General features: G+C 36.1%; 2 protein-coding genes and 1 long non-coding RNA gene across 6 annotated transcripts in view; 2 read left to right on the forward strand and 1 right to left on the reverse strand.

Moving 5' to 3' along the window:
• Positions 1 to 1,831: 1,831 nt before the first annotated feature.
• LOC113655682 (disks large-associated protein 2) lies at positions 1,832 to 113,596 on the reverse strand. Of its 4 annotated transcripts, none has more exons than XM_047801866.1 (13): positions 113,195 to 113,594; positions 62,192 to 63,318; positions 47,229 to 47,443; positions 45,331 to 45,414; positions 45,039 to 45,195; positions 43,358 to 43,577; positions 22,153 to 22,212; positions 17,358 to 17,704; positions 14,787 to 14,872; positions 13,805 to 14,202; positions 13,530 to 13,621; positions 11,480 to 11,632; positions 1,832 to 8,171 (listed from the first exon to the last, which is right to left on the reverse strand). In XM_047801866.1, the coding sequence occupies exons 2-13, from the start codon at positions 63,245 to 63,247 to the stop codon at positions 7,953 to 7,955; spliced, it is 3,087 nt and encodes a 1,028-aa protein (XP_047657822.1). In that variant the 5' UTR covers positions 63,248 to 63,318; positions 113,195 to 113,594; the 3' UTR covers positions 1,832 to 7,952. The 4 variants fall into 4 exon arrangements, with proteins under 4 accessions (XP_047657822.1, XP_047657824.1, XP_047657823.1 ...); XM_047801868.1 differs by lacking the exon at positions 43,358 to 43,577 and adding an exon at positions 43,578 to 43,650; XM_047801867.1 differs by lacking the exon at positions 45,331 to 45,414 and having other exon boundaries at positions 113,195 to 113,590.
• A 14,479-nt stretch (positions 113,597 to 128,075) lies between these two features.
• LOC113655579 lies at positions 128,076 to 131,981 on the forward strand. Its single transcript, XR_003443750.2, has 5 exons — positions 128,076 to 128,272; positions 130,436 to 130,503; positions 130,618 to 130,687; positions 130,796 to 130,838; positions 131,511 to 131,981. It is a non-coding gene; the product is annotated as an uncharacterized LOC113655579 (long non-coding RNA).
• An 8,348-nt stretch (positions 131,982 to 140,329) lies between these two features.
• rhag (Rh associated glycoprotein) overlaps positions 140,330 to 144,179 on the forward strand; it is a 12,771-nt gene continuing 8,921 nt past the window's right edge. The window contains exon 1 of the mRNA XM_027166319.2: positions 140,330 to 140,598. Within this exon, the coding sequence (XP_027022120.1) occupies positions 140,418 to 140,598 (181 nt within the window). The 5' untranslated portion in view covers positions 140,330 to 140,417. The remainder of the gene's footprint in view (positions 140,599 to 144,179) is intronic.

The raw sequence follows: 144,179 nt of genomic DNA on the forward strand, positions 1-144,179 counted from the left end.
TTTCACCTCCTTAATTCAATACATAGATGTTGAATAAGCCACGACTGCCTTCGTTTCTCTGCGATCGTCTGTGATCGTCTGCAGCTACTCACTACTTAAACTAAAAGTACACAAAGTGTGTGATTTGAGACGCAGCTCCAAGAGCAGGTCAAGCTGGTAAACATGTCTTTATAAGCCCATATAAGAGCTTAAAGACACATTTCTTAGTGTATTTACACAGTCATCAGACTTGTTCTTTTTTTTTGATCACACTCAAACCCTGTCAGGTTAGCTTATATTAATTAGCTGAAATCTGATTTGATGTGAAAATATATTTGCATATATGAACACCAATGAATTGTTTCAAAGAACTGCAATATGCACCCGATCAAACTTAATAAGCACAGAATTATCCATGAGAATACTAACCTTACAACAAAACACGTCCCAGTAATGAAGATGAGAACGACACGAAGAAAGGTTAAAGAAGAAATATGAGATATGTATATTACAAGTTTGATCTGAGCGTATTATTCACACAAAGCGTTAATTATGCAGATGAAATCATTCCATTTTAACATGAAAACATGCCACACTTACCAATAAAGTGTGCTTATAGGATTATATACTGTGCATGCTTTCACTGTCACAACACTGGTGATAAGAAATGACAGAAAAATAACAAGAAGGGTCACACATGGAATTGTGAAAAACTCACAGAAGGAAAAAAGCTTAGCAATGAAGGATAGAACGAGCAAACCAGAGCACTGAGGCAAACAGAGTGATGCATTTATGCTAGTGTGAATGAAGCCGGAATGAGCCATGGGTAAATCCTAATCAGATGGATAACAGAGCTTGAACAAGTGGAATGAGTTGATTTGGTTGGCATGTGAGGGTTCTGGGATTTTGCAGTTCCCAGTTTGGTGAGGATTTAACAGTGTGTATGGATTTCAATATATTTCTTCAATAAAGTTTAAGCACCAGTTATAAGCTTTTCATTGGCTTGCGACTTAAAACCTTATTATGCACCATTAATTCACCTTTGCATAAGTATTCACCCCCTTGAAAGTTCTCACATTTTAGTGTTTAGTGTTTTACATTTACATGTTAATTTGACAATTTAATCGCACACAACTAAATATCTCACTTTGTAAGGCTGTTGTGTACATCAGAAATGGGGTAGTGGTGGTGTGACTCAATTTTAAGAACCAAGTTCACTGCTTGGTTGCTCTTGATTTCATTTTTTAGCTTTCTTTTCACCCCAAACTCTTTTAACTTGGGCAGTTCTTGAAATGTTGAAAACCGATGTTCATAAAGTTCAGTTTTATTCATGTGCATAACAATCATTTCTCACTATGAATTGCATAAAATACATTTAAAAAAATATTTTTTGAATTCAATAAATGTTGCTTGAACAAGTGAATAATCACTAGGGCCCGTTACTTGTTTTACTTGTTAGTAAATTGGTTAATGCAAACTATTATATCAGTTTCAGGTTGTAACAAAATTTTGACATTTTCAAAAGGGGTGAATATTTATTCGAAGGCCACTTTTATGTAAGAAATAACAGAGAAATTTATCTGAATCATTTTGAAGGTTAATAAAAGGGCAATACAGATAATTTAAAGGGAAAAAAGTAAGGAGAGACTATAAAAAAAGAGACTGCTAGTGACATGGTTATGCCTCTGAGCGTCACATCAAGACAGATTTAAGTTTATCAGCCAACAGGTTTTTATTTATAAAAAACAATATGCTATGCTAGACTTTGCAGATTGTAGACCTATGCTAGCCTTCTATTGTGATATATTAAATAATATTTTTTTCAATAAAAAGCATCATGTACTTTGCCAAATAACTGTAATGCATGTTACTGCCTGCAAACAGATAAGTGATATATTGAGCTGAATTCATTTTCTCTTGAATGGGAAGATTGGATTTGGGGAGCTAGTGTGCATTTTCAGTAATTTATATATATATGAGCCATATAGCTATGGTTAAATTACCACTGTAAGTTAGAAGGAGCTAAAATACTACAAATAGTAAATGAATTACAAATAAAATATATCTGTATGACATACTGAGCACCAGTTAGAGCAGTTAGTGAAAACCTTATTGTTATGCATCATTATACAGCATATGTAGATAACAGCACCTAAACCAGCTACTATACCATAAAAAATGGAATTCAACCAGTTTAAATGAATGTGTAGTGTCTACATTTTTTTTTTTACCTTCTACACCTGGAATGACACCAAAATAAAGTGATTCCACATCTACTTCCTTATGGTCCGGAGCAGCAAACCGGTTTCCTTCTGAAACTAGTGGGGTTTCCTGTGTGTTGATCTCCTTTCCGAGTGGCCTTCGTCACCTCATGTAGACCACCTAATGTGGTCTACTTTGCCTCTCTCATTGTATAAAGGAGCAGACAAAGGGCTTTGAAGAAGCTAAGGAGCACACAAAAACGTCTTTTAAATGTTTGTATAAAATTGTTATGGTGAAAACAGTAATGCTAAGGACACACACAGGCTTGCCCAAATTACTGCATAATGTCCAGAGCAAAGCAGGAAGCATATTTCACAAAATGTGAGGGAACTTCATCATTTTCAGCAACCTGCAGCAGGACAGAAGTGAGCTGTTGGCACTCGGATAGGGACTCCACTAGTTAGGAGGTAAACTGGCCTGACTGTCCTCTTCTATATGTTTCTTTAGACTTTTTGTTCTTTTTGTTTATAGATCGCTATCATACAATGTCATAAAAGAAATTTTGTGAGAAACTTGACACGAGTTGAGGCAAGTCTCAGATGATATAGATAAAACTAAACTGAATATAAAAACAACAATGACACATTTGAACATCTGTTTCAGCCATGAAGCACACTCTCTATTCACTCCTCTTTTGTTATGACTGGTCAATATCTCAAGGAATTATGGGTAAGAAGTCCTTTACGGTGCACTGATGGTCTGCATCTTCAACAAAAGGCTTATTATGAGATGTTTATCAACCTCAAAATGAGAAACATCACATGCTGTGTCTTTGTGCACCTCCCAGACATATGCACTTTAGCTACAAGTTTAAAATGAACGGTATACCATAATAATATCAGCCTATACAGAATTATGTAAATGAATTCGTTAATTATTTGTTCTTTAAGATAAATTAGCAGGAACAAATCAAGAACCTGGAAATTGTGTAGTAATTATTTAATCTGACACACAGCTGAACTTAATTAAATGTAACGAATTCAGCTAAAAAGAGAAATTTAAATCAATTTCAATTAATAGAGCAATTAAAGCTGAAGTAAGTAATGGAGGGGGGGTTTGAACACCTCTTGTTAAAAAAAAGCATATTACTGAAAGCAACTTGCATGTTATCCTTATTTTCTTTGACATTCAAATGTTCATAGACCTAAAGGTTGGGTCGTGACGACTTAAAGTGAAAGTTTTGAGCAAGCTGTCGCTTTTAATTAGGTTTTCAAGGCCACTCATAGCAAGAAATCACAACAATATAATAATAATAATAATATTAATAATAATAATATTATTAACAGAAAAGTTACACATTGACGCTTTCAAATAGAATGAGTGAATATATGACTGTGAGTAAATGTTTTTAAATATTATATACCAGTGTCTTTCGAATTTCTCTCTTCAGAGGTGTTTAACTGTAAATATATCTATATTAGTTTGAGTGTGAGGATTTATGACCTTCCGTAGATACTATTACGCAATAAGCCACCACATTCACAAACTGATTCAATAAAGCAGAAGCCTCAAATTGATTCATTTGCCAAAAATGGGGGTATTTACTTCCACTGCACCCTTAATACAGATTCAATATACTGGGGTAAGAATGTGATATAAATATCAATGTGTGTGATGAACAACAGCTTGCTGACTAATATGCTAATATGCAAAAATCTGATTTAACTTAAAAAAATATTATATAAAAAAAATAACACATAAAACAGGCAAAAACATGTAAACGTTCTTTACCATCATTCGTCTTCAGTGCATGAATTAGTCAGCAACATACAACAATTCCAGGAAATTTCCATATCAAATACTGATAACTGATATACTGATATGAAAGAATGAGGGGAAAAAAATTAGGCTGTGCTCACAGGGACATTTTTGTATAAGTGGACACTTATGTCAGTTAGACTCTGGATCAGTGTTCCATGTTTAAAAGAGTCACCTTCTCATGTGGGGGGAAATCATGGATCTCCTCCAACAACCATGTCTTTAGCAGACCAGCACCGTAAATGTTGATTTTTACCAAAATGTCTGTGTGAACTTGGCCTTAGTCAGAAATCAGGAATGTAGGGATGTCATGACGAGGCATGGGCGGATATAGTTCTGTTTAATTGTTCCCTTGCATTTTTGTAATAGCTTACAGTCATACTGTAACATTGTATTGTCATGATAGATTTGACAGTACTGATCTCAACTAGAAGCAAATACTGTACATATGATGCCTATTTATGCTATTATATAGCCTTCATCTCTGCCTAGTTAGGCAGCCTCTTCCCGAACGGACCACATGGATAGCAGCAATATTTTTAAAGCATGCACGGTTATAATATTGTGCTTGTTAAATATTGCAATATATCATACAACCAGTTGGTTATATGTGTGAAACATTTAAAGATCCATCCACAAATTCATCCAGTAAGCATTAAGGTTTTCGTTAACCACGGATGTAAACACGGCAACAACGCAAAAAAGTAAAGTCTGAGAGATGCAGTACTGCAAACCATGACTTCAAACTAGTTTTAAGTTGAAATGTTGTTTAAATATTACAATCCAATGTTAGATGATAGCCAGCATTCGTAGTATGTATTCACCACAGTGCCACTTAGCTAGTTACCCCAGCTAGCTAGCTAACTAGCTAAGATTGATTAGCTCGAATGCTAAATGATTCCTCATAGCACCTATCAAAGATGAAGAGAGACACATACAGTAATGCTCAGATTTATAGCTTCATGTATATGGTCATGCAATTGAAATCAATACCAAATCTTGTGTAGAACTGAAGTAATGGCTGCTATAGCAACATCGACTATAGTCTGGAAGTAAACTAGCTGACTTCTTTTTTTTTTTCCTTTCTTTTTTTTTTTTTTTTTTTTTAATTTTTTTAGGGAAATACAAAGTAACCACCCTGTGCACAGTTATCGGCACATACCTGGTCATGAATGCCCTTAAAAATTTAAGATCATATGTTTATAAATATTTTTTGCCTATTTCCAGGGTGTCTTTCTTTTTATTTAAATTAAAGGCGACAGAGGGCTCAGCACGCGGGTTTGCACCAAACATGCTTAATCAGAAGCATGTCAATATCTCTATTAAAAACTCCGTAGCTTGATGATGGTGTTGTGCAGATCATAAGGGCCGGGTGAGGAAATTTATTTCAGAGTATAAAGCAGCACCATAGACATTAGTTGAATATTATTCAAGTGTCTCTTTGTACCTGTATGTCCATTAGACTACATCAGAAATGGTAAGACCTTGAGGAAGAGGAGCATTGCACATAATGCAAATGAAAACAAAATCTTGTTTCACATCATTTTCATCCTTGTATGTGTATATCTGCAGGGGTTTTTATGTCCGTCAGCATGAATCCGTAAAGCCGCATCCTTCTGTTTGCAATTCAACTGCAACATTAATCGTGTGAGTGTCAACAACATTTCCCTTGGAAATACATACAGGATTCATTTGAGGTGCAAAAAATGCATTGTGTAATATACTATACTATAATATAATATAAAATCTGATTATATTCTCTTTTTATTTAGTATGTAGAGTTTGTAAAAGGATAAATAGAGCACTGTTTCAAATTGAGATGATTTATGTAAAAGGTTCCCTCACTCAGCTGTCCAACAAAACAAGTGACATTTTTCCCCCAACGTTACATTCTTTACCACGTCCATTAGCTGAACCGCTGCTTTAGCTGTAGAGACACACACTGCAGATGAGGTTAGTAAGATTTCTCACCCTGTATGTCTTAGAAAGCACAAACTGACCTTTTATGCTTATCAGTCCATGACCAACTTTGATTAATCTTAAAGTTGAATCTATGAGAGGCTGCCATTCTGAGTTTATTTGTATTTTTTTTTTGTTCTTTTTTGCAATTGTTTGCAGGTTTTCAGCCATCTAGGACAGTTTTAAAATGTTATGAGTCAAAGCAACTCGAGTTGTATAATCTTGAAGACATTTCTCCACTTGACTGAGAAGTTTGCTCATTTCTAGTACTCCAATATTATATACAGTATATAAAACACATTATATATTCTTCCACACTGATTCATGCCCATTCTCTATTTTTAAACCTATGAGTCTTTATTAGAGTTTAATTTTAATGTACCTGGGAATTCAGTTGCAGTATCACAATGGACAAACTGTGCCCTTAAAGGCAATGTCTGTTAAATGTGTTAATAAGAACAATTCTACTTCATTGCATTTAAATAAAAACTCAGGTGACCAAATGCAGGGTCATGATGTTTGATACACTTACCATAATCACAGTAGAGATGAACTAATTTTTTTTAAAGACACTAAACAGGATAAGGACACTTACATGTACATATGCAGTGTTTATATCCTCTGAATCGATCCTCGGTGCGAACAGAAATCATTTGTACGATGTGATCCTAGACTACTTCCCGATGAACCCTAGTGCTGTGTGAGTGCAGTTTTAAGTGCATTAAGTGACCTCTGGCTTTACAAACCTAGCAGTGTAGCACCCTTTACAGTATTGTTTAAACAGAGTATAAGTATAGTGTTACTGTATAGCAGTATTCGATGATATCATAGCTGTTTTGCCTTTTCCGCATTTATAATTCATCATGAACCAACCATGAGCCTTGCATAAAGTGTCAATTACAACTGCAAGCTCAATAAATCATTTTTATACAGATTTTCAAAAAAAAAAACAGCATACAGTGCATTCAGAAAGTATTTACACCCTGTATTTTTTTCTCACAGACTTAGACTTTAGGCTAAATTCTAACCAGGCTGTGTCTTGCAGCGAGGAAAAGTTTCTGTCTGGCCACTGCCATAAAGTCCAGATTGGTGAATGGAGCGTTACAGTAATGGTAGATCTTCTGCAAGTTTCTCCAATCCCTACACATGGTGTCTGGAGCTTAGTCAGAGGGATTATCAAGTTCTTGGTCACCTCTTTTCTCTCTTACCTCTGAGCTCTGTAGGCAGTTCTTTTGACCTTATAACTTGTTTTTGCCCTGATATGCAATTTTAGCTGATAGACCTTATATAGACAGGTGTGCCTAATCATGTTCAATCACATGAATTTGCCACAGGACCAATGTAGTGTCAATGCCAAGGGTCTGGATACATGTCAATGTGATATTTCAGTATTTTCATAAATATCACAATGGAGTTTATAATGATGCGGGAAAAAATATTTAACATTTTAGCATAAGGCTACAACATAAAAAAAAAAATTAAGTGGTCTGAATGCTTTCTACATGCACTGTACTTTAGCGGTAATTGAAATGACTATTAACCCTCCAAGAACTTTTTCATTATTTTTAAATATCTAAAATTTAGGATCAGCAACTAGCTAGTGATCGATAGCACATTTTATGACTTTGCTTGTGGGAAATAAAACCAGTAGACAAGTATCTAAAGGCAGCACATACTTAACATTGGTTTAGACACTCCCTATTGTAGTACATTCTGGAAAAGCACTGGATTTTCTCCCCTGTGCATTTAGACATAACTACAAAATAACACACTTCCAATGAAGTGCACTATACGGAGAAACTAGAAGAGTTTCAGACACTTATAAATTGAAGACAACTCTTGATTAGTGGAGAAACATGTTCAAGATTACACATGTGCACTTAAAGAGCTCAGGAATGTGTTTAAGAGTAATTAAGGGTGCTTGGGAGTGAACCTGTGTAAACAGGGTGTGTAATAGCAGCACGTGCAGGTGACAGGATGAGTAATCGTGCATTTCATAGTCGCGTCTGGGCTTCTGGTATATAAATCTCTATACTATCCGCCCTCTCCGAGACTGAGCTTTGGCGAAATGAAGCAGCTCGTTTGGCGGCCATTAGCCTGCGTCGAGCCTCCTGCCTCTGTCGGTCCTGCAGATCCAGAGATCGGTCACGTGTCAATCCAGGGCCACGTCCTTTAGGCGGCCTTTTCACTGTGGGAGGAGGCCACTTCCTCTCCTAAAAAAAAGAATGCAAAAGAAATGTTCAAATAAAACACTTTTACGTTAAATTGAGATTTTCCATAAAATGTTTCCCTTAAAGTTTTTATGGCTCATTGGATAAAAGCCTTTGTTAATAAAACTGCCCTGTATTGTATACAGTGGATATGAAAAGTCAACACATCCCTGTAATAATGGCACATTTTTATAATGATAAAAAATTGAAACCAGGGTAAATCATAGCAGAAAACAGTATGTATAAAAATGTATAAAAATGAAGTAGAAAAAAGAATTAGAACTTTAAAGGGAAAAAAAGAATAATTAAAAAAATTACAGCAAACTGATTGCAATCTAGAGACATCATATTATAAGGGACACCCCACAGTATTTTAGTTACAGTGCATGTTTTGTAACCTCTTTGCATTCTATGGTTTGAGCAATCAGATGAAACCAAGAAGATGTGAATAAAATCCTACAAAACGGCTTTATGCTAATTAGCATACAATTGAAAGTGATTGGTTCATTCTAAACTCTGCCACATCCCCAAGTATAAAAGGCTGTGCACATTTATGCAACCAGGTTATGGTAACTTTCTTTACACTTTCTTTGTTCTATTGTTTATCACTTTATCACTACCTGATATAATTTCACAATGAGTTGAAAAATTCTGATATGATTTATTTTCATTTTCTTTGAGATCCCAAAACCCTGATATTTTAAACAGGATGTGTAGATTTTTATATCCATTATATGTCAATCATACAGCTGCAAGGTAGATGTAAAAACAGCTGATGAAAATTAGCCATCATTATAAATACAGTACTAAGGCTGATCAGTGGTTAAGATTTTGAACTACTGATCAGAAAGTCATGACTTCAAATCCCAGCACTACCAAGTTGTCACTGCTGCACCCTTGACCAAGGCCCTTGACCCTCAACTTCTCAGTTGAATTATTAAGATAACTGTAAGTCGCTTTGGACAAGGGCATCTGGCAAGTGACAAATGTATATTTAAAAAAAATCAAAACAACGATCTTGATTTCGTTATGACACCAATACTGTAAGTTTGGTCTCAAGGTCCTTTTTCACTTAACCTTCAAAGGAACCCTTGGGGCTCTAAAATCCAGCAATCTGTCAGCTTAAGTGTAGCTGAACAGAGCTATGAGCTTTTATTACTCTCAGAACAAGCCCATTACAAAAGCTTATTACAAACAGTGGGCCCATTACTCTTCTCAGTGTGACAAATAATGTAGGAAAGCTAAAACAATGAACTGAGTAATTAAAAAAACAATAGTAGAATTAAGGGATTTAAGGTAATAAAACACAGCAGGATATACAGTACTGTTATAGAGAATCAATTACCATTTTCCTCATTTCGATCATTATCAAGACCTTCTGACCAATCATAATTCATTGTCTGATACCTTTTATTTACGTAGATGTGCATACACACATATATCACAACCAGTGATACGACACTGATACCAGCTGCTTAAAGAACACCAAAAATAAGTGCAATGAGACCTCCACTTGTGTATATATTTGCCAGACTCAGGATTATGCTTTCTAAAGAAAAGAATTGGTGATTACACATTGCCTGTTATTACACATATACAGTGATTATGCATGATGTCTAATTACACATATGTAGCGATTACGCATGATGCCTAATTACACATATGTAGTGATTACGCATGATGTCTAATTACACATATGTAGCGATTACGCATGATGCCTAATTACACATATGTAGTGATTACGCATGATGTCTAATTACACATATGTAGCGATTACGCATGATGCCTAATTACACATATGTAGCGATTACGCATGATGCCTAATTACACATATGTAGCGATTACGCATGATGCCTAATTACACATATGTAGCAATTAGGCGTGATGTCTAATTACACATATGTAGCGATTACGCATGATGTCTAATTACACATATGTAGCGATTACGCATAAAGTCTAATTACACATATAGAGTGTTTATGTATAATGTCTAATGACACATACTGTATAGAGTGATTACGCATGATGATAGATGACGTCTAATTACACACATAGAGTGAATATATATGATGTCTAATTACACATATAGACTGATTCCGCATGACATCTAATTACACATATAAAGCAATTACACATGGTGTCTAATTTACACATATAGAGTGATTACGCATGGTGTCTAATTTACACATATAGAGTGATTACGCATGACATCTAATTACACATATAAAGCAATTACACATGGTGTCTAATTTACACATATAGAGTGATAATGCATGACGTCTAATTACACATATAGAGCGATCACGCATGATGTATAATTACACATATAGAGCGATTACACATGGTGTCTAATATACACATATAGAGTGAGTACGCATGACGTCTAATTACACATATAGAGCGATTACACATGGTGTCTAATTCCACATGTAGAGTGGTTACGCATGGCCTCTAATTACACATGTAGAGTGATTACGCATGGGATCTAATTAAACATATAGAGGGATTACGTATGACGTCTAAAAACATGTACAGATTGATTACGTATGAAGTCTAATTACACATATAGAGCGATCACATATGACGTCTAATTAGACATACAGTATAGAGCAATTACACATGGTGTCGAATTACACGTATGTAGTGATTACGCATGACGTCTAATTACACATATGTAGTGATCACGCATGACATCTAATTACACATAAGTAGCGCTTAGACATGACGTTTAATCACACACACACGCAGTGATTATGCATGATGTTTAATTACACATATGGAGTGATTACACATGACGCCTAATTACACATATGGATTGATTACGCATGACGTCTAATTACACATACGTAATGATTACGCATGACATCTAATTACACACACGCAGTAATTATGCATGATGTCTAATTACACATATAAAGTGATTACGCATGACGCCCAATTACAAATATGGAGTGATTACGCATGATTATGCATAATTTCAAATGTATACATCTCTGTGTATACATTTTTTTTAAATTATAAAAATGATTACAATTCTTTCCATTATTATTACAAGTAACGGAATGTCACAAGAAAATGGTTACTGTGACATTCACCTTATTGTATGTTTGTTACTCCTGTCAGGGTCACAGAGGATACAGAAGCAATGTGCATATATCTAATTTTGTATTTGGACAGTTTGCAGTCATGCTATTTATTAATCAGTAAAATAAAAACAAACACTGTTGCAGCCAGCAAGAAAAATGAAGCTATTTTATAAGAGAAGTGATGAGGTGGAGAAAGTCACTTTATAAATGATCTAAAGCACTGGCCTTCTCTTCTGGTTCCTCCACAGTTCTCCACTCATTTCTCTTCATCTTCTGCAACTCATCAAACTTGGCTGTGACGTCGTCGATGGAGAGCTGCAGCAGATCCCAGAATCCGGCCAGATCCTGAGCCGTGGGTCGGGGCATTGCACTCGGGTCCTAAACAAACACACAACACAGAAAATCACCAGCTGTGAAGGTTTTCAGTTATCCTGGTCTCTTTAAAGTCAGAAGAAGTAATGGATTTTAATGATCCTAAAAACTATGTTAAAAAAAGGAACAGAGGTTATATGTAAGAGTATGTTTATGTCAGAAGCAGATGTTTATAAGCTCTAAAATGGTTAATAGTGGATCTGTTGGAATACAGGTATAATATGTGCTGAGTGTTGGTATGAATATGAATGCTAGCAAGCAGCAGATAACCAAGTCTATTTTATCTTTAAGAGAAATGCCAATGAAGTATGAATTACAGAAATCCTGGCCCAGGTTTGTAAAAGACAGAATTACAGCACAGTCAGACAACAGTGCAGCACAAAAAAAGGAAACAATAATCAACCATAATTTTAGATCATGGGAAAAAAATTAAAACATACAGGTGGGGTAACTGTTGAGGACAAAGGTTAGAGGGACATAGAGGATTCATGATTACAACATCAACCAATGTGACGTTGGATCTATCTGAAAGACATGATGTAATGCAAACATGAGCCAAATACTTATAGAGGAAACATAAAGAACAGAATGATGTGAATTTCTGTATGATGCCAAATGCTTCAACCATGATTTCATTTTCATTAGGATTAAGTCTAGCATTTTGAGTGACAGAAATCTTTAAAACTCAGATTGAGGGAGGCATCTAGGGAAAGCCAACTAGTGTGCAAAATCTCATTAGCAAGGGAAAGCAACCAGACAAATTGAAGCTTTTATATCTCAGAATATTCCAGTTTACTATTGTGCATAAAGCATCAATAAGAGTTTATTTGGAACATATATATTACAGTGATTTATTATTATTATTATTATTATTATTATTATTATTATTATTATTATTATTATTATTATTATTATTACTATTATATATATATATATTTATTTATTTATTTTTTTGCATACTATAGCTTATTAAGACTTAGGGATCAGAGCAACGAGTAATACATTTTGATTTTGCCATAAGCCGTGATTTAAGGTCAAGACAAATGGTGCTCTCCTGCCAACACTCCCCCCTTTCACAGAAGCTGTGCATTGTTACTACTATACTTGTTGTTATTATTATTATACTAACTATTGTTCTTCTAGTATCCTAGACACATTAATATAGTAGTATTAGCATTGATTTTATAGCCTTTATTGTTATTGTTATTATTGCTACTACTGTAATAGAGAGAGTAGAGAGAGAGAGAGAGAGAGAGAGAGAGAGAGAGAGAGAGAGAGAGAGAGAGAGAGAGAGGAGATTAAAGCACCTGAATACTGACTGATCTGCCTTTACTAATCATTTCACAACTTAAATTTAATTCGGGTGTATAATATTAATAGTTATGGCAACACTCCATATTATATAATTAGTTATTTATAGACAATTTGTTTCTTAGGCACTGCACACATAAAGAATATTGCAAGCTAAATATCTGGTTTAATTTGATCATAGTCGTGCTCGTCATTCTATTTCATCACACCAACAACACAAGTTCATCAGGGCAAAGTGGTGGGCTAAGCAGAATTCTCATTCTTTCTGTTTGTGTATGAAAGACCAAAAGGTCTAAAAACACCACATAATATCTTAAGCTGCTTAATGGAATGCAGTTTCTTGCTTCGTTTGCAAAGAGGTGAGGTGTTAAGAATGAAACATTTGTTATTTTTTTGTATAGAATCTGGATTTCATGAACAGGGTAAAAGTATAGCGGTGTAATAATATCTATTTGTTAGAGCATTAACACAATTAAATTATTATTCTTTAAAACTAAATATACAAAACAAATGATGGCTGTATTTCACTGTATAATGTTAAATAATCAAACATGCATGTCATTATTTAGTGATGAACTAAGCTTGCTCTTACCAGGTTTTGCTCACACAGCCAGTAAAACTGCTGAAATTTCTGTGACATGAGGAGTTGTGCACTTCCAACAGCACTCCGGATTTTTCCTAAAACTGAGGCACAGTTAAAAGACACAGTGAGGCCACTTTTAATGTGATTATCAAATCCTTCCCACATTTCATCACTGAATTTTAAATATTAAGTCTAAACAGCTTGAATAAATACTGTGAGTGTGGTTGTGTGCTTTGGGATTAAAATGTGTGTGTGTGTGTGTGTGTGTGTGTGTGATGACTTACTTTCTTCAGACAGCTCATGCTCCTCAGCCTCACGCTCCATCTCTTTACACCAGGCCTCCATGCGTTTGGTCTCATTGTGCAGAAGTTGCATGTACCAGCTGCCATCAGCACGCACTTGTGACACCTGTCCTGTTTCTGTTTCTTCTGTTTCCTCAACCCAGGCTGCAGCATGTGGGCTCGGTGGCCCGCTTGGAGCTCGGTAATCATCTCGGTAGGTGAAGATGCCCTGTGTGCGCACCGTGCGTGTGGCGCTGTATTGTGCAGGAGAGCTTGGCTCCGAGTGCCTCTGAAAGCCACCAAACTGCACTACCTTATCCTCCACTGATCGGAAAAGCTCATGTTCCACATCGGCCTGCACTGCTGCTGTCACACTGTTTGAGCGCTTAAAACGTCCATGACTAAGAAGAGACACACAAAGCACCCGTTAAAACAATAGGAGCAGTTCAGCTCTAAACTGAACAACTAAACTCTTTCCCCATTAACTGAAATGTGTATTAATGAGTATTAATTTTGCTTCCAGTTTAATCCTGTATTATTTGCATGCGTTATTATTTAGGCTATTATATTATTATTAGTTCAAGGTGGCTAAAAGTGTGGTTATAAACTTCCCTTATATATAAGCTATACTATATTTGCCTTAGATTGCCCATACACAACTACAGAAGCAAATTAAGAATGTATATGAATTCAGAGTTTTAGTATATTTGTTATTGCATTTTTAACTACATGAGCTATCGGAACAATAAATACCATGAAAAGCATTACAAAGTAAACAGAAATAAATCAAAATTTCATATATTTATGAAAACCCCTCAACAGTTTTCCCTAATGTAGTCTTGGTCACTACTACTACTACTACTAATATAAATTATTATTATTATTATTATTATTATTATTATTATTATTATTATTATTATTATTATTATTAAGAAGAAGCAGAAGAAGAAGAAGAAGAAGAAGAAGAAATATATAAAAGCGTCACCGTTTCTCTCCCTCCACCTGGATGCCCACTGACTGATACTTTGGCAGACCTTTACTCTCTGCTTCTGAGTCTGTGACTGCTTCCACCTAAATAAAGGATCAGGAGGGGGAAAAGTAAAGGAGGAGAAACAAGGTAATGGGTTAAAGGACATTTGTTCTGATGTCAGGATGTTGTAAGTTTGAACTACACCAATGCCAAAGTAGTCCATGGCCAGAAGTTCAATAAAGCACAATAGACCCTGCTTTCTGGGTGTGAAGGACAGCATTACTCTGTGGCATTTCTCTCTGGCCTGTTGATTAACAGGTCATAATTGTGAGCAAGGAAAAACAGCTAGCACAGTCTTAGCATTTGGCTTCTCTGTGATGTTGGATGAGCAGCAGTTTGTGCCTCCTCTGATACATATGCTATCTTACCATCCATGATACAGGAGAACTGGCTAGTGGGTAGGAATTGGCAAAAATCAGACAAAACACATCCAGACCAAAAATGTATAAAACATTTAGTTTTATCTTCTCCCATTATTGCTAGAGAAGCTGGTCAAGGTATTGTAAGAAAGTATGAATGAGATGATAGATGACAGATCTGAAGCTAAACAATGTGTCAAAACAGGCATCAATTCTAAGAGAACGAATGGAAAAAAAAAAAGAACAGAGCTAGTGTGTGTTCAATCGCCTTGGGAAGAGAGATATTATTAGATATGATATGATATGATGATCATGTGGTAGACTAGTGGTTAAGGTGTTGGGCTACTAAGTGGAAAGTTGTGATTTCAATCCCAGGTACACCCAGCTGCCACTGTTGGGCCCCTGTGCAAGGTCCTTAACCCTTGTTTGCTCAGTTGTATAAAAATTGAGATAATGTACCTCGGATAAGGGCAAATGCTGAAAATGTAAATTAACCATTCAAAGTATAATTCTTAAAGCTACAATAGGAGTCAGATCGCTATATCAATTGCAAATGCAGGGATAACATGATAAACAATGGGATAACAATGTGACTCGCTCATGTCGGTTTCTTCTCTACAACATTAGAAGTATTCGGCCATTTTTGTCCACACAGGCTGCTCAGGTACTTGTTCAGTCTCTTGTCATTTCTAGACTGGATTACTGCAATGCACTGCTGGCAGGTCTACCTACGAACGCAATCCGTCCTCTGCAAATGATCCAAAATGCAGCTGCCCGGCTTGTTTTCAACCTGCCAAAGTTCTCGCATACCACCCCGCTGCTGCGGTCCCTCCACTGGCTTCCGGTAGCTGGTTCACCTTCAATTTAAATAGGTACGCCCTGCCCCCAATTCACACCTTAAGGGAGACTGAAACTACTCCTGATTAATCAGCAGAGAGAACAACAAAGACTAACACTATAAAATCAACAATGGTATAGAATATAACACAATTCAAATCACACTACTCTAGAACAAAGTGAGTTAAGCAGATAGATTCAAAACACTGATGCTGGCCTACAAAGCCAAAAATGGACCAGCTCCCTCTTACCTCAAAGCCCTCATCATTCCTCGCACTGCACCCCGCAACCTCAGATCTACCAGCACTGCTCAACTGGTCCCACCATCTCTCAGGGTAAGAGGCAAGTATACTACAAGACTCTTCTCTGTTCTGGCACCAAGGTGGTGGAATGAACTTCCCCTAGAGGTCCGAACAGCTGAGTCACTGGCTATTTTCAAGCGGCGGTTGAAGACCTACTTATTCAGGAAACACTTCAACTAGCACTTCTTTCCTTATCTTTAAACTCATGGTATCTTATGTATGTAACCTAGTGTGCCAGTATTAATGTATTCAATGTTAGAGATTTAAGCACTTATGTACGTCGCTCTGGATAAGGGCGTCTGCCAAATGCTGTAAATGTAAATGTAAATGTAAATAAAGGGTTTATTAAGAAAAACAATAAAACCTACAAACACAAGGAAACCAATAAGGAAGATTAAGCAACTGAAATAACAAAACAAACCAGGAGACACAACACACAAAAAACAAAGACTCAGCAAACCAAAAGCACAAGACAACAGGTATATATAGGGAGGACAATCACTGAGACACAGTTGTGCAGAGGCGGGTACAGATTAAGGATCAGGCGGGGCAAAACACAAAACAAATACAAAGACCATGGTACAAAAACAATGCCTGCCAGAACATCCCCCTGGTGTTCAGGCAGGGAATAGTCCAAGTTGTCCATGACAATATACTGTATCTTATATTATTACACTCCCTTATTTAGATAAACTATAAAATCTTTAGGATTCTATAAAGATCTTGGAAAAATGAGGCAGGCCACAAGTTACCATTAATTAATAGTATTAATTGTTTGCTTTATCTGACCTGAAAATCTAAGAGCCTAAATAATGTGACATAGTATAATAAAACCTTGTACATCCGAGAAAAAATATGTCAGCATCACCTACACAATGTCCTGCATCGTATGGAGCATTATGTGTTTTGTGGTTGTGTTGTTTGTGACATTGTGGTCCTGGAGATTATTTCATCATATTGTATCATATATATTTATGTAGACCGGGTGATTATGACAATGTAATTGAATAGAAGTGAAAATTGTATACCTGTATTCCTACAGATGAACGTGGTGTTTTAAGGTATTCCTCTGCTTTCGACACAAGAATGGCCTTATCACAGGTCTGTACTGACGTATAGCTGCCTGTGGATACCAGCCGTCTGCCCTCTGTGGCCAGCGTGAGTGCCTTGGAGCTGTCCAAACTCTCTGTGGAGACATATTTCCCCCAGGCATCCCTGCTGCGGGGCAAACGGGGTAAACGGCCTTCGTGATATGCATCCTGCATGGACTCTGTGCTGCTCTGAGCGGTGACCGAGATCAGCGGCTTTGTTACGCTGCGTGGAGGAACAGGAGGGGGTGTTTTCTTATAGCTTGGAGTAAACGTCACTGCTGTTTCTGTATATGACAAGAGAGAGTGGGACAAAACATTCAATTATTACTCTGTCATAATGAGAAAAGGATTTCAGGATCCAAAAGCACAATCAGAAATGCAATATGTGCAGGATATGCAGGATACTGATAAAGCTAATCAGTATTTAGCGACATTTTCAACATAAGCGATATCAAATACTCCACCACCATCAAATACCAAATACATAACATAAGCAATATCAAATACTCCACCACTATCAAATACCAAATACATAACATAAGCAATATCAAATACTCCACCATCATCAAGTTTGCTGACGATACTGTTGTGGTGGGCCTGATCTTGAGACGGCCTAGCTACAGGAGACTAAAAACCTGGACAAATGGTGCCAGGAGAACAATCTTCTCCTGAACATCAGCAAGACTAAGGAGTTGATAGTGGACTTCAGCACGAAGCATGATTGGTCATACAGGACCCCAGTGGAGAGAGTGAACAGTTTCTGGTACCTAGGAGTTCACATCACACAGGACCTGTCTTGGTCCTGACACATCAACACCATGGTGAAGAAGGCCCGGCAGAGTCTGTACCATCTGAGACACTTAAGGGACTTCAAATCACTGTACCCTCTCAGGTGCTAAAGACTTTCTACACCTGCACCATTGAGAGCGACCTGACGAGTAGCATCACTTCCTCTTTCGGGAACAGAACTAAGCAGGACAGGCAAGCCCTCCAGAGGGTGGTGCAATCAGCTGAACGTACCATCCACACCGAGCTCCCTGACCTGCTTTACCAGGGCAAGGAAGATTGTAAATGATCTCAGCCATCCCAACAATGGACTCTTTTCTTTGTTGCGTTCAGGGAAATGCTTCCACTCCTTGAAAGCAAACACAGCGATTGAGGAGAAGCTTCTTCCCACAAGCCATTCGGAGTTCAAACCAGGAAACACCCAGGATCTAGTACTGGACCTCTCCCTCCATATTCACCTTTTTTCTGCCCAACCTTTTTCTGCACTATGACACTTTAACTCTGGACTGTCACTTTAACTCTGGACTTACACACCACAGTGCCACTTTACTGTATACCACACCATACTGCACATGGACACTTTAAGGACAATCATTAAAACCATACGCATTTATGTATATACATATATCTTTCACATATATTTTCATATTTTATATAGTTTTTATATAGTTTATACCTTTTATTTATCTACCTCCTTTTGGTTTTATTTTTATCCTTAATTCCATTCCTTTTTATGCTTGAATACCGGACAGATGTAAAAAGCCTTTTACTGCATGTCCTACTCTGTATGTACAGTATGTGTATGTGACAAATAATATTTGATAAAAATTTGATTTTTGAAATACATAGAAAATTTTTTTTACTATACAATCCAGTGTCCTAAACTAATGTATTAGTGCACACATAAGAATCCTCATGAGAAAGCTTAAACGCCTCTCTTAAACTGTAATCTACAGAATTCCACTTCCTCTTAATTTCCTGACTCTAGTACATAAACAGGCAAAAACATTCTTTTGATTAAAGGTTTAAATGAAAAGTATATATTAGTATCGTGGACGTGTAAGTCTTGTTAATTTCTTGTTCTATCCTTTAGCCTCTTTCTTCCTGCTAGCCTTCCTCCTCTCTCTCTCTCTCTCTCTCTCTCTCTCTCTCTCTCTCTCTCTCTCTCTCTCATTCTCTCTCTCTCTCCTTCTCTCTCTCTGAAGTGTTAAAGCAAATCCCCTGATCTTGGGAGCTGATCTTGGAATGTAGCTTATCAGGGCCAGTCACTTGGAAGACATGTCCAGTTTCTTTTACAAAATCTCAGGGGCAAAAGACAAATTCTTTTGGAATTTGCCACAGAAGAACAATGCTGAAAGCAACTATGAGCCATCTAACATAAACCACAAATGTGTACTCTGTGTGGGTTTAATGACAATAATAACTAATCATTAGGCAAAAGTGCTCCCTACAATTTTCCAGCTCTCCAAAACATTACATGTCATTGATTAAATCACCCTCAACATTTCTTCTACTAACACCTACAGTAACTATGATTGAGCTCCAATAAATCAATTAATAGTCAGAAAGTATCCCAAAAGGATTCTCTTTTTTTTTGTGGTCACCTTTTATGTGCATCAAACGTAACATTCGCCTTACTTTACTTAAAACTACTTTTCATTGAGGCCTAAACAAAAATATGCCAAGAAGGGTTTTGTCTACCCCAGAGATTTAGGTCATTTCTTTGCAACATGGTATATACACTCCCTAAGGCAATCATCAGCTCAGGTGAGGTCATGTCAAGTTTTGACTACTTCCCCACACTCAATACTAGCCAAGAAATTACACATTCATGTGGATCCTCTGAATATTTTACTGAATATTAATGTGCTGAATGGGAGCCACATAGGAAAGGGAATGAAATGGTATATCACAACAGAACAGTAACCATGCCTAAAAGACTCTCGCACAGTAAAACCAGCATGATCCACATCAAATCCCTTCCACATCTCCTTTGCCGCTGAACAACCCAAATATTCTGAAACAAATCCTGATTCAAATTCCTTAAAAGGAACCAGAAATAAATGGGAGCCCATCCTCAACTAGGTAACACTGGATAGTGCAATTATAAAATATTTCTCTTCCTACATCTGTATATAGTCAAGTGTAATTGTGTAACCAGGAGCTTTTGAGCATCTTATGAATATGAGCATTAGCATGCTATCATGCTAAGTCGTTGCTGTTGAATTTATCTAAAGAATATTTGTTGAAATGTTAGAATATATCATATATTTGTCAAAATGTTATTCTAAGCTTTATTACAGTAACGTATTGCTACCGTTTAGCCCTTGGAACTACGGTCTCCCAACATTATAAAAATCCACCAAACTATTTCCTGTGCCCACTACTTTCATGAAATCCTGCCAGTTTATTAATGTATAAGGGGCCAGCAAACCTGGGAAGCGGCACATAAAAGTCTCAAGCAGACAAGAGACAGAGGCTTTGGTGGAAGTTGCTAACAAATAAAGGTGTTTAGGTGGGCATGGTGCTATATATGAATCAGTGTGTGGAAAAGGAAATGCAAACTAAATGTGCAAACTAGTCACCAGTAGAAACCTAAGAAAGAAAGACAGAGGGGGAGAGGGAGAGAGAGAGAGAGAGAGAGAGAGAGAGAGAGAGAGAGAGAGAGAGAGAGAGAGAGAGAGAGAGAGAGAGAGAGAGAGAGAGAGAATGTGATTCATTGCACAGTTTAAAATAAACTCAGAACCGAGATGCAGCTTGCTCATTGATAACTCATTCACCTACTTTGGATGGCACTTATCTGAAGCACAGGGCTATGTGCATGAACAAAACAAAAATAGCAGTCTATACACAGACTGTGCCATAAAGAATGTTTTAGGAAATCATTCTTACCTTTCAGTAAAACACTGTATGACAGCTCAGCTCTGTGTGATAGATGAACACACTACTGCAAAACCATACTGTTTATGTCATACATAAGTGATATATAATATTAATTTCATTCAGCTGTGTTATTGCTCATTTTGTAATATCTATCTATCTATCTATCTATCTATCTATCTATCTATCTATCTATCTATCTATCTATCTATCTATCTATCTATCTATCTATCTATCTATCTATCTATCTATCTATGCAAAATAAAAGTGATGCAAAAACATAAAATCACAGAACTGGTGGGGAAACACTGCTGGCTATCACCATCCTCATCAGAGCACAATTGGATGAACACTAAGCTCCTTCACCATGTTGCCAGTAACAGAAATAGGCAGACAACCTGGCTGAGAATCCTATGGAAGAAGACGAGCAATTCCTTTAGAGCATTGGAAGACAGAGTGGAGCAGCTGGCAGTGGGTTTAGGCTAATAGGAAGAGTTGTTTGTGGCCGTGCAATGGCAGTTGGAGAAGCACTAAGATTAAGATGAATACTTCTGCTGCAAACAGTGATGATTTCAATAGTGCTAAAGACTGATGAAGCCCTGATCAGCATCAATAGGAAGTTACACAATGGTTTACAAAGCATATGAAAGGAAGGTGAATGTGATGTTGTATAACTGACACATAAAATAGTTGCTCCTAGTTAATGATAAGATACAGCTTATAAATAGACACAAATGGGAACAGCGCGATGAGACATAGCAATAATTTGCAGCTATTGTTAACGCATATGAGTAGGCAAGCTAGCTGACTCAAATATCACTGCTATTTTCAAAGGACTCAACTAGCACACCAAGCAGTGCGTCTCGTTGGAGAACAGAGCCATCTTAATTATGGATGCAGTCTTGAAGGTGCAGATGTCGTTTGACTAATTGGTTTTAGTTGAGGAACTTAAACAGAAAATGACTTAAAAGTAAGTGGGACTTCCTCTGTGCTGAATTCTGAGATAGTATATGTGCTTTACTAATTGTGACACAAACCTAACCACGGATAATCAGAGAGTTTTTACCTGGCGTCGGTTCCTGCGTTCGTTCAACATTACAGGCAGTAGGCAGGCGAAACTGGATCCCTAAAAACAACAGTGCAGTTATTAGATGGGCAGCACATAATGATCCTGACTTAGTCTTAATAATACACACCATTGGATTTCCTTTATTCTGATAATTAATAAAATTCATTTGGACATTTTCATAATTCCTATTGAATCGAATGGCACTTTCACAATCTGACACCAGATGATTGTAGCAAACAAATTTTACTGCTGCAATGGACTGTTATATTCAAATGCTAATACTGCCTTTACTGACATGCTGGCATCACTGGGGTCAGATATGCTAATGAATACACAATTCTTACCAAGCTTCAAAATGACAATTATATTATATGCTGAAGCACTTAGTTTGTTTGGTTTAAAAGTATTCAGAAAATTAACTGTTTATTAGAATAATGTGGAAAAACATAAAGGCTTATTGCTAAATAAAATGAAAGCAAACTCAAGAAGAATGGAAATGGAAATATGACTTTTACTCTGAATGCACTGGAAATATTACTAAATGAAGAACTTTAAATCCATTATGTGTGAACACACTGCACAATCAAGCGTTTGTTCAATCCAGCAATTTTAGCTCAAACCGACCAATTATTTAATAAATAAAAATAAATCATTTACATTTTTTGAATTATGAAAATTTAAATATCAGCAATATTCAAAAAGATTATCTTTGGCATCTTATATATGTTTCTTTAATGTTGCTCTGGAGCTACAAGGCTAGTGCCACTAACAGATGAGAGCAGTGAATCTCAACAAAATCTATAAATACTTTAAATATTTCATCTATATAATTTCAGATTGAATAAAAACATGATTTTATTTTAATATACATTATTTTGTAGGTTCAACATGAAAAGAATTACATTTGCATAACTTTCAGCTTTGTGATAATTCTTTAAATCCGGTTTATGTTGAAAGGCAGGGTCTAGGCATCATTATCAGGGTGTCCAAGATAGATTTCTGAGGTAAAAAGATTTTGAGTGAGATCTCCAGCTCAAAAATAAAGAAACAAATGTCAGACTCCTAAAATGTCTTGGCTGATTGGCATTCAGGCTAAAAAAAAAAAAAGCAATCCTAATTCATTTATTTGATAACAGTTCATTCATTTTGTACTCAAATAATTAGGCATATCTATAGCTAACTCCATAATTATTGGCAGCCAACAAGATAATGGGCAAAAATTAGTGTATAATATGAATATCACACACCACACCGTAAGGAGGATGGTCAAGGTCGGTGCCTTGCTCAAGGGCACCTCAGTCGTGGCCAGCCCGAGATTCAAACCCACAACCTTAGGGTTAGGAGTCAGACTCTCTAACCATTAGAGCACCACTTCCCGACATCTATGGCAGGCAATTCAAAAGAGAACAAAACTGCCCATTGCTTTACTGTTTCAATTACTGAAGCACTCTGTAAAGCCAGTCTGTGAGTTCATGTATGAGGGAGGGGACAGTTAGTGCTGTCCTCAGAGTCTGTTCAGCTGCCCTGAGACCCAGCCTATGCAGCAGTTCAGTAAAAATGTCAAGGCTCATGACTTCACTGGAAACATGTTTGCTAGTTGTATAATCTATAATCCTCAAAATATTACTCATGGAATGTATGAATTCATTTTAGTCCATTTTAATGAGGGCTGCCCGAGGAGTTGACTGTATGTATAACATCCACCTACTGTCAAAATTTAGCAGTGCCATTTCTTTCAACGTCAAATATGAACCAACAATGAGATATTTGAACAGAACCGTTAGCATAGTTAGCATAAACGAATGAATATATTTACTAGAAAAGCAAAAAAAAAGGCTGGAATACACAGATAACAGACGTGTGTAGGAATGTGCCGATAAAATGAAGTCATGAGATTCAACGCACAATACGCTGTTTTTATTGGAATTATAAACTCTTTGTTTTGCACTAGGATTTAAATCTGTGACACACTTTTTGTGTTTATCTGTCATGTCATTTATTAATTCACTTAGTTTTAAAATGAATTGTCACAAGTATCTTTGTATATATTTAAAATATATTATATTCTATATTATATTTAAATGCATTAATATATTATATTTAAATGCAATGTTGTAATAACTTCATAGGATATTGTGTATAAACTTGTGTATAAAAGTTATGCTTTACTACTGGCACATGTCTACAAGATATCTATGAAAAATAAAAGAAAACAAGCAAAGGATGGGTCTGATTACCAACGTATTTAAGTGACCATGCTGAGAGCTACAGTATTTATTCTCTTTTTAGCTCTAAATCAGTATTGAAGCTTCAAACAAGATCACTTAAACGTTAAATTGACTCATAAAGCATGAGATTTTAAATTAAGCAACCAAAAAAAAAGCTAATAAGAAGCAAAAATGCAGAAAAGTGTGATAATTAAATCCAACAGACTGTTAATCATTTCAATAAGGTCTATGAAAAGCATGATCTGAGAAAAGAAAGATTAGTGAGAGAGAGATTGAGACAAAGATGTGAAAGACATAGAAATAGAGAGACTGACAGATGAAAGGCACAAACAGAGGTATAGAGACTGAAAGAAATAGACAGCAAGGCAAAGCTGTTTGTAGCCAAGAGTGGTATAAGTAGTCATGCAGGGTCCCTGAGCCACCAGAGGGCCCCGTAACATTGCAACAGCTTGCTCAGGGCCCCTGAAGGTTTAAAAACAGCCCTGCAAAGATGGTCAAAAGAGAAACAGATCGAGAGAGAGAGAGAGAGAGAGAGAGAGAGAGAGAGAGAGAGAGAGAGAGAGAGAGAGAGAGAGAGAGAGAGAGAGAGAGAGAGAGAGAGCTTTGAGTGCTGCAGGTTTTCATTGCTGGTGGCTACTTGATTTTTCAGCTTTTATTTTCTTTAAGATGTTAGAGGTGTCTCTAGGCTGTATAATAAAACAACAAACCTGCCACTTATCAGAAACAAGTATTGGAAGTGTTTTATTTTAGGTCCCAAAGCAAAGGTTGCAAAAAAAAAAAAAAAAAAAAAGATTATTCTCAATGAAAGCAGTTAGGGATCGTTTTTCACCTCACTATACTTCTCTTGTGATGTCCGGAGCCACCAGCTCATGATAAAATGCAGTCAACTCAAATCTGCTCTGTGTTCTTTGAGAAATTGTTCACATCCATATGTAGTCATATTAATTCAAAGCATTTAAAAGAAAACCCAAAGTCCGTCTGGAATTAATTGAAATCTAATACAGTAAGAGCCACTGTTTTCAATCCCACCATTGTGCTGAGAGTTTGTTCCCCTCATTTAGAGAAACACCAGCACAGAGTTCCAGTAGAGCTGTCGCTGTCTCTCTGAGCCCGGGCATTGAGGCTGGGTAGTCCTTGCCTGTGTGTATATGTGTGTGTGTGTGTGTGTGTGTGTGTGTGTGTGTGTGTGTGTGTGTGTGTGTGTGTGTGTGTGTGTGTGTGTTTGTGTGAGCACAAATCTCACAGGATGAGAGGTGAGGGATGTGATGGCTGACAATGCAATGACACACATAATGGTTTCAGCTCATGAAAGTGGCTAATTTTAAAGTCTAGGAAATGAGCTTGAGTTTGCAGCCTATTTTTTGTACCTTTCATTGTGTTTTCTCCAAAGCCACACCAAAACACATGAAGACACAGTATCTAGGTTAGGACAACTGAATGATGAGAGCAAGAGAGAGAACTCACAGGTAACAATTTTGCTAAGGAGAAGATTTATTTTTATTTTACTTTTATTGTCTGTTGCTGGTTCACATTTCACCCATTCTGAGTTGACACAAAGACCTGAATTTCATTTCCGAGGAAGTAATAATTTAGTATTTATTTCTATTTCAGAAAAATGTTCTGACTTACAGTATATGATCACACATTATGGGAAAAGGGAAAATAATAACAAAAACTCTACAATTCCTATTTTTTTTCCTTTTCATTTATTTTTCAGTTTTTAAAAGCAATATATCTGATGTTACAATTATTTTGGAATTAGTTATTAATTATTAATGTTATTAATGTTAATAAAAATGATATTATGTTTATTACAGTCAACTAAATCCATTATGTATTTTGGAAATTAAGACATTTACTGTATATTTGCTCATTAGGAAGATATTGACAGGAAGCCAGTGCAATACTCATTTCCATTTCTATTTATTCCTTTGGCAAACATTTTTATCCAAGGGATGCAGAATTCAATCTGGGTTGTCAGCTCAAATCCCGGACTTGCCAGAGAGCTACAGTTGAGGCCTTGAGCAAGGACTTTAACCCCCAACTGCTCAGCTCCATGCTTGGATTGGATTTTATCTCACTGTGGATAAAAGTGCTTGCCAGATGAACACACTGAATACATACAGCCCTACAGTGGGTCCAGTAATGTCAACAATTTACACTGACAACCATCCGGTTCCTCAGTGATACCCTCACCCACGGATTCTTTTGCAAAACAAATGATGTAACACAAATTGAGTAAATATTTAATATGAGGCAGCTAGCAATAACCAGTGACATTGCTTTAAGTCAACTGATCAAATCAGCCTGAGAACTAAATGTCACGTCTGTGTGTTAAATGATTTTTACCAGTCTATATTTAACAGCACTGTTCACTCACTGGATCAACACACAGTGTTTTGTGTTTACATTATTTTAGAGTATTATTAATATATTTTCTTAATATTCCTCTTTTTTTATTGCTTTAGACCAATTTGAATTTGAATTTAGTCAGTTTCTGGTTGTACTGTAGGGTTACTGGCTTATATGGTATATGACTAATATGATCATATTAATAATCATATGACCCTAATAATCATATCACATAGATAAGAACTTGAGCTGATTTTCGCATGGAGATTAGATAAATCACTAATTTAACAACACTGAAGGATTTTAATCACACACTATACTAAAGAATATTGTGAGGATTCTATACCAGGTAGAAAAGCAGCCGCACCTGGGGGATGATATTGCTTTTTTTTAATTTAAAACACGAAGACCTCATGCAACACCACATCGAGTTCTTACGTGACTTGATCTCTTCAGTGAAAAACCATCGGTAAGCACTGCTTTTTAAAGAGCAGCTTAAATCCTTACTTGGCGATAGAAGAAACAAAAGCTGGAAAGTTACATTTTTGAAGGCATTTACATCCATCCTTTCATTGGTTCACTGCTACTGTACTTCAGTCCTAATGCACTGCAGTCTTAATTAAGAAACTAAAGTGTGAGAGCTTTCGCTTTTTTGATTACAGCCACATGCCTGAGTAAACCTAAGGGTTGTGACTGGACAATGATTGCATTTTATTGTTGCACAACTGCTATAGACTTAATAAAGTGAAATGCAATACAACGACACTTCTGATGCTGAGTCAGTATTAAATTCTTGTTGAAGAGCTCCCAAAACCTAAGTGAGCTAGGCACTGAAGATTTTCACAAAATTTGAGATGTATTTTTTTAAATGACTTGTTCTACTGTATCTGGGAAGTTGCAAATGCAGTGTAATGTAAAATATAGAGTTTTGATATTAAACATAGGCTTCACAGTAAAGACACCAATTCTCCTTTAAATTAAGCCATAGCTAATGTTAAACGTGTAAATAATGATGCACCCATGATTACATATTTCTCTAAAGTTCTAGGCAATATTTTAGAAAGGTTTCTAGGCAAAAAAATAAATGCTGTAGTTAAAAAATGCTGTAAATTGCTTTTTAAAATAGAAGTGTATTTGGTGTAACCAATCTTTGCCTGCAAAACAGCATCAATTCATCTTGGAGTTTTTTTAAGGAACTCGGAAATTAGGTTGTTTCAATCATTTTGGAAAACTAGCCAAAATATTTCTATGAACATAGGCTGTCTTTTCATGTAATCCTTTACATATTCCTTACATGTTAAGATCATGGGTCTATGGGGTCCAAAACATCACTTCCAAGATGTCTTGTTCTTCTTTTCACTTAAGACATTTCTTAATGACATTGGCTGAATGATTGGGGTTGTTGTTATGCTGCAGAAGCATTTTGGAGCAAATCAGACACCTACATGATGCAAGGTGGATAAGTATCTTCCTGTATTCCTTAGCATTGAGGACAAAATTAATCTTGACCAAATCTCAGACGCAATTTGCAGAAATGCAGCTCCAAACTAGGAACCTCCACCATGCTTCACTGTTGCCTGCAGACACTCATTATTGTACCGCTTTCCAGCACGTCGGCAAACAATCTGAAGAACTATCAGCATTTATGTTGATCCATTTTTACTAGGATTTATTTATCAAGATATTACTCATGCTAACAGGGCTTTTCCTTCCACTCTTTTGGGAAATAGGAGGTCCTTTGGTTTTACATGAGCTGTATGCATAACTGGTAATAAGTAATTCCATATTTAAGGTTTATACTGTAATTTCAATCTGTACTGGATCATAACCTTCAAAAAAGCTAATTCACCAAAGACTATGATTATATTAATATATTAATTGTTGGAATGGCTGCTATATATGAATTTTCCAAAACATTGCTATGCATTCATTAAGTTTTAAAGTCAAACGGATACCAAAATAACCTCAATAGCTTTGATTGCTGTAGCTTAGCAGATATTTTAGCAGATCTGAACAGATATAATATAGAGCTTAGTGCTTTTCTGGGTTTTATGAACAAAATTTAACCAAGGTCAATTATTTCCGATCTTTTGTGATGATCTAGCAACCAACACAATTCAAGTGAAATGCAAATAGAAATTGATTTGGCAATTTTATTCCACGCTTCCTTGCTCCTATGCATAGCATGTATCATGGTAAGTCTAATATTTTTTATCTGGCTGATACCTTATGACACTGTGATACTGTACATGCTTTTTCAGCTCTTTGCAGATCTTGGCTTCAAGCAGTCAAAAACCAAGAACCAAAAAAGCTGAACTTTTTGGGTGGGATTAATCAGAATCACGTAACTGATAGCTGTATGATAGTTACTTTTTTTTTTTTTTTTTTTTTTAAAGTAGGAATTTGTTTGTGACTCATTCTAATAATTATTATTATTTCTTTTTCTTTATAATTCTTTTAAATTTCTTTTTGTTTTTCACTGGAAAAATCTAAAATGATTTTCATTGTTTGACATAAAAAAGAAACCTTACCAGTTTAACAGTGGTGCATAAACAAGCACTATTAATAAGTCTCTTTAGGGAAGATTTTCTATAAAATAGGCTGATGTTTGAGAGCATTTAAGATCAGTATAAAGGATAAACCAACTTTATGGAAATGATTGGTTTCTTTACAAGGTGTATCTTCATTCAGTAGTACAGAACGTCTCAGGTCACACTGTTGTATAATATAAAATGAGTGGAATATGTAATGATGTATATGTTGATTGAATGGACATGGATACAGTACATACATGAGCGGATTAATGGTTATCGACGGGATAGGATTCTCGCTAGTCCAGCTGAGCCCAATTTGGCTCAGATGGAGTCAAATTTTTTTTTATGAAGTCATAGCTGTTTTAGGACAACATACATATATACATACAGTGGTGATGCCCCCATGATTAGAGTGAATTCACTTTTCTTGGATGGAAAACAAACACTTCTGACAGCATATAAATGACATCCCAGTGCAAATAGATTGTTATTTCAGGGATGTTTGGATATTCATAGACACAAAGAATAAATCAGAAAACGTAACAGATTTTACTGAATCCAACACAAAAAAGTTCAACAACACTTTAAATAAATGATAAAAAAAACCAAATCACTTGACTGCAGCTTAATGAAATATATTGATAACTAAATGATTATCACACAATGCATGATTTCCCCTCCAAAACTAGACATTACCTTATAATAGAGCCATAAGATGACAAGAAGGTTTAACTGCATAATTTATGGACAACAGTGACAAAAAGCAGAAAAAAGGTTTATGGGGTTGCAAAAGAGTCTATTTGAACAATACATTTTTTATTCCTTTTTTTTTTTTTTTTAGAATATATAGCAAAGTAATTCATTTTCTACCATTTATTCAGGGTTTAAAACTGTTTTTTATCTTGTATTTGAAATAACTATTATTATTCAGAATCACATTTTTTTGCTTTTTTTTCTGTTGTTGAAAACGATAATAATGCTCTAAAATATAAGGTAATGATGACCAGTGGACTAAACCAGTGTATTACTGTTAAAAAGTTAAATACACAATCATCATACCGCTATCATTCGAATTTAAGGTTGTAACATATGTATGATTTCACAGAATATTATATTAATGGCTCGGGTTTAGTGCAAAAGATGACAATATGGATAAACTTTCCTACTATAATTAGCTTCAATATATACCATTCCTTCAATATATACCATTCAAACACAAATGGAAATATAATAAAAACAAATGCATTATCTCTCCAACAATTCTCTTACTAGCAAGAAGCAAAATATATCTTACTAAAAATGTAACAGAAAATAAAGAAGAAGCATGCTATATTGGCAGTGTATAATACTAATTCAGTTCTTTAAAATGTGTATAATTAACCTGGCTTTATAATAAACAAATGCAAAAAAATGGGGAAAAAACAAAGTAAAGAGAAAGTAAAATGGAGAATTAAAAAAAAAACACCACAGTGAGAAATTAAGCCTGCCATAGGAACATGCACTGGGAAGGAAAGGTGCCTTTTCTGCATTTAATAAGCATAAAGACAATCTCTACTCAAGAAATCAACTTTAAATGTGACACAGAAAATCACATATTCATTCATATAAAATCTGTAATGTTCTTAAGGCATGCTGGGATTTGATTATAACAGTGTAGCTATGAACCCCATTGAAATGACAATGTCAAATGATTTACAATCGATTGTATTTCCACTTTAAACACACTCAGATTCTGTTGCGTTTTCATTTCAAATACAGTAAAGAACATAACAAATTAAAATGTCATATTGACAAGAATATAAATACAGTATATAGGAACAAATTATCAAATTCAATAACTGCAAATAATCTGGAAAATGAAAGCAAATCAGTGATTTAATAATCTGAAAATGTTCTTTTATTCAATTGTTCCTTCCTTCCTTCCTCCCCTCTTTGTTTTTTGTCACATTTTCTTACAGTTTAATTAACACAATTTAATAAAATTTGCTAAAGAACACCTGAGTTCATTTTAAATGCCTTTAGAAAAGATGTCAAATTAAATAATAATGACTTGCAGATGGGTGACAGGAAAGGAAATGATTAGCAAAGGAAGCTCACATCCACAGGGAACGAGGGCTTACTAAATCGTTTGTCGAGCATGAACTGATTTTGAATTGACAACGCTCTTCAAAATCATCCGAACACATCTAATAATAATAACACCTTTAATTTCACAGAGCTGTATATTATATCAAACCTTCTTTTGAGATTTAGGGAAACAATTTTGCTTTGGAGGCAAAATGCCACTGAGCTACCACCTATATGTTCATCTTATATATAAATCTTCAAAAAATGTGAACATTAAAGCAACAAAATTAAACAAGCACTGAATTAATGCTAAATACTTGGTTTTTGTGCTGCAAATTATTTCTTACCATAAAATCGATAAAAGAGATCATCAGGTAAAAGAATATACATACAGTATAAAGCAAACATTAGGCCAACAGACATTCTGAAGTTATGAACTCATGAGTTAGTACAGCAATTTTACACAAAAAAGTTTGCTTCCCAAAAGCCTTGCAAAAATTAGTAAAATAAGTGAAAATCGAGGTCCCACAGTACTGTATTCTTTATAATACTATAGCATTTAGTATAATATAGGAAATGCATAGGTAGACAAGAAAATTCAGTTTTATATTTACTAAGAAACCATACTTAAAAAAAAAACTACACTCTGACAGTATCATTTCAAACTTGACTGCATACTGGTCCTGTATCATCAGGATTAACTTTTAATAAATCACTAAGCAAGGTTCCTCCGATAAATTCAGTTTCATGCAGTCAAAGGAGCTTTAGAACCTTCTTCAATCAATCATGTGGTAGCTGCTCAATACATACACTCACATGGTTACAAGTCAAGTTTCAGTTCATTTTCACATCAAAAACACAACAGTATCCAGGAGAGTGGCGATTGGTTTCAGTAACTGTGGCAAGGTTGTTTGTGCCAAATTTGCATTTAAGTATTTCCTAAACTGGTGATCTTCTGGAATTCCAGACATAAAATTCTCTAGCGCTTACAAAGAATGGTTCAAGAAAGAAAAAAGAAAGAAAGACAGACAGACAGACAGAGAGAGAGAAAGGGAGAGAGATATATCGATGGATAGATAGACAGACAGACAGACAGAGAGAGAGAGAGAGAGAGAGAGAGAGAGAGAGAGAGAGAGAAAGAAAGGGAGAGAGATATATCGACAGACAGACAGACAGACAGACAGACAGACAGACAGACACACAGACAGACAGACAGACAGACACACAGACAGACAGACAGACAGACAGACAGACAGACAGACAGACACACAGACAGACAGACAGACAGACAGACAGACAGACAGACAGATAGATAGATAGATAGATAGATAGATAGATAGATAGATAGATAGATAGATAGATAGATAGATAGATAGATAGATAGATAGATAGATAGACAAACAGACAGTACCCAGTGGGCAGCAGTTGTATAGGTGGAAAAACCCTGTTGTTGAGAGGTCAGAGGAGAATGACCAGACTGGTATAAGATGACTAGAAGGCTACAGTAACCTAAATATTCACACTTTACAAACATAGTGAGCAGAAAAGTAACTCAGAACACATAAGAAGTCAAACCTTAAGGCAGATAAAAAGCAGGAGACAAAAGCAGAACAAGAAAACGAATCTGAGCTACAGTAGATGACAAACCTGGACAGTTAAAGATTGGATAAACATCACAGTCTGTAGCTTTTCTTGTTCTTAAAGAATATTTGATTAATGTCTATTTTTATTAAAATGTTATTTTTGATAAAATAGTCATTAATGAAAATATAAATAGTATAAAGAAATAAATACAACAAAAACAACAAATATTAATTACTTAAATAAAAGTTACATTCATTACAAAAACCTGTGCAGCATTTTCAAACATCGTCTTGAAGTTTTAAACCTTAAATGAGGTTCATGACACACAGCACATCATTACAGAACATACATTTAGGTTTTAATTTTGAAATTTATAATGATTTTTTGGTGGTCCACAGAGCAAAGTATTCTTGTGACGCTTTGAATACTAAATATTCCAATCATATTCCTTAGCTGTTACCTACAACAGGAACTTGTAATTAATCATTTGACTTAAATACAACTCCATCTATTTACTCAGCAATTAACAGTTAACATTAGTTGAGGGCCACTTTCTGTTACTGTTCACATTATCATTGTTTAAGCCAAACTTTAAAGCTGATAAGTTCTGTTTAATAATACATGACATTTCATTAGATTCACCTAATGGTATAACCAGTTAGCATCATTGTAGGCCTTCCTCCTCTTTCCTATATAATAGTGTCAGCAGTGTACACACTAACATTTCATACTCATACACATACAGTATCATGTACAGTAATGTATATGTAATATGTTTAGCCTTCACAATCAAACCAACAAGACTGACATCTTCTGGAGTAGTGAGTTAGACAATGCTCAAATCCAGCATCATCAAAACACCAACTGAGGAAATATTGTAATGATAATCATCACTCCAGCACAGTTCCTGAGACTGTTAGAGCACCACTGAAACACCTTATTAAAACCTTATTTTCTTTCTCACATTAACGTTCAATTTCTAGTACAATGCTATGAAAAACAAAAAAAACCCATAAGACTAAATAGTTTTAACAATTCATGAAATGAAACAAATATTAATACTCAAATGACAATTAACACACATCGTGATGTTGTTGTTGTTGTATCTAATTAAGTTATTCTCTCATATAAAAAAATGGCACAACGGCAGCTTAAAGTTCCAAAGTTATGATTAATTTATTTCATGATTTTCAAAAAATATTAGGTGCTCAAGTGGTGAAAACTGAATCATTAATGACAGTAAGCTAAAAACAGCAGGAACAACCACAAGGACAAATAACGTCTACAGAAATAAATCATGATTCAATCAAGTGTTTGTATGCATCAAATTTGTAGACTGAATTGGTCTTTTGTTAAAATGGCAATGATGTTTGTTGTTGTTGCAGTTGCATATATGTATGGAGTTTATGTCCACATCGCTTCTGTACTTTATATTAGTTTTTAAATGTGTGTGTCTAATGTTGTGTTTCCATTTAAAAAAAGATTTCTGAATTTTAATTTAATATCTATAACAGCACTGAACGGTTGTGTCTTCAGGTGTGATTTCATTATTAATGCATGGGGAAATATGGAGTATACACTGATAGGTTATATAACAGCAACAGCGATGTTTATAATCTGCTTCGTCAGAGCATTTTTAGTGAGCTAATTACTCAATAAAGTAAAATATTTGGGCTTTTTGGTACGGAATGCTTCCAGTTGGTGTAATTTAAAGTGATGGGCCTTAATTACAATTCTTTGCTACATCCCAGGTCAAAAGACTTAAGCCAGGTGCACACTACACAATTTTACAAATACATGAATTGAATCACTTGTGATCAATTATTTTATGGATGTAGGGCTGTGGACACTACACCATGCAGATGAGGTTCATACAAATGTCTGATCCTGAAGCTCCAAATCCTGCAATCCTGCAAAAAAATAAACATAAGAGCTGTCTATCATAACTCAGAATTTCTGATCTCCGACTAGGAAAGAACAAAGAAAACCCTGTGGAATTCCTTCCAGGAAGTTCTGGAAGGACTCCTCACCTGCTCCCAAAGTTGAGCACATGACATCAAATCAACATGACTACTCACACCATCTATCGTAAACAAAGTAGCACTTCTTTACTATCATACGGATTTTCTATATATATTTATATATGCTTTAGGTCAATCAACATACAGACAAAGTCACTTCTTAAATCTATAACAATAACTATACAAATTGTTTAGTCACTGAACTATACATCACATTTGCTAGATTTTTGCTAACATAAGATGAACATGGTGGTGTCCATGTTTTTCTCATTTCGTAGCTTAATTGCACAGAGGTCAAAAATTGCATAATTCTGAGCTCCTACTTCCAGCTTCTGAGATAAGTAAAAAGCAGCATTTGTGACTTTGGCTGTGGTGGCTGTTTCTGAAAAGTTGAAAAGTACAGAATCCAGAAAAAGAGAATATGGGAAAATGTTGTGGAAGGATTGGATGGAGAGACGCTGAGAGCGAGGATTGTTTATTATGCTAAAAGGACCAACTGGTAGCCTGTTCACACTGGGTACCACCAGGAATCATGTCAGGTTTGTTTTATTTTTGCTTCCATTTGGGTGTGACAAGCCATATTTCTAAATTCGAATAGAATAATATTGTGCTTGTATTTTGCCCTTATCCTCTCACACAAATAGTATATACATGATAAACTGGATTCAGATAGCTGCTGCGCATATCAGAAGACAAATTTGAGTTCTGCTTGAAAATTGGCTTATTGGATGTTTTGCAGCAGTGATTAAGCTACATGATTCATTATCAAGAATGTCCAACATGCTTGAAAATATCAGAGCACCTGCAACAGCTTGCAAACTGAGAAAATTGCATCACTGAACTGCTCAGTTCTGGCGACAGCAGTCACAGCGGAAATGTACAGTAAGACATCAGAGAGACAAAGAAATCAGGGTTAAAATTGTATAGTGTGCACTCTGCTTAACTCAAAGCCTAAACGTTGTTGCACTTAACAGCAAGAAACAGACAATAATAAGCACTGAATGCTGGATTGTGAAACATGCACGTTTGTAAGACAGACACTTTACTGTACCCCAAAAGATCATGTGCTAACAAACTAAGTGTCTGCAGTCAACAAAGCTGCTTTTGAGGAAACAGCTTGAAAACCTTCTTCTCCAGGACTACTTTGGCATGACAATGATTTTCCCTTGACAAAATAATATACCATTAAAATCTTTACTTTAGACATATACATAAAACAAAACAGCCAAAAAATATAGAAATATATTTTATGTTAAGGAATGTTCTCATAGTTATTATAAATTTAAGTTCACTGTTTATTTGTATACTATAAATAAGTTTCTCTTTTTGAATGAATTTATAGAAATATTATGTAGAGGATTCACAGTATAACTCCAGTAGGTGTATATGGGGTTGTGCACATGTCTTGCTTGCACAATATAAAGTATATCTGTGCATTTTATACCCAACATAAAGGTATTGGGAAGTTTGAAATAACTTTCATAGACATCTCTACATTTCATTTTGAATAAATCATACTCTTTTATAAAGTAAAAAATATAATTGACATCTGTAATAATTTCTAGTTCTAGTTCCAATTACATATAAGTTTATATAAGTTGTAAGTTGTATGGTCTGGCAAAAAAAAAAAAAAAAAAAAAAATTTGGTCCCATTTAATTTGGATTAACCCACAGATAATTGACAGATGCTCAGATTGCAAACTGAACTAACTGGGTTAGGAATTAGGATATGGGCAGTAAATTTGCAACCATCAGTAAAAGCCTATCCACTCTGTAGACATACTTTAATCCCAACTCTAAATCTACTGTAATCTTTCATATTTTGCTTAGCTTTAGGTTTATAGCAAAAGGCCTAGGGTGAGGGAAGCATTTATTTTGATGTTTAAAGTATCATGTGCTAAAGTAACTCCCAACCATATATCGTTTATGATTTATGACCTAAGATCATCCACAGTAACTTCAATGCCACAGTGGCAAAGTGCTGTAGTGTACAAAAAAATCCTGATGGCACTCTGATGGACATCATTTAGGATGTTTAACCTGTCCAAACATTATTAATTAAAACAAAAGCATTGAACCTAAATCAATAAATTTGAGAGCAATTAAATTGTGTTTTCATGATTAAACATTCACACGCTAAATAAGCCAGTTTTAGTGAACTCAAATTTGATTAGATCACATCATCGGGATGTCATTGTAGAAGGGCAGCATGTGTATACTTTAGTCAATTGAGAAGCTTAGTGGTTAATGACGGAGCATTACGAAGACAGTTGGATGAAGATGACATTCCTTGCATTGCTTGCCACATTCTTGGGTCAAATCTGTGGAGACATATACATGTATGAAGAAAAAAAATGCAGCAAAATGGATTACTCTGTGATGGTTTAGCTAACCTAACATTCACCAGTGTGGCATCTTCTCCTGATCTCAGTGTAAAAAAATGCCTAGCTAGCAATCATCTCTGCATAGAGCAAAGAGACAAGGACTGCACCCTGGCTCTTAATATGTGCAGATTTAAACAGTACCTTGCCCCTGTTTGCAGGGTTGGTTAAGAGGAAAACGAATTCCCGAGTTTCATTGGATTGCATGATTAGCATAATCAGAATGATAGTGACAGGTATGACATTGGCCCACTAGTGTATTTCCTGCACCAGAGTTCCAGACTGGAGCTTCTTTGTCCATCTGGTCGACTACGACTTTTCTTCTTCCTGCTGGTGTCCATCTTGGTCTCCCCTAGTGGTCTTTGACCTGATATATCGGTAGGACTTACCGGGCTTGAAGGGCTTGTTGGGCTGTTAGAGGTTGTTGGGCCCTCGGGTGTTCCCTCAGTGATCTCAATTCTTGGAGGGTTCATCACTTCAAAAATTTTAAATGGTGTCGGTTCAGGCTGACACATGACTGAGACATCCACAGTGTTTTGTCGGACTGGAACGTTATTGCCAGTCTGGATCCCAACTGACACTCGTTCACTTGATTGGGCAGAGCTGCCAGTGGCTGCCTCCCTGCACAAGGTCCACATGTTATAGCACTGTGTGAAGTTAAAAAAGTTGCTATTAAAGGTCTTGAGCTCGTTGCACACATCCCGGCGAAGTTCGGCCAGCTCAAACCGCATGGCCGCAATCTCTTCCTTCCATTGCATGTTGAAGGCTGCCACCATGTTGGCTGATTCTTTAAAAGCTTGAATGGCCTGAGGAACATGTGGTTCAGGAATGGAGGGTGTTGGGGCAGGAACACGGTAAATGGGTGGAGAAGAAGTGGGCGCCACAGAGATGGCTGTTACAGTAGAACTTGTGCTGTGATGACTTCGAGCAGCATTCTCTCTCTCAAAACGCTCAAGCTCCTGGTAAGCTGAGGAGCTAGCACCGTCATCATCTTCTATCATATCCTCATTTAACAAAGATGTGCCTTCCATCGCATCATAGCCCTCTGGAAGACAAATTTGAAGATGAACATTCAGAGGATTCAACAGCTATGGAGTTGGGCAAAAAGTGCCAAAAATCAGATTATTCTGCAACATTAGCGGTATCCCTGTTTTTAAATATACAGCTCATCTAAAAGTACTGGAATGGCAGGGTCAATTCTATTGTTTTTGCAATACACTGAAAACATCTGGGTTTGAGATCAAATGATGAATATGAGATGACAGAACAGAATTTTAGCTTTTATTTCCTGATATTTACAGATAATTGTAAGATATCTATAACATTAGATGTGTTAAACAACTTACAACATTGGCACCTTTGGTAGCAGACCACCGAACCAAAACCCATTTTTAGGTAAATAATAAATATAGGAACAGATGGTAATAGATAGTAATAGATGTAATATCTGTTAGTGGAGGGATGGGATGTTGATGGTGGCTTAGTGTTTATAGTATGTTTGCCTTGCAGCTCCAGGGTTGAGGATTTGATTTCAATGAGTTTGCATGTCCTCCCTCTGCTTCAAGGGTGTCCTGGAGTTCCACGCATGTCAGACTGATCAGAATCTCTAAATTGTTTGTAGTGTGTGAATGGCTTTGTAAATGGGTGTGTGAATCTGTACAATTGTGCCCTGCAATGGGATGGCACCCTTCCAGAGTGTTCTCTGCCTAGTGCCCCAAGTCCCTGGCATAACCTCCAGAATTCCCCAAACATGTATAAGCGTAAGTCACTGGCATAAGCTCCAGAATTCCCCAAACATAGGATAAGTGTTTTAGATGGATGGATAGATGGATGGATGGATGGATACCTTTTCAGAAGGTGAAATGCTCTGGTGATGGACTGTTCCAATCCTTCCACTTTTCCCTATAATGAAGTCATCTGTTGTGAAGGTACTGTGTTGTTGCACGATGAAATTCCTCCCAATCCGACTTTTGAATTGATTTTGCTGCTACCATCATGAGTTCCATCATCAAGAATGATTATTCCAGAAGCCATGGAAGCCCAAACCATGACACTATCTCCACTGTTTTTAATGATCTTTTATGTTTTTAACAATGAGCAGGCTAGTTTGGCCTTTCCATCACTTTGTCAGAGGTTAATGCTGGTTCCAGAATTTTTGTGACCTATTTCTGGTTTCCAAACTGTCTTTCTAATTCTTGCTGATGATAAATGTTTGGCATCTTATGGTTTGGCCTCTATAGTTCTGCTCTCAAAGTCTTCTTTGAATGCTGGATTGTGATACCTTCACCTCTGCCCTGTTGAGTTTGTTGGTGAAGTGACCGACTATTTTTTTAAAGATTTTTCTTCACAGCTTTCACAATGCTTCTGTCAACTGCTGCGGTTTTCCTTCCTGTTCATTGTATGATTTTTAGTATAATAGTGGCTTCATTCTTTTTCAGAACATTTTACTCTGCTTTTCTCAGCTTCAAATGGATTGCTTTCCTCCCATATACAGTACAGACCTCTGGGCTTTATTTTGATGTATACGTTTTTGCTTTTAAGAACTATTGAGAAAGCTAAGGTCAAACACATTGCTTAAATCAAAAGGAGACATTCAGATCTATTAATTGTCTAACAGGACAAACCCAGGCAAGATCCTCCTGTTAGATAACTTAAAAAAGTTTTTAAACATCAGGTGCCATGTTCTATGTTGTTTACCTCACCTAAATAACAGAAAATACAAGCAGGAATCCTCATCTGTTATCTTATGTTAATTTATTTTTAACTTAAAATATAGAGCAAAAACAGAAGAACTGGCCTTGCCATTCATATACTTTTGGAGAGGATGGTTACTATGCCTGTATTATGTGAGTGAAAACCCTGCACAGACATGTCTGTCATCGGCTGTAATTATTTAAGTACTGTAAGTTACAAATCAATAAGTAAATGTTTTTTGCCTGTATCTCTATCAGTTTCATTCATTTTTTTTTAAAACAGGTTAAAAATGATCCATGCAAGCTGCTCCAAGCCATTTAAGACTGTGGAGTCTTGTATTTGAGTAACATGATTTAACTTTGACTGTTCAGTCTGTCAGTGCTCAAGTGTTAATAACAATAAGTTTAGCAACAATTATTAATTAAATGTTAATGTACAATATTTTGGAGATTCCTTTTTTTCATTATTTGTTTCATTCAGTAATAAATTCCCCATGTTTAGGTGGTTCCCTGTGGAGGCAAAGCAAATGCTTGACTGTCAAAAATATTTTTAAATGCCTCTATGTGATTCTATAAACGACTCAGACAGTCACATTGCTGTATAGTATCACTGATGGCAATCGGTTGTCTGTGGCTGTTTTTACTCACATACTGTAGGCTCTGAATTGTGTGTTTACACTGCCTTCTCGCTCCTGTTAAGCATTATCATCCAAATGTCTTTCCATCTTTTCCTCAGTCCAAAGGACAGCAGGGTTCCCTTGGCATTTGCCATCATTATCATCAACATCATCATCATCATCATCAACATCATCACCATCATCATCATCATAATCACAATGACCATTTATAGAATCATAATGTTCATTCTGCCAAAATATTTTTGCTAAATGCTAAATTATGTACAACATCTTTTTAAACACTGTCATCAGATTTGAAGAGGGTTTTTTTTTTGTGCAACAGAAAAGATGAAAAGGCAATCGAAAAATCACAAGTTAGTGGCCCAAGTAATAGATATGAACCCTATTGAACATATTAGGTCCTCTGATGTAGAGCCGATGTGGAGATGTGGGGTTGTAAACAGAGCGTGAAACAAGACATACAAGGGCTGCACCAGGGAGAGGCTGCAATCCCACTGTCCTACATGGCTGAAAACGTCCACACCATCAATATACTGATATTTCTGTTTCAAAGGCATTTAAAGGCCAACAGTCACAATACACTAGAAGTTGTTTCACTTTTAAATTAAACCGATTTAAATTGGTAATGAACTCAAAATCAGGGGCCCAAAAAGCACAAATCACAATTTCCATTTCTACCCCCAAGTACAAGAAACTTGGATTTAGAGATTTGTCATAGAGCTTATATCAACTTGTTATGGGACAATCATTATTTTCCCTATTCTAGTGTTAATTCATGGCAGCCATCATGAGGCTAGTCCCTAATCAGTCGAGAAGGCAGTGCAAAAACACACATATAGATATATGTATGCGTGTTGGCAGTAAAATACCTGTGACAGCCCTCCTGCTGCTCTTTTCCTCTGGTTCTCCTTGTAGTGTTGGCTGACCAAAGGAGAGGCTCTGTTTCTCTCCTTCCCTCTGAATTCGAGGGCTTACACAAACTTTTCAGCTCCAACTAATAATGCTCATGACTTCAATGCGGCACTACAAACATTATAGGAAAATCAAGAACTTGATAACATTATCTTGATCTTCAATTCTTTCACACTTATCGATGGGCAGTTGTTGAAGCCTAATTTTGATTTGATTACTATCGTAGATGTAAACCATATCCGTCACTGTCAATTGTTATAAGGCACCCAAAAGCTTTCTGCTTATTTGTTGCTGCCAATGAGGGACAGAGTTGGTGCTAATGGGACGTTACAGATCAGATTAACACAGATAAGCTTGAACAAAATTAAATCTGCACCCAAGTTACTGGCCAAGAATGTGAGGAACTGTCTTAGTTTCAGACTTCTATGATCTTTTAAGATTTGAACTAACTGGACCTTCTTTTAAATCTGTCCATTTTCAATTGTCAAATGCCACATTTTATTTCATTACTACTGTAGATACAAACCACTTATCAACGCATTTGAATATCTCAAAAGCTCCCTTTGCAATTTGCTGCTAAACAGGGACACGGTTTGTGTAATTATATGTGTTGTATACCAGAATAAAACAGATAAAAGTGACTCATTCCACACATGTTAAAGGTTGAGAGGGGGGCGTTGTACGGTGAAAGCGCTTCAGCAGGGTATGACCGTGGGATTGGTAAACTCTCCTTAATCCTCAGTTGCTGCAGTCACTTGTTTGGTTGTGATGCTTTTGACAAATTAGACCAATGGTGATTTATAAAAGATCCAATCAAACAAACTCCATTTGGAAAAAAAAAAAATAAATTGGGGAAAGAAGGAAAAAAAGGAACCCACATCAAAAGGAATAAACAGATAATCTGATACAAAGTTCATTTGGATTGAACAAACAAACTGAATAAAAACAAGAAGCATAAAAAGGCCTTTTTATACAGAGAAGAAAAATTTCACAGTTAAAATTGAAATAATGAAAGTGTTTCAATAGGGTTCATAGCTATACTTGGAATGTACACAGATGCACCATTAATGAGTGTGTGTACAGGGAGTGGCACTATTTGCACAAAGAACCATTGACGATACTCATGGAGGGACACAACTTATGCAGATGTTGCACAAAACCTTTCAATTACTTCTGTGAAATTTTTATGATATAATAATAATAATGATAAAATTATAATGGAATTCTTTTATTGCATTACTTTGTGCAACCAGTACCAGAGGACTGAAATGAAGCAGGTTACACCATTGTATTTTTAAATAGCAAAGCTAAGAAACTGAATTAACCTGTAGATTGTTAAGTCCCCTGTCTTCATCCGATCTTGTTAAATCTATATTTCTTCATCCTAAACTATTCTGTCATGTTCTCAAAACTGTGAAACATGACTTGAGAAGAAAAAAAGGAAGCATGCTGTGTTTAGGATTGTGAGGACCTCATTGTGAGGACCTCCATCTGTGTGAACTGCCCTTCCTGAGTTAATTCTCATTATCAATGGATTGGATAATGCATCAGTCGTGCAAAAACACAATCACAGACATCTGCCATTGAACATTTAGAGGACAAAGAGGTCAAAGCAAATGAACAAACACACAAATGGACAGGACTTGACCAGGAACATTCACGTCCCAGCATCTCTCAAGCACAAGGGTTCCCCACTGTACATATGTAGGTATGTTATAGGATGTACGGACGGATTGATGGATATGTGCTCTTAAACCCCTTTCTCTCTTTTTGGAATCGAGGGGCGGTTTACCTGTTGTGGATCTGAGAGTTGAAGTGACAGTGGAGGATGTCATTGAAGGCAAGCAGTCGTCATCTTGGGAATACCCAGCCTGAATTGCACGCAGGTAACTGTGGCTTCGAGTGCGGAAAGTGCCAGGAAGGTCCAGGGCCTCCATGGCCTGGGACTCTACTTCACTAAAAACGGACTCGCAAACTGACTCATACTGGCCATTGACCTCAGTCTCACTCACCTGAGAGACAAAAACAGGAATAGCAGTCCTTAATTTTTCCTCTTCCTTTCTCTTTCTCACTTTGATTCTTCCCCTTTTCACAATAAATACAAAGGAGAGTTAGCAGGAGAGAAAATGGAATTGACAAATTTAGTCGTAATTCAACAGTAATCCTTTAGAAATATTGAATGCAAGAATGTAAGAAATTACAAAACCAATATTTGTACACTGAATAAATGTCAGCGGTGTGTGGAAAGCATATCTGAAGACCCTTCTTGGGAGAAAGAAGTGATTAGAGATCAAATACATACAACAAGCAGCAGAAGCTATTCCTGAAGTTATTGAAAGCCACTCATAACACAAACGCTGATTCCATTCAACATCCACAAATGGTCTCTACTTCAACAGGGCTCATACATTCATTTCATTCAAGTGAATCCATTAAACACCATCTAATGCAGTCATTTTATTAGCTTTGAAACAATCCAGTCTACAAATCCAAAGAAAGTCTAAAAACTCTAAAGTAACCTTAGCAAATCGAATTATATTGTTTATCACCACATACAACCTGCTTGCTAATTCATACAAATATGAGCAATAACATACAAATGCCAAACCAATCCAAGAAAAATAAACTAGTGTTCATAGTCGCGATTTAATCTTAGACAAATTGAGTTTGATAAAAATTGATAATAAATCAGCATAATGCTAATAAACTGTGCAGAATCCAGTGTATGCAATTCAACTATACAGCACAGCCTATGCTACAATGGAATTAAAAATGTTCTAACCAGAATAAAGTTTTGAAATCTTTGTCCAGAGTTGAAGCTAGATTTGGTTATCAGTTTATGCACTCATATGTTTGTGATTTTTGAAGCATAGGATTGCTGAGTGCCTGCGGTGTCAACAATGTGACAGTGAACAAGAAAAGGGACAAATTTCAGAGAGGCAAGCAATGGACTATTCTGTCTGCTGTAACAGATCTCACTGAGGTCTGAGGGAGATTGAAGAAAAACATTGACTGATTTTTTTAATCGATTCAGTTGTTCATTATCTTTACTAAGAACTTTATCCTGGTCAGGGTCATGGTGTATCTGAGGTCTAGCCTGGGAAAAGGAGTGCATGAGGCAGGAATGCAACCTAGATGGGACGCTTGCATATCACAGTGTACCTTGCACATTCACACATATTGTACACCCATATCTAGCGGCACGAATAGCCTAATCTAATTGACATTGAAAAAATAGGTCTAATTTGCATGAGAGAAAAAACATGCAAATCTTCAAGCCCAAGATCAGGATCAAATTGGAATATCTGGATCAGTCAGATGGATCTTTTTTTTTTTTAAATAATAAATAAAAAATATGGTGTTTTCTGTTGCCTGCTGAGTGAAATCAACAAGTCACAAGTTGCAGGTTTTAATGCTGTTGCTGACTTCATCATGTAAATTGTGTGTATGTATGAGAGCCTGCACACACTCACCTGGCTGAGGCAGCTTGCCTGACTGAGGGTGCTGACCGCACGCATGTAGCTCTGGTTGCGAGAACGGTATTGAGGAGGGTGGTAGGAGGTCGCTGGGTCCAGAGACACACCGGGATGGGAGCGCAAATCTCTCGATGTTTGCAAGTGGTAGCCTTGGCTAAATGAAGGGAACAAGCAGGCAACTGCAGGCCATGATACTATATTACACCAACCTGATTTCTTAATTTTTTTTTTGAAAAAGCTCAGCAATTTGAGAAAAAATGCATCTAATCACGTAACTCAGCTTAGATACCTAGTTCCGTAGTTAGCTTTCATAATCTCAGAAAGAGTTTTCAGACATAGCCATGGACTGAAGCAATGTGATGATGCAGTATATCTGTATGATGGTATACCATGAAAAGGAAAAAAAGTTACCAGATTATTTAATAAAAGATGTGAAGAGTCTGAGAAATAAACAGTGGCATATTACAATAGAACAGTGTGAACTCAAACAACATTTATGATACTTAACTCAAACAGCAGTGTCTTAGCTGAGTTTTTAGTGACTTAATCAAACTGCAATCAGTAACATCTCCTAACAACTTGACCTTAACAACTCCTAAATTCATACAATCGTCGTTTAGGATCGGCTAAATTTGTCACAAATTTTAAAATCAGGGTAAAACCTTTAGCAGACTTCTGTTTAAGTGCGATTACGATGATTCATCCATGTTTTACCAATTTGGGGATAATTAGACTGTACTACATCATCTTAGAAAGCTTGGTCTGAATTATTTTTGGTACTGAGCAGTGATTCAGTTTAAAACATCCCAGGCTGTCAGACCCAGACTGTGCAACACATTCTCTCCATCTGTAATAATAGGCTGCACTTTCATTTTTATAATACACTAGTGCATCCTCAAAATGTATTTACAAGGCAACAAAGCAAAGTAACTAAACGTTTTACTTATTTTAGATGATCAATTATGTATTTATGAGTCATAGGCACACGTAATATAAGTACACATAACATGCAAGGGTATCTGTGATGCCATGTTAAGAAGCACATCAAACAGTAAGCAGGAATTCATCCATAAAGCTTCTTGCCATCTTAAGCAGGCTTCCAATCTACTGAATATTCAGATGAGTCATTGCTGACAAATTACTAGCAAGGCTTCAATATCCTCCAGACTGCAAACTTTCATAAAAATATCTCCACTCAACACATGCAGCAAGGTCATAGATAATGATCCATTCCAGTCAGCAGCACCATTATATAAGCTTTCAACAGACGAAGTTTCACACATTTGCAAAATCTGTTGTTTCGGACATTTGAGGGATTCTTCCATCTACAGGAAGCTAAACTGAAGCTGAACTGTAAGTTCTCGAAGCAAGAACTGCTAAGAAGTATAAATGTTGATGACATCATTATTCTTTTCTCTGAATATAAAAACTTTTATACTTCATTTAATGTATTTAGTCAAACTTTGGATATTTTATACATGAGAAAATGAATATACTGTAACACCAAAGATTACAGATAGTAAAGATATAAGATGCCTTCTTAATGTAACCGGATGTCTGTCACACATGCATTGGTGGCTACAACAATTTTCAGCAACTACTGTAGATGCATTAAAGCAAACAATGTCTGCCTGCTTGCTGTAAAACTCAAACCCATCCATCACTGCACAGTTTTAATCCCAGTGCAGATCTCACCGAAACAAATGCAAACTCAACCATCCGAAATGCAACAATAAAAAACACATCACACTATATTCACATACAGGCTGAAGATCCTGTTACATATCTAATAACACATAACACATATGCATCTACTGTATAGAAACCCAGTGCTTTTAAACGTGCAGTTTATGTCTCACAGAAAGCATTTCCCATCACATTTATGTTAAATCTGCCAGGCTGTAGAACAAACTGCTATCAGACATCTCTCTCAGCGCAGATAGAAGTGATAGGAACTGCTACCACCACATGCCTCCTCAGGCTACTCTATAACATCTTATGTCCGCATCCCTTATCTTAAAAAAAATAAAATAAACCAGCCTTGTCAAATCATACAGTACATCTGCAGCCACAGCAAGATAATTGATTTTGACATGAAAGCATAATCATATAAAGACTCCGCAACTCGTGTCTACTTAATCTGATCTTGTCAAAAAAAGGACTGAGGAACATCTGTGTCAGTCCTACCTTTGGCTGTCTATATGAGGTCTGTGAATGGAGGATTTGAGAACGAGAGCATCTGGACGGACAGCTTTTTGAGGCGACATTTTGGGACTGGTGTCTGAGTCACCACTCTCATCATCCCCCATGGCTTTCACGTAACTGCTGCTGCGCATCCGGCGACATGGGATCTCCTCGTCCTTCTCGATTCCAGGGTAACCGCTCCACTCATCCTGAGGCACCTGAGTACAGAGAAGACAAGGACTTTAGTTAATCATGAATGAGTAAAATATGGGTGGTGACATCTGTTACAGATAGAGATGCAGGGGAGTAAAACATTGGTTAAACACGGAATTTTATCTGCAAAAAGAAGATTGAGTGATTAAGCAATGGGCATAACATCAACATTTAAATTGGATTGAAATCATAGAGAAACAATAGAGAATGTCAGAGAAAAACATTAACATTTATTGTATTTAAATAAAATACAATGTTTAATGTACGAGTTAATTAAAACAAAGAGTGCAGAGATTAGAAAATAAAGAAAATACACAGAAAATAAAGGACAGAAAATAAAACACAGAAAATAAAGGACAGTAGGCACTGCAGAAGTAAACAAGGTTAAGACAAACAAAATAATTAAATGTGCAGAACTAAACTAAAGAGAGAATTAAAGAAAGATGAAACTTGAGAGCGGATAATATACTCGATTTAATAAGAGTTCTGAACAGGACAAATCTTGTCTGAATATCAAAACATGAATTTTTTTGTTAGTCACAGTTGTAAAGGTGGATTTATTGAGTTATCACAGCCTCCCTGTGAGCTTATACCTGTCTGGCTATTCAACAAGACCCTCAGAATTGCTGCTCATTGGATGCTGTTTTATTTTTTTCACCATTCTATATCAACTCTACAGAGATTATTATGTATGGAAACCACAGGAAGTCAGCAGTTTCTGGAATACACAAAGCAGCCCGCTGGGCACCAACATCATGACTTTGTCAATGCTGCCACGTGATTGTCTGATTGGATAAATGCAATAAACATATCAAAACATACATGAAGAGGAATGGCTGGGTCTCTAATGGCCCACCAGACCTTGGACAATTAATAACACAAAAATGATCATTAGGTCTTTAATGTAGGACACCCCACTGTGCTGAACATAAGCAAAATGGTGTTAAATGTTGGTGTAGAAAAAAACTGTGAAAACAATATGTGCTGAAATTAGACCATAGGTTACTGAAGACGGAGTTGCTGTGTCGTTGTTGTTTCACTGTCACTGTGGATAATGAAGCAGAATATCTTTGTTGTGTGTCTTTTTGCATTGCTCACTCTCTGGTGACTCTTCTTTAACAGAGTTTTGTTGAACCCTCTTTCAACAAACAGACAGACAGGCAGCTATGTTTCATTTCTCCTTCAAAAACATCAGGCACATACTCATACTTTCATTTATCCGTCTGCTGCAGAATGTTAGACAACTACATGCATTCAGAACGGTCATTTATTCCAGTATGTTTCTGTCACTGTTTTTATTGGGTTTAGTAAAAGGTTGGTAAAATCAGTGAAAAAAAGATTGATGAAATTCATGTTCCTCATTAGAATTTAATGGCCATTATGCTTAATGGCTGCTGTTTAATGTGCTTGAGAATTACTTGAAGGAAGATACGTTTTCCAGAAATAGATCAAGTTACATGAAAAGCAAAATAAATAAATAAATGTTTATATAAAGACTTTTTTTCAAGGCACAGTACATCACAGAATTCCACCCCGACATGACAAAAACCAACATTTTGCCCTTAATGCTTAAGGTATTATATGTAACTGCTGTACTGTATGCATTGCAGTACCTCTAAACTGTAGTATAGTTAAATAAATATGTCTGAAAAAAATTATGGCTAGGATTCTATTAACTCTTAACATTTTTTTGCATAATAATTGGCCTTGGCCCAAAATAAGTTTTATATTTTGTCATTCTGTGCTAAAATATTACGTACCACTAAACTTATTGGTCGTTGCTCACTTAAAAAACTAGTTGAAACCTACATATACACACATACAGTATACAGTATACAGTTTCTTCCTTTATATATTCTTGCTTGTAAGAAAGCTGGGGCCCCTGGAGCGGAGTTGTTCAAAGACCTGCCTTCTTTTACTCTCAACATTCTGTATAATCTCTATAGACTGTAACTTGTGAAAACTCCATGAGATCAGCAGTTTCTAAATACTCAAAGCAGCCTAAAGGACACCAACAACTATGGCATAACTAAGCCTCATGATTGTCTGACTGGATAATTGCATAAATAAGCAAGTATGCACATTTTCCCAGTAAGGTGGTAAGTGTGTACATACATGTAGAGCAGAGAACAGAGCTATTCAACAAGTGGTTTGGTTGTAAATGACCCACCAGACCATTTTAAATGAGAGAGAGAGAGAGAGAGAGAAAGAGAGAGAGAGAGAGAGAGAGAGAGAGAGAGAGAGAGAGAGAGAGAGAGAGAGAGTGACAGAGAGAGAATCAAAAAACTAATCTCTGCTTTAAACTGTTAGTGTTTGACTCATTTTTACAGAGAAATACCAAACACGCCGTAGCTAAATATTAAACTACTGTATGTTAAACTAAAGTGTGTCCTGTATTTAGCATGACAGGTATCTCCATGACTACTATGGGTTTTTCTTCCTTTAATGAAAGTGTACTAACAATTTTGCCAGTGTTTGTAAAAGACAAAGCTACATACTTTTTGACAAAGTGCACATTCAAAGGCACATATACAGTAAATCATTATTTTTACCTAATATGAGTTTCAAATTGACAAAGGCTATGGCAGCATTATCTAAAAAAACACTTATACTCTGTCCAAATGGTTCACTTGCAACATCACAGCCCTTGTCTCTGCAGGTCTGAGATGCTGTAAGGTATCTCATGTTTGTGAGACACATCACACACATACATCTCTTCAATCAGGTCTCACACACACACACACACACACACACACACACACACACACACACACACACACACACACACACACACACACAAACTATGTGTATAGTATACACTGCATATAATATATTATGAATGTTCTGTGTCAATGGCCTGGAGAGTGTAATAGCATTGTGTGTCTTTGAGTAACATATAAACATGTTAGAGACAGAAGGAGTTTGGTACACATCTCCATAAAGAACATTTTAGCTTCATTATATGCTTAAGCTTATTCATGAGGACCTCTAGAAAAGACAACCAGGTTTTGGGCAGAAATAAGCTTGGGGCAGCATTCATGATGCCATCAATGAATTCACAAGAGCATCATTCACAAGAGCCCCACCTTGATATTTGACCGTGGGTAGCAGGTGCTTTCTCTTGTATGCAGTTGTACGCTTTTGTTGCCAAACATCCTGTTTAATCATGACAGAATCTGGAAGCTGTAGTTCTAATGATGTTAATGAAGTGCAGGCAAAGTAGGTGCTCTTGGGATAGGGTTCTGTCTGGCAATCCTTAAAACACTGTGAGAGTGGGATGAAATATATCAGATAATTTTTTACCTTTCACTATATAAGAAACTGTCTAAAGCAATTGATCTTTCAGCTTTGAGCATCCTACTCACTGTGTAGGCAAAACTGTGCTCATGGGTCTGGCTCCTGGAATATTTCTAATTGGTATATATGCCCTATATGTGTTTATTGCCATTCTTTGGGATACTTTTATTGTAATATTGGCATTGTTAGGAACCTTTTCTCATGGTAATCCATAACAAAAGGAATTTACATGTGTGTAACCTCATATATACCCGGGGAAACCGAATATTGTTAAATGGTTCTGGAGGCTGAAAAAAATGATTAGTTTTTCTATTATTTCAAATATTCCTTAAATGTGATGTCTTTCCTTAAACAACAAACAGTTTTTTTCTATTGTTTGGAAAAATACTCTTTGTTTTCCCCAGAGGCTTCTTATGAAACCCAGTCTCTCTTATTAATAAGAACCATCAGAGTTTATACAGAATATCTACAGTATTGCCATCTGACTTATATAGAAAAAAAGCTAGTTACTGTAACAAGCAGCAAAGAAATGAAAATATTCAATCAGTTCATTCTCATTTAATTTGACTGAAATTAATTAATTAATTAAGGTATTAACAGATATTAATGTAAATATTTTGGGCTGCTTTGCATGTACACGTAGCTACATATTTTTAATGTTCAATTGAAGGCGATACAAAATCTTCAGGGTGCATTTCTTGAAGTCTATAGTAGATTTTGAGGTACATTTTGGCTCATTGTGTTGTTATGAAACCAATCTCTACAACTTCAGTGTCTTGAGTGATTTAAACGGCTCATATTTACTGAAATTCATTCTTCCATCTATATGTGTTATGTTTTCTGTGCCACTGGCAGCCACACAACTCCAAACCATAGATTTAGCTCCTTGCTTAATAGTTGCCTAGGTGTTCTTTTTATTCAATCCTTCTCCATTTTTTCCTCAAAACATACCTTTGGTCATTGTTTCCAGACAGCTTCATCTTTATCAGTCCATAGCCATAATGCTTCTTGTTTCAAAAATGTCTCTTGTGTAGGTGTTGCATTGCATATCGAAGTGGTAGGGCATATGAGGTCATAGATAAGATTTCCCTCTGATGACTCTTACATGCAGATCATATTTGTGAAAGCAATGCAGCAGAGTAGAACGGTGCACCACCACTCCTATGTCAGCAAACTGCCCTGTTCTTAGTGACATACAGTAGGGTGGTTTGCTTTGCCTTTTTGGATTTATTGTAATATCCTCAATCAGCTGCTTAGACGAGCAACGTTACTGCAAGTCTGAGAATTAATTATGCTGTCCAATTGTTATTTTTATTGACAATTCTTATACACTAATCAATTTCAAACTGGAAGTTTATCCATACTTTTGCACATACTATTACAATTCTTACTAAAATAATGACTGTAATTTCCTCAATAATTTCCAGTATACAGTTATCATTCCACATGGGAAAGCACTCACTGAGTGTTCTATTAATGTATTAGTATACTCATTTATTATTTATTCATTTCCATTCAAATTAGTTAGAGCCAATTACCATGTGCTGTGAAGTCAGCTTTTTAAAAAGTCTCCACTCAGGAGCCTGTGCGTGTTCATGTGCATGTCTAATAATAATATTTTCATTGTTCTTTTTTCTGAGTAAGAAGAAGAACTCTTCCCCATAAGGGCCTCTTCTATGATAAGTGGTTTCATATTTCAGTATACTATGTGATGTTAATATTATGACTAAATGTTCTGGCAAATATTCAATTTGTTTCCAGAGAAGTGGCAATGAAGCCAAGTACATGCTGCTTTACATGCCAATTCTGTTAGCAACACGCCTCCCTGACGTCCATTCGTGACACAGAAGAGAAAACAACATACGCCTAACACAACGAGAGGCGTGTGTAAAGATTTTTATGAAATGTATTTGCCCTAAGAGACATACACAATATAGCAAATTTTTGTGGGGATTTGGACCATCTATTTCCTTTGTACCATGACTTTGTGGTTAAGGTTTAAGAGGAAGGTCATTAGTTCAAAAACTAGTCAAGAAGAAGCTGATGCAGTACATAGTGAAATGAGACAATGTTTTTCCAGGATCATGGTGCTACATGGAACAAAATCAGAGCTACATAGAACAACATACAACTACAGACATAAAGTAAGTTAGTCCTAGCCATGTAAAGTGCATCTAGACAAAAGACAGTTCCAAACAATACAAGACACTACAAGACAATACACAAAAGCAGTGCCAACCAGCGTACATACAGTACTGTATATTCAATAGTACATGTGCAAAAATATAGGAATAAACAATAATAGCAGCAGTTATATATGAGGAATTGTAATGAGTTGTGCAAAACAGCAATTGCAAGACAGCATGTGCAAAGATAGCAGAACAGTGTGCAAAACAGCATGTAAACAGTTTGGGTGGTGCTGCAGACATGGATGTACAGTATATTGGATGAGTGTGTATTTGGTGTACCTCACTACACTTCCTCTTACTACCCCTTAGTCTTTTACAACTTATCATCTTAATCCACACAGTTGAATGTGTGTGTGTGTGTGTGTGTGTGTGTGTGTGTGTGTGTGTGTGTGTGTGTGTGTGTGTGTGTGTGTGTGTGTGTGTGTGTGTGTGTGTGTGTGTGTGTGTGTGTGTGTGTGCAAAGTACAGATCAGCTCAGTTGTTGAGGAGCTGATGGCTTGTGGAAAGAAACTGTTACAGAGTCAGGGCCCAAATGCCCGGTAACTTTTTCTAGACAGAAATAGGGGGATGGGTGTGTGTGAAGAAAGTGTGTGTGAAGAGTGTGTGGGGTCATCCACAATGCTGTTGGCTTTGTGGATGCAGCGTGTGGTGTAAATATCCACGATAAAGAGAAAAGAGGCTCCAATGATCTTCTCAGCTGTCCTCACTATCCGCTGCAGGGTCTTGTGATCGGAGACAGTGCAATTCCATAATCAGACAGTGATGCAGCTGCTCAGGAAATTCACAATGCTAGCATCACCAAACTGGTTTGGATGGGTTCCTAAGCAGGACCATTAATCTCAAATGGAAATCAATCAAATTAGATGTAAATAAAAAGCATTTTATCTAGCTGGCAACCTGGCAACTGGCTTGTGCCAGGTCCATACCAAGAAAACTCTACTAGCATCACATTAATGCAAGAAACAAATGAAAAATATTCCTTGCATTTCAGTAATTAAAGGGCTCTCTGTTAACTCTCCATGTTAACTCTAATCCAAACTATCACTCTAATCCGTCATCACATCATGTCATTCTCCACCAAACTGTTGGCACAACAATGAAAAGGCCTAGAATGTCTTTATGTGGTGTAAATGTAGGATTAACCTTCACTTCAACTACAGGGCCTAAATTGCTCCAGCATGGTGATGCCCCTGTACACAATTCAAGTTCTATGAAGATAGGGTTTGCAAATGTTGGGGTAGAAGAGCTTGAGTGTCCTGCTCAGAGACCTGACCTCAACCTCACCGAACACCATTGGGATAAACTGGAACACTGACTGCGTGCCAGACATTAGCCGTCACCCGTCATCAGTGCTTGACCTCAACAATTCTGTTGTGGCTGAATAAACAAATGCTCAAAACCACATTCCAAAATTAAGTGGAAATCCTCTTCAAAAGAGTGGAGACTGTAATAGAAATAAAGAGGGGACCAACTTTAAAATAGTATGTTTAACAAGAATATATAGCATATGATTTAATTCTTTACAATCTCTCCAATCATTTTACAACAATAAGACCTTTCTCTGCTTGCATGTTTGTAAGTCACTCTAAGATTTAGCCAAATCACGAAATGTAAATACACAGTTCAGTTTAAGTTTTAAGATAGAAATGGAGATTCAACTGAGGAGAAAAAGGTGAGGACAAGTTGATGAGGTGATGTTAAATGGAATTAAAAGGAATATAGAATTAAAAATGATATGAAAGTGTTGCAAATAGGACAGCATAACAAAATATTAAACTGAAAAGCTGTTTAAAACTCATTAGATCCTATATCACAGGCCATGCTCTGTAATCATGTCTCAGTCTTGTATACTGTAACAACAGGAACTAAAGCACTCTGAGTTTGCGCTATGGAACATAGCATACCTTAATGAATTTAATAGCTTTTCTTGACCATACTGTTATGCAAGGTTGATTTAAATCATCCCAGTTTGCTCTTACTCATATGGAATTGATTAGAGATTACTTTATGTGACAAATGTGTCACCATGGGAGAATTATACTGGCAGCCATTTAACACAGAGATTTCATATTGCCTGTTGTTCTGAAGTTGTTATAAATCATGGGAAGAGAAAAGTATGGATTTTTGCTATTCATAGATAGTTTAGAAAAGGAACATTTGGAGATTAGGAAACAGAGGAACTGGAATCACGCTTTACATTTAATCTGAATGGTGTCTAAATATCCAAACAACCAAATTGTAATTTTCTCCTATAATTGGTGAAATTGACCATGGGGCATGCAGATTACATCTCAGTATTTCAAGCTTTTTATTGGACGTCATGCATTACAAAACCTTTACAATTTGATCCCTTTTGAAGCTATGACATGAAACGGAAACTATTAATCATTTACTTCCTGTTTAAGGTTAAAATATGAATATCAAGATCTATAGCACCTTTATTATCCATAATAAATCAGGCTCTATAATACGTCTGTGCTCCAACCAGAGCTGACGCTCTGATCAAGAGCTTTCCTTCAAAATGCTGACATGTAAAATCCATTCAAATCATCTTCATTTGCGGTAATACTTAAATTAATAACAGAATAAAAATGACCCGTATTACCTTCCCAGTCCCTGATCAGCAATGAAAAGACTTTAAGTGGTTACCGTATGTCTTTTATTAATATCTTGTCCTATGTATTATCTTCATAACTGAAGCGGAAATGTATGGTATGCAAGTGTTCCAGCCTGATAGATTAAAAGCTTTCTAAAGAGCCAATGTGGAATATGTACTGTAAAATCTTACCACATAGCATCATTTGTAGAAAGGCCCATGGAAGACTAGCAGTACAGTATCTCTGAAAACCTGTATGCTAAAATCACTGCAACTCAGGAAGATAATTAGGCAGCTTGTTTATCTCTTGCTTCAAAGTTTTATCAGCGCTGGCTTCAGTGACAGTAATCTGCTGTTCTATGTGTTTTGCTGCTCCCACAAGAATATTATAATGATATGCAGCAGCTGTGTTAAACCAAATGAATCAAGTTTAAACACAGCAATAAAGGAAGGTTACAGATTTTGCCCTTTCATCAGCTGATGTAGTGAGTAACAAGGCAGGTATCTCTCATTAGGCTCATCTTTAGCTGTACTTTGGCTATATTCCAAAGATTATTGTTTGACAGAAGCATTTTTATAATAATAATAATAATAATAATAATAATAATAATAATAATAATAATAATAATAATAATAATAATAATAATAGCAACAACAATAATAATAGCAACAACAATAATAATAATCATAACAGCAACAAAAACAACAACAACAACAACAATAACAATAATAATAATAATAGCAACAAAAACAACAACAACAATAATAATAATATAATAAGTCTCTAATAATAATAACAGCAACAAAAACAACAACAATAATAACGATAATATAATAAGTCTCAAATAATAATAATCTAATAATAATAAAAATAATAATAACAACAGCAACAACAACAACAACAATAATAATAATAATAATAATAATAATAATAATAATAATAATAATAATAATAATAATAAAACAGCTTGTTTTGATAGCTTGTGAAGCTTTAGGTTCCTAAACAAGCTCTGAGTACTTCCAAGAAGAGGTACATTTGTTCTGAAACCACATGACACTTGACACATGTGACACAGATTAACTCTATTCAACTAACTATGTATTTTTTATTAGAAAGAACACAACTCATTTACAATTTAAGGTTTTCACAGCAAACAGCAAATGGCATAATAGTGCAAAAGAGAACACCACATGCACCCCATCCCATTAAAATAAAAAGATCCACACCAAAGCACTAATATAGTTAATATTATTAGATAGGAGTCAATTTCAAATCCAGGTTGTAGCACTACAAAATGTGGCGCAGTTTAAGGGTGGTAGAAAAATTTGAAGAACGATGTTTATGTGATGTGTTTCATCACCATGTTTGCAGGAGAAATTCACAGGACTCTGGATTCCAGATATCCAAAAAGAAGGTGAAACAGGATACAGGTTGCATGATAAATAGCCGACAATTTACAAATCCTAGCTTCATTACAGGAAGACTTCCAAATAAAGTCAATTTCAACCTGAATACCTACTTGTGGGTATTTTTGTGTAAATTTCTAATGTTTTCTGTGGAACCTTGTGAAATTTACATCTCTTTCTCCATACTGGGATGGGCTCTCAATCATGAGGCATTTGCCTAGCCAACCAGTGAGTATGGGAATACATGCTTCTCTTATTTTCATATTGTGTGCCTTTAAGATTAGTAGGTCCATCCCCCAGCCTTCCCACTGGTGCAGGTAATCCCTCAGCATTTTCTAATCAGAGATTTTTTTCCTAGTGTTAACCCAATAGCAGAATCTATGTCTACACACTGCCACAGGTGAATAGTAGCTTTCTCTCACCATAGGGCACACAGTTGACTGCCAGTCCTGCTACATTAGTTGGATTGCTAACACACAACACTGGTGCTTGGTTGAGTGCATCTCTGTTCAAACCTAACTCTCTGCCCTGTGTCTGTTTCTTCTACATCCTCCACCATCTGGCAAACTAATGAGATTGTGGCTACATAGCGTGTTTGTGTGATGGTCTCATTTTAGACTGTTACATTAGCTTGGTTGTCTTTCTCATAAAACAAATCCCTAATCCCCTCACAATATACAAAGTGATTGAACAGGCCATGCTGCAAGACTTTACACTGATGCAATTACTGTCTTTATCTGCTGGAAGTCAAAGCTGGACACTAACCATGTGCTTGCTACTGAAGCTTGGCACTGGCTATGTTAATAATGCAGTGTCAGGTTTAGTATTGGAGCAACAGACTGCACTCTTTTACCATTATAGGTGATGCACCTAGCCTTCCTCTAATAACTTTTTCAAGCTCTTATTGACTGCCCTTCATGATCATAAATATAAATCATTACTCACATACATGGCTACTCGTAGCAGAAGTGGAGGACAATATTTATTAGTGAATTTATCAACTAAACTGATTATTTTCTTTGCATTTTTTCTCATATGGAGTAAATAATTAGTTGCTTTTCTAACTAGCTATCAGAATAAAACACTGTTTCAATTTCCCATATTAAACAACCATAATAATCAGTGCTCAAGGAATGTGATTTCATAGTTCAACTAAGGGCGTATTTACATTAACAATATTTTTGAGCATTGAACATTTTATTTAATCTGCTTTCTAAGTGAATACATCTGGAAAGTCAGTATTAATGTTTTAGGCAAAGGGGACAGAGTTGAACAAAAATCATATAATGACCACCAAAATGGAAGAACGTGCAATAATGCTGTATTTGTCATTTTATTTTTATATTTTACTGCTATCATGGTTAACTGGTATTGTGTAAAAGAGGGAGAACACAGCCGGCGAGGTAAAAGGGACGTTTTTCTTTTTTACCCTTATTTTCCTTAGATTTTAGCACTTATTTCACAATGGCAGTTTAATTTTTTTGATTATTTCTTAATACTTGGCCAAGTGTGGCTGATTAAACATGTTTTGTGCAGTAAATCCGCTATACTTATGTTCAAAAGAGGAATATTTAAAATAATTAAGATCTTCCAATTTGCGTTTTGAAAGCCAGCTAGCTAGAGTCTGAGGATCTTAAGGTGACAGCTTGAAGTTTTAGATACAAATACTTGAGATTTAGAAGAAAAAGAAGGTGTATATATAAGATAAAATATATTTCTAACATATTCATAGTATTTTACTGCAATCATTTTCAGTGGAAGTGGCATAATGATATTTTATGGTAATGTTATTAATATGGCTGATGATAGATTGTGCCGTAAATGATTAAGTAATAAAGATGTCCCATCACAGCTCCTACTGGTGTGGTGGTGATTTTATTTAGTATATTTCCTCTAAAAGTAATTTGTGGTATTCATGCTCGTTCAGTTATTTACACTAAAACAAATGTTGTTTTTTTCTAATTCAAAGTGTAATATAGTGTACAAACCAGAAGTCTCTATTAAAGGTAAAGCTGCAGGTGCTACATTGCTCTGCTATCGCAGTCATGCAAGAAAATGTGTTTGCTGTTTATGTTGTTCAAACAAAAAAATTGCAGAAATGAAATGAGACACCAACATGCCCAGCCTGCCCCTTTGTATTCTTTTTCATGTTTCATTGTATATTGCACTAGCTTCCATCCCTGGCCCTGGAGAAATCCATCTGGAACACAAATGCGAACACACACACACACACACACACACACACACACACACACACACACACACACACACACACACACACTCACTGACACTCATAGACACACACAGACACACACACAGACACACACAGACACACACAGACACATACACACACACACAGGCACACACACAGGCACACACACAGGCACACACACAGGCACACACACACACACACACACGCACACACACACACACACACACACACACACACACACACACACACACACACACACACACACACACACACACACACACACACACACACACACACACACACACTTCAGAATGGCTGCAAGTTAGCTAATTAGCTGAATCTGGTGAGCTATAGCAGAGAAAACCACGGACGTGTGGTGGGAACACATGGTGTCTGGAAAACTTTTGGAAAATCACTGCCAAAAACATAAAAACAAACATGCCTGTGCTAGTGTCTTCTAGCTCTGAGTGTTATGGTGTGAGAATGCAATATTGGTTGGATACAGAGAATGTGAGAGCTGTGAATCTTGCCACATCACGCAGTTATTCTGACTTTATCTCAAAAAAAGAAAATACCTCCCTTGTATATTTGATATGTGCCTCTATGTGGCAATTTGAGCTATTTAAGAAACTTTTGTGGATCATAATTTAGACTTGTTTAAACCGATTCTGGTTAGGCTCTGGTTACCCTAATAAAGCTTTGGCTTTTGTATTTAGTTTCTCTGTTGTTAATAAACACGCTCCTATGCTTCCTCATAGCAGGAGTTCTTTCTTTTAAGTGCTGCAGTGTAAATTGAGGCTGTTCTTTCTGCAATTTAAGAAGTTAGCCAGATGTTGAAGTTCACTTTACAGACAATTACCTTCCTTGTTTTCCAACACACTCCTACATGCCTACAGAGCAACATGGCAACATTTTTAATTTCCTACTTAACTAGCTGCAGTGGTATAAAGAAACTTTAGGCATTGTTTCTTTACACTATTGACCTTCACTGATCTCTGTGTTTTTACATATTTTACATAATAAAACCTTTAACCGCTTGACATATGGTATTAAATATGTATGGAATACACATAGAACAAAAAGATTTTTAGACATTTTTGAACTTTGAGAACCTTGAGTTCTGGCTTACACAAACATTTACACACAACTTTACTAAAAATCAAGCCAAATGTGCACAGTATCCAAAAACACAAACCAAAATTTAAAAAAAGGGAAATGAGCAGAGGTCAATATCACCAGTAAGTACCAAAATAAACAATGCTCATGGACAATCCAAAACACAGTTAAGAAAACAGTCAAGAAACATGATACGGCTTGGCTTTATTAAGAGATTGGTGATTCTTCACAATACTTGTGAGAATGTGAGTCCTTAAATAGAGCAAGTGAGATAAACTGCAGGAATGTGTGATGAATTGGAAGCTTACTAGAATTCAGTAAAGGGAAACCCCTGTTAGAGAGGAAAATATGCCTGTGCTACTGTGTGGCAAATTAGACTATTTGGCTACTTTTCTTTTAAATGTTCTGTAACACTGTAGTTTAGACCCTGGATGTAATGTATCAGGTAAGTCGCCATCTTCATTACACACCATTAAAGCAAATTCTAAAGTATGACCTAGACTAGTGTGAAAAAAATGTCACAAGAGCAATGCGTTTAAGCTTATTTCAGACTATGTTAGGTTTATAACATTTATAATGCTCACAGTTAAAACAGTGCAGTCATAAATCAAAGCAAAATCTGAAAAAAGTGAAATTGACAAATATTAAGATTCACAAGTGTTATCAGAGAGAATGATAAATCATATGTAACACTGTAAAAGACTGAACCGTAAAACAGGAAGAGTAGCATTTCAGATCAGATCTAATAAATCTCAGACTTATATGCATCAGCAGGTAAAACTGATCTAATATTCTAAAGCAGGAAACATCACTGATTTTCTTTTATTTGTTCCCAGGAATAACTGCTATGTGCAGACAGTTAGGGAGCTTTGAATGGTTTCTTGGTTCATAAATAAGGGGTGTAATCACAGGAAAACTAAAAGAATAAGATTGCGCTATTTCACAATATAATACCACAGTTACAGCCTGAGACTAACTGACCATAAATATCATTTTATACTCTTTTGAATGTCATAAAAAATGTCTCCAGACTCCAAACATTTATCTTTTTTGTACCTATGGATAAGAACATCTGTCAGGTAACTTAATGTAATAAATAGGAATAGGAAATCATAGTTTATTCAAAATGACTTTCCTTAAGAAGAATATTGGAATGGTCAGTCTTAAAGAATGGCTCAACAACTTAGAACACCTGCGTTTAAAATCAACTGCGTTTAAAATATTATTTTCATTCCAGATAATTAAATAAGTCATTGTACCTCAGCTGCAATGTTATGAGGAAATGTGATGTCATTAATAAATATGTTGGTACACTTGTTATTATAATAACATCGTATGATTCTTACAATTCCGCTAATTTATCAGTTCAGAAGTGCATTCGATGCCAATTGGGAAGACAAGAAAAATGATCATTCATAATAAAGTGCTATAGAAGACAACACAACACAAACCAAACCAAGACCGGTAATGTTTCACAAAGTAAATGCAGAAAGCATAAAGACTGACTGCATATTTGTTTACTTTGGCTGCAGTAAGACACTGGCTCAGTAAAGCATCTTGTCCAGTTTGCTGAGATAGCTTTCTAACCCACGATATCAAAAACCCAATGTGAGTATCCAAGTAATAATATAAAAACTACAAGTACATAGTCATTTTATAAAAATCACTACCTGTCTAATAAACCCAACACAACAGACAATAACCCTGTTCCTTTCTACATTAGAAATGATCTACACGTTCTAAGACCTGCATATTACAGTGCTTATGGCTATTGTTACTTCACAACAGTGCATACTGTGAAGATGATGCAAAATTGTAAGTCCTTCTGATCTAATGAACTAAAGATGAGGCAATTAAAGGGGATATGACCAAAAACATTAATTTAATTACTGCTGATTAATGATCACCTCCAGTAACACATTAATACTTCACCAACCTGCAGATAGTGACTGGCACGTAGCGAGGACTTTAGATCGTGATGGACTGTGGACTTGTCCAGGTTGAGGGAGGACTTTCTGTATGCTTCTTTGGCCTGGCTGACAGTGAGCGTGGACCAGGAGCTCCTTTTCATGAACTTTCCTTCTGGTGGCATAGCAAGGCTCTCGCAAGCTGAGCACTTGACATCATTGCTGCTCCTGGAGGTTTTGAGGGAGTGGTCACCAAAGTGAGGGCGTACAGACTCAGAGACACAATGGCCTGCGTGATGCCGGCTCATACCACCAGGAGTGCGGAAAGTGCTGTCGCTGTCCAGGTTATCGTCAGAGCTCCACCAGCTGCCCGTACGATGTTTGCGTTCCTTGCTCTTGCTGTGTTTGATCCCATGTTTGGATGAGTGGTGGCCACTATGGTGGTGATGGGCACCACCATCTCCTTTAGCACCATTCATCTTGGATGAGCCCTCCAGGGAGTGGGATTTGGTGAAGAGTTTCTGGACAGAGTGCACCAAGTGGCGAATACGCCCAGGACTCTCGCTGCGCTGCTCGGAAGCAGAAGCACGCTGGTACTGCAATGTGTGGAAACCATCCCGGTGCACTGGAAGCTGCTTCTCAAAGCGATCCAGGAGGTTGGCAGGGATGCGATTGCTCTTGCTAACAGCATGATGAGAGGCAAATGATGAGACAGCAGCAGCAGAAGTGGCCGACGTGGTGATGGTTGCACAGTCGTCTCGGGAGGCTGAGTCATAGTACTGGGAACCGTAGTGCATTCTGGGAAATGTGCTGCTGGATATGTGGTCAGCAGTGCCAGTGGGTTGCAGCACTGTTGGTGAAAGCATCATGCAATCGGAGTGAATGGAGCTACGAGGTGAGTAGCGCTGGTGGTGCTGGTAGTCCATGGCACAGCTGTCTGTGGGGCTGAGCAGGTACGTATGACGGATGTCAGATGAGTGAACGCCATGAATGTCATGAGGTCGATCAAACTCCACCAGGCCACACGGGGAGTGAGGCAAGGGGAGCTGATGATGCTGGCCACGGCTGCCCGATAAGCCCTTCATGTTCCCAGTTCGAGGCAGGTTTCTGTCCTCATTGAAGTTTCGGGAAGGTGACCAAGGGGAAGATGGGGGGTCTGTAAAGAAAATGAAGAAAGTTAGAAGATAGAAAAGTGTAGGAGAGAGACCATAGAACTTACATTACTTTTTTCTCTTATCCTTTTAGATAATAGAATTTTAAACACTGTTGACTGGAAACCAAAAAGCCTTCTTATCCTTGGGAATCTTTATATATTTAATCATGGAAGTAAAAATAACAGAAATCACATAACTATGAGTAAGATTTGATTATATGCTGTACTTTATACTGAATATTATATTAATTTATCCTTAAAGTTTTATTGATTATCTAAAGACCAAAAGGTCTTAAGTGGACAAAACAACAGCAAAAAAAAAGTTGATTTTCTATGGATTACCTATTAAATATCTATTGCCATAAACTCTTGGCATTCTGAAAATTAATTGATTGTTGGTTGATCAAAATCTGTGGACATACAGGTATGTGTGACTGTCTATATAGATTGTTGACACACAGAAGCATTGTGCATTCAGTACTTTACTGCAAATTTAATGACTTTAAAAGACCCATTCAGCAAAGACCAGTCTACGGATGGTTTAGACCTATAAAATAGCTTCAGATGGTGTTGTTAATTACATGCAGTCTGAAAATGTATTTATGTCTCAAAGCAATTTTATATTTCAGAACGTTTTATTTGCTTATTAAACTGTTAGTCATATATTTGAGATTCATTGCCCTCAATTGCCCTAAATAGAGATATCATGGCTGCATTGTAGGTAGTTATTTAGACTCTTATAATCACAGTTTATATCACTACATGTATGGAATGAAGATAAATCCTGACTTGACTGCAGACTGACTCGTGTTTCTGTGTAAACTGTGTATAAAAGAAGAGTTGACAAAAAAATCTAATTCATAGCAATTAAATGTAAATATCAAAGGTAAATAAAACAGTTTAAATGCAACATGAAGCACTCATTATTGAACCTATTATTATTAGTGAAAATATATTTGTGGTCACAAGTCTAGACCAACTAGGTAATAAGATGTAAAGGTGTAAGATATGACATGCATTTGTTTAATTCAGAAACCAACAAAGCTACAGTAGCAAGCAAACATGAGGATGGCCAAAGCTTCAATCTGGCAAATTTCTCAAAAAAATGTCAAAATTTCCACATAATTCAAAAATAAGTGTTTAATCGCAAAGGATTTGTACCCCATGGCAGTCGAAACCTCAACAAGATGATATAGCATATTAAACACAAAAACAAGTAAAGTCTTTCTGAAGTTGTTGCTAAAATAAGCCACAATCTAAGCCAAAGAACAGAGCTGAAGTGCTGCAGGAATATGATGTGTTCTGGAGATTTGGACTGATAACCAAAAGAGAAAACAAATGCTAGATGTGATACTATATACACAAGTTATTTATAGAGTTATCACTCAGGCGATAAGTGTTATGGATTTATGCATTAATGGTAAAATGTTATATATATAATTTACAAGTAATGCTGTTTTTTGCTTTCTTATACAGTTTGATGTATCATCTTCGAACACCTTCAAAGAAAGTTGTTCCAGATGTTACGAATTTATGCATGTAAAAGTATGCTAATTTGGTACATCAATTGTGCATGATTTTTCTTGAAATATCTGCAATCCTCTTCTAACCGTGTCATACACTATTACTTTATTTTTAAATTACAGTGCATCAATGCAGCACTCTTACCTTCACAGTAAGAAGTAAATACTCTGCCTCCTTCAGTATGATGTAAAAGACTGATCTATTTAGCAAAAAGTAATGCTGTGTTGTGGAAGGTTGGAGTAAACGTGATATTCACATTTCACATATTCACAACTATTCAAGAGACTTGTGTTTTCCAGTGAGCCTAATTAAACTCAGCTGCCTACACAGACTCGGCATTCAGCAGGCGAAAGCTCCCTAAAGTGGTTTCAGAAAGTGATGCTTTTGAGAGTCAGACTGAGAGGTCAGTCACCAATGAAACGCCTCACATGACCTCCTGTCTTTCTCTGTTCATTTCTCACTCTGTCTTGGCCACATTGGAGAGGCAGGATGTACTGGAAAATAATCATACTCTATTAAAAGTAGAAGTATTCAGTAAAATATTTTCAAGTCAGAAAGTTGCTATGTGTAAATGTATTCACATATATTCTTACTGATCAATTTAGTTAAGGTTATCTTGTGTGTGTGTGTGTGTGTGTGTGTGTGTGTGTGTGTGTGTGTGTGTGTGTGTGTGTGTGTGTGTGTGTAGTACTTCAAGACTTGGTTATCAGAATACAGTAAAATATCCTGTAAATAACAAATAGTTAGCATTTGATAGCATCTGACTTAGCCAGTTAGCATTTGCAAATTAGGAAAACTTCGTCATCCTATCTCAACTTTTTTTTTTGTTATTGTTGTTTGTTATTTGTTTGTTTTTTTAATAAAGGGGTAATTTTTCTTATACCTGCATTCTAGGGAGGCAATAAAACGCCTCATTAAGAACCCTTTGCTTACTTTGCTTACTCAGCATATTAAAACATTTCACTGATGTAGAGGCCGGGGTTTTACACTGGAGAGCGTTTATTTATATACTGATCTGCCCAGACAGCTATACTGTTAACTACACAGTGTCGTTTAAGAAGTTCACAGCAGATGACAATTCTTGACAATTCTTTTGACTATATGCTTTAAACCGAAATGTAAATAAAATACAGGGGAAGTTACACTGATTTACAGATATCTAATGTTTTTCTAATTAGTCAAGTAATTTTCAGCCATGGCCAAATGCTTTTAGTATTTTTGTATGTACAATATGTATATAATCTTTTTTTTTATCTTTGGTTATGCAAATGTTTACCCAGCTTGAATCCAGTGAGTTTAATGACTATACCAGTGAAATTTTCTGGCTGCCTGAAAATTGTGCAGAAAAAACACTTTGGTGCTATTAGAATAATAAATGTAATGCAAAGATCCCATCTTGTTAAAAAGGCAACATGCCAACAAAATGCCCTTTCTGCTTTGTCTGAGTCAAGAAGTAAAGTTGCCCCTCAATGCTTTGTGTGACCTCATGTTTTATTCTTGCTTGACAAGGCATTTAACCAGCATAAGAGCAAAAATGCATAAAGGTTACAAAAGAAATAGTATTACTAGAAATATTGAGTACAGTGTCCAACGAAATAAGACAATACGATAAGAAAGCATGAGGAAAAAAATAGCTAATTTCAAAACGGAAAACATTCTAATGAACAAACGATGTTCGTTACATGCCCTGTGTAACAGAGGTAATGCTCTTGCTAGTAAGGTAATAGAAAACATCAGTTTTGTTTGCTAATAACATAAAATTCCACTTTATGAAGTAACATTATGAAGTGTTCACTCATCCAAAGGACTATACAACAAGTCATCTTGAGTTTATAGATTATTTGATGGAACACATAGAAGTAGAGTGATGGAAGACGTAGAATAGAGTGATTGTGTGACTACATGATACACCGCTAGCCTACAGTGTATTCACAAACTTAAGTGAAGTGACATACGGCTAAGTATGGTGAACCATACTCAGAATTCGTTCTCTGCATTTAACCTATTCAAAGTGCACACACACAGCAGTGAACACACACCGTGAACACACACCCGGAGCAGTGGGTAATATATTAATATATGTATGTTAAATTTTTAAATTGGACGTCCTTCTCACATGGCTAAAAATGGTACACTACCTTCAGATAAGTAAAATGATAAATTCAGTACAGAACGTTAACCCCATGGTTCAGTTATGTACATGTAAAGAACTTGTGAATGTGTGCTGGTGTAAATGTTAAAAAGGGTATCATTTACTTGCTTCTCAAATAAACCCCCCAAATTCCCTTTTTACAGATTATTTAAGGTTCTAGATCTCTGGAGTACAGCAAAAGGCCAAAGGCAGCATTTGCAGTTGTCATGGTAACAGTCTGGAAAACACCAGCAGCATTAAAAGAGATTTTCGAGGTTGTAAAAGAAAGAGAAAGGCTGGGGAATCCTTCCATGGGTAGTGAAGGGCATCCTTTTTATGTCAATCAACTGATTTATATTTCTTACCATTAAGCAGGACCAATGGTAAAAGGCTTAATTTTGATTTGCTTTAAACAAGGTCATTTGTTCATTTAGCTTATTCATTCATTCATTTTGAGCAGCTTGGTCCTGAGCCTGGTTTACTCTCTGTGAAGAGTTCAGCTAAATCACACCAATCTTTCTATTTAATAAAACTGTATTGTGTCAAACAGAAGAAGGCATTTAATATCCTTTCCTTAGAGAGAGGGAAATTAATCCCTAATAGGCATCCAGTCCTTAGGCAGTGCAGTAGATGATCTCAGATCTCTGCCATGTTTGACATAGGCTATAAATAAGCTTCTATAAAGATTTAATTCACACAATGTCTTCTAAACTCCAAGAACAAATTTCAGGTTAAAGAAATAGATGTAGAAATATCTCTTAAAGCTTCTGTCTGATGCATTGGACAGCAGACCTTGATGAAGACACCAGAAGATCTCTGGCAATTTATTAGAGACATTAATTGGTCACAAGGTGATATGGTGTGTGTGTGTGTGTGTGTGTGTGTGTGTGTGTGTGTGTGTGTGTGTGTGTGTGTGTGTGTGAGTGATGACTAAACTTTCAGTTTAGAAATGTCAAACAAGTCATTCTGTAAGCTTTCAGCTCTACTGAATGCTCAATTCTGATTGTTCAGAAGGAATCAGTCCGTATTAAATTGACACTGCCTTTCTGAGACACAGTAGACAGTGTTGGCTCAGTGTTTAAAGCTCTGTGTTACAGTTCAAAAGTCATGTTCAAGGAGGGGTTCAAGCCACCAAGCTGCTACTGTTAGACCGCTAAGCAAGGCTCTTATCCCTGTCTTATTCAGAAGTGCTATACTGTACCATCACAGACCCTCTGCTCTCTAGCTATCTAACAAGCTGAGATACGCAAAGAGAAGCTTTTCAGTGTACACTGTGAGAGAGAAAATAAAGGCGTTCTTTTTTCTTTCTCTTCAAGTTTGTTTTCACGTTCTCACACCCCACCCCTTTGAGACGCTCCCTCCAACTACAGCTTCCTGCAAAAATGGACTAGCACCCATCTACATTCAAGCACTTATCACACCCTGATTTGCATCACACCCCTTCTGGGCTTCTAACACTGCTGGATTGGATCCATTACATTACATTACATTTACAGCATTTGGCAGACGCCCTTATCCAGAGCGACGTACATAAGTGCTTAAATCTCTAACATTGAATACATTAATGCTGGCTCACTAGGTTACATACATAAGATACCATGAGTTTAAAACATTTGTTCAAAGTTACAATGAAAAAGTGTCAAAGCTTGTATTTTTTTTTTTAATGCAAAAGATAAGGAAAGAAGTGCTAGTTGAAGTGTTTCCTGTATAAGTAGGTCTTCAACCGCCACATGAAAATAGTCAGTGACTCAGCTGTCCAGACCTCTAGGGGAAGTTCATTCCACCACCTTGGTACCAGAACAGAGAAGAGTCTTATAGTATACTACATTACATTACATTTATGGCATTTAGCAGACACCCTTATCCAGAGTGACTTACAACTGAGCAACTGAGGGTTAAGGGCCGTGCTCAGGGGCCCAGCAGTGGCAGCTTGGTGGACCTGGGGTTCGAACTCATGACCTTCCGATCAGTAGCCCAACACCTTAACCATTGAGCTGGCATGTATCAAGGCTTTTCTTTGTTCTGGCACTGAGGGCGTAAAACACACTGTCTGAATAGCTGAGTCATAGGATGTCTACAAACCAAAGACTAAAGATCTACCTCTTCACCCAGCTCTTAAATTAGAACCTTTTGTGTTGTTTTTTTAGTAAATACTGGACTATCCTCTCTTACTGGCCTGACAGCTCCCTTGATCTCTGACCTAATGAACTAGCATGAAGAAGTTTTTGATGAAGATCATTAAGGGCCATGTAAGTCTCTCTGGATAAGGGCATCTGCCAAATGACATAGATCTAAACATTTCTATAGTAGCAACAAATTCACAGACTTATGTATCACATATAATCTAAACATAATATTATCATAGTGACGTTTGGTGAGATTTTTTATTTTTTTAATTTAACACCTTGTAATGCATGATAAATTCCTTTATGTTATCTCAGGACGAATTACTTCTTGGGAACATATAAAGCTTTTTAACATATAAAATTTTAAAAGAATGAAAAAAGAACAAAGAAACGACTGTTTAATGCTATTATAATGTAAATGATAATGGGAATGATCTTGTTTACAATTAAAGGAAATAAAAATGGTTTATGAGTAATATTGCTAATTAGTTAATCAGCTGTTAGCATAGAATTGAACTCTGTACATAATCGATACACCAAGCTGATCAATGACCACCAGCTCTATGTTCTATTGCTAAGCTAACCTGACACATTATTTATTTAATGTCATTACATAGTCATTTGATCGTCACTTGCCCATCTGAAAACCTGATGTCAAACTTGACTTGCATTGCATTATGAGCAATAAGCATGATTCTTTCCATCTTTTCATGGCAGGGCAGACCCACAAGTAGATATGGTTATATGATATCACCCCAATTGATGTTTATTGATTGGAAAATGTAAACGATCTAGTCTTTTTCTAGAATTTTTCATTTATTTTTTAACCATTGTAGTATCTAAGTGTTGTACCTTTTGTCAAACCTATTCATGTATATAATGTGATATTGAATGATTTGGTAATAGGTAAATATATAAGTAGTCTTGTATAATCAGCATTTAGGACCAATTCTTTTTCAATGATATAAGATTTTCCGTCTCCTGTCTTTGTATATATATCCTTTCCAAAAAGAAACCTATATTAGAATTCAAATGATTTATACTTAAAAATTATTGCTGTCATATTGTACCCTTGGCATCTATTCAAAAGTTATCACATCTGCTCTATATCACATTAGCCCATCTGTCTTTTTATGTACCCCCACTTTCTCACTCTTTTTTTTTTCCTTTCTTTCCGCATTGCTGCAGAGCTCAAAGTTAAAGAAAATGGTGGTTGCTACGGCAACTAAATGAGTTCAAAGAGAGTGTGTTGTTAGTTTCACATGACAGAAGCGTTGATCACACATACACCCACACAGGTCAAGCCACAGGTGGACACAGGTCTGGGGTAATCTAGGGTTACTTACAATACAGAGAATACAACTGTCCCAAATGCATAACATATTAGATAATTAAACAGGACAGCATGACGAGTTAGTTACCATGTATTTTTAATATTTTCAGATGCTAGTATTTGCCCATTCCTTTGAGAACCAGTGTTGCTCAAAATGTTTTATAAATAAATTTTATATATATATATATGTATATATATATATATATGTATGTATATGTATATATAACTGCATTGTCTATGTGACACATCCTCAAATTTTCCTTTGTATGCCAAAACACACAAGAAGTGGATTCACAATATCAGTGTGAGGTCATCAATTTAAGTGTGAGGCCTTGAATGAGTCATCGACTCATGCAGAACACAGGACTACTGAAGAAAGTAGCTACTGTATGCCCACTTTGTATGAGTGGAACAACTATTCCACCACAGCACCAATGCTTTGACACAGCTAGATAGATTGTTAGCTTGAGATTAACAGAATACACTGAAAGTGAAGAAACAAGGTTGTAAATTGTAAATGTATGTGTATAAATTTACAGCCTGTTCTTTATTATGCAACTGACTTTGTTCAGACATCTGCAGAAAATCCAAGTGTAAAAACGTGTGCTGTTAATGCTCATTGATACTGCACAAGCTGTTATAAAGCATACTATCTGAATAACTGATGAACTCCTTGGAAACAGCATTTAAAATGACATTATAGAATACCAGTACAAAATGTGAGTTAGAATTAAGCCAAACAAAGGAAAACACGTAATAAAACATACTTTGTACATTTGTGCACAATGGGATTTGTGTTTTTTAAATCATGCATTTTGAGAACAATAATTGAATGCAAATTTGAATTTATCTAATTAGCATTAACATTCACCTCATGCTCATTGCCTTTACTAACTTATGTTAAATAATGGAATTAGCAAATGTTAGGATTTTTGCCATAATGCTTTATTTGCTTTATTATACAATTAACGTCCACTATACACACACACACACACACATACACACACACACACACACACACACACACACACACACACACCATGGCTCAGAGGACACATGAGGGTCCACAGCCCAACCCATATAATGTTATTTCTCTGTCAAAAATATTACACATTATTTATCCGAAGCACTGACTCACTGACAAACAGAAGAAATTAAACACGACTGTTAACATGCAAAACAAACCGTAAAAATGTACCAAAGCAGTTACATGTTACATACGTTTTGAATGCGGCATGTTCCAAATATGAAAACTGTTTTTGTATTAAACAGAAAAATAAATAGAAATATATATTTTTTTCATCTAAGACTAGTTTTATTAGCATAAGCATGCGGTGGTCCATAACTGCCTCAACAGTGAACGGTCATAGTGACTATTAGACTACTATAAATTAGACTACTAGTTTGTTGAAAATGAGCCAACAAAATTTCCTACAAAATATCACCAGCAAGAAGAAACAAAAATAATCAGTGTGTGACAGCAGGTCCATGGAAACTGCATATATCTGCAGCTGAAACCATTTACTGTATGAACGTGATAATCTGGAGTGAGATACAATTGAAAAAAGCCAGAATTAATGCACAATGTTGGCTCTAGTGATGCTAGTAACCAGAAATTAATTAAAGGGGGAAACTATATTAAATAGAATTGATGCATGATCTGTACAAATGTATTGATAAGTGTGACACACTCAGTTATTTTGGGAGGATGGCAGACTGTAGCAGAAGTTGTAATAGCATGTTGTTGTTTTTTTTTAATCATTTAAGAAATATAAATGATTCTCATTTAAGATGAGAATCTACCATCATCCAGTCTTGCCATATATAATAATATTGCCATAAAAATCCTTTATTCAGTTCCACCAAAATCAAATACATTATGTGAATTTTAATGAACCTGGTTGATTCATCATGTTTCTTACCAGATGGTAATCAAAGATTGCTTAGGAATCTTAACAATAACTTTGGACTGAAATCCAAATACAGATACAATTGCTACAGAAATGAATCTTTTGAATATTAAAACAGATAAAGTTTCTGATATATACAGAGTAAGGGTATTATATCACACCGATAAGTCTCAGACAGGACATTTCATTGCAGTCATAAATGCCAAATAAACTAAAATACCAAACAAAATACAAACATGTGCTGTGTTAGTGATTTATGAGGTGAAACAAAAATTGCTGACTTGACAAAAACTGAGGCAAAAGTAAACAGAAACAGAAGTGTCATTATCCATGACAAGATATTAGCAAACAAAATTGCCCTGAGGCAAATGATAAACAAGACTAAAGTACTTTGCTATCCATTCAGCATATACTATTCTCAACCTGACATCTCTAAGCACTTACAGGTAAAAGCAGTACAGCCTCAATAGGGGAATGAAATCCTCTGATCTATGGTTTTAGATGAACCATGCAACTAACCTCAGTTAATCAGTCCAATATTCCACAGCACACATTTAAGAATAGCTGAATTAGCAATAATTACTGATCTGAAACACTTAAGCACATAACTAGTGAACACATGGGTGTTAGGTGACTGGTGTGACACAATTAATCCTAAAATCCCCTAGACTTTGAGGTTAAAACAAATAAATATAATTTCACATCATTACTAAAATCATACCTTTAATAATCTATCAGTGATTACGGAATATCACATTGTTTTATTTTCATAAAATGAAAAATAAAGGCATTATCTTTATTATGCAATGTTCAGTCTTATGGGTCCTTTTATTTCTTTAGCTTTTACAGAAATCCAGCTTTTAAAATCCCCTAAGATGAGCTACTGTATATAAACAACATTGTCCACACTTATGTGATTGCCTCTGTTTAGCACTAGCTGGAAAAATGACCACATGCCTATGATGTTTATCAGCATATTAGCTTCCTTTTCAGCCAAACAAGTGAATTAAGGCAGCTGTGGTAATAGCACAACACACACACGTTCCGATTGAAATCCAGTGGTTAAAATAGCAAATCTTCAACTGATTGTTCTTAGGAAATCCTAATTATGTCATTATCTAACTCATTTCCCTCAGATATAACACAGGCTTGTGATCACCTCTGACTCCAGCATGGTTTTCATTACTCTGTAATAACCCCCTCTAGACAAACAGCTGGAAGTTCTAGCATATATCAGTCATTGATGGCAGTACTGTTCCAAAACAAATCATTTGGCTTAAGAATTTATGTTGACACAAACTGTAATGTCACATGTACAACAAAGTTCTATACAATTTAGCTTATGTTAGTCAGCATGATCTCTGCAATTGTTCATGAGCCAACTGTTGTGCGTCAGAGACCAAAAAATGCACAATTTCCTGGTATACTTGTGTCACTTATATTCTTCCTGTTCCTACGACAAAGAACGGCACAGGCTTGTGTTTGGTTCAGTTTCAGTTCTAGTCCTGTCTGTGCCCTGTCCTTCTATTGGTTTGTTTCCTGATTGTGTTTACCTGTACTGTGTTAGTCCATGACTTATCTAGGTGTACAATGCTGAGTATGCAGTCTCACCACTGATTGCTTTTAAGTTCCAATCTTCCTTTCTTATCTATTCAGCTTATTCAATTCAGCCTGCCTCTATGGTGACCTTGCTATGGACAAGTAGTTGTAGTTGTAAAATCTTTGCCAAACTAAAGTGTCATTTTTACAAACTTTTTAACGTGTGTACAATAACCATAATGAATTCGACAGACAGACAGACAGACAGACAGACAGACAGACAGACAGACAGACAGACAGACAGATAGATAGATAGATAGATAGATAGATAGATAGATAGATAGATAGATAGATAGATAGATAGATAGATAGCATGTTGGTGAGTTACATAATTTGAATAAAACAGATCGGGCATTCATTCATTTTAGGCAGTTTTATTCCAACTTGTGACTAATTATTTAACTAAGGTAAAGCGTGAGTATTTAACTAGACACATCATAATGCAATCCAGTTCGATGTAAACTAGACCCTTAAATTGTGTTTTATTCCAAATTTTACCATGACACCATTTTAAAGTGCAGCATTTAAAAAAGCACAGTTGTGTGAAGCAGGTTAAATGTGTCTCTTTATACTATTCTTCTTTCAAAAAAATGGTTTGCAATTCAGCATAAAGGCTACAGGAGTATGTGTGTGAGAGAGAGAGAGAGAGAGAGAGAGAGAGAGAGAGAGAGAGAGAGAGAGAGAGAAAGAGAGAGAGAGAGTGTACATAATGTTTTGTCCAAAGGAAAACTGTTGCATTATATGGATCCTGGCATTTTCTGGACTAGTTGCATAACTTGGCATGAACATGTGCTTCCTCCTCCACCACAGAAATCTCCAGAGAGAGAAAGGCTCCCCTGAAGGAAAAGAGGAGAGTAACAGACTTTGCTCAAGCAGCATACGGCATTTGATTCTTGCCATTCAATTCAGCTGCAGCTGTGACTGACCATCACTCAACCCTCATTATAAACTAATGCCTATTATTTGCTGTAAAGATGTAGAAGGATCTAGCTTAGAGGGAGAAGAAATAGGGCCACAGTCCTCAGGAAAATGTAGTCTGGGAAGCTGTACAACAGAAACCCCAAATAACTCCTAACCACCATAAATTGACTTCATGAATTTAACCAAAACATGAATATTCTATGCACTGACCTAACACTAGCATGTTTAACCAATGGTAATGTGACTAGGGTTATTGATACACATGTTTATGTATGTATGTACATCCAAAAAAATTTTTTTTTAAAAATCACTTGACTCTAAGCGGCAAAATAACTCGGTCAAGTTCCTGCGTTTCACGCACAACAACATGAAACACACTGACGATTTCTGACTATCTTTAAAACTTTCCATCTCTGTTGTCATTGTTGTCTCAGTTCAAAAGCAGTGACCTTATATTTAAAGGTATTTACTAATCTAATAAATGCAGATTTGAGATGCACTTTGTTGAACAGATGTAGAGAGATGTTAAATATGTTCTCTTTTTTTGCTAAGCTATGTTATTGCAATGTGTCAGGATAGTGAAAAGACTAAAATTGTGTGTATTAAGTTAAATGTAGTTTGTCTAAATGTGACAGTGCCGTTAACAATATAAAATTAATAGCATTCAAATTTTGTCTTTGATCTTTCTAATCTTAATTTGTTAAATAATGCAGGGCCACAGCCCCCATTTTTGAATTATCCAGTAACATGAAGTTTCATATATACACAATGCAGATATTTCGACCAGCATCATACTGTAGAAAAGCAGACATTTTCTCATCCCTAATTGACATCTTTGCTGAGCTGTTCTGTGTTGTTGAACAGCCAGAGCAGCCTTTTCAGTCTCTCGGCCTGATTGGAAACGCTACAAAAGAGCCTTGCACTCACCTTTGATTTGGTCTCCCACACACACCCACAGACAGTGAGCTCACACTGACACACACACACCCTCCAATTGTACTTCCTCTCGGAAGATTTGCCTAATATGGAGATCTCTCTGTACCAGATATGAAGGAAGAAAAACACCATGCATTTATGCATCTTACTAAAGCTTTGTCAGCCCAAGTGCCAGTTTCATAACATTTTAAATTGCCTTAGCAATCATCTGAAATCTTTGCAAATTACATGAGCGATCAAAAAGTAGTCAACACAGGCTCAGGCTGCCTGTCAATCATGTCATTAAGCTTTAATGGTAATATGTAAGAAAGCATTGAGTCAAACAGTTCATGTAGCAAGTCAAAGTGCCAGGTCTCATTGTTATGATCTGGAAAATATCGCTCAACTCATATGTATTTTCAAGATCATTTGGCAAGCATGAAAATTAAGAACAAAAACATGTATGGCTGTATTTTTAAGTCCATCTGTGCTGTTGGTAACAATGTTCATAATGAGCCGTGCTTACTGCAAAAAAGATGGTTGGTTCTAGAGGTAGGGTTTTGTGTGCTACTAAAAATTTCCAATCAAACATCTGCTTTAATTATGTGAATGTATTTACACTCATATACAGGATGCTCCATAAATGTTCAGGAACTCAAGGCCCATTTTCAATTTTTGCCATTGGTCCATCCATGTACATCCATCTGAGTTTGTCGTTAGCATGACAGCTCAGGACAATGATTATAGGATTTATATAGAATTATTATATTTAAATAGCAGAAGAACAATTTAATTTTAGGAATTAATCCAAACTAACTAATCCTAACCCTAACCCATCGATGTCAAATTCTGGCATTTATATTTGTTTTTAATTTAAATTTAAATATATCTCAGTTGGTTGCTACTGTATATCACATTAAAGGTAATAAAAAATAAGAAGATGCCACAATTTAGCTTGTTGTCTTTATATTTTTAACATCACTGCTGAAATCTTTAGCACCAAAGGTTTTATAGGCAGCAAACTCTACTTTATCAGTGTCACTGCCTCCCAAAATGATCTGTTTAGAAGTTGTCCTATTCCACTGATAGTTGGGTCGAGGAGATACACAACTACAGATAGGCTGCAATCTCTAGACATAAACCTTCATCTTACATTCATCTTTTTATAAACAATGAAGCTGTAATTAAGAGGCCACTTACTGCATTAATAATTTGTTCTGCTTGAGAGTGAAGACATTTTGTTTTAATTATTATTAACAAGGCACAAGGCACATTACAGACATCTAAAGTACTTCTTTTAAAAAAAGGAAGATTCAGAAATGATTTTTACAACAGATTGGTGGCAAAGTAAAGTACATTTGCAGACTTATTTTTTTAACCTCATTGTTACATCATGGTTTGTTTGTAAACCAACTTCCAATTACGATTGTTTTAAATGTCACCTCTAATTGGTTTGTCGTTTTTGTTAGTAAATGATATATCCCATTATTCTTCTAAGTAACAGCACCTTGGTTTATTGCCTGGTTTAAACATTAGCAGCAGAGGCTGTGTAGTGTCTAATGCAAGAACACCTCAGAACAATGGCTCCTGCTTTCTTTTGAAGCTTTTAAGCAATGCACGCTGTTATTAGACCTGCAATCTCAGTGCAAGGATTCTCACTATGAAGGCGACCTCATTTAAGTAACACAGTGACAGGTTCACAAGGAGCAAACCCCAGACCACCATTCACAGGTGGACCAGTGACCTGACTGAAAATACTCATAGCAGACTACTGTAGAGAACCCGGCACATAGTTAAGAGTGGTAAATACACATTAGATACAGCTTAGAACTGCACACTTGAATAATGATACTATGATTAACTACTCAAAGAGCTTAAATGTGCTAAACTAATGAGAAATACTAGAAAGCCTGTAAGGCAGTGCTGAAAATCACAAACAAACATAGGAGTGGAAAAAAGGGCACCTCAGTCGTGGTATTGCCGGCCCGAGACTCGAACCCACAACCTTAGGGTTAGGGGTCAGACTCTCTAACCATTAGGCCAGGACTTTCTCTATATATTATATATATTATATTAAATATAACGTGGAAATTAGCAGTTGCTACCACTTTTAGGACATCAAGTCCTTTCTGACACTCCACAGTTAACAAAACATTGAACTACTCAATTGTTTAAAAAATACTAAACTAACTAAATGTTCAAAAACATTACAATACTGTATCCATCTCGTTTGGCTTTAAGTGCTTTGGCTCCATCAGAGCCCTGTTTCCAATCCACGCCATATGTCCATCAAATGTATCTGTTATGCTTAAGTGTTTCAATCCACACCATGCATTAGAGGCTCATAAATCCTGCTGCATCACATTATGCTATATTTGTTCAGTTGAAATCTGACAAATCACATTTTTCACTTAATACCCACCTAGTTTTGCTGTACAGCCAAGAATTCTACAATGGTAAGTAGGTACTTTTGTGATTCTATGATATAATTCAAATATATCTACTACTCAAAAATGCAAAATATAGAGTCACAGCATGAACGCCAGCCTATTCATAGCACTAAATACAACTGAATTACTCAATTAAATTCTTATTAATTTGTGATTAGACTGTATAAAAAGAGTCACCGACTTCAAAAATGTAGTTTGGCAAAGGACACTGTTTTGAGAAAGAGACCTTTGGAAATTCTAAATACTGCACAGCATGTAATAATCACATAAGGCACAGCTTAGTTTGGCCAGCCTTATTCTGCAGCCTGAGAATCACACTTTATAAAATGTGACAGTAGCAGATTCCTGTGAACAGAGAGAGAAAAAAATCTACTATGTGTTAAACATTTGTTCTTTTCAGCATTGCTGATGTCAGTCAACTATACTAAAATACACACACTGTGATGTTTATAGGAAGCACGCAACCTACTTTTCACTAGTTAACGAGTGAAAGACAAGTTACATAAGACACATATAATTATATATAATTTCATGCATAGTACAGCATTTATATAAGCACCTTATAAAATTCTGTGTGGGAAATCACATGTATATTCCTGAATAAATGCATTAATGTGTATACGAGCACATTGTGAATAAATAGCACTACACAGAGTTTTAAAACACTAGAACGTCAATGCTAGTCTGGGGCATTGTTTTTACAATGCTGCTAAACAGGCAGATTAAATAAAAATAATTTTTTAATACTAAACATGGTCTGATTTAACATGATGTTAAATATGACGTTTTCCCCTTACTTGTGCTTTCCTAAAACGGAACACTATGTTTTAATAATTTAAGTTTTTAAAGATTCGCCAAAATAGCTCACATAAAGCAGACATCTGTCATTTAAACCTAATCATTTTATTTAAAATCCAACATACAAAGATACAACAAGAACATACATCACATTGCTTATTCATTTAATTTATTATTATTATCATCATGCATAATGGAGTTTTATTCAGTAAAGGCAGCCCTGAGACTTTTACAAGTTTATTTTCATGCTTCAGAGATGTGTAGTGAATTAATCACCTCATTTTTTACACTAATTAATGTACTTCGATGACAGATTTCTTCCTGAAATCATAAATCAAAAATCTTTTTAACCAGAAAATATAATGCATAAATCCCTTCTCTTAGACATTTGAAACAATATCACACAATATATCTCATATCAATTTCAACAGTTCTGCAAACATTGGCCTGTATAAAACTAGCACATATGTAGTATTCTTTGGAATGCAAAAAAATACTGTAGGTCTATGCTCACATTATATGTTCTATCTCAGTTCTGTATTCTATCTCAGTTCTGTCTTTTTTAATAAGGATAGTAATTAGAAGAGAAACTAGTAAGCAATGCATCGTTAACACCTTCAAGACTAAAAAGACAGATTACAAGTTATACAGTGCCAAAAAGAAGTAGCTGATACATAAAAAAAAGTAAGTACAAACACTGATTATGTGGTTCATTTAAACATGTTGTTCTATAAAACGTCTATAAAAAAAAACTATATTCAGTAATTTTAGGCTGGTGGCAGCTATTGCTCACAATGTACTGTTTATTCCCTGCTGATCTTTCATTACTAATACATGATATGTTTGATTGTGTTTGGCCCTTATGATATCCAGATACAATGTGCTATGGAACGTAGCCATACATTAGGACCTCATTAGTTCCAGTCACTTAAGCAAGCTTCCTCCATCACAGTGATGTTTGAGGCAAATCGGTACCTGAGACTGAACATTTCCCTTATCAACTACTGCAGAAAGGCAAATGACTGTGAGATGTTCCTCCACTTCTGGGATTTGAACAGCACTGCACTCGTTAATTAGAATGATCTATCATTTAGAATTTCACATTGCATCGGCCAGGCAAATCGGACACCCTTGAATTGCTTCTATCAGCGCACAAATCCAGAGAGAGCAGTGCGTTAGACGTTAGTGAATTTTAGCCAAAATGCAAGTCATGTAAATACTGTCACACAAATATAATGAATAGGGAATCAACCCTCAATTGGGTCCCAACATTACTCAAAAACTAACAATACATTTCTTTAAAATGAAGAGATATGTTTTGCAGAAGGTGGAGAAATCCTTATTTTAAACAAAAATCCGTATGAATATGAATTTCCTGTTCGGGTGTGATGCACGTAATCAACTTAATCATCATATTATTTACTAGATGACAATACCTAAAAATACTATATATATATATATATATATATAGTTTTTTTTTAAATATATTTTTAAACACTGTACTTTTTTGTCATTTCTTAAAGACAAAGGGTTTTCATGCACACAGTGTTTAGTCTGTTTAAATTTTAAACCTGGGGTGCATTTTCTCCCTTGTTAAGGTTTATTTTGAAGGATGAGAAAACAGCAATGACACTCAAAATAACTGATCTGAAGCTGCCTGGTTTCAAGACAGAGAGAGAGAGAGAGAGAGAGAGAGAGAGAGAGAGAGAGAGAGAGAGAGAGAGAGAGATGTGATAAAGCAAACAAACCAAACAAACTTGGTTTGACTGCAGTGAGAAAGTGATTCGACACTGCATCGATCCAAATGCAAGTAGTGAAGGCACAATGGCAACATGGCACAAACCGAGAAAGTGTTACAAAACCATTCTCTGTAAACTCTAAAGATTGTGTGTTAAAATCCCAAGAGATCAGCAGTTCCATCAATACCAACAACCATGCCATGGTTAAAGTCATGGAACAGAGATCACACTTTTTCTCCAGATGGATGTTTCATATAAGCATTATCTAAAGCTCTTGACCTGTTTCTGCATGATTTTATGAAATGTACTGCTGCCACGTGATTGGCTGATTAGCTTGCTGGCTATATTTAAATAAACAGGTATTTTTTTTTACTAAAACAGTTTATTTTATTACTTTTTAACCAATAATTTTAAATTATATAATGTACTAGTAATAACTGTATGCTCATGCCAAATTTATATCATGACATGTTTAAACTAAAGCATGAAAGCATTAAGGAAGAAATTAGAGAAGAGACTGAATAAAGTGAAACGCAAACGCCAGGATGCACCACAGGTTTCATAACTGAAATGTTGTTGCTCATTTGCACTGGTAATTTATCATAAGTGATCCACACTATGCTGGTTTACGAATAAAGTTGAAAATAATGTTAAAATCCTTTAAAGAAGACACTTAGAGGTTTAATCTTGAGTGTAGATTTGCTTTTTAGAGTTTTACACTTTTGTGAATTTGATTAGTAAATCTTCTGAACATGGAGCAAAACAAACTTTCTTTGTCACCTGTAGGTTACGATAAATAAGTTAGTGATATATATCCTATAAATTTATAGTATATCTAGTCAATTTTGGTGTTAGGTCACATACTGTAAGCACATTAGCTCCCCCTTTAAAGTGTTTAGTTTTCCCCAATACGGCAAGAGTGTCAGTTTAAAGATGAAGCCACTGGCAGTAGCCATTTTCTTTCTCAAACTGATAGCATTGCCCCCACTTTGTGAGAACAGATACGAATTGACACTAATGAGAAAATCAAGCTAAAAATAAAGACTACTCCTCACACTAAGAAGTGTCTCCACTTGTAGGTTGTCTCTTGTGGGTGTGGAGCATGCACTGCTTTTGTTGCTAATGGACACGTACCCTCTATCCAGCAGAGAAAAGGCAGACTATTTTGAGCTGGCAGGAAGACTACCATAACTTGTTCAACCTTGCTCAGGAGAAAAGCATCACAGAAGGCAATATGTGCCTAAACTTAATGCAGATAGGGAACAACAGAAGAAATAAGCATTTGGTTTTACTTCTCTCAGAACGGGGGCATAGAAGCCTTTATTATCACCACATATACATTACAGCACAGTGGAATTCTTTTCTTCACATAGGACTGAGGAGGTTGGGGTCAGAGTGCAGGCGTAACTATGATACATTGCCCCTGAAGTAGGGAGGGTTGAGGGCCTTGCTCAAGGGCCCAGCAGTTGCAGCTTGGCAGTGCTGGGCCTTGAACCCAGATCCTCCGATCAACAACCCAGAGCCTTAACCAGTTGAGTCAACACTGCCCCAAAAAAGCGTTGGGTTTTACTTCTCTCAGACACGAACAAGACTCTGAGGATACAGTTGATTCATTCTGTCCCCTATTCAGTCTTTAAAAATGGCCTTACTTATACAGCGTGACATTACATGAAACACACTGTATAATTGGTTTATTCTGTGTATTGTTTGTTTTGAGGAACTGTGTAGCCATCCCTCAGCCATCACCAGTCTCTGTTTTCTCTCAGTCATCAATGCCGACTCTACAGAAGAATCCAAGTAAGAAGTAAACAGAAAAAGTGAAAGAAATTTCAAAACAGCATCTGTGAGCATTAAAATTCAGAGCATGTGCAGTAGCAAACTCTTGGATTAAAACAAGCTATCAGCTTGTCTTCTGGACCTTTCTGTATGTGTGTGTGTGTGTGTGTAAAGTGATCTGCTTTACATTTTGTGACTCAGCAGTGGTCCAGAACACACCATGAGCCTCGATTCGAGACTTCTTGTATCCAGTCCATGAAGTGATGAAGCATTTCAGTATTCAGTGTTTTTATGCTCTAGCACGACCATTTAACACAATTTGATATTTTTAGGAAAATACACAACAGTGTGCAGTGATGAATTCCTCCGGAAACAGCAGCAGAAAAACCTTTTTTGAGATGTAATTGTTTTCAGTCATCTAGGTCATTTTGACATTGGACACAATCACTGAAAAGTTATTCTCACACACAAAGTGACACATTGGCCAGTGCTGTAGCAATTTAGAGCATTTAAAGTCATTAAGATTTATTGAGTCATTAGATATCTAGACTGTGTAACAGGCATTATGAATTCTACAGTGCCATTTGGACGTGAATCACTCACACTTTGCACTTCAGCAAAATAGAACAGATTGGTTTCATGCAACTCAAGCAGCAGGAAACCGTGTGTGTCAGTGACAGGTCATGCCTCTTCGTTTATGTAATCTGCTCAAACAATGTGACCGATTTGTACATTAAATCCTCTCTACTGTAATAGGGAATTGCTCTGTGAGGATTTAGAAGCTTTTAAACATAATATGTATTTATACATTAAGATTTCTACAAAGGATGAATGTGTGTGTTAATGAGGGTGATTCTGCTTTTCCTTCAAAGCAAAGTCAAGTCATGAGAAAAATAAAACAGGATTGCAATTAGTATTAACAAATAGCCCTAATCTGTAACATCTGTAGGACAAAATCAAGATGGGAATCAGACAGTCAGGTTCTCTAAATTCTGTATCATTTATTATTAAGAGCCAAACACAAAGGTCAAAACCATATACACAGGTCAGTCTGAGAAAGTCTGACAAATGAAAAACAGGGAGAAAATTGTTGTCATCACAAAACGTTTCTAATTTTCAGAATCTACATGAAGTGGCTGTTATTTTTTATTGTTACTGGAGCTACCTGACTTCTTATTTAATTAAGTTCACACAAGTTCCCAATATATTTTCTCTGAAGTAAAATTGTTTTAGGGCATTTTTATTGATAAAAAGATTCCATTAAATCTAAATTTGTTGCATTGTTTCAACACAAAACAGATGTAATTCTATTGTATCCATACTTTTTTCTATTAATCAGACTTTTAACTTATTATACTCACATATACATAAATATAGATTAAGGAGATAAAATGAAAATTCTAAACTGAGCCAAACTAATTTAGGCATTCTGCATATAGTTCAAGTACGATATTAGCATTTTTAGATATACATTTTTTTTTCACAAGGGTCATTTTTTACTAGCTTGTGTGACAACTATATTGCTCACTGTCATAAATGTGAAAGTGGCTGCATCATCATACAGCATCATCGTAGAGTGAAAAAGCTCACTAGCAAAACCTTAACAACAAGAAAAACACAGGTGATAAAAATTGAAATGCATATTTCAAATTTTATGAGGGAAATTCTGTAGAGACATGTTAAACATGTTACAAATGCTGTGTACAGAAGCTCGTAGAAGTTAGTTTGGGCTACATTTGTGCCACAAAGGTCCTTTTGACCAGCAGACAAAGTGCCAACCCTGAGGTCTTATTGGTAATGTACCAATATTGTGACGGTATATAACCATCTACCTGAAACCTTGGTACTGCACCAGTGGCTGATGACTAAAGATCCAAATATACAAGTGGAAAATGAAATTGGAAACTAGAAAACCGGGGACTTTGGCTAAGATTCTGCTGAATAAACACTTTCAAGACTTCACAAACACACTAGACAAAGAAAGGTGTAAATAAACAGGTTTATAAGACCCACAGTGACTAATTAGCAGGGACAAGTAATAATATTCCAGGTTTCTGTTCATGGTTTCACTGTGTTAGGAAAAAAATGACATTATTATAAAAATATGTCTCCTGCTTGTGCCTTCTAATAATACACATCATCTCTCTGAGAAAAATGACAAAACTGCTCAAAAACCTCAGGTAGTTCAACCATCATCATAAATCTTATTTTTTACAGAAATTGCAGTGTTGGGCTCGTGTACAAAAGTATGTTTTCAGGCAGTGACACGATCATATTTCCATAAATCCATTAGATGAGTGTTTCTTATTCCCCGAATGATTACTGCATTCACATGCAGACGTATATAGTACACACAATCCAGTTAATAATGTGAAGATTTTATATATATATATATATATATATATATATATATATATATATATATATATATATATATATATATATATATATATAGCTTTGTGAAAGGGTTTGCATAGCTTTGGTATAAAATGATTTTTTTTAAAAAAAGTATATTTATTACATGTTTTACAGGGAGAGATTGAGTAATTTAACTGATATGGGTCAGAGAAACAACATTTTAGGTAAGTAACTAAGATTTGACCACAGCCTAGTTATGGTTATGTAGCCTGCTAATGATTAAACAGGGCCACAGGCACTACACCAAGTGTTTATAGCAAAAAGGTCAAGACAGCTAATTTGTATTAAAGGTGTATGCAGTATAACACCCCTATAGCAAGTCGTGGCCTAATGGTTAGCGAGTCTGACTCGTAATCCTGAGGTTGTGGGTTCGGGTCTCGGGCCGGCCACGACTGAGATGCCCTTGAGCAAGGCACTGAACCCCCCAACTGCTCCCCGGGCGCCACAGCATAAATGGCTGCCCACTGCTCCGGGTGTGTGTTCACGGTGTGTGTGTGTTCACTGCTGTGCGTGTGCACTTTGGATGGGTCAAATGTAGAGAACGAATTCTGAGTACGGTTCACCGTACTTAGCTGTATTTCACGTCACTTTAACATACAAATATCCAGGGTATATCCTGTAATACTCATATTTGAGACAATCGCCTGAAATGGAAAAGATGTGCTGTTTTGCTCAACTGAAACACACAGACCATTGTAGTCCTGACCATTGTAATCTGCTTGCATTTTAATGTACAACAGTATTTAAATGTTAAAAGTTTGCATCTCACTTTTTGAACTCCTGTACATGGGCTGGGTTTGGGCCTGGGAATTTATGAATGTGAAATATGCCCATGTAGTCAATATGTTTGTGTCAGGGCCAGTTATATAAATACATTATGATATAAATATTCTTTAATAACACTTAAGCCTACTCTTTCCCATTATAACTGCCCCCAACCTCTCTGCATATTTTCCAACCAGCTTGTGGATCGTCTCAGTTATAATATCCATCCCTCAGTTCTTCCTGGAATATTTGTTCCAACTTTGACCTTTAAGTTAAATAAACTATAAAATAGTGGTTGTTTGGCTGTGCAAACATATTATTTATTTATTTATTTTTACACTATATACAATAGATGGATGGAGGGATAAATGAGCAGATGCTTTATTGAGGCTTTATGGAAAATTGCATTGCTCCAGAAGCTGAATAATTAATTGGGAATGCAGTACATATTAATATTGATTAAACATCAAGTTATGGCATCAAGAATAATCGTCCCAAGCTGCTGAGGGACAACTGTTTATAGCTATTGTAACATAAGTGACTTTGATTTGATTCATGTGTAATTTCACAAGATTTTTCACATAACTATAAACTATAAAGTTTTTTTTATGTTAGCATTGGGAAACTGCTTCTTCTTCATCTTCTTCTTCTTCTTTTGGCTTTTCTCGTTAGGGGACGCCACAGTGAATCATCTGTTTCCACCTAACTCTATCCTCAGCATCCTCTACTCTCGCACCAATTACCTTCATGTCTTCATTTAACACATCCATATATTTCCTCTTTGACCTTCCTCTTGACCTCTTACCTGGTAGCTCCATCTCCAACCTCCTTCTTCCAATATAAACATCTCCCTCCTCTGTACATGTCCAAACCATCTCAATCTATACTCTCTGAACTCATCCATGAAACAGCCAACCTGAATGGTCCCTTAGCATTGGTAAACTGCTAAAGTATGTAAATTAAAACTGTTCACCAAAAGCTGCACTGTACAGGGTGTGAGGATAAAACTAAAATTTATAAATAAAATCATATCTCAGAATGCTTGTTTGTGGTAATGTACAGTAAGAATGGGATATTCTTCAGCAAAATGCATCCCTGCAATCATGTGAAAGTCAATAATGCTATTAGAGATTGATGATATACTCCAGTCACTAAATCACTATACTGTACAATCCCAAGTGGAGATAGTGTCTCAGGATCCCATGAACATCCTTCTTCCTTGTGTAGAATGTCTGTATTCCATGTATAGTGCGTTTAAATATTTGTCTTTCAGCCTTGCCTAAGACAGCACTTTTTTACATATAGGTTGGTGGTACACTCTCACATGGGTCTTAATAGATGATTAATTAATCATATTTAATTACACAATGCTGTGTCTCAGCTGCTTGTTAACAATGTGTGTGCCACTGTTAGTTTAAATGACCACATGAGGACACCACAATGCCTTTAAAGTGCCAGCTGTTCCAGTGTCCCTGAAGAGGGTCTGAATCATATCATACAGTTAATGCGCTGTTCCCTAGCTAATTGAGCAGACCTGTCATACACTCAAATATGTTTTTTTTTAATGCAATTTAACACCTCTATCACATAAGTGATCACTTGCAGTGAAAGGGAAGTTATGTAGAACAGTGTCCTTTATGAACAGGGTATCAAATTATCTTTATCTGCATTTCGTTTTAAAACTGAATATGGGTTAGGGTTAAAAATGGGTTGTTTCAGTTTGATTGTTTTTTCTTCAGTAAGAATGCAAGGTCTATTTGAGACAGAAGGAAATGTATATACTTCTGTGAAGCTGCTTTGTGCAATGTTAATTTTTATAAGAACTATACAGGTATACTGTAATTAAATTGAATAGAAGAATTAAAGTCTTGATCGGCAAAACAGAAGGTGTCATGACACAGCACAAGCAGCAGTTTGAAACAATGTCGTAGGTACAGTAGTTTCATGTGTTCCTTAGGACACACAAGTTAGCCTTTGCCTTCCCCTTTTGGTAGCTGATACATTTATTGCATTTGGCAGATGTCTTTATCCAGAGATACTTCAACATGGAGGTCCTGGGATTCAAACTCACAAGTTTAAACTCACTACATTCTTATTAGTAGTCCAATGCCTCTGAGCTAAATCTTCCCAGATAGGGAGAGCTGGCTGGTGGCTAGGAACTAGGCAAGTCTAAAAAAACTAGTTTTAGATAAAGATAGATAAAGAGTTGATGCCATGAAAAGCATCAACAGCATGATTATGCATTGGTGTGAAATTACTTTTACACAATATGAAACAATATGAAAGTGCCTGACATTTTAGACATGATACGGCAAAGTTTTTTGGTTCATTTTTCCTTTACCAATGAAAATGTTCCCAAGGAAGCCATGGTTGTACAGAGTGCCGTATGTCTCCATGCCAACTCACAGACTAACTGAAAGTTTGTAGTAATTGAAATAACTGTTTTAATATAAAGACCTATTGTTAGAATTAAAATTTTATGTCTCAAAACATGGGAAATTGGAGTGATATAAACAGTGAAATGTCCCAAACTGTTTGTCTGATGAAATTAGTGCACTGGAACTAACTGCAATGAACCAAATATTATTAAATCAAATAATTAAACAGCAATAAACCAAAATGTAAACTTATTTCTAGATATTTTATTCTCTAATTTAACAATTAATATCACATTTAAATAAACTGCAGAACTGAATTCTGAGTAGTAATGAAAGCCTTCCATCAACAGGTGAAAAAAATGATAGGCGGAAAATGATTTTTTTTTTCTATAGTGGGTGGAGGTCTGGGGATCTACAGTACTTGTCACCTCTAGATATTCAGCGTCTCATTGCGGCTGAGTAGTGGATGTGTTCTAGCAGACCGATTCAGATAAGTTCATTGCTGTCATGCTTTGGCAGTATGAGAGCCAGATTAAAGTGCACTAAACCATCACTCGTTTATTATCTGTGCTGCTTTATTCCTGCTACTGTATATCTCCATTAACCAACAACACAGTTCTTCACTTTTCAGAGATCAAAAGTTATTAGACAACTGTTTGCTCATATGTTTATTGGCCAGTAGCAAAATATGTCACTAAAAGATTAGGTGTAATGTTGATTCTAGACAAAACATTTGTATGTAGAATCTGTTGCTGCCATCAGATTTGTCAGCAAGTGTCAATGGCAGTGAAACAAGCCGAAACAAATCAACCGCAGACACAAACAACATGAGATGTGTGAAAATCAACTGTTGATAGCTGTTGTTGAGGAGCCAGAATGCAATGGTGATCTTGTTAGCAGGAGAGCAACTTAGTAAACCACAATTGATGACCAAATAACAAGAAAGCAAATCAAGTTCTCACTCTGTAATATAGCTATGATGACTTCAGAGTTTTGACAACAAAATATATACCACTTATAAACATAAAATAAATGATTAGTCATAGCTACAGGGAAAATACACACAACAAGTCTGTGCTATTTTATATATAGATGAGATTCAGATCAATCTAGTATGGAGGAATATTTATATAGCTGATTGTAATATAAACATATGGCCAATGATTTTAAAGCACTAACTATAAAACATTTACCACATTAGCTGGGTCAATTTTAACCAATCCTCTTGGTGAATCATATTCAATTCCCCCAGGTTATGAGGGTCCATTTGATGATCTCAATTTAAAATCCTCAAAATATTTACAAGGAGTTTAGTGTCAGGAGCATGGCTAAACCTTGCAATGTCTTTGTGAGTTATTTTGGCTAGATATTTGTGGTTGTTGTCTTGTTGGCATCTTCTCTGCAGATTTAGTTTTTGGCCTTGAGTAAATTCTCCTCTAATACCTCCCAGTACACCACTTTATTCCTGTTTCTTACAATGAAGTACAATGCCTCAGTACCATTTACACAGATGCAGCTCCATATCTTGATACTCCAACCTCCATATTTGACTGTGAGTATAGAGTTCTTGGGATCAAGATAAATTATTACCATATAGGTCTATTTTTGTTTCTTCCGAAAATATATCTTTTTTTTTTAAAGAGTCTGAATGTTTTTAGATCTGTATCTCTGAATGTGCTTATTGTTCTCTGTAAGCTTTTTATACAAATTTATTTACATGATTTAGAATTTGATTTATTTTTATTTATATTTTACATGAAAGGCATGCTAAGGAATGTACATATTCATTACTTTTGGGTCTTATAAAGCTCTATACTGTGTAAACCTCTTTATGTTTATGAATACATACTTTTTTATTCATATTCATCAAAATAAAATTCAAAAATCAAGTTTTCTCTTAGCCTGCTATGATGTTCTGGTTAATTCCCAAAAAAAGGATAAGTTTCAGAATGCACAATGGAGAAAACCCCAAAAGAGCCATAATTTAAAGTCTTTACTCATAATTTGCAATTTCTCAGGTTTCACACTTATGATACTACAGAACTGCATATTGTGATTTACGTTTCATTGAAATTCTGTTGCCTGGAGGCATCTCTTTGCAAGGTTTTCAGATGCACCATGCATGTTATTTTCTGCCCATGTAAAAAGACTACCTGTCACCGGTAGTCGTGCTTTGCACTATTCTATCTATGCCAATTCAGTAATCTGCATCTGTTATCATAAAATCTGCTGCCTGCACCCGAAGGAACTCTGACTAATCCCACCCACTCCTGCAGACACTGTTGAAATGAAATGAAATATTTCTCAAAATGTACACTATTTAATCATTTAAACACCAACCTTGATAAGAATAAAACCTTTACGGTAAGTAAATGAATGATTATGGTAAACACATCCTATAGCACCATCCAAGCTCTGCACCTCATTCAACTCCTATGTTATTCAACCCTGTCTGCTCCCTGGACTTGGGAGTCCTCTAAGCTTCAACATGGGTCGTATAAGCTTCAACGTTTGTATAGTCAGCCATGCTCTACCTATGTTATATAAACACAACCATTATAAGAGTTCACGCTACTTAAATCCCTACTCTCTCTCCCTTCCAGCTGTTGCCCGGAGGCATGTCTTGTCTGCAAGGTTTTTAAAATGCTGCACACTTATTTTTTTACCTGCTTACAAACACTACCTGTCACTAGTAGTTATGTTCTGCACTACCATTTCTGTGGCAATTCAGTTATCATAAAATCTCCATCCAAGCTGCCACTGTTGGACCGTTAACCCTCTCTGCTCCACAGGTACCGTATCGCAGCTGACCCTGCAATCTGACCCCAACTTCCTAAAAAGCTGGGAAATGTTTAAAAAAAAAAGATTTTACTGTACTGTTATGGAAATGTGACAAAAAAGGCTTCTTCTTCTATCTTCAAATCCTTAATTAATGCACAGGCCTTACCTCTCAACAATCCTCAAACCCTAAGCCCCCACCACCAACCATTATACTGTACCAGTTCCCCAACTCAAATCCAAATATGAATCACTGAAATTATCATATAAAAGCAGATAAAAATCAGCCTTTGCAGAGTTTTTTTGGACACGTGCATACTTCTAAATACTGTATCCAGTTGCTAGGCAACTAGCTACTGTATGGCCATCACTGCTATGCTCTAGTAGTGATTTATACTCTACATACTGTTGAGCTGCTCAATATAATAAATAAATGTGTGACATAAGAAGGATGCAACTGAAACAATAAGTATTCTTCAACAAGAATAAGACAAAAACGTGATCATGACTGCTTTCATTGATATAGGGACAATTAAAAATGGCATGTTGATTAAGCAGAACAGGGATGTTAATGCTCATTGTCTTTGCTGTGTTTACTGTACACTGAATGCAGAACATTACACAGTAAAATACTGTAACAGGTAGAGTGAGTTTTAGAATCAGCATGAAGCAATAATGGGTAGCCTGAAGTAAAGGAAAATAAATCATAATTCTATTTGGACTGTTGCTAATTTAACTATTTTATTAACCAGGCTATCTCTGCTTGGTCAAAGTGAGGAGCAAAAACACTCTTGCGCACAGTGCACAGTGAAGAAGGAACATCATTAGTCCTTTACAAATCCTTTTAACCATGGGAATATATATGTAAAAAAAATAAGATTAAGACAAACAGCTAAAATTGTATTATAGAGAACAGAAGTCAAAGATGGTCTGATGTAATAGCCAGGTTTCATTTATTTGAATCCTAATCAATATTGAAAGCTAGGGTCGAAATACAGGTAGAAATAATAAATGCAGGACAGTTCATTATTAATATCCTAAAAGCCTTGGTCAGACTCAGAGAACACAAAACACGGCTCAGAACAAAATGGTTTATGCTGTTTTTTTTATTTATCAAACTATTTTATCCAATGCAAGCTACCTTCAAAGCTTCTAGATTACAATGGCCTATGAACTCAGAAACTATAAATAAAAATAAGGAACTAGTAACCAGGGCAACTAGAGGTAGGCATTAAAGAAACAAGAACTCAAGGACGCTAGAGAACTGAAAATGTTGAAACAGGGCTTCAAAATGCTGTTTGACATGGAAAAACCAAATATATTCTCCACTCGGCTTTAGTACACAGGAAATATACACTTCACTTTACAGCTGCCTTTACAGATGCTGTATCTATACCCATTGCCAATTTCATGTAACCGCAACATATTGGTCAATATATAATTCAATAATTGCTTACTGTAACAGCCCTGTTTCACTTCACCCAGTCAATGAATAGAAGGTACAACCACTAACCCATGGTGATTTATTTGACAATAAGAATGTATTTTTACAGACATTGAAATCACCAAGGATAAACATAGAAAGCTAAAGAGATTATTTTTTATTGCTGTTCACACGAGACAAAAGCAACAACCAAACATTTGTTTCCAAGGGTGATAATTTGTTTCATTTATTTACATTTTTTAAGGGTGTGAATAATTACCCCACATATAATTCAGTGATAGATCCTGAGCATGAATCCCTGCCTGTGTCATCCCTTTGTTTGCATGGGTTTCCATCAGGTTCTCCAGGTGGATTAGCTAAATAAAATCACCCATAGGTGTGCATAAATGAATGAATGAAAGAATGAATGAATGAATGAATGAATGAATGAATGAATGAATGAAAACCACACCAAATCATTTTCAATGTAACAGAGATCCAATCTATCCTGTTTTGAATGCAAAAAAAGAGACTAAACCGTTGATAAACCTGTCATTATTCTTTAGTGGAAACCTTTGGAGATAACAAGCCACCAGGCAACACAAGTAAAAAAAAAACCTTGTTTGATTTGGCACAATACCTGCAGGCAACATGAAGCTCGAGGGAGCTGAATAAAGCAACATTAAACACACAGAGATCAATCCTACAGCCTGGGCAATAATTAGCACAGGAAAAGCAAAAGAGGTGCCAGTGTATTATAGAACTGTAAACTATTGTATGCTAAAGAAAAGAAATAAAAATGTTACAGCATACTAAAGGGCTTACACTAAGTGCAGTAACAGTGTTGGCTGACCATTTTAAATAAGCTAAGCAAAACAGTTATATACAGAAATTCAAGAACTGAGCAGTATTTGATCCATTTATAATTAATAACATCTTTCATTTCATGAATTCATTCTGACGTGCCAACTTTAGCTATTAACAACAACAAAATGAATAGCTTCTCTTGTTAATCTGCCAAAAGTATTTGCAATTTGTCCATCGGTAATCTGATATGGATCCAACTTCTAGACTTGATATCCATCCTATAGAATTGCTCAAGGATCACTAAAGGACTTCTGATGCAGATGCTCAAGCGCAATTCTGAGACAAACATGGTAGTTAAGAATCCATGTGCAAGGAGTTTTAGTGAAGAAACACACCATATATCCAATATCCAGTAACCAGATAATACAATCCGCCTAGCAAACAAATCCAGAAAACACAATCCAAACACATGTGAAATCAAAGAACAGAACAGAGTCCATACACAGTGGGAAACAATAGAAAACGTAAATGGCTCAGTAGGCAGCAAACTGACAATACTTTGTAATGTACATTGGCGTGAGTGTGGTTTACATAAACATGAACCCAAAAGTGGAAAAGAAATGATCACCCCGGAGGTCAATATGGCGGTTCAGAGGGGTGAGTGTAGGCAGCGATGTTACAGTACACTCCCTCTAGGAACACCTCCTGATGTTCTTTGTCTTCTTCGTCGTGGTCACCCACCCGGAAAGGTCTGTATTTTCCACATTAGGAATGGTTTGGTATGGCTTGAGCAGGAAAGTGTGGAACATGGGAGAGATGCGATAGGTGGGTGGCAGTTCTAGGTGTTAAGTCATGGCCTTGGTTTCTGGGACCAAAAGGGGGTATTCTGCTCTTGGGCTGTCTATGGCACAGTCCCAGGAGCACTGTGCTTGTGCAGGTAGCTTGGTACAGTATATTGCTCCTTGCTGAACACCTCCATAAGGTCACAGTAGTGACTTGGAATCCAGACTTATTGGGCAGATTTAGAGCTCTCAACTGAGATGGTGCAGCATAAAAGACAGACTCTTGTGAAAGTGGTTGATAAAATCAGGTTACCAGTGAATGAGATCCTTTTGCTGCCAGAAGATAAGAGGATCATGGGCTCTGAGCCAAAGGGAACCCTGTATAATCAGCTACAGTAGTAGGGAAAGTTGTACATGACCGTGATCTTCAAGAAGGAGCTCCTCAACTAGCTAAAGTTTGATTAACTGCCATGCCCGAGTTCACAAGGGCGCAGAGACTATGGGTCCCCTTATCAGGTTTACCCTGGCTTGGTTGGAATGAGAGCATCAGAGGGCGGTTTTTCAGGAGATTGTCAAGGCATATGGTTAGCATGATGTACCTCATGATATCCTCGTCTTTGCAGGTCAGCTCCACCTGTAACATGAATTGAGGCCTTCCCAAAAGACTGCCTTCAGCACCACATCGTACCATCCACTCCACACTGCAAATGTCCAGAACTGAACCAAGTAGTCAGTGGCCAAGAATTTGAACCAAGTGGGTGTTAGTGGCCTGTAGCATAGATAACTGCTCCTGGGGAGCCTGAAGCTGTGATACTCCCACTGGATTCCTGGTGAAGTATTCTGTAAGGATGTGTCGAACATGATAGATGTAGAATCCATGTGTGTGGAGTTTTAATGAAGAAACACAACATAAACAATCCAAAAAGACAGGAAGAATCAACGTGGGAAAACCATGCACAAAATCCAAAAATCAGAGAAGACAATTCAAAAACCGCACAAATCCGAAAAAAATGAAGTGAGAACATTTGGCTTAATTATTGTGACAAATATTTCAGTTTGTGTTACTGGCCATTCATTCCTTCATTGTCAACAGACACCTTATCTTGGTCAGGGTCACAGTGAAACTAGAGTATATACTAGGAGAACTGTGCATGATCACATGGGAACCATTCATGATACATCTTAGGGCACACACACGTTCACACCATTACTCTAACCAAGTGGAAATCTAGATCAGTCAGTCCAGAGAACTAAAGAAAATGTGGGTCTCTTCACCAATTTGGGAAGTGTGTTGTTTAGCGGTGTATTTATTTAGTGCTCCAATATATACACATCTGTATATCTAACTGTTAAACTGGATGTGGGCTTTTTATCTGGACTAGAAGCTGTTTTTTTAATGTGAAACCTACCACATAACCCTTTTCCCCTGGAAAGAGTAGATAGCAATGAAAAAAACCGGGCTGTTTAAAAATATGTAATTTATATTATATTCATATTTAATTATAATAGATAAATACATATATTATACATATAAATACATTATTATAATACATAAATTTAACATAAATATAAACAACTTCTTGTACAGTGTTCATAGAAGAATCATGTCTTTGCCAAATTAAGAATCTGTTGTTAGCAACCAATTAAAATTGTTTTAGTACTGTATATTAAATTTTAGGAAAAAAATGTTCAAAATGATGAGGAATGCATGATTTTCCATGATGATTTTCATCATTGGATGAAACCAATGAAAAATGTATACAACAATAACACAATACAATTTGGCAGTCATTTAGAATCTAAGCAGAAAGTATTAGAATTAGTAGGTCTGCATAAAACCTTGCATATCCCTATACAATACTAAGAACTACTAGTTAATTACAAACCAAGAATGTTAGCAGGAGTCACGACTCTGCAGTAATATTGACTAAAGCGTTGTTCTACACTAGTTAATAAAGATGTGGAACAATAATTGAAATCATTAGTAATTAGTAGTGTTCCTTTAAAGTTCGTTATTTCTTCAGTTGTTAACGATACTATGGATTGCATTACATTACAATGGATTACAACTGGTCAATCAATGGCAATTTTTATTATTTCAAATATTTATTACAAACAAAATAAAAAATAGGGTGTTAATCATTGCATTTCAGCTGCCTAGCTTTGTAGGTTATTGTTGTCCATTTCTTTTTTTAAAAAAAAAAAAACAATCCCACCCTGCGCTCCAGGAGGAAAGTAAGGCTTGGCTATTGGGAATTAATGTTGGTGTGATCAGTTATTAATCAGTAGTTATTATAAAGGAGTCAAAGTGAGCTAGTAATTCTGCAGGAGAAATGTAAGACTGACAGATACTCATGATGTTACTGCTTACGATTATGCATTTTATAGAAACATTAGCATATCAGTGTTAATGACGACCTGCTATATTAATTCCTGCTTAGCTGTTGCATAGTCTCCTATGAGTTGAACAGTGTTGTAACTTCCACTTGAGTCTGCTGAGACTCCAACTGCTCCAAGAAAGTTCCAACCGCTAAAACTCATTATTGGTTCATTATATTATTTAAGTTTTATGTTTTTTCTCTACATGTTTTCTCCTGTATCTGTATGTGACATACTTACTCCTGTATTTGTACTCTACATATTCACTCCTGCATTTTTACTACATATTAACTCCTAGATCGGTACTCTATACTGTACATACACTCCTGTGTCCTCTAATCACTCTGCACTGTACAAAGTGACAAATGAGTCATTTACGTGTCTTCCTTATCTTATCACATCCTCAAATGCACTGAATAGAATCAAATTACCTGAAAGTACAGTAACAGTGAATGTCCTTAGTAAGCTCATTTTAAATGTGCTTTAAAAAGGATTTTATGGCTTATATTAAATTTTGTCAGTCTGAAAGGTTTAGATTACTTAACATCTAACATATATTAAACTTAGTCGCTGTCTGCTACCATTACGTTTCACATCAAATACCAATTCCATTCAATCACCATATGAATAGTCAGATAAAGCAGAGGCTTGAGGGGATGTTTTTTATTAAAATTCTAGGTTTTATAGAAATCTATATACCTTGATTCTAGCTTTTGGGTCAGTATTGATGTTCCGTTTAAAACATCAGTATTTCCTTTCTTATTAATGTCATTCTAAAAAATTGAATTTAAAAAGCAATTAAAATGTATTTTACAATTATCTCAAGCTTGTTGGCATGCTTTGTGTTTTAGCTGATAGATCTTTCTCGAGTAAAAATAAAAGTGACTTACACTGAGGTGAATACCTAAAAATCATAAGAAATGTAAACAATGCAATGGTTACATTTATTATGATTAAAAATTTACAATGACACAATTGGATAAATCAAGAGAATGAGCTTGATGTTAGATGAGGTTAGAGCTTGTGTATGCTTTTGATTTCTGGCAGCATGTAGCTCCAAAGAGACTGTTCACTTTGTTTAATTGCTATTACATTGTTGTTGTTTTTTTTCTATAAGTTCTTATGCTTCTAAAACCGAACTATATGAACTATGTTCTATTTGAACAGAACTGTGAATATTCACATCTTTGTGTACAAAAGTAGCACTGTGAATCAATCAGTCTTAAAATAGATCCAATTCCAAATGTGCCTAAATAGATCCAGTCGGCAGAATTACAGTATATGTTAAGCAAAGCATTCAGTGCTTACTTTCAGGTCAGTAAAAGCCTAGCATAATGCGGAAACCAGGCTTTTTATATGAAAGGTCAATCTATTTGAACTCAAACAGATTTTCAATTAAAATCCCAATGTCTAATCAGAATCAATAAAGCAGAACCTCCGGGTCATTTCATTAATTTCATCATGAATGATGTGTTCTAAGTGAACTACAGGCCATTGCTAGGCCATGCAAATATCTAATCATTTTCATGATGATTCAGATAAAAGAATTGTGTAAGATCTTTCCTTATGTGTACAAATTGTATTAATTTACTTTTATTTATTTATTTATTTATTTATTTGAAAGGGACAATGCACATCAATCAACATTTTTTGCTTAAACTCAAAATGTAAATGTGCCAGAATTAGCTGAAGAGCTATTTTTCATCTACTAATAACAACATCTCTGTCCCATCAATACACTCAGCACTCATACAGATTAACCTTCTGGGTCAAATTTGCTAACGCCGGTCATTCACAGGTTACTATGAATTACACAAGCTACTGACTAAATGCAGCATGTGGGACACTTCTAAACCATATTTACACAGATAGTCTATTTCTTCCAGGATGATAAAACAGCCCTAGACCACATCAGACTATTAGACTGTTATCTAATTAACTATGAGTGTGGATGTTGCACAGCTCTGGGGTAATTTCATCAGCCATGTAAGGTATTCCCTGCAGCTGTGCATGGTGGATGAAAAAAATAACATTGGTTTCTGTAATAAACATTAGGAAATTGTATTTCTATTACAGAGATGATTATTTGCTCATGAGAGTAATTGGGGTAAGCACAATATGATGTTTGTGAATGTCTTATTTACTCTATTACATCTGATAGTGACAAAACATTCAAATTAATCACTGAAGGACAGAGATTGTAGATTATTAAGAAGACAACTAATCTCTGAAAATAGTGAAATTAGTGATATTTGACCAGACAGACAGTTATTCTAATAGATACTTGATTCTAATGTACTTATATATATATAATAATGCTGTTATTATAATGCTGATCTAATCACTGATATACCCATAAATAACATTGCTATAAAATGTAAATCAAATAGCTTGGATTAACAGGACAACGTACATAACAGGAATGTAAAAATGTAAATGTGTGTCCTGCAGTGCCACATATAAGTGCAGAATTACAGGAAGCTCATAGCAAATAATCCATTTTGATCTATGTTTGTGCATGATTTACTAGCAATAATAATAGTAAAAACCTTTTAGTTGTACACAACAGGCTGGCTTTGCAAGCAGATCAACCTTTTCAAGGTACAGTATATCCCAACATTACACGTTTATTTCAAAAAATCTGTCTAGGCTTTTTTTTTATAATGTTATACAGTATGATTATCCCAATAAGGGATAAAAAAAATGGATTTAAAACCATGTGCAATAAACATAACTATGGTTTCGCTTCTTTGACAGTAAAACACGTGTACAGGGAATATCACAGCATATATATTTTCTATTTTAAGAAATGTGATTTCACATGCTGGATCATTATATATGGTAATGCAGCTTTGATAGCAGAACTGATTTGACTCTTTAGCTAGCATTAGTAATAACAGCATGTTTTTGCATCCCTACAGTGCTCAGTCATGTGTGAATGCACCATTCATCTCATTTAATGCCAATGGGCAACTTGGCACCACAACAAAGGAGTGTTACCAAAAAATGTGAAGTTACGCTGTTTCAAAACACTGCTCTGACAGGCAAATAAATGTTTCTTACCACAAGATGTAATCCTTCTCAATTACACACCACTGCAAGTCCCTTTCCCACTAACATTACACCATAACTGCTGCAATACAGTAACACACACACAACTTCTATTAATATTTACAGTAGAGGTGTTGCCATGTTTTTATGGAATCACCGCCAATCAGACCATATGCAGGACCATATTCCTTGCTTTAATTTAACAGAAAACACTTAACCATGAGGTCCAAGTAAGAAATAAGGAGCACACTAAAGCAAGAAGTGGGGGGTGGGAGGTGGGGAGTGTTGTTGGGGTCGACAAATCCAAAGAAGGGGAAAATTAAACCTGCGAAAAATCCCCTTACAACGTCCATAAGTGAGCTAAATATCGTAATGAGGCCCCTAGCAAAGCCTAACAGCCTAAAAAAACTCCACCACCAAGCCCAGGGACTGAGCAACATCCAACATGGGTAGGGGAGAGGGAGGTAAGCTTTCTCCGAATAACAGGTTGCCAAACGGCATCCGCCAACGAACCCGAGTGGAGCGGCATCCTCAGCTGGAACAGAAGCGGAGAGGTGACCCTGGACGATTGGGGCTAGGACGTAGAGGCCTGCATTGGGATTGGGCTCCCACGGGACACGCGGGACCCAACGCAAATCTCGCGGGCGCGGGCGGTTTCACCTTTACCCCGGGCGGGAGTGGGCAGTGGGAATTGGCGTGTAGCCTAATAATAAGAATGGAGTCAACACATCATGTTGAGAAGAAGATTAGTATTAGCATTAGTATTAATTTATCTTATTTAAATGCAATCATGTTTAATTCTGTTATTCTGGACATTAGCCTGAACTAATAATTAGTCTGATCATTTGTATACAATCAAAATTTTCACAAGCTCTCAAGAAAAAATACACTGGAGTGTGCGGGAGTGGACACAAACATTGCGGGTGCGAGCGGGAGTGGAACACACGGCCAGAAATTCAGCGGGTGCGGGCGGGTGCGGGTTTATTAAAACAGCCCCGCGCAGGGCTCTACTAGGACGTCCACATTGGAAGATTTAATTCCCACAATGATGAAATCCCCGGATGTCCTTACCATATTTCCAGGCAATTGCCAGTTCAAAATGGGTCATGAACACATAAAAAAAACTGCATGGGCGATCCTGCTGGGTCTGAAAAAAGGTTAGTCCTTCTGTCACATTTTTATGGCAACCACACCAATCAGACCCAAATGCAGAATTATATTTCTTCCTTTAATTTAAAAGAAAACACTCAACTTCAACGGAATACAAAATAACACAGTAATACCTTGAACAAAGACAGATACAAAAGGGGCAGGTACATACAAACAGCCACACATTAGAAACAACGTGAAACAAGTGACAATACTTATGGGAAGGAACATGACCTTAAGCAAGCAAAACCCCCTGCCAGTATCCCCTCTGGTGGTCTGGCAGGGAATTGCCCTTGTAGGTCCTAACAGACTGGGATCCAGCTGGATACAACAAAAATGTGATGAGAGCAAGACCTTTGAAGTCTTGTTATGACAGACAGATATGAAGCTTACAGTAAGTGAGCAAAAGAGGCTCACTGTCCACTTTAATAGGAACACCTGTATACACTCATGTGGCCAGCACCTCACTGCATCAAAACATATAGATACTGGTCAAGAGTTCATTCACATCAAACAAAAAGAGTGATTTCTGTGACTTTAACCATAGCATGGTTGTTGGTCCAAGATGTGCTATTACAGTATTTCAGAAACGTCTGATTTCCAGGGATTTTGATAGTCTCTAGAGTTTATAAAAAAGTCTTATTTTGTACCCCAGGTAGAAATTAAAGTCCTATCTTATTGTGTTAGAACCACTCCTAAGTTTTCCAGGACCAGCGCCGGGAATCTGTATTGGTGAAGGTATTTTTACACATTTTGTTTTGGAATCCACACCCAAGCATGATTCTGGATGTGTTTGTTGGAGAAGCTCAGCAGAAACACAGCTTTGTTTTCACATAAATGATTTCAGGTCTACTACTGTATGACAAAAGGTCTATACTCTACAGATGAGGGAATGAGTGATGAAAAAGAAAATAAATTGATTTCATGCTTGATTAGAACCTGATTAAGGAAACCTAAGAAGCCGAAACCGCTTTTTTCCTGTGAGCAAAGTGTGAATTTCAGGCATGAGCAATCGTGTCCAGATGTAAAAACAGGAACATTTTTACCTGGTTTGTTTGGGGCATGGATGCATCCAGTTTTATTACGTTCTTGTAAATCCAAAATATAGGCAATCTTAATAATAATAAAAGCCAAATAAGAACACAAGGTGACATAGAGTCGCAGCTGGTGGTGTAGCTTCCCTAAATAAAGTTTCATTGTGGATCATCACTGCTAGACTGAAATATACGCACTTGTGTTGACGTAATGGCTTATGGCAGAAGAGGCAAACTGACTGACCCACAATGATTCAGTCTGGTCTACACCATAATTCAAACAAACCACAAAGCATCAGCAAATAAAATCAAAAGAAAATTCAATCAAATGTGAAAACACATCAACATAAACTCAAAACATAGAGTACTGTAGGTATTAAATGGACATCCAGGTACAAGAGAATGCATGTGATATTATTTAAGACACACTGCAAAGTTTACACAGCATTAATGAATATACCAAATGCTGAAAACCTGCCTAAGGATTATCCCTCACTATAATAATATAAGCAAACTCACATTAAGACATTTTCAGAAATTTTACTAAATAGTCTGAAAACAGTGCAATTCTTTCATGCACTATGTCCAAACAGCATTATGCATATAATGCTCCGTAAGGACCGACCCTTTCTGTTTTGAGTTCATGTTGATGGTTCTGCCGAGTATGTACAGTATTTAGCAAGTATATTTATGCATCCAAACATGATCAGCCTTCCAGTTTCTATACTTCTGCTTGGAGCTTCCTTCCTTCCTATCTTCCTTCTTATCTTAATTCCTCCAGTCAGTCCTTCCTTCCTTCCTTTCTTCCCATCTAAATCACTTATAGACTGCACTAAGCAAAAACTGTTAATACCCAAGAAAACTTCACTTAGATACCTGAAGCTAAAGACTCCATATAACACACTCAGTGGTGTCTGACATTTTATAATCTGGTGTCACACAGAAAAGGATGGGTTTCCTTCTGAGTTGGGTTCCTTAAAGTTTTATCCATATGTTGTCTCATGGGTTTTGCCACTGGCTTGCCTCTGTCTGGATTAGCATCTGGATTTCTGTAAAGCTGCTTCATGACAATGTCCATTTTCTACCAGCTATATCAATAATATTGAAATGGAATTAAATTTATTTGCTGTTAGCAATATTGTATACCATTAACTTCTTAAAGAAATTGTTGTTAGTGTTAGCATCAACACTGTAGCTTATTCAGTTTGCTGCAACTACACAGTGATTTTAACTGTGATCATACAGTAAGTTTTCTACATGTCACTGGTTCTCAGTTTACTAGGAGTATCCTGATGCCTGGACTGATCTGACATTGCTGGCCAAGAACATGTTTAAACCAAGACTAGAAAAGGTTACCCACTTCAACCAGAAGTGGTTGTGCTGGTGTGGAATATGTACTCGATATTGTCTGTGCAACGCTGAAAAAAAACATGGTAACAAATGAACACATCTGCAGATTAGACAGATTCGACTAGCAGGCTTTGTGTGTGTAACACTTTCAAGTAGCTCAATGATTATTTTATGCAAGAAAATAAATATAGTAGCTGCCTTCACAAGAGTGTGTGTTCACATTCACAAATTTGTGGTGTTACTCTATGATCTAGGTAAAACTTGAAAATCGGCAGAAACTTGCAGTGTTAGATATATGCCACCGTGTGTCTGTTAGATTACATATATCGATCTGAAACTCTCAGAGAAAAACCACACAGACACACACACACACACAGAAATAAAATATATACACCGTCAGCCATAACATTAAAACCACTGACAGGGGAAGTGAATAACACTGATTATTTCAAAACAAAGGAAACTGGCTAAAGGTGGGATAAAGTAAATAGTCATTTCTCAAAGTTTATGGGCTGGAAAAAGTAAAAATTGGTAAGTGTAAGGATCTAAATTACTTTGACAAGGGCCAATTTGTGTTGGCTAGAGGATAACATAAGATACTGTGGGGTGTTCCTAGTATACAGTGGTTGTAGCTACCAAAAATGGGCCAAGTAAAGACAATCAGTGATCCAGTGACATCGATACAAGTGGAGACTCACAGCTAGCCTATCTGCTCCAATCCTACAGAAGAGCTAGCACAAACTACTTAAAAATGTTATGCTGGCTAAGTGGGAAAGGTGTCAGAATATCCAGTACATCACAGCTTGCTGTGTATGGGGCTGCATAGCCACCAAGCAGCCAGAGTGCCTGCCCATACTGACCTCTCTACAACACCTACAATAAGCATGTGAGCACCATGAGGCAATGGAAGAATGTGGACTTTTTCATATAAAATGTTATCATTTTTACAATGTGCACCAGTGGCATAAAGTACCACATAAACGCTCCCACCATCTCATTTATTAAACGCACCCCATAGAGGGTGATGCAGTTCTATAATTAAGCAGTGATTCATCAAGGCTTTCATTGTGGAAAAACCCCAATGTGACAGTAGATATAGTGGACATTTATTGATACTAAGGACCATTTTAATTCTGCATATTAGCACATCTGACAGTTTCTGCTATGGACACACAAAGAAAACGACCTATTTAACATAAATGATGTTAAGGTTAAGGCTAGATTTAAGTGTTTTGTGTAACTGCAAGTATATTAGGGTTTCTGTCAGTATTATATATGTACAGTATTTGCTTTTATTGGGATTTACATTGTGTGTTTTTGTCTCAATCATGAATATAAATGCACTCTAGATGATTCAGGAAAGCAATCGTTATCTGACGAGAGATTCATGCCAATCGTCACCCACTACTGTGTCACAAACAGCAGAACACACACACACACACACACACACACACACAAAAACACACAAATTGGGGTGTAAACCCCAATATGGCCAAATATATTGCCAATTACACACAATCATATCAGAGCATAATAAAAAGGTGTCAGAGAATTTATGATATATGTACTGAATTCCAAAGAGTCTGACGATTCAGAGGAATGCGCCAAGCAGGGAGGGATGGACACACACACATGCACACAGTGTGTGTGTGTGTGTGTGTTTATATTACTGACACACACTACAGTTCCTCAGCATCTCCATGGAAACAGGCTGGAGAACAGCTCATCCTGCCCTGCACAGCATACTGTCAGAGAGAGAGAGAGAGAGAGAGAGAGAGAGAGAGAGAGAGAGAGAGAGAGAGAGAGAGAGAGAGAGAGAGAGAGAGAGAGAAAGCAAAAGAGAACAAGAGGAGGGGGGAGAATGGCTAAAAGAGAGAATTAGAGAGAAAGAGAAGGAAAGAGAAAGAATGGTAAAGAGACAGGAAGAATAAGACAGGGAGCAATATTGTAAATGAGATGAAGAGAAATAAGAAGATGAAATCCAACCCTGTGAAAATCTATTATTCACAACTTCTCCCACTCCATCTCTTCCTGGCAGACACTCACACAAGTGCAGACCAAACTATTTCCAGCATCACTGTGGACAGGATTATTAATTGTCATTAAATGGTGCTATAGAATTTAAATACATGTTAGAGCTAAAATATTACAATATACACCAGCATCCTTAAGCAAATGATACCAAATATATCATGTACCAAACAAAGTGTAAATGTTCCTGACTTCAAATCTCTACACTGCAAACACAGCACTGAAGGAGAAAAGCATTTAAGCATGACTTTGCTGTCAGAAATTAAATTTTGGAAATAAAAGGAATTTGTTGTACAGTGGTAGTGAAGCCCCTTCCCCTCTATTTCTACTTGCGTAAAATCTTCCCAACCAATGGTAACGTAATTTACAATAATATGATGGCGAAAGACGTCTGGAAATCTGAACTGGATATACAGTACTGTATGCATTGGAAGTATATTAAATATATAATATATATAAATATATATACTTTACTATATAACTATAAAAGTGGCTGAATATGTATTTAAGAAATACTGAGGAAAGTGTTTATACCGAGTTTATACCGAGAGCAAAACCATGGGAGCATCATTCATTCATTCATTTTCTACCACTTTTCCGAACTTCCGGGTCACGGGGAGCCTGTGCCTATCTCAGGCGTCATCGGGCATCAAGGCAGGATACACCCTGGACGGAGTGCCAACCCATCGCAGGGCACACACACACTCTCATTCACTCACGCATTCACACACTACGGACAATTTACCAGAGATGCCAATCAACCTACCATGCATGTCTTTGGACCGGGGGAGGAAACCGGAATACCCGTAGGAAACCCCCGAGGCACGGGGAGAACATGCAAACTCCACACACACAAGGCGGAGGTGGGAATCGAACCCCCAACCCTGGAGGTGTGAGGCGAACGTGCTAACCACTAAGCCACCGTGCCCCCCCCCCATGGGAGCATCATCCAAAACTTAAGTATTTACTGATTTACTTCAAATCCCAGCTTCACCTTTTATAGCTAAGTCCTAATATAAAAAAAGGAACCTCTGCTCTTTCCACCATACCCTCCACCCAGCACACACACACACACACACACACACACACACACAATCACACACACACAAACTAAGATACCCACAATTGAACTGGACAGCGTGAAGGTGTATTGTAAGCGACAAGGTTCATGGTCATAATTAAGCAGGACGCAAAATTTAATAATTATTAATGTTCATTTTAAGTACAAGATGACTTTTCTTATGGGATTGTAGTCTTAGTAGTACTAAATACAACTAAGCAAAAAAAGAAATATTAGTATTAAATCACTCATATGGTCTCTCAGTACCACTTTTTATTGTGATTAATGAAAAATCAATAAATAAATAAATTTTTATCTTAAACATGCAGAAGACAATAGAGGACTCTCTTCATCGCAGACAGTCACAATGTCTACAGTAATGTTACTGTTATTTTACAAATATATTAGATTATACCTTTATTTCTTTTTTATCATAGTTCATCACAATTAAATGAGGAAGTTACAGGAAAATTAAATGAGCACAATAAATAATTTGTTGTCGCTATAATCTTTTTCCAGGAGCCTTTTTTTCTTATTTGTGTTTTCTAGTCATTTAATTTAGGTTATGTCCAGTTTAATCCAACAGATACTGATACCATTGGTAGCATAGCATTATATGGATAATTCATAGAATATTGTCTGAGGCTTTAATGGATTCAGTCCAATTTCATAGAGCAGGAAACACACAAACATCCCATCCACTTGTCTAGCTACTCCTTGACCTCAAGGGTAAACCAGATTGGAATTCAGTGCTGGACTAGGCTAGCTCTCATCTGTGTAGTGCTGCCAGACTACACCACGTCTGTTTTCTATGGCTGTGACATGCTAGCACAAAGTAAACACCCACTTTACATTCATCCAAAGACACTTCCAACAACCTTGGAGCCTAGAAAAAGCACTTCCGATGGGATGATGCATGGCAGTTTCTAAAATATTTGTTTTATGGAAACCAAAGCATCTGAACTTCCCGCCCACCGCTGCGATGGCACGTAGAATGAATGAAGTCTCACATCCTTCTCATGAAATGCACTTATCATTGTGCAGTGTAAAGTCGTGGACAATCTATCAGTTAAATTACATTTACTAGATGTTTGTGAACTCATAGATGAATAACGAAACCGAAATGATGTAGTGTTTAGCTCCCTACTCAGTCATTAAAATAATTTAACAGTGCAGTCAAATGGAGCAGATTTTCTCTTTCAAGTAAGTGCAGTAGAGCTCTTTACAAGGAATTAATTAGTAACTTAATAGCTAACCACATTTTTAAATTAAGTTGCTCATTCAAGTTTAAATCATAACACAGGACAAGCTGGAGGTCTAGGACAAAGCATCCTACTTAGTTCCACTCAGAGAAAAGTTCAAAAGCCTCTAATCATGCTTTTTCATGAACGTTTTCAATTTGATTATGAGATTCTGTATAATCTTCCTCAAATAAGGACAAAACGGAATCCTCATCAAAGTGAAAATGCTGCCAATTTATTTGAGCAGACAACAATATAATGTGTGTTTTCATATATCACACTTTGCTTGTGTAATATCAGCCCACTTAACTGTGGAACAGCCATGAAACTCCCACTGTTCTGAAATACTATGAAAGCTCTGCGCTTCTTATAAGATGGCTCTTAGACTCGGAGAATAACAAGCCTTTGAAGGCCGGTTTATACTAGATGCATGAAGCAGCTTTGTCACATATTCACCTGCATACTTTATGTAGCCTTCATTTGGAGGATTAAAAGTGACATCCACTAGATGGCACATCAGAGCCAAAACATCCATTTCCTTCTGGTTTCCAAGTTTTCCAACACAAGGATTTCCAAGAAATAATAATAATCAAAGATCAATTTAAATGATTAAATATATAGATATTTCCCAAAAGATATTCGCAATAAAATAATAATAATAATAATAATAATAATAATAATAATAATAATAATAATAATAATACATAACATTCACAATCTTGCCATTGTGGATATCTAAATGGGGTTGTTGCAGTTCCCATTCTGACCACTCTGTATAATAATAACTCTTATAAAAACTATGTTGGGCAGCATATGCTTGGGTTCTACAATTGTGCAAAATCTAGAATTGCTTGCTCACTCATTTAGAAACTGAATGGCTGATGCAAATGGTGACACGCCTGCCCTTATGAAAGAGCTGCCAGTAATTTGGAGGATTAAAAGCAACATTCACTAGTTGAATCGTAAGAACTAAAGAATTTCTGTTCATCATGTTTCCAAGTTGAATTGTAAAATAAAATTATAAAAGGGAAGTGGTGGCACAAGCGCTTAATGCTCTGGGTTGTTGATCGAAGAATTGGGGTTCAAGCCCCAGTACTGCCAAGCTGCCACTCTTGAGCCCTCAAGCAAGGTCCTTAACCTTCTCTGCTCCAGGGGGGCTGTATCATGGCTGACCCTGTGCTCTGACCCCAACCTCCAAAGGATATGTGAAGAAGGAAATTCACTAGGCTGCAATGTATATGTGACAAAAAAAGGCTTCTCTTCTATAAAGTGTTTAGTCTTTTCGTGCATAGTGATTTTATACAGACTGATAAGTTTTCTTAAAACGTCACACCATCATTATGAACGTTATCATGAGCCGTGTCTCAAATCAAAACTCTAACCTTAAAAGTATTTACTAATCTTAAAAAACTTATAAAAACAGAACTTATATTTTTGCAAACTTTAGATTGAAGGCTACGTAAGTTTGTAAAATTCAGTCTGGGATGTAATTTATGGTACAATACCGGTTTGTTTTGATGAAGTAGATGGAATTATTTACTGTTGAATTTTTAGCTTTTGTTAACATGCTCTATAAAACTGCCTTAGACAAGCATGCAGTGAGAAATCTGGAAGAGTCACAATGACACAGAGGAGTCGCAGTGACACAATCTATGAGCTATATATCGACTCACTGATTTCATGGGTCATAAAAAAATCAAGCCAGACCTCTACAGAGTCGAGCTAAGAGCTGGATCATAACATTATGTAACACAAATTTTAAGGTTAAGCAATTTATGACTGTGTAACTTTATCAAGGTCTGTTTTATGTGTATTCATGTGTGTGAATCAAGTGTGAATCTCTGTCTTCAACACAAAACTCTGGGAAATTGCTATAACTGAATTCAAATGTTTATAGATGGGACCCATAGAGACATAGTCCAGACATAAATTTCTATAAGAGTCTTATAGTGAAAGAAATAAAAAATTCATACAGTTTGCTTTAGGCATCAATTTTATCTGTTTCAAATTTGTATAATCAAACTCATACACTGTAAACTGTAATGTTTAACAACCTGAAAAATCCAATTAAATAATATTAATAAATAGAATTTAGCAATGTTTCTAGTAGAAGCACAATGGTTGAGCAGTTCTCCAAGTGTGTTCCCGAGCTCAGGTTTCTGTTTTCATGTTTTTTCGGTGTCTGTGTGGGTCTCTGGGTTTTCTGGTTGCTTTCTGGCTCCTAAAAGGTGCTGGTAGAGGAAGTTACTAGTCTAAGGCTCCATTCACACATATATGGATATGACTGAAAACCGTTTTTGAGTTCACTGTAAATTAAGGTTCTCCCAAGGAGGAGAAATTTTACCAAAAACATTGGATAAATCTCAAGTATAACCTTTAACAGTATTTCCAACGTCATCATCAGTCCATACAAATTCTTGTGCTTGACATTTTCATTTTAAAACCTTATGCCAACTGCCAGTTTCACAATCATATTAAAAAATAATTTTTGAGGAACTTTTGGCTGTTTTTTCATTCTCTCACCCACTCAGTATGCAGTTCAGTTCTCAAGATGTTTTACATAGCAGTATATAACACACTATCACCACATAATTGGTTGGCCAGCCAATGTGAGCGTTTTCAAAACCTTTTTGCAATTTCACTTGGATGGATATTTTTAAAAATGTTGTTTATGTGGACTGGATTTTTTTTTAACTGGAGGAATAAAAATTGCTTACAAAATTCTCTGTAGACATGCGGAAGTCGCTTAACTTGCCACCGGGTGTAAATGTGTGTGAAAACGTGTGTGTGCATGGTGCTCTACAATGAAGTGGTGTCCCAGGCAGGGCCTTCTACGAAAAGCTCCTTTAATATGCTGTGGATCCTCTGCAGTCCTGACCAGTATGAAGCAGATACCAAAGGTACATGAATGAAATTAATGTCAATATCATCCATAATAACAACAAGTGTAACGTAAAGTAGTACTGTATAAATACTAACAATAAAAAAATCAAAAAGGTTAATAATCATGATTGCTTATGCATGCATCTCATACTAAAATACAGGTATTGTGCTTTAGAGTACAACAAGTAAATATAGAGTCAACAAGTAAATATGGTTCCTCGAGTCTAAGGCTCGGTCCATCCATACATACATGTCTATGGATATGATTACAAACGTGACGTTTTTGAGTTCACTGGAAATTAAGGTTCTCCCAAGAGCGAGAAATTTTACCAGAGATTTTGGATAAATCCCAAGTATAGACTTTAACAGATGTAATTTAATTGGTCATATTTAACTAGTTATTTATACATTTAATTATTTAATAACTAATTAAATATGAGCAGCTAAATTACATCTGTTCGATCACTAAAATGAACAAAACCTAGTGGAGTCTACATCACTACCTGCAGGTGATGTACATTACCGCTTTTTTCAAGGAAATAAAAGCGTACTCTTCAACAACAGTTCAAACCAAACCTTGCTTTTGAAATACCATTAAATGCACTCAGAAAGAAGTGAAACGTCGGCCATCATTTTCACTTTGGTTTTAGATTAATTCAAGTTTTTTGAGGTTTTAAAAAGGGCCATTTATTTACACCAAACTGTTCTCAGGCAGATGTAACTAGGTTTTACTGAAATTCATTTTTTTTAGGTACATTTATTTGTTTTTTCACTGTCACAAAAACATCTGCATAAATTTGGTGTGCATTTCATGTAAAATAGGACGAACCCCTATGCATATGAACCTTCACCCTTGTCATGTACCCAAATAAAAGGCAGGAGTTATATATAAAACACATAACTTCAAAATAATGCATCACTGTTTTGTTTTATGACTGTTGCATGAATTAAAATTGTCACATTTCTTCATCTCTGTTTAGTACAACTGACTAGATGTGTGCTAACCGAGCTCATGTTAATCTTTTCTCACTAGACAACATTTTTAAATAGGCATTGCCTAGCCAACTGATGCTAAATCACAAGCTACGTGCTATGGGTTGTGCTTACTGTGCTGAGTGAAACACGTAAATAAACATGTTTAAGCATGTCAGTATTTAGACTGGATTAATAACAGAAAGCACTGCTTGTACAGTTTGTTACAAATTGATATTAGAATGTACTTTTATTATCTCTTGTTATTATCTCTCTAGAGAGATGTGATGTCATATGAAATTGGCAAATGCATTTTTTTCTTGCATTAGATCAGTGCATGATTCATGGCCTAATGGTTAGGGGGTCTGATTCCTAACCCTAAGTTTGGGGGTTCGAGTCTCGGGCCGCCCCACGACTGAGGTGCCCTTGAGCAAGGCACCGGACCCCTCCAACTGCTCCCCGGGCGCGCAGCATAAAAATGGCTGCCCACTGCTCCGGGTGTGTGTTCACGGTGTGTGTTCACTGCTATGTGTGTGCACTTTGGATGGGTTAAATGCAGAGAACAAATTCTGAGTATGGGTCACCGTACTTAGCTGTACGTCACGTCACTTTCTCTTTTCTCTTAAATCTCTGCTAGGAGGATGCTAGAGTAGAAAAAAGTGACAACAATGAAAGCTTTGAGCACGTTATTCTAATTTCTGTATTCTAACTGAGCCTCTCATATTACAACCTTTCCTAGTATGACTCTGGGTATGGAGAATATCCTTGTATAATACTGATATAATTTTAACTTGCATTAGGGCAGGTAGATAAGTTGACTCATGGCAACATCTGCTGGTTCTTCTATAAACACAAATAAGTCAATGGTAGCTATAACATGGAACTAATTTAGTTTACTCAGGCCATCTTCTTAAACTTTTTTGGAAATCTTGCCCATTTAATAGATTCATACAGTATATCTTACCCCAAGAAAGGACAATATACAAATAGAAAAGCAACCTTAAAGAGACAACCTTACAGGGAATTTGACAGATTTGATCTCTAGTGAATAAACACGCTGTTATTTACCTGCACAACCTTCACTTAACCGAATCACATTATATCATGAAACTGCTTATCTGCAAGGCTCTGTCTCTCATACACACATACACACTGCAATGAGTTTAATATGTAACATCATTTGGGATCAATGAAGGTTCGATGAAGCTTCAGCAGGAAGCAATCTGGTGTGTGCAACCAGGATGAATGAAAGACAGAATCACAGTATATAGAAAATAAAATCACAGTAAAAAGATGACCCCAGCTGTCACACCGTCTCACAACAGACATACAGACACACATATACATACACAGTTATGGGCAGTGATGGACACTGTACTGCCGAGCACTGAAGCAGAAAATTTCATCTCTGCTCTTCAAGATCTGAGCTTATTGCTAGGCAACCTTTCCTCCTTCATTACTCTCTCTCCATTCATACGAGTCAAGAGAGCTTCAGTCCCGTATGGATGCGCAACAAGATCACACACTCTGGCCAAGCACGCACACACACACACACACACACAGAGAGAGAGAGAGAGAGAGAGAGAGAGAGAGAGAGAGAGAGAGAGAGAGACACGACGCTTTTCGCACACCCACTAAGTGTGAGAGATACCTGTAAGTACGTCTCTCTCTCTCTTACACACACACACACACACACACACACACACACACACACACACACACACATGCACACATACACATGCCAAAGGAAGCTGTAATCACATTGAGTACACATTGTTCTCTACATCTTCATCCTGTCATTCACCATTCCCTAACGGATACCTGTAACTGCTGTCACTGTCACACACACACACACACACACACACACACACACACACACACACACACACACACACACAAACACACACTGAATCATGCCCTCATGTTCATTACATGTTCTTCAAATACAGCAATTCTCCATTTTCTACAGGTCTCTTAACACCACGTTTGATATTCTGTGCCATCAATGAAGCTCAAAAATCATTTGTCTGTTATTATTATCTTATTTTCTTCATATTAAGAGACAATATGTAATAAGAGGTTTCCAACATGATTTGAGAACATAACGGAAGACGTGCCGGCTCATTAATAACAAACACTGATGCCCATGTTCTTACCTGGGAATCCGTGCGTGTGTCGGAGTCATTGGTACACACTCATGCTTCTTCTCATCATGACAGTGAAAAACAGGAGGAGGACACACACATGTAGATATGAGCCAAATCCAGTCCCATGGGGGAAAAAATCTTCCTGCTCCTCTACCAGTTGGGTTTCCTTTTTTTGCGTATTCCCCCTTTTTCAGTCCCTCTGATGTGTGTGTGAAGCGGAGGACTGGACAGGAGAGGGGACTGGTGTATGGTGTGTATGAGTGTGTGCGTGTGTTAGTCCTCCACTGCAGCAGAAAGGACTGAGACGCTTTCTGCATGTTCCGCAAAACACGGACACGGATTCGGATTCAGGATTCTGCAGCTTCTCTATTCTCTCTATAACTCTCTCAATCTTTCTTCTTCTTATTCTTTTTCTTCTACATCTTCTTCATTTTCTTCTTCTTCTTCGTCATCATCATCATCATCTTCTTCTTCTTCTTCTTCTTCTTCATTTTCTTCTTCTTCTTCTTCTTCTTCTTCTTCTTCTTCAACTTCTTCTTCTTCTTCTTCTTCTTCTTCTTCAACTTCTTCTTCTTCTTCTTCTTCTTCTTCTTCTACTTCATCTTCTTCTTTTTCTTCTTTTTCTTCTTCTTAATCTTCTTCTTCTTCAACTTCTTCATCAGCTTCTTCTTCTTCTTCTTTTTCCTTCTTCTTATTCTTGTTCATCTTCTTCTCCTTCTTCTTCTTTTTCTTCTTCTTGCATGAATTGCATCAGTTTGAGTTTGTCCTTGGCTCATCAGTCAGCTTTATGGCACATCAAACAGACCAAAATAAATTAGACTGAAACTGGATTCCATACTTTGACATGAACTCACATCAATATTCCAGCCAGGCAGGCTAGGGTCAAAACACCAAAAGTACTCGGAACTTGAGCTAGAATCTGAGAGCAACAATAACTTAGTTTGTTTAGAAAGGCTAAATGTTATGGGACATAAGTTAGATTTGATTCTGAATAAGGGTCTAAATCGGCCAACTGATTGTGCTGTGTTAGCAGAGGGGATGTCCAGGTTAGACCCTGCATCTTTAAGATTGCCAGTGCAGAAGCATTCGGCACATAGCTGTTGCCTACTGTATCTGCATCTTTTATGGATTTTAGACAACGATGACACAAGCAAAGGTCTTGCAGCATAGCTTTTTTGGCTAACCACTCTGTATTGTGAAATCCAGCCTAAATGAAATCAATAACTGGCAAGGGGTCCCAACCAGGTTAACGGTATGTATCCTCAGGCCCATCAGTTTGCTAGACAGCAGGTGGTGTGGAATTCTCAAAGACAATCTGACATGGTAGACAGAGGTGAGAAAGGTCATGAAGACAACATGTTGAAGAATATGATGAATGATAGCTCATGCAGTTTAACAATGCTAATGAGGGAAACCATCTCTATTGCCTGCCACCAAAACACTACATCCAATAATAAAGGGGGGTTTTAAAATCTAAGAAATACAAAAGCAGAAGCTTAGGGTGTTTTAATATGAAATTATTTTTATTCCTTTTAAAATCCAAACAAATGGGGTCAAAGATGGGATTAGGGTGACTGGATAAATCAGCAAAACTCAAAATTTAGTTTGTGTATGTTTGCTTAGGGTCACATGCATGTTTACCTAGTTTACCTAGTTAGTGTGCTAATTACTTACTAAGTATGTTCCATATGATAATATTGTTAAGACCTGCGATGAGCGCTCTTTACTACAAGGACACTCAAGGACACTCTTTACTACATTCCACAGAAGGCATGAGAATTCAGTATTCAGGTATTATTATTCCCTGATGCAAAAAGCAAGTAGTAGGCATAAACTGAGACAAAAACTGGTCCATTTTTTTGTAGCTGGGGAGCCTTGTAGGAAAAAGACCATTCCTGTAATTTATGATTTACAATAGTAACTGCAGTTAAGAGCCCAGGGAAGACCTTTAACTGCTTCCCACAAGGCAATGGATATCCTTCCAGCTGGAAACTGGAGTCTTGGCTAGTGACAGTGGAGAAATTGTGTTCAAAGACTAAATTTACCAATATAATATTCTTTTACATATCCTGTGCCATCTATTGGTGCACAAGATAGATTCTTTGCATAATTACAAGCTGAAGCTCTGATTCAGCAGCCCAAACTAAAAGTTTGTATGTGTGTGGGTGGTTAGGGGATTTAAACACCTTGCTAAGGTAGAGAAGTGCAAGAAAGTTTGTGGGAGGTCCATGACAGCACAAAAAAAATGGGAGCATGCAATGGACAAGACAATTATGTGGTCTGAGCCTGGGTGAATTACACAGTGCATTAATTTCTTAATCAAGTTGATTTATGATGTCCTTATTTACTGCCATTGATTTGTGCCATTACAAGGTTTCCTAAGACTATCCCAATTCACAATTTAAAGTCATAGTTTAACTCTTAGATTAAGGTCTGTACTACCTTTGGGTTATCTGAGGTCAGTCACTGTATCTTTGTGTGATGTAGAATTATAATTTTAAAATAACTGGAACTAAGGAACCTAGACTAAACCTGTTCAAGCATGATAGTGCCCCATACATAAACAGAGTTTCATGAATACAGTTTGTGTGGAGAAACTCAAATGGCTCATGCAAAGCACTGACCACAACCCCACTGAATATCCTTGGGATGAATGGGAACACTGACTGTGCCCCATGCCCCCTCATGTAATATCGTTGCCTGACCTCATTAATGCTCTCGCGGCTGAATGAGCAAATCCCCACAGCCACACTACAAAATATAGTGTAAAGCCTTTTCAGTTGTGTCAAACTTTTGTTCATGTATTAGTATTTTACAAGTAATTGAAAGTTTATTGGTTGCTAATGCGGTTTGTATAAGATAGGGGTGATGTGATTAAATTTTCTGATTCTAGTAAGGATTTTGGCTGCTGTATACTGGAGTTTGTAAATGCACCCACTGGACCATTCAGACCTGTTCAAAAACGCTAAGAATCATAGAGAACTGTTGGCTGTGGACTTATATTCTCAGTTTGTAAGTACCCTAGCAACATTTGAGGTTATTAGACTTTTGTTTTTTTTATAAGGAGGGTGTTTCTTCGTGCTGGTTCCTGACTGTGACCTAAAGTTGTGCCTGGTTATAACCTGTGGAGATTCAGGTATTTGTGGTTAAATTTACATATATGTGATTTGGATGAAAACCTTATCCTGAGCAACTTCCTTTTTTTTTTTTTTTTTTTACAAACTAGGCAGTTCAAAGCTAAGCAGTGGTGCCTTGTATGTCCTGCGATTTGAATTTAGAACCTTACAATCCAAGTAGCCCAACATCTTACTTATTGAGCTACTGCTTCCCAGGTGAAACAGGTAGCACCAATAAAAATAAATTCCTGTTTGTCCAATATGCTTAATTTTGCCTTTGTACTGCATTGTGACATTCGTCTTGTTCACATTCATCAGTGGTCATGTTGGAGCTGACTATCCTATGGAAAGAATGAATGTAAGACGACAAGAACCAGAAAAAGGCTTAATATATATATTGTACATATATACAGTATATGTATTTGGTTCTCAAGCATTGCAGGCAGGGGTGGAGTATTTTGTGCATAGTAAATTAAGTAAGCTGTAGGGAGTTTTTAGCACACGCTAGACATTAGAGGAGCTACATGAAGAAGGACATAACAAAGGCAGGTAAAAAAGAGCAAACTTGGTCCGCATGTAATGACTGTAATGCCTCACTTAAAGCTTCATATATCTGAAATGCCAGAAACACCACAGGTTGACAACGTCACGTGATGATGTGTCAAAGTGTGTCAGATGAGGTATCAGCTGATTGGTCATTATTCTATCAACTGAAAAAGAACTTGTGCAACCTTTTCATCAAAGCTGACATGGCAGATCATTATAAACCAAAGCATTGCTCAGATACTGTAAGCAGAGATTAGTTTTCTAGTGGAAAAATGTTTATATTATGTTGGATAAAACCTTGAATCAAAGCTATAAGTTTCCTTAAATTACATGCTCATATGACCGTGATGATTTATAGTATGCAGATTGCACATCACATTGCAGCACTGTGTCATAGTCTTTCAAAACCTTAGGCTTCATACATATTCAACATCAAGTTCATCATTCAGTCACTGTTAAGGTCTGTTAGTGTGCTAATGGTTTGGATTCTGTGGGGTGAATGCACTATGTAAATCTGAGCTGAAGAGAATAAAGCTGTGTTAATAAACTTCAGTTTTGCTCCACTGTTAACTATATTGTTAATGCTCTGTTAATAGTAGTAATAGGAATGTCACTTAAGCAAGCATTCACATGGAATAACATCATTTGCACATAAACATATACATATTTCCTCTGAAAGTATCGGAATAGCAAGGCCAATTCTTTTGTTTATGGTATACACTGAAGACATTAGTCTCTGATATCAAAAGATAAAAAAAATAATTTCACAATTTCTGCTTTTATTTCCTGAAATAAATATAGATGTGTTTAAAACAGTAGCTTTTTTTGGTAAGAAAACGTTAAGGAACAGATAGTCTTAATGTTTGGTTACATATTGTTTCTGTAGACTTTTGAATTCATTCTGTTGCAGCCATTATTATATATTATATATTTAATATATTAAGCCTCATCCACAAGTTTCCTTGCATGCTAAATCCATGATATTACCTTCACCATACTTGACTGATGAGCTTGCATCTTTTGGATCATGAGCAAATCTTTACTTTTTTCACATTTTGCCTATGGCATCAATAAGGTAGAGGTTAATCTAGGTCTTATCAGTGCATAAAGCTTTGGCCTTCCAATTCTTACTGTTGATAAGTGGCTTGCATCGTGTTGTATGGCCTGTAGCTATGTTGAGTTTCTCTTCACAGCTCTCACAGTGTTTGTCATTGACTGCTCTTTTCCTTTGGCCAACCTGTTCAGTGTATGGTTGTTAGTTTGTCAGTGATTTCTTTCTTTCTTCAGGACATTCCCAATTGTTGTCTTGGCTATGCCTATTGCTTGTGCAATGGCTCTGATTGATTTTCCATCAGTCTCAGCTTCAAAATTATTTGCTTTTTTCCCATAGAAGGGTCTCTGGTCTTTGTATTGTTTTATTGTGTATACAAAAAATGCAGTCTTCACAGGTGAAACCAAGGGCTCAAACCCAAAGGTTAATTGGTTAATAAAGTATTTATCTATCTATCTATCTATCTATCTATCTATCTATCTATCTATCTATCTATCTATCTATCTATCTATCTATCTATCTATCTATCTATCTATCTATCTTTCTATCTTCTATCTGCCCACCCACCCACCCACTCATTCATCTATCAGGTCACACCCGCATCAAAAAACACCCTTATGTCACATGTTCCAGATTTTGGAATCAATGGACAAGTAAGTGGATTCAAACAAAGGTTGTTTAACACATCTATATGTGAATATTAGGAAATTAAATCAAAATGCATTATTTTCATATATGATCTCTGATATGAATCTTCTGAATGCTGACCTTGCAGTTCTCTAACAGAGAATTCAAATTTCATTCTAGCCTAATAGAGAGGCATGTGTTTGCAAGTCTAAAGACATGTAGCTAAACTCTACTCACCTGCCCAATCTGAAAGACTCTTTATCCCCCCTGAACAACACATGTAATCATAGGTCTATTTTCTTAAGATATTAAAGTAAGTCAGTTAACCAGAGAATGCAGTTGTCTAATTTGTTTTATACATATATTCACAACTTTCACTACTGCAGCACTCACTTTCATTGGCTTACCATCTAAAACTCTTGTCATACTAAATATATTTTAATACTGCTGCTGTACCTGATATGAACATATTGTATAAGAATATATTATATATAAATATGTTCATATCAAGTACAGCAGCAGTATTTGAATATACATTAAACATGCTATCACTTCTCCCATTAATAACCTGCATTTAGTTTAATATTGTTCAAGATTTAACCCTCATTCATCATTTTATTCCTTCAAGATCTGACCAATCTACGTATTTTCTACAAACATTCTTGTACTCTCAGATCACATGAAATCTCAAATTCAGGACTGCCTAGTGTGTCACAAAGATTGTTCCATACTGTCAGATATCCACAGGACAAGTTACAGGACAGAACAGTACAAAACACAGACTAGATACAATAAAATCTTGTTTAGAACAGGGCTCTATCTAGTGGTCCATCACATGTATTGCTCTGTAAATGAAAGGAAAATTAAATTAAAGGAACTTCTCATTCCCACATTCTTTGTGTTTTCTGAGCCTGTGATCTCAGAGATTTCAGAACATATCAGCTCTAGTGTACTGCAAATATAATATAAAACAACATATTGTACGCTAATTCTACATTTATTGATTGTTTTCTGCTGCCATGTTATTGCATATTTTTCATCACTGAAAATAAGGTCATCTGCTTTCTTTTTACAGCCCAAAATCAGAACTGCACAAGTGCACAACTCTGAACTTTCCAATGAAATGTCTGTTCATCAGTTTCATGTGACAAACTCCTGTCCAGCATTATTTAAGCTGTACTGAGTGTTTCTGCTTAAAAAGGATATTAAGACATATTAAAGATGCCTATAATAGGTTTTTATTTATGCTCATGCTTCACTCATCCTTGTCATATCTGGAATATCTACAATGGGAGATTGAACTGCATGCTCATCCTGTGGAAAAATGCATTGGAGATAGCTTAAAGCAGAATGCTGCTGTGCTCAGCATCCCACACATCCATCTCCCAAGAGCAATCTCTCACAATGCCACTTGTATCCATGCAGCCCAAACCTACTGTACATGATAATAGAAATGTTTTAAGTGTTATTCAGTTTTTAAATATGATTCATATTGAATGTATTTTAAAATATTTTTTATAGTAACAACTGCTGGATTTTTTTTTTTTTTTTTTTTTTACTTTAAAGTGTTTTTTACTTGATTCTCTGGTTTCCTCAGTCTTAGCAAAAAGTGACAGTAGATGGATTAGTTTTCCTTCCAGGGTCTGGTCCCATCTCACTCCCAGTGTTCCCAGGATAGGTTCTGGATCAATTTACATTTACATTTCAGGCATTTTGGCAGACACCCTTTTCCAGAGCGAATTACATTTATCACATTTATACAGCTGAGCAATTGAGAGTTAAGGGCCTTGCCCAGGGGCCCAGGGGTGGCAGCTTGGTGGCCCTCGGATTCTAACTCACCTTCCGATCAGTAGTCCAACACCTTAACCACTGAGCTACCACTCCCGCTGTGGATCCACTGTGACCCTGATCAAACTGCTTTGTCCAGGTCAGTCTAATGAATCCAGAGCGAATGTGAACATTTTGGAAAGTGAAACAAAACCTACAGTATGAACACTGTAAAAATTAAAGCATACATTAAATCAAAAATTCTTTGTTGAATTGTGGAACCAAGAACTGTGAGCCGCAACACTGCCTATGTGTAAATTGGTAACTGCAAATTGTAGATTGGAAGTGTTTGAATTGTTTGACTAAAATTAAAACATATAGTTTTTATAAAACATGCTTCCAATTCAACCACATTACAGTCTGCGCTTGCATGACAAGGTGTTGGTACATAAAATAGCTCTGTGGAAGATTCTGACCACACAGATGTGAAAGTTATATTTGGACCATTTTCTATTTACAGTTCTATTTTTACAACTGCATGCTGACCATAGAATACTCTGAGCAGCACTAGTTTATTTGCTTGTACGTAGGGCCCAGCATCACCCAGGTCAAAGAAGCATCAACAGTAATCAGTAAAGCATAACATAATTTAAATGTCATAACACATATGGTTGATAATACTGACTACGGTAATAAGTCATACAGTAGAGTAAATACGAACTTTGCTACAGACTGTAGGGAGAGACCACCTATAATTAATAATTAGTAGTAATTTCCTCTAGAGATAAGGGTGAGAAGAAGCTTGTCAGTGCAGGGCATAACAGATGTTATTTTCAGCACCTCAGCTGATCACTGACAGGCATTTCAAAACAATGTTATGTAAGATTTACTCTAGGCTGTTACTCAGTTGATATTTAAACCTGGGTTCAGTCCCTGCATATGAAGATTTTCATTTGTCACACCTGCATGGCACAAAAGAAAAACATGTGGCCTACAACTGAAGGACTGCAAGTTTAAATCCCAACAATGCCATGGACAGGAGTCCAATATAGCAAACTGAAGAGAAAAGCTACGTATTGTGCATATAAAATACAAACACTGAGATGTAACCTCCAGCAGAACTTGTATGTTTATGAAGAAATATTTAATGTGCTGTTAATGATTTAAGAGAATTTCCTTTTGAGAGAATCCACAATTCTAGAGATTGCTATTACTTTGTTACTATTATGTCTCTTACGTCCACTAGAGGGCAAACCTGGATAACAACATTGTAATCTTTGCCTCTATTTCACAATTTCAATATTTCCCCCATTCAGCATTTGTTTTAGGACCTAAGACCCTAAGACTTTATATTTTGTTTGTTTTGTTTTTATATTTCAAAGATTATATATATGTCTTTTAACATTATGAAAACTGTGGAAGGCTGTGCATGTTAATAATCAAATTGGCAGAATCTGATATTAATGCACATTTTTTAAAATACAATTTCAAAAAACAACCACTACATTTTTATTCTGTTAAAAACATCAAATGTATTCATTGTGGATGTGGTCCAGGGTAAGTTTAACATGAAAATTTGTATTTATTATTATTATTATTATTATTATTATTATTATTATTATTATTATTATTATTATTATTATTATTATTATTATTATTATATTAGCATTCTTATTAATTATTAGCATTGTTAATTAGTCATATTATTAGTAATGTGTTGTGTTCTTTCTGTTACATTCTTAATCAAAATATATAAATACATTTAAATTGAAATAAATTATTATGAAATAAGAAATATAACTATATTTCAAGATTAGTTTCATTCCACTCATCATCTCCAACTCATACAATTAAATGACAGGGACCATAAACTGTTACTGTGTGCATTCATTTTATTAACACAGGGATCTTGTCTTAATTTAGAGACTATATCATAGAGTGTTTTAGTTGTGTTGCACAGTAAACTCTTCCTGTCTGCAAGACAAGGATGATACAGATAGCATGAAGTTCTGTGCCATGTTTGATAAAAGTGTCATATCATCATATGCTGAGCTTATCACGGTCTGCAACACAGACATACATTTGTTCTAAAACAGTCACATGACTTACTATTTGTTTGTTAGTTTTTTGCAAAATATACAAAAGTCTCCAGTGTATAAAATGTATTTATGCATCGCATATACCAAAACGTGCATATCACAGCTAAATTGTAAAGCATATCTTAAATTTGCTTTAATAAATTAATATTAAAGCATATTTAAGTATTAAATATTGCAATGACAGAAGGGAGATGGATTGCGTCACACTCTGACCAGAATCAAGGCATTGACTTGTTTGTCATTTCTCCTGTCTTCCCTAGACTTTTTTTGCTGTGAAATAAAAAAATAATAATAAAAATTAACAGGTCCATTGATAACATGACAAGAATAAATATATACTCAATTTCACCCACAACAATAAACTGATAGAGTTCACTCACTTCCCAAAGAGGCTCATATTCTCCACAAGAGGCAGAGGCTAAAAGTGTTCAAGCAAAAATATGAACCTCTCCATTGCCTTATAATTTAAGAGTGAGAAAATGTATCCGCCTGAGTATTAGAGAACAATGAAGAAAAATGTAGCTAATTGCTGGACTGCCTAAGTTTGTAGTTAAAGGCTTAACCCCTTACATTCCCAGTACTATCAGTGAATTTAGAGAACATTCCTTACTCCTTTAACTCTATGTCATTCCTATTAATCTAACTGCAGTCTCATAATACTGTCAGAGTTTAAGCTTCATAGCACATAGTACATCATAGTATTGGGTTTTAAGATCTACAGCTGAATGAAAAGATAACCTCTAAGGGTTAAAATGGATAGATGACTTTAAGTGCACACATTGTTTCCATTCCTTCTTAAAAATGTATTCGATCTAAGTCAGGAGAGTTCAGTCTAATCCACAAAAGGCTGGTGTGGCTGCAGGTTTTCTTTCCAAACAGTCCATGATTCTAGTCAGCCATCAGGTGTGGTTCCTTTGGTGTGCATTTTCAGCTCATTACAGATGGATTGCTTTTTATTATTGAAATCATCAGATTTCAAACCATGGTGCCATTTATCACTCTGTTCATCAGTTACTCAGCTCTGATTGGAGCGCTGAACACACTCCTCCGCTGGGCTTTAAGATGTTTAGACATCAAATCCATCGAGGCAACAACACTTCCTGCTAAAGGAAAAATAGAAAGCAGAAGATAAACAGTAGGTGTAACTTATGATCTGTGATTGGATCACTGTGTAGATTTCTTTTCCTTAAATTCTATTAGCACTTGACATCATATGTCATGAATATTGCAAACATACAGTATATGTTTCAGGGGTTGCTTGATGTCACAATTATATAGTGCTGATAAATAAGCATCCTCTTGGGTCTCTGAATCTGAAATTGCTGGAATGTGATGCAGACATTCTCCAGGCTGAAGGCCAGTAACAGGCTATACGAATTCCTTCCCATCAGACCCAAGCCTTTAAATCTGTTCACCATTATGGCACGTCAAAATGGCTTGTCCATTATCGTTACTCTCTATCGTATAGTAGCCACATGCAATCTGATGTGTTTGTGTCTAGCTCTCTAATGCTGGAAATTAAGAGTTCACTTTCTTGGGTCTATGTTTGAAACATGTGCTCTGTAATCTGAGACAATGATGGACAATGAGCCATGAAATAATCATGATAGTTTGAAGTTTTTTTTTAAACACATGGGTTTAATAAAGCAAACAAATTCACACACCATCACATTCCACCTTCCAGTATTCTCTGCTCTTTGTAGACAAGTATGAATAGCACTTACATTCACTCAGATGTGCATTCACTTTGCGTGAGAAGCCATGTCTCGCATTCCTCTTCTCCTTTTTCAAACTGACATGCCGCTCACTAATCTTTGTCTTCCTGTACACAGAAACCCACTCCCCATTTTCCTCTTTCCAGGATGTTTTTTCCATTTCTTTCTAGTTGCAATCATTTCAGTTTCTACCCAGATCAACTGATAAGAAGGTTGAAGCCAGAGTTTCGCTGCTAAAGGAAGGGTGGACCGTGGGACGTTTAAGTCTAGATGACGATATTTCTATACTGTTAAAGGGTTATCGGAAAGGACGACAAATTCCTTCCTCCAAATATGTTAAGTAATGAAAGCAAAACATGGAATTTTTCAGTTCCATGCAGCTTATTGTATATATCATACCTTAAAATGCCTTAAAATGTTTTTAGATCGACATATTGTCTGATTTCATTCAATCATTTTACATATGCTATGCAGCGTAGATTACATGGCTTCAGATTAATGACAAATGACACTTAGTATATATATATATATATATATATATATATATATATATATATATATATATATATATATATATATATATATAGTTTTTTTTTTGCCAGAGGTGAGTGAGAGAACTGGATGATGAAAGTGCTGTTGAAGACAAATGAAGCAAGGGCTAATTCCCACTGGCACCACAATCAGTGAGTACATTATGGTATTATGGGTAATGTAGGAAACTGCTAAAGGTAATTAGAATAAAGCCAACTGAAGAATAGCAGTATAAAAATAAATCACCCTTTTCTAATGGCTATCATGGAATGTCACAGATTAATTTCATTATTAATTACAATTTTAAATTTTCAAGGTGTTTTTTTTTTTTTTTACCAGCCACTGTGATGAGTAACCTGCATGGCGGCTCATCCAGCATGAGGAGATATTATTAAGGATATGTACAGTAATTGCTGCTTTTTTAGTGGATCCTCTTTTAAATTAGCTGTCTTGGCTTGATCATTCCATTAAGTGAAGTGTTAAGGGCCTTGCTCGTGGCACTAATAGTGATTTTCTGGCACTTCCATGAGTGATTACTTCAGAACCTCCTCCACCAATGAGCTGTTACTGTTCTGAATCAGTGTATGTAAGCAGCTCCTGTTCTGTTGATTTGTTCATTATTTCATATCTGTTTTAGTTTCAATGCATGTTGCAATCATATCAATCAAAATTAGCTTCAATATTTTCATTAATTAATTCACTAATAAATACATTTCAACAATTCTATGGAAAATAGGGAATGGCAAATATACATATTAAAAGCCGAGACGACCAAAACAGTTCAATCAAATATTGGAAACTGTACAGATGTGAACTGCTAAGCACTAAACTACATTTTTTTTCTCTACACACAATAAAATAATGTTGTACTGCTTTTAAACCCCCAAGTATGTTATGCACCTCTAGTTGACTGTAATGCAGAGGGAGGGATTTGTTCTTAACCATTTTATAAAGATGAAGGAAGCCACACAGATAAAACAGGAAAGGAGGCTCCATATTTAGCAAATTACATTTTCCTTCTTGTTGTAGCTTGTCTAGCTTGAGGATTTTTTGTTTGTTTGTTTGTTTTTTGGGTAACTGATATTATATACATGCTTTGTAATCTGATCTGATATTTACATGGGAATACGCATGAAAATTTCAAACTATTATCCTTTAATCAAAATGAACAACTTTAACTGAATACTAAAATCTGAAAAATAGATGGTTACCTGTTTAAATCCCATCGCCACCAAGCTCTCACTTTTTGATTCATCACAACTGTACAGCTCCTCAAAAACATCCTTATGTTCCTTTACCATAAAAGCATGTCGGAAGCCTTAAAGATCTTCAATGGTAGATAGGACATACAGATGGTGGGCATATGTGGAATCCCAAGTATGTTCGGAGCCCATCTCGAGATCTGTTGAATTTTGTATCATATCAATCTTTATATTATTCTTTATAATAACATTTTGTTCTATGTTTATGTTCTGTAAAGCTGCTTTGAGACAATGTCAATTGTAAAAATCGCTATACAAAAAATTTGAAAATTTCAATATATATATATATATATATATATATATATATATATATATATATATATATATATATATATATATATCAGGGCTGCCAACTTTTGAGTTTTGAGTGAGATGTTGGGGGCGGTGCTTTGGTTATGGGGAGTGGCTTATGGAGGGGCGTGGCTTGGTGTGGACAAAAATTCAAACACAAAATCCTTGCATTAGCAGAAGTGTATTAAGTATATACTGATTGTCAAAGTATTTGGTATCTGTACAGATTTTCCTGGGAGATTTTTACATTAAATTTAATTTTCAAAAACATTTTACAGAAATAGCATTAACATGTGATTAACATGTTCACAGATTAACATGTGTGCTATTGTAAGTGCTGGTGGCTGATTTTGCAGCCTTAATCATTGATTGGGATTGTCGTTGACTTGACATTTTGTTCTTAAAAAACAATAATTAACATTAACATTTAGGCAGATATTTGTCATCTGGAAATGCTTTTGTACTGTCTTTTATTATAAAGTTATGTAAAATAACTGTTCAGTGCTGCAAAACAAACAACTCTGCTAATGCTAACTTAATTCTATATAAACTATATAACAGCATAGGCCTATTAGTTACTAGCCTAAACTGGACTTAAGTAAAGTTGGCCGCATATTCACAGATTCGTGTTTCCCGAGTCAATAACTCCTGAGCTAATTACACAAATAACACCTATTTTTATCATAGTAATGTAGAGAGGCAGCTACAACGCAGCAAAAGCAACGCAGAAAAGCGAATACAAAAAAACAGTCAATAACTTCACTGTAATGCACTGTACTGCCACCAAATTCATAAAAATTATACAGAAAGGCACAACACCACCAATATTTTCTGAGGAGACTTAAAAAGTCCCGTCTGTACTACAGGATACTGGAGAACTTTTACCGCTGTACCATTGAGAGTATCCTCAAAAACTGCATCTCAGTGTGGTACAGCAGATACAGTACCTTGCACAATGACAATAAAGTTTAATCTAGTTTAATCTAATCCAATCAATAAATGTATTTTGAAAAGTAGTGATCCCTCGTTTATTGCGGTTAATGGGGACCGGAACCCCTCGCGATAGGTGAAAATCCGCGAAGTAGGATTGGCCCTAAGTTTGACCTTTTCACTGATGGTCATCATCTTCCTCCTCCTCTTGGGCTCACTAGAGGAATCTTTCGCAGGGGCACGGCACTTAGGAGGCATTGAAAGGGCTTAACGAAATCACAATACGCGAGACACAGTTGACACCGTTGTAGTCAGTCAGTTTGACCTATCAGCATTTCATGAAGGCAAGCATGTGGAGCATTACTTGTATTCAGCATATGCCCTACAATTTTGTGCCTCTAGGTCAACTATTCATTTGTCATGAAGGAAAATCATGGGCGGATTCTGTATACATTGCCTTATGGGCATTAAATAGGGTCATGCCACACCAGGAATTATGCCTAGCAGCTTTCTGAGAATCACTGTGCACTTTCCCAAGGTTCTAGAAGAAGAAGAAGAAGAAGAAGAAGAAGAAGAAGAAGAAGAAGAAGAAGAAGAAGAAGAAGAAGAAGAAGAAAAGGGCATAGAAGCCTTTATTATCACCACATATACATTACAGCACAGTGGATTTCTTTTCTTCACATACCCCACCTGAGGAGGTTGGGGTCAGAGTGCAGGGGCAGAGTGAACCCCGATCCTCCGATCAACAACCCAGAGACTTAACCAGTTGAGCCACCACTGCCCCAATGAGCCACCACTGCCCCAAAACTTTATAGGTGATAAACCAGATGTGCCACAAGTTAACATTACTCTTTTTAGTGAAGTGACTCTGGTGGTCATTTCTGTATCCAGGTAGTCCTAAAATTCTATATTTAGTTCTAAAAAAGTTCTACAGAAAAATAGTTCTACTTCTATAGTTCTTTAGTTCTATAGTTCTATGCATTTGACCATAAGACAAGATACACCTAAGATAGAAACGGTCTTGAGCAATATCAGAGAGAGAGAGAGAGATACTGTATGTGCAGAGGCTGGTAAAAAAAAATAGTTAAAGAGTAGCAATTATCAGCAGAACGCCACATTTCACCATCAAATTTGTGCTCCTCAGCTTCACAGGTAGGTTTAGCAAAGTCAACACAGACTTAAAATCTATGATTATAGCATATTTTATTTAAAAATGGCATTTTGATGGTACCCCTAGAAAAGACTGAATACATTTTGATGATCTCTGGCTCTGGTTTGGTTGAAAAATAATGAATCATAATCACAAGAAACAGCCAAATACACACGTGGACAAAATTGTTGGTACCCTTCGGTCAATGAAAGAAAAACTCACAATGGTCACAGAAAAAACTTTAATCTGCCAAAAGTAATAATAAATAAAAATTCTATGAATGTTAACCAATGAAAGTCAGACATTGCTTTTCAACCATGCTTCAACAGAATTATTTAAAAAAATAAACTCATGGAACAGGCCTAGACAAAAATGATGGTACCCCTAGAAAAGACTGAACATAATATGACCAAAGGGGCATGTTAATTCAAGGTGTGTCCAGTAATTAGCATCACAGGTGTCTACAATCTTGTAATCAGTCAGTGGGCCTATATATAGAGCTCCAGGTAGTCACTGTGTTATCTGGTGACGTGTGTACCACACTCAACATGGACCAAATGAAGCGAAGGAAAGAGTTGTCTCAGGAGATTAGAAAGAAAATTATAGACAAGCATGATAAAGGTAAAGGCTATAAGACCATCTCCAAGCAGCTAGATGTTCCTGTGACTACAGTTGCACATATTAGAAATTTAAGATCCATGGGACAGTAGCCAACCTCCCTGGACGTGGCCGCAGGAGGAAAATTGATGACAAATCAAAGAGATGGATAATCCGAATGGTAACCAGAGCCCAGAAAGACTTCTAAAGAGATCCAAGTTGAACGTCATGCTCAAGGAACATTAGTGTCAGATCGCACCATCCGTCATTGTTTGAGCCAAAGTGGACTACATGGGAGATGACCGACTAACTAACATGACTAAGCAATTTAAAAAAAACACAGAAATTCTTTTTTTATTTCTTTAAGACCTGTTTCAACAACAAATGATATAACAACCACCCTCCATAAGAATGTGACCACTAAGCATAAAAGTAAGAAAACAGTGGTGTCTGTAAATGATTTATTTTTTTTTTAATCTGTAAAGGAAAAAAATAAATTTCTATGCCATCTTTTAGAACAGTCATTAGAATATAATGTTTCTTTCTACTTAACAATTAAGGAAATATCCACTACACAACCAATAAAATATAGCATTCAGCTTTTTTTTTTTTTTTTTTTTTTTTTTTGGTATCAGCACAAACACCACCAGGACATTGTAACTTTTTTCAGAAACACAACTGACCTCATACACTCTGGGACACATAACTACTACGACACGTATTGTTTTGCACAATAAAGCAAAATGTTTTTTTTATATTATATTATAAACATGCATTGCATCCTTCTGAGCTTTAGAACATCTAGAATAACCAATCAGACTCAACAGAAGTTGATTTTTATTTACATATATTTATGTAGATACTTTTATTAAAACCAGTATAGAACTGATGAAGAATCCAAAGTGTTAACAGATCTGATCAGTTTATCAATACTGAGCAAAAAAAAAGAAAAAGCACAAAAATTATTTCTTTAGGACAATTGAGTACTGAAACAACCAGCCTCCCTGTGAATGTGACCACTAAGCATACAGGTAGAAAAAACTTTGCAAGTATCCATAATGACTGAATCATTCAAATGAAATGCCATGTTCATGTATCTGCTTTTTCACACTTGCATTAAAGAATATATTCGTATATTTGAGTTAATTAGCTTAAGAGCTTAATTAGCTTTTTACAACACTGGCCCACTTTTATGTACTATGGCTAACATTACACACTCATGGAGAATTTATAAGGCAGCGAATATGATCAAGTTTAGAAATGTCACTTCAGTATTTGAGTCATATGTCTAATAATTATAAAGTGGAGGAGGTAAATAGTACACAAGCTCACATTTGAAAGGTGCTCAGATTTGAATGTACACAGTTGATGCCTTACATAGTTATGTGTATTGATTAATCTTTAAAACAAAATAAAATTTTTGAGTCTTTAAAAAAAATTATGTATATGCTCATCATTTTGACTTTCATTCTGCTAACAAATGTAAAAGTATTTGTACTGGAGATATAGAACAGATATCAAAAACAATGCATAACATTCAATATCTTTTTATACTGTATCTTATTCAGCTTTGGTTACAACAGTTGTGAACTCAGAAAATTACCCTGACGAATCCTCTATGGATAACAATACGATTGTAAGTATGCATGACATCAACAGAGACTCTTATGGTTTGATTTGTGTTGGTCTGCAGTTATTAATTCTGAGTTTAATTAAGGTGAAATAAGTAACAGTGTTTCCTGCAATCTAGATACGATTTCTACTGATTCTGTTACTGTGTTTGGGATTTGTCGCTGTTTGCTTTTTCCTGTTAGTCTTAAGTGAGTACATGAATTCTACAAATGCACATTTATCTGTTTCACTGCCCTCTCATTTCTGTTATTAACATCAGACTGAGGATTCAATCTATATTCATTTTCTCGCTTTAGTTATACCTAAAAGAAGATTCGGGTCAACACTAGAAATATACAGGTAAGTAAATCCTCATGGTTGTGTAATGCAGTAATTATTGATGAACTTAAAATAATAAAATAAAATAAATAATATATACACAGTATATACATATATAAAAGAAACATTTTATGGTCATAAAATGTATTACATTGATTTTGTGTGTGCTACATCTAGGGCTGTAGGATTCAAGGCTAATCTCAAGTGATTTTCTGTGTGACTTGGATTTATCTCAGACTTATTGACATTTAAACATTTTGTCTTCTTTTTGGGAATTAATTTCACCGGATATCTATTTCACATGCAAAAAAGATTGAGAAGATGAATTCTTTAATAAAAGAACGAATGACACCAACTACTGTAGTAGATCAGGTTTTGATGACTTTTGGTGTTGAGTCACAGTGACTTGACTCAGTCACAGTTTAATTTGGACTCGGTCTTGAATTGGACTCGGTCTTTTGAGCCTGTTAAAAACTGTTAAATTATATCATGTGTAGTCCTGGTCTTAGACTTGCCTTGGATGTGACAGAGCCCCAGCTACACATGACATCTAAGGATCACATTCAATCCTTTAGGACACATAATATGCAGCATCTTGGTACTTTATCTGCTGCCTTCCTTTTATGTAACATAAAAATCATGAGAGACAGTACAAAAAAAATTTCAAATGTGTTTATAATTCTCTTTCTCCAGAGCCAAGAACTCATCCTCTTCTGTCAACAACAACAACAACAACAACAACAACAACAACAACAACAACAACTTAAAGAACAACGTGCCCCTCCCGACATGGGCGTAAATCCCGGGGGAAACGGAGGGGACATGCCTGACACCCCACACCCACCCACCCCCACCCCCCCAAAAAAAAAACATTTTAAATATCGCACTCTCAATTGTGAAAAATATATGTATACCTAAATAATTGTGTAAGTAGAAAAAAACAAACAAAATGCATTTAGAAACAATTGAGTTCCCCCTGCCCTTCCACACAGTGGTTTGACCCACTGCCTGCTTTCCCAGTTCATCTCACCTACTCTGCACACACGAGTGTGGACCCCATTAAGTAGACCCCATTAAGTAGAACATTAAGATTAATTAAAAACATTAAGTAGACCCCATTAAGTAGGGGATTTTATTCACTTTAAATAAAGCGATTCTCTTTAATGTAGTTGATTCAGACTCATTCATAAATTAGTTGCGGCAAAAATGCTGATTACCGATGTAATTTTCCATGAATCTTTCCATTAACTGTAAACAATACAAACAATGCAATAAATAGTTTTGAAGAAAAATCTGCTTTGTCATTGAACTGGAGAAAAACTTAGTAACATAATGACGCGTCTCCATGCTACAATAATAATGATAAAAGCAAAGTTTTTCACTGTGGGGACATTTTCACTGTCAGTGATAGGGGATGTGATTTGTAAAGCTTTTAGAGTTTTGAATGATATAGTCTCTTGAAGTTTAAAGATGTTTACATTATATATCAGTCCTTTAGTTGAGAATGGTTTTGAGGTTCACATCTCGCTGAGGTCAGCTTCTCTCACTGAGATTGAGGTACAGTCTGCTTTCAGTACACCAGTCTACCAGGTTTTCACATCATTGCTGTTGATATGGCCTTCAACCTTATCACATGCATCCTTTAGGTGTGCACATACAGGCTGGGCAATATTTTTTCTAGTCTATAAATTTAGATGAAGTTTACTTATGACAAATTACCACTACAGAAATCAATAAGCGTGAAAATTTAATTGAAACTTTGGCTCACATAATTTTTTTATCTAACTTCACAAGTTGAAACAGCTCCTTGCCATAATCATATACTATTTTCCTCTGTCTTCATCTCATTCTTTACTTTTCAGATTACATTCTGCTATCCTTAAAGGAGTGCATGAGAAAACAAACCTTCCTTGTTAAAGGTGACTCACCCTCACTCTTACATATCATTCCATCCTTAAGCATGCTCTGGAATATGTCTCGCTCACAAACATGTAATGCTGTACTTCTGGGGATCAAATGTTATCTTAAGAAATGTAATCTGACAAAGTGTCTAATGAGGTCCATGTGTCGGTCAAAAAAAAAGAATATCTAGTGCTTCTGGCTTTTCATTGCTTAGATGTCCCAATGAAAAGACTAATGATTGGTGTCAATATAAGTATCTGGTCAAACTTATCAGTGAAAAATGCCAGTGCACAGGTTTGGTTAAATTTTCTCAAATCCAGGAGCTTGTACAGATGAATCATATTGTTTGAAACATAATTCACTTTAGTCACATGAAATAATTACATTCCACTGATCAGCAGTATTCAAAATCAGATTTAAGACAGTCTTCCTGTGATTTTGAGTCACGTAGTCATTTTCAGTCATGTATCAACATGGTCAAGGTTTTAACTATAATCCACAATTGATATTCAGTATATTGGTAGCAAATCTGTGTGTGAGGCAGGAATACACCCTTGATAGAATGCCAATTCATTGCATGGCAGGGCAACACCTCTACAAAGACAATAACCCTGTAATCGCCCCATTAATAAATTTCTCCTTTTTATAAATGTTCTAGTAAATTGACCCAATTCAGGCCTGTGTTTGACTGTGTTTGTTAAACACACTGACTTAACTCAGAGAACTAAGCATTGATCTGTTTTTGCAGGTCTGTGCATGTAGATAAAGTATTGTGTGTATTGAGACACAATCCAGAGCATTTTTGAGTTTGAAGGAGGTTATAAGGTTCAACCTTGTACCACAGTACCTTCAAATCCTTGGTGACTCTCTTTTCCCCTATGCTCCCTTTCAATGGAACTTAATTTTATATCATTGTGTAATCAGATTTATGAGTAATCAGAGTTTCAACACAATGGCCAGAGACAAGTGCAGTGCAGCTGTAAAAAAAAAAAAAAAACACAACACAATAATTGGATTAATACACAGCACATTCTAACACACATCAATGTGATTAAACAAACATTCAAGCTACAACTTGAACATTCAAAAAAAAAGTCAGGATAAATAATTACACATAATAATTATATTAATGCTGACTATTAACTGCAGTGCTGGCATTAGCATATTAAGTAACTAAGACAATCTTTACCCCTTTGTGTCCCTCCATCCCTGCTGAAGACAAGTGAAAAGGTCTATAAACTGAATTTTTTGCTCATGATCTATAACTAATAAACCTCTCTTTAATTGGCACTACTCCAAGTATCAAAGTCACAGCATAGTCATAATTATTTTAGAATACTGAATGCATCGGTTTTGGAACAATTACATTTTATAATGCTTTAAATTTAGAATACTTACTTAGGTTTATATTTTTTAGAATTTAGAATGTTTCGATTAAAGAATGGTTAGATTTTATAAATGTTAGGTTTTTAAATGTTTAGTATTACACTGTTTCAGTTAAAGAATGCTTAGAATTAAAAATGTTTAGACTTTAGAATGGTTGGATTTTTTTAATGTTTAGAATTTAGAATGCTTTCAAAAGTGCTTGTGAAACTCCACTCCAGAGAACAAAAACTGATGTAGTATCGTGTGCTACCAGTCAAGAGGTGCCATTGTGAAGTAAATTGGTGCCAGTATGATGGGGGTTATGGTCAGCTTGAGGCTAGGGCAAGGAAGAGGTCGTTAGGAAGTAAACAGGAGGCCCCTATGGCCTGACACATCACACATGTACAGGACACAGGAAACATGTACCCCATGCCTTCAAAACAAAGTCATTCTATACCACACACTGTTTATTTAATAAAGTGTGCTAATCAGTATTAGTTCTTACTTCAACATATGTACCCAAAGTTTTTCGCTCAGTTTAAATCCTGTGTAAATGGAAACTTTAGAAAAAATGTTAATACTCAAACTTCCTTCTTGTTACTTACTGCCCATTGGCTACCAGAATTGTGGAGTTCTGTATGCCAACCCAGTTCTTCAACCAGCTCTGTTCATAGTGCAAGATATTGCTGCATCTTCCTAAGCAAGAACTCATTGCCTCTCACTGCCCAATATCTAAACATCTCTCACTGTCCAAGACCTTGCTGCCTCTCACTGTCTTAGATCTCACTACCTCCCACATCTGAAGCTTATGCTGGATGAACTATGCTAGATCATGCTGTTTGTCCCTTTAGTCACGGAATAAGCTACCCACTCTAAACAAAACATCTGTCCCTGTTCTTTATGCAAAAACCTATAGATCATCATCTTTACATAGTATCATAGGCAATACTATTATTGTACTTACCAAATAGTATTGCACTCTGTTTGCCTGTTTTAAGATAAATAAAATAAGATTAAGGCTAAACCATATACAGTACAGGATTTACCTTTTCTCTAACTTATTTTATCAGTACAGTAGGGGTAAATAAACAAAAAACAAATTCATTAATTAAAAAAAAAAAGCAATAAACTGGCTATCTGAATTATTTTAGCTCTAAAACACTATCATAATTAAAACTAGGCTACTATGAAACAACAATTGGATGTGACTATACAATAGCAAAGCATGTGGGAATGTGGTAGCTTTGTGGTTAAGATGTTGGACTACTGTGTGGAAGGTTGTGAGTTCAAATCCCAGGTCCACCAAGCTGCCACTGCTGGGCCACTGAGCAAGGACGTTAACCCACAGTTGTATAAGATAAAATATGTAAGGCACTCTAGATAAGGGTCTCTGCAAAATGCCTTAAAAGTAAATGTACTAGAAGACACATGTAGTGGATCTTTTTTTGGTTAACACACACCCTTCTGCTACAAATCACACACTCCACCTTTCCTGTGGTGAAAAATTTGCACATGCTGATAAGAAGGCAGAGAGGAAAGCCCAACACAAACTTTCAATCAGCATGCTAGATGTTAGTAATCAAGAACAATCGCATTATTTTTGTGTTTATTTTTACACATGGTCTCCATACATTTGTTGCACAATGAGACCCGACATCGTGAGCGATCCTTTGCAAGTGCAGATAAAGTGTTAATACTATTATATGTTGCAGGTGTTCGTTCATGGCATTCTTTTCTTATTCCCACTGAAAATATTCATGTATTCTTTACAGTACATGTTATTATATCTGTACTATTTTATTTATAAGTGACTCTAATAGTTAACTAACATTATTTCTTGTGGTTTGTGGCTGACAGTTTTTTGTTTTTTTTAAATCAGTGTAAATCATTGCCCCTCACTGAAAATCAATAAACAATTAAAAATAAATTTCAGCACTAAAAAAGAACCATTTTAAGAATTTATTAAGACCTATGTCACTTAAGACCCATGAATAATCAGTATTAATTATTTATTTGATTTAATGCAATATAAACAAATTTTTTTTTTTTTTTAAATGTGATGTTTCAGACGATATTACAATAATATTACGATCACTACAGTGTACTACAGGACACAGACACACACCCTAACATTGTTATAAGTGAGGACTTTTCCAGCACATTGTTATGATTGTGGTCTGAGATATTTTCCATAAACACCTCAGAGTTCAACTGTAATTACAGTAGACCGAGTCCCAGTCTTATCTTTAAGAGGTCAGCCTGGTGCAGGTTTTCATTCCAACTAAACAGAAGCCACACCTGATGATCTTTTGAAAGTCATGATCAGTGTATTAGCTGAAGTGAAATCAGGCGTCGATAATATTGTGCATGCTGAATATCTCATTAGATTTAATTACTGGTACATAACTGGATATAAAAATAGATTTAATGGGGCACTGAAGCTGGAAAAAACACTCTGCTTGACAAGACATCTTACAAATGTGTTAGATTAACCCATGTTGTGTGTTTTATATTTTATCATTTTAAAACATTCACTGTATTATGTTAAAGCTAGTCGCATCAGAGATGTGTTCGACGTCTGGTTAACTTTTTATACTTTCGGCTATTAAAAAACATTCCTTCTGAGATCATGCACTAGACAGTTAAGTGATTAGTGTGAGTGCATATTGTACAGTATGTCATTTGGGTTGAAAATAAGGTCTACAACAGAGGTGTCCAGAGTCTTATCCGGAAATGGCTGGTGTGGGTGCATGTTTTCATTCAATCCACACTTGATAGTCTTTTGAAAGTCATGATCAGCTGATTAAACTGCTGAATTCTTTTATTCTTCCTCAAGGTTACTGAATGTTGTGAAAATCCGATAGTCCCTACCTGACTTTTTCTTGTTTCAAAAGGAAATAACAACATACAGAATTGTGGATCCTTCAAAACAGCTTCATGTTAACAAAAATTCAGTGGAGGAGGGAGAACTGTAAAACATCTTAATAGCTACATAAAAAGTGAAAAATTTACAACATGCCGCCACCCAGTAACAGTACAAATCCATTAATAAAAGTAGCTGTCACAACATTCAGTGATCCCAAAGGAGAAAAACAAAAACACAGTTTGCATGAAATAAACTAGGAACAAAGCAAAGAAAATGATTAGTGTCACCTGTGTCATGATGCGCTGTATATCTGAACTACAGTACACACACGCACACACACACACTGTGTTCCTTTTCAAAAACAACTATGTTCCTTGACTGCGTTATACAAATACATGGAGGATGTCAGTGTTGTTTGGCCTGGAACGTCTCCAAAGTTTTTACAGCATCTAAGCCAGTATTCAGCATTAAACCTACAATGCAAATAACATAATATAGCAACTTCTATATGTTATACATAAAATATGAATACCAGTTCTAAATGATCGATCATTAATTATTGGCAACATTCAACAAACATATGTTTTTTTGTGGATTTAGTTCATTGCAGAAATTGTGTCCTTTCTACAAGAAGGCTGCTTGGATGTAACACTAGATTAGTCATTGTGATTTACCTTTCAGCTAATAGACACCACTTTCATAACAATATCACAAGTTATTCCGAATCAATTATTGAAAATGCTTTACATGACATTAACTTGTAATTCCTGTGCAAATTCATACACCAACATATCTAATAAATAAAAGATCTAGTAAAAAATATATTTTTTTTTGGACACGAATATACAAAATTATTATATTATAATTATATATTATTTTATTTCAACTCAGACAAATCAAACTTTACATTTATTCTTTTGGAAGACAATAAAATCCAGTGTAAGAACAGTGATTAATGTTTTCTTGTTCCAGGTTACAAATGAGGCTCACTAAAAGGTTTGGGATTTGAACTTGAACGGACTACCTTCCATTCACTAGCACCATATCTACTAAGCTTTACAGTGCAAAAAATGTTTTAATCTCATAACATATCCATGTGGGTTTTTTGTTTCTTTATGTCCCACTGGTGGATTTGGAGTGGATTCTGTGCGATTCAGTCAAAAATAAAGTCAGTGAAAAAAGTTGTCAAGCATTATACATGGTGGATTTTCTTAAACAACATTTTCCATTCTCTCTCTCTTCACACATACACAGACACACACACAGGGTTGTTGTCTGCTGTTCCACTGGCCCTACAGTGAATAATAGTTGAAGTTTCCTTATACTTTTTGGGCAGCTGCCTGTTATACTTCCTATTACCTATTATTCATCATACCAGAATAATAGTGGCACAAATAGCACCATTCATTTGTTTAAACAATCAAATTAACTTCAGTGAAGTGTCTTGTTGCCAAGATTTGCAAAGTGTGTTAACAAAATATTTCCTTGGATAATTGGCCACCATCCATGTATCATTACTTTATCTAAACTTTAGTGCAGCACTTGCAAAGAAAGTTCTATTTTTGAATTCTATTTTCTAAAACACTTGAACGATTATATTTTAATGTGTCATTTTATGTTCATTATTTTGACAAGAATGTTTAAGTATAATACTAATGTAAACTGTAGGCAACCTCTCCTTGTGTCCATTTGTGTATGTGTACAAATTGATCATCATAAATTAGCAGATAATGTTATGTAGATTTCTTTATTGCAGTAGATTATAAATAAGAAATACAATAAAATTTCTAAAATAAAATAAAATATTTTTATAATTTCTATTTCTATATCATTTCTATATTTCTATTGAGTTTAGCACACTTAAACACCCTGCATGGTAGAAGGCTTTTGTGAGACTCTCTTTAAGTCATGTTGGCCTTCACTCTGTCTCCCAGTTAATTGTTTGTTACTTCTGTCTTGATCTGTATCTCCATGCAATCAAAATTCTCTTTCTAGTAAGCAAAGTAACTGAACCAATATTGTTAAACTTCCTCCCAGGATACTCTATTGGCTTGCATTATCATAGCCTTATATAGTACCATGACTTTACAGTATATACATTTACAAGTCAGTGGAATTACAGTATGAAGGTCTGTTTTCAGTTTCAAATGAACCATAAAATGACTAAATAAATAACTGATACCAAGATGTTCATAGAAATGCTCTTACTACTGAAAGATTTTGCCGATACATTATATTTTTATGCTGGTTTAGAAAATAAAAAAAGAGTTGACCCCGACACAAACAGAGAAACAAGAGCAGTTAATTTAAGATCCTACTCTAAAAAACTCAACATGCTAAAGTAAAATAAAATTTTGTCCACACCACAAGCTCTGAAATTAGCATGCTACAATAATTCTTGTATGTTTTATCTTAAAACTAATCCATCAGAGCATTTCAGCCAACAAAAAACTTCTACTTTCATAAAAAATTCCATTAAGAGTTTTCATTCCCACACCAGGGAAAATACAAGGCCTCTAGAATTACATACAAAACCTTTCTACAATTACACTTCAGTTACGCTATTAGCTGTTTGTAAAAACATGAAAACACATGGAGGTAATTTGCAAAACCTAACGACACTATGTCACATTATTTACATGATGTTCCACATAGTGGAAACTTGCCTTAATACTCCAGTTGGTTGAACTCTGTGAACCTATCAGGATTTCTGCATGAATGGAATCTAACAGGATTTCTGCATGAATGGATCCTAATTTGTCTTATTTAACCTACATTAACACACACCATTTTACAGTAGCAATATCTTTATTTCTTTTTAGATTATCAGGGTCATTAAGAAAAACAACCAAACTTTTCTTGTACCTACTTACCAGTCCTGTGTAGAATTTAGGAAGGAATTACCCAACATATTGATACAAATCCAAATTCAATTCCATTTGTAAACAGTAATGAGCCTTCAAGTCACATCACTCCACTGTTGTTCCATTGCTGATTTGCTTAATTCACACACACACACACACACACACACACACACACACACACACACACACACACACACACACACACACACACACACACACACACACACACACACCTTAATTTGCTAATTAATTGAAGTATATAATCCTCTATGTTTCTTTTTGTTTCATCATTACTTTTATTTTAGTAATGTTTCACTTAAAGAAAATTAAATATTAAACTGTGTTTTCTTCAGTAGCAATATTCTCTCAAATCTGCTAATGTGTTTTCCTGTGCAGCAATGGACACTCCTTGTTTAGTTTTTTTTTTTTAAGCAGACTTCAGTAGGAGGTGTGATCATTGGCCTTTTCTTTCTAGCGTCTGTCATTGGACATCCTCAAACCTGCAGCCAATTTAAACTCAGACATCACTGTGAAGCCCCTCTCACAACACATACACACTGCTGATAGTGAGGAAGTGTGAAGCAGGAGTGATAGGGTTGAACCATGCCGGCGTATTCAACCAACATGAAACTGAAGTTTCCAATTGTGGCTTTGTTGCTGGAGATCATCACCATCATCCTGTATGGCGTGTTTGTGGTGTACGATGTTAAATCTGAAAAGCATTCAGGACATCATGGCTCTAAAAATAGTTCTGAAGTGGAAAACCCAGTGGCTCTCTACCCTAGTAAGTATCCATGCATACTGTACTGCATACTGTATCTGACAGATTGTTACATTTATCTATAGATTAATAAATATACAGATAATCACATAGCTTAATATAGAATATAATAGATACAAATTCAGTGTATGATACTGAATTTCTGTTACATTCCTGAAAATGGTAATGTAACAGGCACTGAATAAGTCATTAAATCAACACATAGATGATGAGTTTTAGTATAAATATGCATTGTATTGCCTTTATGGCTTATATCTTTGCCTGTAAACTGAAGTCAAGATAATGTCAAGTTCATTAAAATTCAAATAACAAGTTAACAGACTGTAAAAAAAATTGTAATATTATATGTTTTTGGAAGCACTTTACTGTTGATGAGAGACAAAAATGTATTGTATTGTGGAGAAACAGATTGGATGAGTGGATTTATAATAAATAACTTTAACCAACACTAACAGTTTAATAACCTTATTAGAAAAATGCTTTATTTTAATAACCTTCTCCATTCCGTGTGTGTGTGTTTTGGGGGTGGGGGGTGGTTTCGGTGTAAGGGGAGAGAAAGTGAAAAAACTATGAGTCTGAGAAATAAAAAGTGAACTGAAAGTGTGTTAATCATAAAATTCACAAAACATCTGTATTTATTCATATGTCATATACACTACTGTGTAATGTGGTCTAAATGTGACTGTCTTTAAATGACACTTAAATAATAATTATATTAATATAAGTATAAAACAATGAATTCTTTCGGTTGGACACAGCAAGCCAAATAAAGTCTGTGTGCATCAACAGTGCGATATTCAAGCTGTAAAAGTGTGCAGTCATTGAGGGTCAAGTGCAGGTCAATGGTTAAGAGCAGATGGAGAGATGATGATTTAATGGAGATGTACACTGTGGAACACACGCAAGCCCAACGCATGCACGCAAGAAATAGGAGAAGCTGCATTCCCTCTCTGTCAGGGATGGAAGTACTTAAAAGATACTTATAATATTAGTACATAATTCATGTAAATGGTATGTCCTCCTGATTTGACCACCATAATACACATCGTTGGAGGTTTATCATTTTCATCTTTTTCATTTAAACATTGTTTTGCTAACTGGGAAAAAGAGAAAAATAAAAAGAAGGTTAAAAAAAAGACAGAACCAGAACAAGAGACAGAGAAATATAATAAATAGACAAATGAAAAAAAAAGAAAGGGAAAAAAGAAAGAAAGAAATCAAGATAAGGGAGGGAGAGAAAGAGAGGATACAAAAGGGGAAAGAAAAAGAAAAAAATTCAAGGAAAGTGTAATAATTTAATGCGCAATTTAATGTGAAACTCGCTGTGCTTCCTGACCAGCTATAAATTGGGCCGTTGGAGTTGTTTTTTATCTTTGCTATGCAGTTACAGCTTTAAGGGCGGGAAGGGTGTGAGGGGGTGAGATTATCTTCCACGTCACATCTGAACACCATAACTTTCCTATTTCTGTAGTGAAGTCGTCGTTTTATTTCTCACATTAGCAAAATATGATCTTATAGATTTAATGAGAATTTCAAAACTCTTAGAATAGAGCCTAACTACAGTATGATGATGTAAAATCAAATATAATATATGATATAATTTAAAATCAGAACATGTCTATGGTAATATGTTCAAGTAGAATATTACAGTTTTGCAAAAAAACAAAATGAAGTTAAAATGAACGCACTAATCCATGACGAATTTTCTCATCGGTCATTAACATCGTGTGAAACCAGAAGATTAGCTTGTTTCCTCCATTGTGCAAAGAATGAAGTGAAGAAAAGTGAAGAATCCACTTGTAGGGGGGTGAAAGAACCAGATGTTTTAGCATTCTGGGAAAATCTTACAGATCAATCTCTTTGGACCGAGGTCAAACGGACCATGATTACAGTTTCAAAGAAATAAAAACAAACCGAGGAATGCGGCTTTCAAAAAGCACACACCCAAACAAGGATAAGCTTTGTCATCAAGCAGCAAATTAGTGCTGATAGAAAGTAATTGAACTGCACTACAGAGTCAGTGGCATTAAAAAGAAACCTTCTTCCTATTTGGAAACAAGCCTTTGAGATTTGTATCGAGTTGTATTATAGAGAGCAAATGAAAGATTTGCAAAGTTTGAATTATACTGAAATTCTTACTTATACTGAGTCCCATGCTAAGCCTTTATTGCCACACTCAGTGATCCTAATGTAATCCATGTTTACATTTACATTTACAGCATTTAGCAGACACCCTTATCCAGAGTGACTTACAACTGAGCAACTGAGGGTTAAGGGCCTTGCTCAGGGGCCCAGCAGTGGCAGCTTGGTGGACCTGGGGTTCGAACCTTCCAATCAGTAGCCCAACTCCTTAACCACTGAGCTACCACATCATGTTGAAGCCTCCATGTTGTTACTGTACCTGTTTCCAGTACCTGACCCCTTTACACACCCATATAAAAACATGATGCATGACCTAATCTCAGCTATCATAAATTACAGAGATATAATTGTCTTCTACTTATTAGAAATGTGGATACATCCTACCAATGTGGATACATCCTACATCCACATCATGCACCCTGTTTTGGTATTTGGCTGTATAAGTGATACCAGAAGAATATTTTTATAGCAGTTACATTTCAATAGCTCCAAACCTCTCATTTACTAGCCATCATAGGTGATGATTGATCTTCTGGCCAACTGCATGAATAAATAAAAATGAGCCTGAATTTTGCCTTATGAGTGCAGAAGCTATCCAGTGTGCTGAGATTTGATTACCTTCTTGAGGATAGGTTTTTCATGGATACTACAAAGCGAGTCAGTCTTTGTAATAAGTCACGCTAGCATCTGGCAAATGTAAATGTAAACATGAAAGAAACTGGAAATCTGGAAATCTAAATGAAGCATGACATAAATGAATATAGCAACTCAGGTGCCCTGTGAAGTACAGCAACTTTAGACAACACACCCAAGTGAACCATATCCATTAAGTCATTGGAGTGGGTTCAGTACTTGTATTAGCTACTGTCCATCAGACTGACCAGTTTGGATAGTTCTTCAGGGTGGCACCATCCTAAAGAGATCTCTTCTTTCCTCATTTTTTTATGATAAGATTTCTGCCATTTGTGAAGCCGTATTTTTTCCTGTTTAGTCTGTGACTCTAGCTTAGCGTAAACATCCCTGAGCTATTATTTTGAAAATGCCATGGATCCACAAGGGGCAGTCTTAGCAGGTCCACAGTACTACATGTTCACATTATCTTCCATTCATTCATTTTCAATATCCTGGTTAGGGGTGCGGTGGCTCCAGAGCCTATACTGGTAACAATGGGAATACACCCAAAATGGGATGATAGACCACCACAGGGCACCCCCCACCCCCCACCCCACACACACACACACACACACACACATGCGAATTTAGAATGTGCATATTGTATATTGGCAAAGGTGCAAAAAAATCTGAATGTAAAAAGTTTGGATGAAACAACTAGAAATTGATTAGATATCGTAAGATTAGATACCATAAGCAAAGGCTTATGCTTTGTCTGATGCTAAATTGTAAGTCTAAACTAAACTAGAAGCAGCATCAATATCACCAAA

This window comes from Tachysurus fulvidraco, chromosome 16, assembly GCF_022655615.1.
Source record: "Tachysurus fulvidraco isolate hzauxx_2018 chromosome 16, HZAU_PFXX_2.0, whole genome shotgun sequence".
Taxonomy (NCBI): domain Eukaryota; kingdom Metazoa; phylum Chordata; class Actinopteri; order Siluriformes; family Bagridae; genus Tachysurus; species Tachysurus fulvidraco.

Bases quoted from the DNA above. Each gene is read 5' to 3' on its own strand.
- LOC113655682 (XM_047801866.1), bottom strand. From the start codon at position 63,247: ATGAAGGGCTTATCGGGCAGCCGTGGCCAGCATCATCAGCTCCCCTTG. The intron at 22,213-43,357 runs GTAAACCGCCCC...TGTTGTTTTTAG, and splicing joins AACTCTCAGATCCACAACAG to GGATCCAGTTTCGCCTGCCT. The intron at 11,633-13,529 runs GTAAGAGCAAGC...GTGTTTGTTTAG, and splicing joins GGCTGTGTGAGCAAAACCTG to GACCCGAGTGCAATGCCCCG.